This window comes from Varanus komodoensis, unplaced genomic scaffold (genome assembly GCF_004798865.1).
Source record: "Varanus komodoensis strain SLA01 unplaced genomic scaffold, ASM479886v1 scaffold1, whole genome shotgun sequence".
NCBI lineage: Eukaryota > Metazoa > Chordata > Lepidosauria > Squamata > Varanidae > Varanus > Varanus komodoensis.
The window spans coordinates 20,421,929-20,533,738 of record NW_025335268.1 but is presented as its reverse complement, the minus strand read 5'-3'; the positions used below and the strand labels follow the sequence as shown (position 1 = coordinate 20,533,738).

General features: G+C 40.5%; 4 protein-coding genes across 18 annotated transcripts; 2 read left to right on the top strand and 2 right to left on the bottom strand.

Moving 5' to 3' along the window:
- Positions 1-12,129: 12,129 nt before the first annotated feature.
- On the bottom strand, positions 12,130-18,390 carry DPY30 (dpy-30 histone methyltransferase complex regulatory subunit). 7 transcript variants are annotated; one of them, XM_044419165.1, is made up of 6 exons: positions 17,262-17,642; positions 15,373-15,558; positions 14,633-14,736; positions 14,492-14,539; positions 14,083-14,225; positions 12,130-12,357 (listed from the first exon to the last, which is right to left on the bottom strand). In XM_044419165.1, exons 3-6 carry the CDS (start codon positions 14,666-14,668, stop codon positions 12,285-12,287), a joined length of 300 nt encoding a protein of 99 aa, XP_044275100.1. In that variant the 5' UTR covers positions 14,669-14,736; positions 15,373-15,558; positions 17,262-17,642; the 3' UTR covers positions 12,130-12,284. The 7 variants fall into 7 exon arrangements, with proteins under 7 accessions (XP_044275100.1, XP_044275130.1, XP_044275122.1 ...); XM_044419195.1 differs by lacking the exons at positions 15,373-15,558; positions 17,262-17,642 and adding an exon at positions 18,372-18,390 and having other exon boundaries at positions 14,633-14,689; XM_044419187.1 differs by lacking the exons at positions 15,373-15,558; positions 17,262-17,642 and adding an exon at positions 17,662-17,889 and having other exon boundaries at positions 14,633-14,689.
- SPAST (spastin) lies at positions 17,924-63,697 on the top strand. 7 transcript variants are annotated; one of them, XM_044419055.1, is made up of 17 exons: positions 17,926-18,597; positions 21,540-21,623; positions 24,465-24,548; positions 32,955-33,050; positions 38,684-38,871; positions 41,354-41,487; positions 41,760-41,853; positions 43,576-43,650; positions 45,429-45,500; positions 46,632-46,707; positions 47,098-47,189; positions 47,626-47,705; positions 49,841-49,883; positions 53,026-53,105; positions 53,526-53,596; positions 55,040-55,080; positions 59,111-63,697. In XM_044419055.1, exons 1-17 carry the CDS (start codon positions 18,192-18,194, stop codon positions 59,231-59,233), a joined length of 1,839 nt encoding a protein of 612 aa, XP_044274990.1. In that variant the 5' UTR covers positions 17,926-18,191; the 3' UTR covers positions 59,234-63,697. The 7 variants fall into 7 exon arrangements, 6 of the variants coding, with proteins under 6 accessions (XP_044274990.1, XP_044274907.1, XP_044275064.1 ...); XM_044418972.1 differs by having other exon boundaries at positions 21,537-21,623; XR_006413642.1 differs by lacking the exons at positions 55,040-55,080; positions 59,111-63,697 and adding an exon at positions 48,118-48,157 and having other exon boundaries at positions 17,924-18,597; positions 21,537-21,623; positions 53,526-53,578.
- Positions 63,698-66,511: 2,814 nt separating this feature from the next.
- Positions 66,512-85,305, top strand: SLC30A6 (solute carrier family 30 member 6). Of its 3 annotated transcripts, none has more exons than XM_044418650.1 (14): positions 66,512-66,629; positions 67,719-67,805; positions 73,209-73,293; positions 74,493-74,535; positions 75,596-75,661; positions 76,456-76,536; positions 76,794-76,829; positions 77,793-77,887; positions 79,628-79,676; positions 81,978-82,097; positions 82,188-82,290; positions 83,841-83,888; positions 84,500-84,568; positions 84,792-85,305. In XM_044418650.1, exons 1-14 carry the CDS (start codon positions 66,627-66,629, stop codon positions 85,287-85,289), a joined length of 1,383 nt encoding a protein of 460 aa, XP_044274585.1. In that variant the 5' UTR covers positions 66,512-66,626; the 3' UTR covers positions 85,290-85,305. The 3 variants fall into 3 exon arrangements, with proteins under 3 accessions (XP_044274585.1, XP_044274513.1, XP_044274674.1); XM_044418578.1 differs by lacking the exon at positions 66,512-66,629 and adding an exon at positions 66,686-66,776; XM_044418739.1 differs by lacking the exon at positions 66,512-66,629 and adding an exon at positions 67,028-67,046.
- A 3,766-nt stretch (positions 85,306-89,071) lies between these two features.
- On the bottom strand, positions 89,072-105,871 carry QPCT (glutaminyl-peptide cyclotransferase). Its single transcript, XM_044418854.1, has 7 exons — positions 105,439-105,871; positions 96,938-97,084; positions 93,591-93,872; positions 93,324-93,503; positions 92,158-92,257; positions 91,500-91,616; positions 89,072-89,758 (listed from the first exon to the last, which is right to left on the bottom strand). Exons 1-7 carry the CDS (start codon positions 105,865-105,867, stop codon positions 89,613-89,615), a joined length of 1,401 nt encoding a protein of 466 aa, XP_044274789.1. The 5' UTR covers positions 105,868-105,871; the 3' UTR covers positions 89,072-89,612.
- Between the last annotated feature and the right edge of the window lie 5,939 nt (positions 105,872-111,810).

Genomic DNA, 111,810 nt, shown 5'->3' with positions numbered 1-111,810 from the left:
CACCCTGCATTTTTGTTAGATGGACTTTTTGCCTATCTAGGAAGGGCATTTCAGAGAGGGAGGGAAGAAGGCTGAAGAAGACTCAGGATAACTCGTATCCTGGCCTCTCGTATCTACCCTCCCTGCCTACTGAAATGCCCACTTCCATTCTCTGAGATCAAGTTTCCACACCAGCTGTAAAAGAGAGGGGAAAAGAGTTTGGATTTCTATTTCCCTCCTCCAAGGTAATATTTCAGATTGGGGAATCCAAACTATCCTATAGCCCCTTAGATGCTATTTCAGTAGCAACAACCTACCCAAACAATCTTTATGATTGCTTTGAGACATAATTATCTGCCTCTGATGTTGGCATTCAAGGACCCAAATCCCTAAACAAGCTACAGCATAATACCTTTCCACAAAACTAGATAATTAATGCATTTGAGATTCAATTTTACTCAATGGCTGAAAATATGTTTACAAGTCAACAGGTTCAATAGCTGGTATACACTATTGTAAAATACTCAGTTCCAAAGCCAGTGAGGGAACAAAACTTCTGGACATTCAACTAGATCCACTAAAGAAGACAAAGGGGAAATATTCTGAAATGCTCCATAAGAAATGTTGCCAGGGATAGATACTGGTCAAGCCCAAGACCCTTTGCTGCCTGAGGCAGACCAACAAATGACACCCCACCCCAACACACACACGTACGCATGCACACATAGCACACTCCAGGTAAGATCATTTTTCAACCAAAAACAAATTGTTACACTGCTGCAAAATTGTTGAGCCCGTGATTCAAGGATGGCCATGTTAATCACTGTTCCTGCAAGAAAGAAAGGTGCCAGAGGTTTCCTCCCAATTATCTTATTTTCAACTCGCTCACCTTTTTTGTTTTGTTATTTAAGGAGCAGTCTTAAACATGTTTAGACAGGAAGATGTCCTGCAGCTCCTTCAGAGTCTGACACCCTTCTGCTTCCTGGGAAGGGTGGGTTCATTTGTTTCGTGAGCAAGTTTGGCATATCAGAACCCAACCCAACTCTAGTGCCTTTCTTTCTTTTTCTCAGTATGGCTGAATGGGACAGGTGGCACTGGAAAGGAGCAGCCAAAGTGTTCCAGTGGCAGGCAAAATGGCAGCAAGATGGCATAAAGGCAAACAGGGAACTCTTGATTATGGGTGGCTGGAGTAGGGGTGCTTGGTGGGGGGCAATGATCAATTGCATCCCCAAATTTGCCATCTGAATCACACACCTCATTCTGGGCATGCTTACATGCCATGCCAATCCAACTGGAAATAAGCCATGGTGGGTTGGTTGTTCTGAAAATAACATATAGTGGGCCCAACAGACCACTGAGTTTGCTGTGGGTTGTTCATTCCTTTCATCCCGCTTGGCCCCCCACTGGTATCCCAGAAGTCCTCATGGCAGGACCAAGTTGTCTTCCCTTTTGCTGCAATCACTGCAGCTTTTTTGCCCCCTCCCCCCCTTTTTTTTCTTGGAGATCGCAAAAGCTGGCCTGACAGCCAGCCTTTGCAATTCCTGTCTTGACAGCCATTGACAGACCCTTCGAAGTGCCCAAGTGGCACCTTGGATAGACTTTCAGTGGCTGGCAAACCATTCTTTTAAAATAATTTCATATACAGTGTGTGCAAATATGTTCATTATTTTCTGTTACCTATCTGCAAAGATAGGTAACAGAACTGCACAACTGCAAAAGATGTACATTTTTGCAGCTGAAGTCACAGGTGGGTTAAAGCACTGGGGGGTATCTACTACCAAATAGCAGCAGGTACTAACTTTGGATGTTACTCCAAATAAGGTTTTTTTTTCCTTTATCTTGGCAGCTTTGGAAAGGTGGGTTGTAAAAGCAAAAACAAAAGTGTTCTTTGCTTGTGAAAAAGCGGTGGTAAGATTTACATCCCCTGTGGAAAGATCAGGATCTTTTGTTTTGCCCTCAGGGTGACACACAATGAAGTATAAACAGTACATCTGTACCCTGTTCTGGTGAAAACAGGATTTTGACAGGACAACAATGGTTTTTTGACAGGGACATATGGCTGTATATACAAACTACCTGTATAATTGATAACTCCTTTTCAACACCTCTGTCATGGCAGGTTAGTTGTTAAGTGAACAACTTACAGTGTGTCCAACAAAAAATCACTCAGTCTGGGTTGTTGACCACCTCCCTCTCCCCCCCCCCCCCGCCCTTTCATAGTATCCCAGGGAACATCACAGGAGATCCCATTGCCTGCCATGATCATGACTAGTTTTAGGCTTGCCAAAGCTTTTTCCCCCCATTTTGACCATTTTTCCTCTTCAGATTTTGCAATCCCCTAACAGCAATGGACAGTCCTTTTAAATTGCCCCAGCAGCTCCTTGGAGGAGCTGCCCATGGTTGTCAAGACAAAGAGCCGTAAGAGAGAAGTTGCCCATCAAAAATTGGCACTTGGACAGTGGGCTGAGCAGCCATACATGATGCCCAGCAGCAATCCTCCCTGTCGTAGGGAGATGTATTGAAATTTCCTATTGAAATTACAGCCATTATTTCCAGGTTTGCAACTTTCCACAGATGTGTTAATTGGTGCTATCTTTTGTCCTCATCTGTGGCAATGCATCAGTCACCAACATACTGAGCTGCCTAAAGTGTGTATTAATTTTTTGAAGATGTACTGGGTTGAGTGCAGCTTGTGTGTTCTTCAATGTAATCTCAGGTTCCTTCTATTTTTGATGTTTGGAAAATGTGGTCCAATGCTAGTTATTTAAAGGTACTTTTTTCACAATACATATTTGGTCTTCCATCACTGTTAAAACATTTAGCTGCTAAATATAATATAATCAAAGATAGTAAAGGAAGATTGATTGCTTGAGCCTCAGAATAGACTTAGACTTGGGATGTTTTATCAAAAGTCCAATGCTTTTGGATTGGAAACCAGGAGAACATTTTTTTAAAGATCCCTTGCTCCAACCTGTGATTTATTTGTATTTATTACTTGCTCTAACTTATAGTTCTTTTTGATTTACTTTGTGATTCTATTGGAACATGGTGTTATTGGTATGGCTTCGCATCTTTCACACACATTTTGCAAGTCATTATGTATCATGAAAATATAGAATGCATACATGCACACCCACACAAATCAAAATGTTTAGAATGCTATTGCAAAATAAACAGTGCTTCTTCACATGCTCTGTGCAAAATAGGCATGTAATTAAAAATGCCAGCAGAACCTGTGGGCTAGAAATAGGGCAAGGCATAAAGACAGAGTGTTATGAACAGCAATTTTCACCCGTACAACCTAAGGGTTGTTAAAGCATTTTGAGAAGCTTTGAGAAGCTGAAAGATTCAAGGATATCTCCAGCACTGATTTATTGAACATAAATGTTGCAACACACACTCTGCATGTTAAATCCTGTTATGCCCCTTCGTTCAAATAGGCTACCAAATTATCTATAGTCAATGTTCACTAAACAGTTTATCATATTTGTATGATGTACAAATCTAAAAGAAGCAAAAGAAGAAATAGGACATGCTTATTTGTTTGTGGCACTGCTTGACCAATTTTGTATGTACCTTGATTGGGTCAAACAATGAACTGTTAAGCCACTTCAAGTCTTTCCTCTGAAACAGAGGCAACAAATAATTTTGCCACACCAATGTTTTGTTTTAATGCATAAATGTGTAAATGAAATGGATAACTTCCTACTTTTGAAAGATCTATAGCTTCCCTGGAACCTCCATGAAAGTAATTCTCCATTGATTTGTCTTTGGTGGATTTGCTGAGTGATTTTCCTTGATGTAGAGATTTGCTATGACAAAGTTTGAAAATTCTTGTTATAGAATTACAATGTGTGTGGGTGGATTAGTTACCTCCAATGTAGTGCCTGCCCTGTGGTTGCTCCCCCTTTCAGTTTTTCCCCTTTTCAGTTTTTATCTATGTATATGTACATGGATTTGTATGAAATGCATGAAAATTTCTAGCACACCTTGACCTCAACAAGAGCAGACTAAATATCCAAATAAGTATCAGTTTGATACTTATCTATATGTCACTCATTTGTATATCTAAAGGGTTGTGAGGTCCTCAATCCATTGCGTTAATAGCTGTTTATCAATCAATCGATCAATCAATCTTCATTGTGTGGTCACAGACCCAACAAAACTCATAGAAACACTTAAAAACAATTAAGAACAGCTAAATAATCATATGAACATGATATTAAACACAATTAAGAATTATAAAACAGAGGCAAGGATCATCTTGCATGTTCTTTGTGCTGATAAACAAACTTAGCCACTAATTCTGTATTGGACTTATTTGTATCAGCTAGGAAATATTTTAAATACCTATCAGAAGTGCCACCAGGGAAATCACTTATTACATAGTTAAGAAACCTCATATGCTTATCCCTGTAAAAATTGCATATGAAAAGGATGTGCTCCAGAGTTTCAATTTCTCTATTATTAGAAGGGCATAGTCAATTTTCATATGGAACACCATAATAATGCCCATCTAAGATTGCAGATGGAATGCAGTTAAATCTGGCTCTTTAAAAGTCTTTTCTTTAAAAGTCTTGCAGATACTTTGGAATGGTCAAATTTTCCAAATCCCTAGCACTCTAGAGCAATTAGAAATTTAGACCAAAATGCAGAGGTGAACAGGTCTTACAAGCATTGATATGGAATACTGAAAATCAATATCCCTAATCCGTTTTTCTAGAATAGACTGAACTGCCTTAAACTCATGGGCATGAAGAAAATCCATATAAATAATAAATACATGCGATTAAGTAAGAAAGGTTTTAAACCAGGAACTAATGTATACATCTTTCTGTAAAAGGTATAGATATCCTACAGAGGTGTCAGCATATAACATTTAATCCAGTACCTGCAAGAACACATTTTAATGATGAAACACCTGTTTTATGTCATATGCTTGCTGCAGGAACACATCTTGGCATTCCAAGGATATCTTAAGAGTTTGTGAGAACACTCTCAATATTTGGGTGAAATCCTAATATTCTATACAGGAGTTGAGGCAAGACCTCAAATACCTGGATGGCAGCAGGTATAAATTGACTCCCCCAACCTTGGTAAAGAAAAAAACAGAAATGGGCTTGATGGTATTCTGAGCTGTCTGTATTACAGACTGTCTATGGGCAGCCCAGCAAAGATTGTGATGGAACCTAATGACAAGATATTTAAAGTGTTTGACTTGATCAATAACGTAACCATTCAGTATCCACTTTTTAAATGCTACATGTTGATGAAAGACCATGATTTTTGTTTTACAAATATTTATAGTCAGCCGATTATTCTTGCAATAGGTCATAAATACAAGCATTAGGTTTTAAAGTCCTATTTTTGATATTGACAGCAGAACATCATCTGCGTATAACAGGAGACATTTGGTCTCCACCAAACTAAGTGGATGGACATCTGTTGCAAGACAACTCCCAACCAGATCACTTAAATAGAGATTGAATAACATGGGGGTTAATATACAACCTTAGCAAATGCCCTTAGCAGCAGAAATAGATTTGGGCAGATTCCCTTCTTTCCTGTACCAGAACGTGGTACCCAGGTAGATGCATTTGATAAGATAGAGGAATCTTTTATCTATAGAAGTATGGAACAACTTTGACCACAGTTTATCTCTAGGAGTAGAGGCAGAGGCAGATTTTACGTCTACAAATGCAGTAAAAAGTCCATTGTCATAAGAGGTTATGTGTTTCTCAGCAAGATGGTTTAAGACAATGCAATGATCTATCATTGATCTGCCCTTTCTAAACCCTGCCTGTTCATTTCCCAAGATGTTTTACCCTCTATCCAAGAGACTAGTCTTTGATTTAAATAAATAGCATACAACTCACCCACAACTGCAGGTAAGCTGATTGAACTGTAATTAATGGATCCTCTCTATCTCCTTTCTTAAAAATAGGTATTTCTATGGCCTCAGACCAGGCAAGAGGAAATAGATCTAATTATTAATGTGTGTGAACAGATTTGTCAACAAGGGAGGGCTACTAGCTTATGTTATCCTTTAACATTTCTGGGAGAATGGTATCTATTCTTGAGGATTTGCCTGATTTAATACAGTTGATCAGAGACTTATTTCAGTCTGCATAACTGGATCCCATTGGGAAGTGTCGTTAAAGTCTATGGTGAAGGAATAGCTGTTTATTCTTCTACATTTTAATACCAGTCTTTTAGCTATCAAAAGGGGACAGGAAATCCATTCCCCTTTTATTTTTTAATGTCTGTGATGCACCTGATCAGCAAACTTTCATGTATTTTTCACATGTTACTTACTATAGCTAGCCTAAAATATGTTTAACTGAAGTAATTGCATATTCTTCCCTTGTTTAACCTTGTCTCCGTTCCCCTCTTCTTCCACTGCAGTTTCCCTTGTGTCTATTTTTAGATTGCAAGACTTTCAGACAAGCCTTCTCTGGAAATATGGTGCCAAAAATGTATGTTTGCATATTCTGGAGTAGTCATCTGGCATTTAAAACAAATGCCAAGGCTTTTTTGGTTTCAAAGCCAAGCCACTGAATCTCAGACACATACACACTTTAGACAGAATGGTAGGGAAAAATACTTTGTGCATGGGTAGAAAATATACCACTGGGGAAAGATATTTACATGTTTTTCTAGTGATTTTAGCAATCCTAGATGGATCCTAGATGATGGGCTGCATCCTTGCCCTCTTCTTTAGCAATTAGCTTTGACTACAACAGTTTCCCCTTAATCTCTCAAGGAAATAACTCATCTACTTTGGCAAATCTTGGGATGGGGACAGGATGAAAAGGGGGCAGGGACCCTTCCTTTTAGGGTCCCTGATCTGCCCAATGACATCCATGCTTAATTGATCTCAAGACCAAATGACTGCAATGCACAGTACATGGGAATTCCTTTGAAGAGAATTAAACTTCAGCTACTTTAGTCTTTTCTATGATCTGGGCCTTTTCTAAAGCAGCTCTGATATTGTGGAACTCAGTTTCTAGGTAGTTCATTCACCTTCCTCTCTGGTGGCCTTTTGAAAGCAAATAAATCAGGCCTGTTTTTCACTTAATCTTTTTCAGTGGACTGATCTGACCCCACCTATATTGATTTTTGCTGTTTTGTTTTTCTCTTATTTTAAAAGTTATTTTTAAATGTGTAATTTTAGTAGTTTATATTGTTGCTCTTGATCCTGGAAACAGAAATATTTTGTATAAACCCAACTATAAAACTTCCAAAAAAATATGTAATGCCCAGGTCCTGAACTCTGGCAAAAAGATATGAAATGGATTTTGAACAATAAGACCTAACATAAGGATTGGTGTTCTCCTACATTCCAGTTCATCCTCACTGAATGACCTACGAATATCTGGAATAGAAGACTGCTCTTCTTTAAGGTGGCCACTTAGGCAACACTGAGAACAAAAAGCATAAATATGTATTAAAATTATACATGCTAATTGTATGCATTGGTGCACATTTAGAAATAAACTAGCATTTAAATAGAAATATATCTCATTGTAGTGAATAAAACAGTGCACTATATGTTTGCTGAGACTGATTTTTGGGTATTATTGACTGGAAAGTTCAGAGCCCTTGTGTTTTTCTTTCTTTCTTTCCCTTAGCTTTATCTTTAAAACAGCCTTGGACCAGAGAAAAATTCAGATAGAGGACACTTCCAATACAGGGCTTTCCTCTGTACACAAAAACATGTGGCCACCCTGCTCTCCTTTAGTATAAGGTACTAACACCGATCCATTAATATGTTCTAGAGGTAGAACGCAATAGAAGGATTGTAGTCATATTACCTCCCCTCCTTGAATAGTCAGATTGAGAAAGTGTTTTCGAAAGAATGCATTTAAACCTGACAACTGTATCTTGTAAATGTTAATACGGCAGAAAACCATGAGTGAAATTCTTTTGAACTCTCAAATCCATATTAGGGCAAACCTATTATTAGGCCAACCAAAATGTCACAAAGGAACTCTTGATCATTAGCCCAAGGGAGAAGCTCTTGGAGGTTGCATTCCAGTGATGGAATGGGTCCGAGACTGCCAGTAACTAAGAAAAGGCTTTTCAAAGCCAGGAAAACACCAAACAATTGGTGGTTGGAGGATAGGGGTGGAGCCAGGAAAGGAGCATAGCCTTCTGGGGAAACCTGGATGGCCAAATTCTGCCTGAAGCTGAGGTTCTTCACCCCTGAACTAGATAGTGTTGGAACTCACAATGCTTTATTTCTCTGCTCTCCATCTGTTACCTGGATCTGTTCACATCACTAGGCAAAACATTCAGATCTCTCAGTAGGTGGAAAACAGGAGAGAGAAACTGGAATGTTTATATTAACAAAGCAGGAGATTAATTTTAAGTGTTAAACATATTTTAGGAGTCAATACAAGCCAATTCTATTGATTTTTTAAGAGATGAGGGAACTTCATGCCCAACACCTTTAACTTTATTCTTAATGTTAAGCTTAATCCAGATAAGACAGAGATACTGTTGGTGGGGGTATCCTCAGTCCAGATGGGTGACATTACACCTGTCCTCAGTGGGGTTGCATTTCCCCTAAAGGACAGGGATCACAGCTTGGAGGTGCTCCTGGATCTCCAATTATTACTGGAATTCCAGGTGGATTCAGTGGCCAGGAGCACCTTTTATCAGTTGAGAATGATCTACCAGCTGTGTGTCTGGACAGGCAGAACCTTGCTACAGTTATTCACACTCTGGTAACCTCTCATCTGGATTATTGCAATGCTCTCTATGTTTGGGTACCTTTGAAGATGGTCCAGAAACTTCAATTGGTCCAGAATAGAGTGCTGAGGTTGCTGACAAGGACTGGCAGGTACGAGCATTTAATGCCAGTCCTCCACTATCTCCACTGGTTACCAATTGAAATCCAGGCCCAATTCAAAGTGTTGACATTAATATTTAAAGCCCTGAATGGCTTGGAGTCAGGATATCTTAAGGAACTCTTTCTCGCATATGTTCCTACTCAGGCCCTTAGGTCATCTTCAGAGGTCCTTCCTAAGGATCCCTCTTTCAAGGAGATAAGGATGGGGATAACAAGGAGGGCCTTCTTGGCAGTGGCACCCCAACTTTGGAATCAATTCCCCAAAGAGATTCCCCTGGTGCCATTTCTCTCCTCTTTTCATGGCCAAGCAAAAACCTTTTTACTTGGTATTTTAATTGTTAAAGAAAATGTTAAAGATTTTATGGTATTTTACAGTGATTGTTTATATTTTAGTGCTATTGTACTTTTTATTGTTTTTATTGCTTAAGAACTGAGGTTATAGGGAGGTTATTGTGAGGTTTTATTGTAGGGGGGTTTGTTGATGATAGTTGTGATGTTATTACTGTTAAATTAATATTATTTAATTATGTATTTGCTGTTTTATAATATACTTTGTAACCTATCCTGAGAGCTATTCTGGTGATGGGGACAGGATAAAAACCAATAAATAATGTTCTGCATCATACAATTAAAGTTTCTTCCCCCTCAAGGGTTCCCTCTCCTGGTTGTTCTTTTGCCTGCAGTATCCAGCAGCATAACTGAAAAGGGGGCAGAACACAGTGGCAGCATCTCAAAACACTAAAGCATAAACAGTTTTCATTAGAAAATCAGGGACATGCTGGGCTTTAAGTCAAAATGTTAACCTGGTACAGTTCAGTACATGTTGTCACATAATGCTGAACAGTATGATAGAAGCATAAAAACCAAATAATAAACTATGCTTTTGAAGGTAATATGGGTAGTAATATTCTTCTTTAAAGACTACATTATTCTATATCGTTACGAGTTTGTCAGCTAATGTTTTAATTAATGAATAAGTAGTGTGTAACGTGAAGGGCACACCTGTCAAGACTATTTTGGTTCTGGTTTCTCCCTTTTGTAAGAAATGAAAAAGATGTCCCTTCCTTCAGAAAATGGTTTGTTTTCCCATATTGCTTTTTAGATCTACAAATGCATGTACAAGAGGCAAATTTATTTAAATAAGATTATCAACTAAACATTCTTGTTTCAACATTCTTTTGAGTTTTCTTTTAGCACTTCAAACATTTCTATTTGGTGAAATAGTGTAACCCTGTCTTCTAGTAACCCTTTAGAGTAACCCTGGGTCTCCTAGACACTGTCTAGGGACCATAGGATTTTTTTGGAGTCCCAGCTCTGATACTGGAAAAGAACTCCAATCCGAGAACTTCAGTTCCATGTTTGAAGCACCCTTCCTCCACAACTGGTGTGGAAACAACCATATTACCTACATCATGTAAGTGACCTTGGAGGAATTTCAGGGATTGACAAGCAGAGAACAGCCACTAGGCATGTATCGGTCCCCTTCCCTCCCACTCCAAATTGCTTCAGTTAGATGGCTGAAATCAGCAGTCTAGTTTTTTGCAGAATGGCAAGTTCTTCTCCCACCCTGCAAAGGCTGTCCACAATCCTGAGTTCAGAGAGTTACAGGCACCTGCACTGGGCTGAGCCCTTAATGAATCAACATCATTTGTACACAGAACTCATTTTCTTGTTATTGAATGCTATTACATGGCTTCTGATATCTCCAGTGCAGTCTAGGGAGCTAGTTCTCATGGCCTGTGTTGCTCCAAAATGGTCTGTAAACACAAGGCCAATTTACTTTCAGCAACACTTGTGCCTACTGAGTTTCATACATCACCTGACCAAAAGGTATCATTTTGTTTTGCTATCTTTATTCCTCACATTAACCCTGTGAAAGTTACTATTTCAGTGAAGTGAGATTTAAACCAACTTTGCTAGATCCATTCTCTAGACTAGAACACTAACTCCAGTTATTCTTTCAATCTGCTTAAGTCATACGTTAAAAATAACTTTAATGAGGTTTGCTCTAGCGGAGTGCTCTGAAAACAGGTATTCAGTCTTTACTTTTCATGCCTTTAAGCATATGTAAAATGTTGACTGAAAATTTCAAAAACTTATGGATATAGCCTCTAACATGTATGCATATTTCTGTATGTTCTTAAAATTTAACTATGCTTCCCAAAGCTGCCTTACAAGGAGCAAGGTGAGCTTTAGCAGTTAGGCTCAATCCTGTGCTTATTTTTGCTGAAATAAATTGCACTAAGCCCAATAATATTTACAGCCAAGTAGATGTTTATATGAATTTAGCCTAATTGACAAATATGCATTATGAAGCAGCCTTATATGTCTTGAAGGCCTCAAGCCGAGGTCTGTCTTAATCTGGCTACACAGTCCTTTTAAGCAGAGATGTCAGAAACAGAACTGAGGAGGCATCTACCTGAGAAATATTTGATTTCATGTCTGAGCTATGGTCCTCTTCTGCATGAGTCATCACAGCTTGAGAAGGCTGCAGTGTGATAAACCACATTTGCTAGCAATGCTTGTACCCATTAACTAAAGTGTTTTAACTGAAAACATCTTTAACCTCAATGAAATCAACAAACCAAAACATATCAGTTTAACAGGGTCTGCAACTAATCACAATGGCCATGCAGGAGCATTTGTAAAAGGCCAGTATATTATTACTATTATTATCAGTACACATTATCTGGATTATATACTATGACATCTCAATGATAACTGCAGAAAACTACCTGCAACAGTCTTGATTTTGATATATCCTGGTATACAAGACTATATGGTGAGCACTTTTACTAAAATAGGTTGTAATCCATAAGGCAATTCTTTAACATTGGATACCATAAATGAATATTCAGGAATAAGGTTCAAGTTAGATGCCAGGAAGTACTTCCTGACAGTTAGGACCCATAGGATATGGAATGGGCTTCCATGGGAGGTGGTTGAAGCCCCATCGGTGAGGATGTTCAAGGATAGGCTGGACATGCACATGGTAGGCATGTCATGAGTGGAGCCGGCTGGAGCTGGGGGTCAGACTAGATGCCAGGAAGACCCCTTCTGACTCACTATGTTTCTATGACTCTTAAACAGTTTAAGATATTGACTGATTCTCTGCAACACAAGATTAACATGCTCTGCTAAACATCTCCTTAAAAAGCAAACTTAAACATGGTTTAGTCAGAAGCAAGTTTCCCTTTGCTCAGTAGAATCTTCTCACAAGTAACTATGTAAAGGTTTGTGCCTGGCAAATGTGGCGGCCTGTTTGCTTAAATGCTTGTTTACAACAAGGTAACAAATGAAAAGTAAGGTATTTTATTAAATAATTCAATAAAAGACTCAAGAAATAGTACATAAACAAGATTTTTGGTTCTGTAGGATTTGTACATCAGACAATGATTTGTGTTTATTTAGCATATATACTGAGCAATCAAATGGTCCTCTTCAGATGCAATTAATTTCGGTCCTCAAACTGTGCCTTATTTTTTAACAGATACGCTGCTAGAAATTCAATAGGATTTGGTGGTCTGAAAAGAAAAATAATAGGAAGGTAAATTCTTATATAGCCATCAGCTAAAATGTTATTTTAATGGCTGTGTTCCTAATTCTGATAATTTAATTGAATTAATTTCAGGTCTAGAATTCAGCACACACAGTAATTTTGAAAGATTAAGTACTTCTGAGTATTATTTGAGATAATCTGATGTTTTATTTCAATGTATTATGTAATCAGCACTTGACTTATGTAGGATAGAGGCTAAGTGAAACTGTTGGCTTATAAACCTGTACCAGAATTTCAGCTTCATATACTACTATTGCTTTCTCTCTACTTCCATTGATTATAGAACAGGGGAGCCTTTTCTGTCCATGGACATATTTTCATGTAGGACCACATGCCAACAGATCTTGAATGGCAGTGGGCACAGCTACCTCTTTGTCTCATTCTGAGATTCTGACATGTGTTATCATGGTACACTGCCCAGGAATGCTCTCCACATTCGTATCCCTGCTTAGTGTGCCCCCACTCCTGCCAACTGTTTCTTTGTCAGACTTTGCAAGGCCCCCTGCAGCTCATTTGGGTTATAATTTGTGGAGGGAGGGGTTTCCCTGCCTCACCAGCCATTACTCATGGAAGCGCAATGAGCTGCTGAAGAGGCGAATAATCACTCTGCTCCTCCTCTGAGAGCTCACTATGTTTCCATGCTAGTTGCAGAGAAAAAGCAGCTCCTTCCCAGGACTCCTCCTTCTTTCACCAGCACAGAAACACTGTTGCTCCTCCGTCATTCTACTGTGCTTCTGTGCTGGATGTGCAGAGGCAGAGGATGAGACCATGAGGTTGCTGGTTGGATGAAAAAGAGCTGTGGGTCAGATTCCACCCATGGGCCAGAGCTTCCCCACTGCTGTTATTACAGGCTACATTTTAAAAATGCAAAGAACGACATGTTTGTACATCTGTTCAATTGTCCTGCACTCTTATTTTAACTCAGGGAAATACTAGAAGATTGATTCCTTTATTCAAAATTGTCTAGTCAACTAATGAACATTTATTTGTACATCTACAGTAGTTTCTGAGCAAGGAAGATGGAAGCATGCAAAAGAAACGTAAGGGCCTGCTCCTATTCAATCCTTTCTTCCCCTTATCTCTTACAGACTACCTGACATCAACTTTTCTGTGGGAAAGGAGGAGCAAAGGAGGCAGCAACAGGCTCAAAGAATCCCAGGACATGTTCCATTGGGCTGCTGCACTCTCATGAGATAAGAGAGCAACCAGAGCTGTTCTGCCATTCCTGCTGAATCCACTCTTCTCATACTTTTTTCCTTGTATGTGTTTGTCTATTATTGATTGTAAGCCTGTAGCCAAGGACTATCTTTGTGTAATTGATTGTAAGATGCTACACAAGTCTTTTGTGCTGAGGAAAGGGAAATATTGTAAGAGTGTAATCAAATGCATATTTAAACAAAAAAGTACTACAATCCCTAGCATGCCTTCAGCTAGCCAAGCTAGGATTGTACCCTAAATCTATTAATCAATCAATACCTGAATCTTGCTGGACATGAAAAATGAGAGGAAAGTGCTACATTTTTTTTTTTTACACAAGCATAGTTTGTCTACATCAACCACCTCCTGCTTTGGGAGAGAATATTACAAAAGAGAAGAAACTACTCTACTTCTGTAGACACATGAATGAAGAGAGAAAAAGTTAGCACTGAAATGAAAAAGCTGGACTACAGGAGTGCCTATATTATCTCACCTCTCCTTTGCAAGCACTGCAAGTCCTTGTAGCAAAATAGGCACAACTGTCTGATCCAAATAGGCACGCGTAGGTAATGACTGAAGATCCACCTTCTGCTTTGATGTTTTCTCTGCATTTGCTTTCTCATTTTCTACTATCCGCTTAAAAATACAAATATACACTATATCAAGATAACAATCCAGTGTTTACTTGAAAATATGAAGACTTGCATTTCTGAATTACATTAATAAAATAATGACTAAAGATCCATGCAGACTACCCTAACTTGTGATTTGCTCAACACCCTTCTCACTAACTTTATTTAGCTAGTTTCACAACTGAATGATCTAGGCAAATTATACTCTGTGGAAGTGTGCTAAGATAAAATTAGTTACAACTAAAAATATTTAAGCATAATTTTAGTTACCTCTACGTTTTCTGTAAGACCATATTCTGTATGAGGATTTTCTGGAACCTGCAGAACACCACACAATTGGAAATTGAAAATCTTTTTTTTTTAAATCCAGATGCATTAAAGAAGGTGATGGTGAAATTTTTCTGGCATTACCTGTGGCTGGCCCTCCATAATTTGTTCTGTGTCCATGATGTGTAGAAGCTATCAAGTCTTGTGGACAAGGTAAAAAATACACACACACAAGATTGCTGATTAAACTGCAATAAAAATTAGAAGTCAACATTACAATATAGCTGGTGGAATTGCTATAAATGGTTTTCAAGTATCTTTTGTGTGCATCCAGATTTTCTTCATAGAGATTTTTTGTCACCTATACGTTCCTGATGTAGTAGATCATGTGGGTTAACTGCTAAAAATGACCTTTTCTGCTATCAGATTTACTTGGGAGGAAAATCAGAAAAACTGGTGCTTCTGGAGCTGATGGAGAAATCAGGCTCAATTACACCCATTACAGCAAGCTGACCTATGTACCTCTGCACAAAAACAAGCCTCACTGATCTCAACCGGCCTTAATCTCAAGTAAGCGTACACAGGGCTGCAGCCTTCTGTATGTGCCCTTCCTACACTGCGACGGACAAGCAACCCAACTCTCCCGCGCGAAAGCAGCCAGCTTGCCTGCTGCGGCTTAAGAAGCCTGGCTATCAACAGACCCTACCAGCCTAACGGAGCCGGCACAGCTTGCTACTGAGACGGGAAAGCGGGATGGGACGAGAGCTCGGCAGGCAAACCGAGGCGCCAAGGGAACCGAAGGCCCGGGACACCGACCGGCTTCGGCTGCAAAGCAAGGGCCGAGCGTTCCGCCGCCGCGCTCGACTCACGCCTCGCCCACTCACCTCCGCTTCGCTAAGAGCCTCAGTTCGGAAGCCACACGAGCAAGAACCGACCAGTCGCGGGGCAACCAACAAAACAACCGTCGGGGCGAGTCGTAAACGGGAGCTACGGTCACCGATGTGCCGTAAATGAGAGCGGGAGAGAAGTGTCGTGCTCCGCGGGCCAGAGGCATTCAGCCGCTACTGCGCCTGCGTGCGCAAGAATGCCAGCCTTTCGATTAGCCCACTGGGGGGGGGGGGGAGAAAAGTGGTTGCCAGGAGACACTTTTCCACGTGCTACCTGGGCTTTTCTCCCTTGCGGATAGTTTTGGCATGCTGGGCCACTTAGGCATACTTAGCAGGGGGATGCTAAAGGTGTTGTTCCGGAGAAGGGCAGTTCCGCTTTACAGTAGCCGGCATGTAGGCTTGGGCGGTAAAACCGCTTCAATGGGAAATGTGTCCCGATGCTTCGATTCACTTTTTTTTAATGTTTATGTCGATCATTTCAGTGATCCGATAATCAAACTGGGTGGGAAAAACTAGGTGAGCACAGATCCTCATGTCTCGTCAGGGTTAGGGTTTTGGCTTTTGGATGTGTCTTGTTCTAATTTAGGCATCGTTGTATCTGTATAGGGAGCTATTTTATGCAACCTTAACAATGCTGGGAGTTGTAGGACTTTGTCCTGTCAACATGTATGGGATTGTGCCCTAAATTATTTTGTAGATTTATGCCAGAGGTGGGTTGTTAAAGTTCAATTCCCAATATACCAGCCAGCAAGCCCAATAGTCAGGGATTAAGGTCCAACATCTGAGGTTCACGGTTTATCCAGTCTCAATTTCACTGTGCCTTTCAATCTGATTATTCTAATATGTTGTAATGGGTTGTAATAATACAGACTCCAACACAAAAGCAGTGGCCCTTAGTCCTCTGGTGGATGGATGGGGCCAGATGATGCTTCCCCTCCAAGGACTACTGGGAGTTGGAGGGGAATTCTTTCCAGCAGGGAGGCGGAAGCATAACTCTATGCACTGCTCTGCTAACCTATGGCTTAGGCCAAGCTGCTCTTTCTCTTGTTGAGATGTTCTTCCTGGAAGGCAGAGGGCACAAATGTATAACCTTATAGCCATGCATCACCTCAGAGGGGCTGTAATGCAGGATAGCCTTGCTGGACCTGGTGCCTTCCAGAGATTAGTTGGGGTACAACTCCCAGTATCCTGCAGGCAGCATGGGTGGGGCTAATGCAGAAGATGTGTATTTTCATTATGAGAGCTGATGCAGGACAGGAGAACTGCCAATGTGAGAATAATTCTTCTAAAGCAGTGATACCTGAGAATAAGTGCCACTGAACAAAGCTGGGCTTATTTCTGAGCGCATACATATATGATTTTACTGGGCGTGTCCTTTAGGTTACTTTGTATCACATATTCTCTGAAATTGTTTTGGGAAGTGTCAGTGCATTGTTTGCTGCAACAGTCATAAAAATAACATTGACATAAGGAAAAGGGCTCCTAGATAGTTGAAGAATTGATCCTTTCTTCCAAAACACAAGTGTCATACGGCAGACAAGATGTCTCTTAATGTCATTCTATTTCCTTAAACATAACTGATGCCCATTATTTCAAACATCTTTGTGTTTTGAAATGTTAATATGTAACCAAAATTTCTGCTAGTACATATCAATTTTCAGGGATATGCTAATATATTGCATCTAAATGTTGTTCTAGTAGTAATTCATAGTGAATGTCCTTCTAAAATATAGTTTACAGCAAAATGTGGTGTGGTGTATTTATATGTTCTATGATATTTATTTCCTGGAATCAGCAGGCATATAGTTGTCTCATGCACATTTAACGAACAGTTATTAAAGGCTAGATTCTGGTTTACAAAAACACACTTAGTGTATTAGTCTTACCTCAATTCCAGAGGGCCAGCCATTGGAGTCTATAGCAGCAAAAAAGTTTTGCAGAAGCCTGACTACTAACAGCAATAAGCTTTCACGGATTAGCCATCAAGGATATGGCATGTATACTTAATTGGCAGCTATATTAAAGGCAGGATTTAAATATAAAAAAAACCCCTAGGTGTTCATTCAACTTTTACAGCAAGAGAAAAATCTCACCCATTTGATCTTAGAATATGGGTCTCTCGTTAAGCGAAGGAAACGAAAACAACAAGCCTGATGGTCAGGCTTTAAGCCACTAAAATCCTAAACTTGTTTACTTTAAAACATGCCTATATATATTAAGTTAAACGACGTTCGATACGGTTAATAATTTTGATAAACAATTCGTGACATGCATCAGGCAGCTCACCCAATTGCAGGAGGCAGCAAAATGCTACCAAACAGCCTTTTTTTCCAGGTCTGACGTTCCGACACGTGACAAAAAGGAGAGGAAAGAAACGCTAACTCCCATTACACGATACGTTCCCTGTTGACTAAATTGCCCAGAATACATTGCTTCCATACAAATTGGGCAGCATTTGGCAAGTGAATAGCTTTCCCAACACTGGCCAATCAGCTCCTCCGTTAATGGTTCTAAGAGAAGCTTTGCACGATGGGATTGGCAGTTTTCGGGTCGCCTCTCGCTTCCTACTGCCTGTTCTTTCGACCTCGCCCCCTATTGTCGCTTGTGTCGTTCGCGCAGGCGCAACTTAACAATAGCGCTCCAACCCCCGAAAGACCATTACGGTGCTCTTTATTCAGGAAGGGTCGCTGCGTAGATTTTCTTGCGCGCGCGCGATTGCGGAGCTGGGGGAAAGGGGCGTAGCCTCTGCTATGGCAGGCCGGCGCTGCTGGTGGTTGTCAGTCCCTGGCAGCGGGTTATGGCGAGGGCGGTGGTGAATGAATTCTCCGGGCGGGAGAGGGAAGAAAAAGGGCTTAGCCGCCTCCAGCTCCCCGACCCGGGCCGCCGGGGCCTCCCCTTCGCCCTCCTCCGCGGCCGGCCCGGCTCCCTCCGTCCAGCACCAGCAGCAGGCGGCGGTGGCCTCCCCTCACAAGCGCAACCTCTACTACTTCTCGTACCCGCTCTTCGCCGTCTTCGCGCTGCTTCGGTTCCTCGCCTTCCAGCTCGGGCTGCTCTTCGCTTGGCTGTGCGAGCGCCTCTCTCGTGGCAGAGCGCTCATGGCAGCCGCCAAAGGCACCAGCAGGGCCGGGGCTGCCGGGGATGCTCCCGAGCAAGTGCGAGCCTGTCACAAGCGCGCCTTCGAGTGCATCTCCACGGCGCTGCGCATCGATGAAGACGAGGCGGGTAAGTATCGGCGAAGCGGACGCCGAGCAGCTGGGAAGGCGGAAGAGCTAGGTAGAGACAAGCAGGGAAGGGGAAATGGCCGCGTGGGTAGCAAGCAAGACTCCGCCGTTTAGGTGAAGAAACCTCCCGGTGCTCTTCGGCGTTGGACCTACTTCAGTTGAACTGAATAGGACGTAAGTTAGGCTAGCATTGCTTGCCAGCCTCACGCTGGCCAGCTCGCCACGTAGGCTTGGTGTGCCTTCATTCGTGTTAAGCGCTTTTTAAACTCGGTTTTGCATTGACGGGTCACGACCGAGGCGGCTGGAGCCGTCCCCGTTGTTAGCCCCTCGCGCCTGGCTCGTCGCTGCTTCTCTGCTTCAGCCACTTACTTGCACTCGCAGTGCAGGTGGCCGGATAGCAAAAAGCGGCTGCTCTTTCGGCTGCTCCTTTCAGCTCTGTGCCCATCCAGCTTGGGCTGGGCTTGTGCCTGTAGACAGCCTTTGAAAGCGTATGTTAGCTCGATTTCGGTAAATAACGGTTGCTATTATGCATGCTAAAATGGGGAGGGGTGAATTTAGGAGTGTTTATGGCTCCAAATAGGCAAGACTGGTGGTGGTGTTTTCTCATTGTTAAGCGGAACCCAAATGTTTGTATGTGTGAAGTGTGTTGACACAACGGACTTGTGGGTGGAGCCCGTGGGTGAGGGAGGCTTTGCTGTGGATCTGAAAGAGACTTTGTGTTACCCGGTTGGTCTCTTTGTTCTCCTGGTTCAGCTTCTACTTCTGGGGTTACATCATACAACCCCCTTGGTTTCTTTTGTTATTTTTTAATGCTGGCTGTTGGACTCGGATTTCTTAGGTATTAGACTTTTTTCTCCTGTGGCTAGCAAATGAAGGAAGAAAAATAATACCTGTAGAATATATAAGCAAGCTATCTGGAATGGACCCATTTTGTTACTGTTGGGCTAATACAGTCAAGTAAGGAGTTAATAGACTTACTAGACACCATCTGAACTAAGTTCAAAATTACAAAATTGTACACATGTGCTGACAGCCTACAAACGTAGTTTCGTGTTTGTTGACTGTGGTACCCTGGGTCAAAGATCAATCTTGGTATCTAAAATCTTGGTTGTAAAAATGGTGTATACATTCAAAACTCTTTTAAATGTCTCCAGCCAAAACTGCACAGTATGAATGTGTTGCAGGGAGGACAAATGTCAGTGATTAAAAAAACCACCCTGATTTAAATCTTTAAATCAGATTTACATGAAATTACATTTGTTGTAAGGGTCTCGAGACATCAAAGTGGTGGATGGGGTACACGTAATTTAAATAAATAAATAAAATACATTAAGTGAATCTGATTTAAGCCTTAAGTTATCTTATATAGTACTGTGGTATGTCTCAGCCTTGCTACCAATGCTTCTTTTAATTGGACATGCCAAATATTGAACATGGGTCCTTTTAATACAAACCTTGTCCTCTGTCGCCACACAGTGTTGTTTATTTCTGAATACATATTTTAGCATTAGACTACCAACAAAACAAGAATAGTTATTGCTATTTTTAAGAGTCACTGGGGAATAAGAATCTTGCAAACAGAAATGGATAAACAAATGAAATACATGTTGTTTCTGCTATAGCCACACAGTTGTGTGCCGCCACAAATGAACTTAAATATTTGTCCCAGTTAATTATAAATACATTTTCTATCTTGCCTTTTCTCCAAGAAATTGAAGACAGTCTTATAGTTCCTCCCCCTGCCCATTTGATATTTACAGCCCCCCTATGAGGTTGGTTAGGTTGAGAGATTGTGTCTGTGCAAGGTAGTCCTGTCCCAGCTTCATGGCTGACTGGGATTTGAATCTGCAACTGTCCAACCCAAGGATGACACCCTAACATTGTGGTCCTCATTCCACTGCCTTCCAGATATTTTGTACTACATCTTCTGGGATTCCTGACTATTGGCCATGCTGGTTGGAGCTGGTAGCTGTTGAAATCCAAAATATTTGGAGGGCACTAAATTGGGGAAGGCCACTCTAACATGTTGACATAAAGTTAGTTTTCTTATGAAGCATCTTTTAATGTGGTTTGCTTAGTTCTATATCTGATTGCTTGGACATTCACAGGATAACCAACCATACCCTGCATGGTTATGTTTTTCTCCCTTTATCTTGTGGCTTGATGTGCTTGAGCCATTTGGAGTTATTTGTGTTGCATGTGCTTTTCTGTGGTACATCTGAAATAAATTCATGGTTCTTGGTGGCCTTCTATTCTTGTATGGGACTAGAATGGGCAGCCTTTTGTCCCTTCCAACTTGGTTACTGTTATTTCTGGGTGCTTCTCTATAAGTGCTTTATCTGACCTTACTAAAAAGAAGCCATTACATTCATTGGCTCCTCATCTCCTGCTAAGTTTCAGATTTTCTCTTTCTAGCTAATACTTTTATAGTAATTGAAGGCAGACAGAGTAGTGTTACACCAGAGTGTGATTTCTGAATATGAATGCCATCTCTTGTAATGTCACATTAGTACTGAATTTGTTATGTAGTTTTAGTCCATTTACTATATGTCTCAACTCTACATCTTCATATTTATGGTTTTGTGGGCTGTTATGCAGAATGCTGAAATAACGTATATGAAGCACATGCAACTCAAAAGCACTATATGTATTTCTTGAAGTATAGCAGACTTTCATGCAAATATTTTGGCTTTATGCTGTTTGTTGAACTGCCTTTAATACTGAGAAATTTTAATGGTATTTTAGTAAAATACCACTGAGTGATAACAAAATACCTGAGTGTTATAACACCTTTTTATTGTAAAGGTATCTGGGAGTGTTGCTTGATTAGATCTTGTAAATTTTGTGTATTGCTGCACAATTATGTAAACTCTGTATGCTTTTGTAGTTCTAATTACCTGTTTTTTACAATAAAAAGAACACAACCATTTTTTTTCTCAGCAGGACAAAAGGAACAAGCTGTGGAATGGTACCGAAAAGGGATTGAAGAACTAGAGAAAGGCATAGCTATTCTAGTAACTGGTCAAGGTAAGCTGTGGTGTGGGGTGTGAACGAAACTGAGAATAATATGCAATTTTTGAGTGAAAAAAACAGTTTGGAAGAGGGGGAAATGAAACAATTCAGCAAAAATATTTATCTAGTATCTCTCTCTCTCTCTCTCTCTCTCCCTCTCCCTCTCTCTCCCTCTCTCTCTCTCTTTCTGTGCGCGCGCATGCATGCATGTTTAAATCTTGCCATATACCTAGGTTCTTGCACAAAATAAAGTTTCCATAAGGAAACATGCTGACACTTTTATGCATTTGACAACAGGATTGCCAACTGACAGAAAGGAGGGAATGCTAACTTGCTCTTATATCTATACCTTTTGTGTGATATGCAGAAGTTCAGACTTTCAACAGCATGGGAATTATCTTCATTCCTTTTCAGTGTCTATACAGTAAGCTATTGTTAAAGGCACAGCTACAGTGACTGCTTGAAAAGTTGATAGGCCTAATAGTAATTTCTAGGTTAGGTTTCTGTTTAGGATCTGGTGGTAACTTAAATTATACTGGTTAATGCTGATTCAGGTCTGTAAAAGAAGGAATATCTGAGTGGTATACTGGGTCCTAAACTGATTCTGATTTTATTCCTTAATTGAATGATGCTGGTTTGTAAAGTGCAGTGAATCAACTTTATTTATTTATTTATATATCCCACCTTTTTTCCCAAAGAACTCAAAGTATCTTACATCATTCTCCTCTCCCTGCTCTCAATCTTATCCCCACAGCAACAGCCCTGTGAGGTTGGTGGGACTGGGAGTCTGTGACTGACCCAGCATCACCTAGTTGGCTTCATAGGTTTATGGTCCTGGTTATCTAGGCCTGAACTGTAAACAGCATTAAATCCAGTTTGGGCCATCATAAACTATGATTTAGAATGTAAATACTCTATCTAAATTTTAGATTATCACAATTGCCCATGTTTTAAGAACTGCTTTGAACATTGAGAGGCTGCTGCACTTTCTACTGTCTATTAAATTGCAATCCTAACCACTGCAAATGTGGACTAGCTGTGTGATAATAAAAAAGTCTGCATATGTTAGCATTCATGCTGAAGCTCAAAAGGAAGTAAAGCATGGGAGAAGTACTCTACAGTGTCCAGGTGTCCTTTTCTACTTTCTCCAGCTGGTTGACTTCATGTCTTTTCTGTCTTAGTCCTTCATAAGAGCAAAGTGCATGAGTCTAGGAAAAGCAGAATGAGCACAATTCTACTGGACAATGTATTTATGTATTTGCGCTACACTCATGGTTGGTGAGAGTGAGTGTACTCTCCTGCCGTTGTTTTTAGTTAAGTACTTCATCTGTATGGATACTGTGTATCCAGTGCTAGTTCCAGATTTTTATTAATTTATTTCTATATTGTTTCCATAGTCAAAGCTCTCTGGGCTGTTTATACAGTCCATAAAAACAGGTGATAAAAACACAAACATAAAATCAGAAAAAATTAAAAAGTTAGAAACAGCTAAAAACAGATAAGAAAAACTGTAAATAGCACAAAATAACAAAATAAGAGTGAATTGTGAAACAAATTCCCCTGGTGATTCCCCTCAAGCCCCTGGATGGCTGATTAAGTCTTTAAAAGCCTTAGAAAAGAGGGCATTCTCAACCTGGAGCTAAAAAGATGACAAATTCAGTGCTGGCCAGGCCACAGTGGGGAGGTTTTACGATAGATTGGAGGCTACCACTGAGAAAGCCTTTTGAGGGCCTTTGAGCAAGAATCCTTAGTAGATCTTCTTCAGTAAGTCTGTCTTTTCAGCACCATTGTCATCCATTCCTGTTCCTTTTCACTGTCTTCCTCATCATAACTATTTCATTTGCTTGTTTGACAGGCAGAGAGTCAGTTAGCAAATAAGCAATGAAATGTACTGCTTCTCCTTCTCACCAGCACCATTGTGTCGACCAGATAGGCATACAAACAAGTTGCAGTGGTGAAAAGGAGGCGCAACACTAGAGCTTTCTTCTCAGGGCTCTGCTGGAGTGTGGCAAGTGCCAAGCTATGCCCACCCTTAACACCAGCCCTGCACTGACTGTATGTTTTGGTTTAGTTATGATTGTGATTCCACTGAGTTTTTCTCATGATGATTCATGTCCCTGTTTTCTGAGGATGGGGCAGAAATAAAAGTTTAGACCTTTTTTTGCCTCATATTTTTTGCTGCTGGGTTTTTTTTTCTTTTTTCCTAAAAGCAACATTGAATCTTCAAATTCATGTTTAACTTGGTGCTGGGGGCATGAGATTTCTATTAAAGCAGCAAAACCAATATATTTGAATTGTATGTAAGTGTGAGGTGGCAAATGTCTAACATTCATCAAGACTATTGTGGTCAAATATAAGCACTTAGAAGTATCACTGATTTCTACCAGTGCTAAAGAAGCAGATTCTTTACTTTCTTATTGAAAATCAGTATGACTTAAAATACTTATCTCGGGTTGGATCTTTCAGTTGTTTTATACATAAGTTTTCAGAAAGAATGCTAATACTATTAATAGTTGCTTGTGAACATTTTGAAATGTTCAGAGGGAGTAGAAATACAGGTAGAAGACAAATTAATATGCGTATAGCAAAGAAACATAACTGGTTTGTACATGCTGTCTTATTACTGTGTTCATTTGCATCCTCCCCCATATGTGCAACTGTCCCAAAAGAGAGAAGAGCATGCACAGACTTGTAACGATAGGTAACCATGCATTATGGAAGTGTTAGGTTTATCACTTCTAAATGCATTATGTGTTAAGTTGGTTTTAAGTTCAATATTTAATTCAAATTCTTTTGGTAGCATATGGAACATAAATTGTTGTTAAGTGTGCCTGAATATTTAACTTTCTCTTTAAGGAGATCATTATGAACGAGCTCGGCGTCTCCAGAATAAAATGATGACAAATTTGGCAATGGCCAAGGACCGTTTGCAACTGTTAGGTACTACTTAATATTTTCATTATAGAAAAATGTAGAAATTATAGTTATATGCTGCATACTATAATTGTGTTAATGATGGAGGACATAATTTGAGACTCTTCTATATCTTTGTTGTTTTGGAAAGAACAACTCAGCATTAGATTTTTTTTAACTGCACAGAGCATTGTATACACACTGGCATATGGAAGAATATTAACAGAATTTTTTTGGGATAGTTTAAAATGATGTGGGAAAAAATAGACTCAGTAGTGCAAAGATCAGGAAATAGAAAAGTAGGAAGGAGCTACTGGAGCCCAACATGCTCTGTGCCGTGGCTTCTCAAACTACGGCCCGCGTGACGGATCTGGCCCGCCATGGCCATCATTCCGGCCCGCGTTGCCACTCGCGTGCACACCTGCTGCGTGGGCAGGGAGGCGGTGGCTTGCTCACTCAGAGATGGAGCCTTTCAACTGGCCCCCTATTGAAAAAGTTTGAGGACCGCTGCTCTATGCAAAGGTTAAGGGAGTTTTACTTAAGAACCATTAAGGTGTAACCTTATGCATGCTTAGACTGAAAAAATTCCTGCAAACCTCAGCATTCCCTATGTTGGTTGAGGGATCCTGGGAGCTGTAAAACTTTTCTAAACCTTAATGGAGGGTAACCTAAAGGGAAATTTTAGCAGTGGAAGCCATAAAAGAGTTCTATGGCAATTAGAGAGCCAGTGTGGTGTCATGCTTAAGACTGCAGGACTGGGACCGGTTCTTGTCCACACTCCACCATGGAGCCTACTGGATAACTTTGGGCTAGTCACAGACTCTCAGCCCAACCTACCTCACAGGGTTGTTGTTGTGGGAATAAAATTGACAGCAGGAGGAGATGAATAATGTAAGCTGCCTTGAGTTCTTCAAAAAAATAAAATGTGGAATGTAAATCTAATAAATAAAATCTCAAAGCATTCAAAATATAAATCAGGCATATCAATGAAGCATCATAAATTGCTTGGAGTTTTAATTAAAAACTAGGGCTTTATACCGTGGTGCCTCGGTTCACGAATGCTTCGGTTCACAATCATATCGGGTTGTGAACAAAAACGTTATAAAAGGTTGCGAACTCCGCACTGAGTGGCGACCATGATCGTGGCCATCTCCCTTTCCCCCCTGAGTGGGGAGATGGCCACGATCGTGCTGGGGGTGGGGGGAGATGGCCGAGATCGCACCCATCTTTCCTGCAGGAGTGTGCCGGTGATTGTGCCTGTCTTTCCTGCAGGAGCGCAACCGCAGTCACGGACATCTTCCCCCCAGCACAATCGCACCCTTCTCTCCCCCCCAGTGTGCCCGTGTTCATGCCCGTCTCTCCCCACAGCACGCCCTGTTTGTACCCATCTCTCCCTCCCCCAGCGCACCCGTGATCATGCCGCATCAACCCCCCCCAGCGCACTGGGATGAGGGGTGCATGCAGGGATGACGGGCACGATTGTGGTTGTGCGGGGGGGGGGGGCGGGGAGATGGCCGCACTCGTGCTTGGGGTGGGGGTGGGGAGATGGCTGCGCTCATGCTTGAGTGGGGGGAGATGGCTGTGATCTTTGTTCTTTGTCACTTTGCTTCACATTTTTCTGGTTTAAGAAATAGTTACAGAACGGATTAACCTTATTTACATTGAACCTTATGGGGAAATTTAACTTGGCTCACAACCATTTTGGGTCACGACCAGAGTCCTGGAATGGATTAAGTTCGTGAGCTAAGGTGCCACTGTATAGGGAAGGACTGTTTGCTTGTGATTGACAGTAGCTGTAGAATCATCAAAAGCAAAGATGCACATAAATGGGTGTCTTTTAAAGCTGGAGTGGGGAACTTACTGTGTCTCCAGATTGCCCCTGGGGAAGTCCTTTGTAGGCTGTATGGTTGCTGTGGGTGTGGTCATAGCCCAGAGTAGGTGGGGATGATGCTAACATGGAAGGGATAGAGCAGGTACTTTGGAGAGGTATTGTACTCATGCTGTGTCTGTTTTCCCTACTATGCCCCCTTCACAATTGGATAGGATGTGGATCAAGCAAAGTTTTAACTGGGCCTACTCTTGGGAGACCTGCTGCTCTATTTTAAAGCTCAGTTACAGCCAAATTCACCCACCCTGTGCCTTCCCATGCTGCATATTGGACAGGTGAAGCACTGAGCTGCACAGCCTTCCCAGAATCTTGTGGATTAGAGTTTCCCCAGTGATCTTTTAAACCGCCTTATACTTCATGCAAAGGAAAATAATAGTAGGTAGCAGTTGCTAAACTAATTTACACTGTGTTGGAATGAATGTACTAGCATCATTCTGTGATGCCACTAAAAAGTCCAGCTTTTCTTTACTTTGGTTTATGATTCAGATTACACAATGTAGGTACCACACTTAGAAGGATACTATTATATAGTTTAAGTTCAGAAATTCCTCTTCATTTGCTAGGCAGGGGAATGGGCACAACGGAATACCTGCATGGGAGGGAGGAATTGCTCACATGGTTATTTCACTTTGTGAAGTACTGGTGAAGGAACAGCACATTTTTAGGAAACTGACAATACATTTGCAATACAGCTTTAATTTATAATGGTTTCCAGCAAGTAACATTTATATCACTTTTCAGTTTAGTTTCTCTTGAGTTTGAAGGAGCTAAGATGTTATAGAATTGCAATTCATGAATGTTTCCCAGGTTCACATGTTCTCCCCCTCTGCCCCCTCAAGTCCTTCAGTTGGTATTTCAGTGTCCTTAGCAGTAGAAATAATCTTACCTGCTCCCTGTCCCTTTTGGTTGGTCTCTGTTTGTTTGTTTGTTTGTTTGTTTGTTTGTTGGTCCTTAACAAGCTCTCATATGGTTGTCCAATATGTGTAGACTTACCTGGTCAATAGTCTTATATGTTTCAGCAGTCAAAGAGAGCTGAGAATAGTTAACATACCTGAATAGTGACAAAAAAGACTAATCTTAGGCTAATTTGCACACATTTGGCAGGGACCAATTACCTAGCTGTTAATTGAAAAACACTGTTAAAGAGGGTAAAGTGGCAAAAGAAGGTGCACCAAAAGGTGGGGAGCACACTGTCTGCCCCTTTCTAGATGAATTTTATTTTCCAGATAGAGAAATCCACAATATAGCTAATAATTATCTAAAATTACATAGACAATTTCATATTACACAGTTTGGGTCAGTAAAACCTTACACATTTTTAAAAAAATCTTGTTCCAACAAAAGAAATACTAGTATTTTTTCAGTGCTTCCCCAAATTTCTTTTTTTTCCCCTGCTGAAAAACTTGAAGAGTCCTGGGTGTATATATGTTTGCGGAAGTGTAGTTAATTTCCCCTTCCTTGAGCTGCCAAATCTCTAATTCTTCATCCTGTGGCTCTTGTTTGAAGTATTTGGTTTGTCACAATTGAAACAAACCCAAGAGTAACTTACTGTCTGCCTAACTCTCTTCTCACTTTCTTGCCCTCCCCTCCTTTTCTCAGTGTCTGCACTGGGATTGTATGGTCTACAAGACCAGGACCTGTCGTTACTCGTGTTACTCTTAAAGTTCCCTGTAGATTTATACAATATATTAATAAACTATAAGTAGAGGCTGTACTTTTCTGTAGCAGGCTTCTTACATAACTTTTGCAATTTTATGTGGCATTTAAATTTTAGGAAATCAAATCATATATTGTATTTTGGAAAATCCACCCAAATCCGACTATTAAAGCTAGGGAGCAGGGAAGAGAATAGGAGGCCTGATATTGCTGATCAAAAAACTTCAAAACCTGTAATCAGTTGCTTTAAATGAAGATATTGCAAATAATGATTTCCACTCCTAATATGGTATATCTGGAATTGAGACTTGTGTCTACAACTAGAAGTGAAACACAAGGGGCAAATTGCTCTTCGGTGTTACTAGTGTGTCAATTTTTACACTAGTGAAAAGGCTACAATTCTAGCCAGACTTATCTACTGTGGAGTATATTACAATGAGCACAGTGGTGCTTACTTACAAGCAAACATGCATAGCATCTGGCAGTAAGACTCAAGACTTGTGCATTTTGTATGAAATTTGTTTCCCACTTACATTTGGGCTTTATTTTGAAATAAATAAATGTGACTTAAGTGTCCTTTCTAGTAAATTAGAGTTACCCATAAAATATAATTATTTAAAACTGTTTGTACATTCCCCAAATTTCCTAGCCATGTTCCCTATTGCAGCCATTTTGTTGTGTCCATGACAGTATCTCCTATTTCCAAATGTGCCCATGGGCCATAAAGGTTGAGGACTCTGCTATAACCAAATGCAGCCTCCTGTGGCTACAGATTTGAGTGGAGATAGAGCATTTGGAGGGACTGTTTAAAGCTTCCCCTTTTTTGCTTAGAATTACAACACTTTCCTCTAGCTGTACTGATCTGGAGCAGAAAAATGCCCAGAGGGAGGAAGCAGTAAGCAGCCTTTCCCTCACCCCACCAAACCATGCTTCCATTCATCTGTGATCTCCTGATACCGCTTTTTGTTTGAGATATATGCACACAACTTCTCTGTGGTGGCGCCCCACCTATGGAATACGCTTCCCAGAGAGGTCCGCCTGGTACCGTCATTATTTGCTTTTCGGCGCCAGGTGAAGACTTTTATTTAAAAGTTAGTTTAACTGTTAATTTATTATTATTGTATTTATAGATTTTAATATATATAGCCGAGATGGTACCAGTTTTTAAATTATTAATTGTATTTTTTTTTAATGAATGTTGTGAGCCGCCCCGAGGCTTTGTTGCGATGGGGGCAGCATAGAAATGTTTTAAATAATAATAATAGTAATAGTAATAACTACAGGTTATACCTGTTTTAGACCAAAGTTTACTAAACGTTGCAAAAATAAGTATTTCTGATGCATTTAAGCCTAAGTAAAAGGTTGGCATTTTATGGTTGGTATAGAACTTATTTTACCTAAACATGTTTGATGGACATGACAATATGTTACCACTTCTTTCAAAGAGGATTTTGCAAGAATGAAAAGTTGCATAGCTGTAGTATGTGTTATATTAACATAAGCTGTCTCTGTATATATGAGTGGTCCAATTCAAGTGGCAAAATCTTCAAGCTGCAACTGCTAAATGGTTCACTATGAGTGCAGGGAATAGTGGAGGGAAGCGTTTCCCAACTGCCTCCAAATGCTGTTTGGCTCTTTGGGGTGCCTGGGAAAGGAGTTCAACTGCTTGACCCTTGGCTAGAGTGGCAAACCTTTCTGTCACTTTTGCAGGAGGCTCTTTTGCTTTTTGACTTTACTGTGGGTGATTTTGTTGTTTGGATTTATACAAAACAATAAGCATTGATGGGTCTATTAAAACTCTGCAATAAGCCATGGCTATTTGGGGTAGTTTATGAAACACATTGTGGAAAGGGCACTGGGTTCAGACAGCATGCTTAACTAATGTGGTTTATAGACCACCATGGCTTAATATGTTGCATGAATGCAGTCACTGAATTAAATAGGATTTACTCAAGTTAAGCATGCTTTTGTAGTCTGAAGATCATAGTTGTATGCAAACCTGAAAGACAGTAATTACAATTATGTGCTGTATTTAGAGGAAATGCCTTGTGTTTTTTAGAATGTATATTGCAGCTTTACTTATAAGACTTTAGGAAAGTTACTATTATATATCATATAACAGTATGATGTATAGATGAACAAAAAACATAATATGAAAACATCCCTTGTTTAATTCAGCAGACCCCATCTGCCTGAAATTTGTTGTGATAGGGGAAAAAATCTCTAATTTTGCCTTGAGGAATTTACTGATACGGCTTCAAACTGATTTTTATTTCACAATTAACTGCGGAAATGCTGAGGCTGATAACGAATATTCTTCTTCTGATAGGTCCTCAAACTGTGAAATGTGGTTTTGTTTTTATCAACTTTTTCTTATTCATTATAAGACTCTAATATTAAAGAGATGGCTGAGATCACCTGTATCACCCCTTGGGGGAATCAGATGCAATCATTGCATATTGAAGATTAGCAAGAGGATTCCTCCCCTCACCTCAACAGAACACTTGAAATTTCTGGTCTATTTAGGAAAAGGATACTTTATTTGGAATCACTCATGAATGAAAATTGAGAATCAAGAGGATCCAAAACTCTTGTGAATAAAGACATGCATTATTTAAAAAAAAATTGTTGGCCCTTCCATTCAAAATGTCAGTGGATGTTTACAAAAGCTAATAAAAGCACAATAAAAACAGAAAAGGCAATGCTAAAAAGTAGGGAGAGATTAATAGCCTAAACCACATGAGAGAGTAATAGCCTAAGTCACAAAAAGATATTTGCCTGTTACCTAAAATATAGTAGGCACCATGCAGTTTTCTCTGGTGATAGTTTCATAAGCATGACACCAGACCCCCCCCCCCACAAAAAAGTCTTGTTCTCTGTAGTCACCACTAATGGCCTCTAATAAATATTTATTTATTAAATTTACAAAATCATTCTTGCTTGTATATGGTTAGCTTGTGGGAAAAGAAGATATTCCCTCAAGAATCAAGGTAGCAAGCTGCTTAAATTGAACTGTGATCTGGCCAGAACCCTCCAGCTGTAGGGTGCTGTGGAGGAGATGATGAGGATGATTTCAAGTTTTAAAGGCAAGCACCAGGGCTTTGAATTGTAGGTTGACTGGAAGCTTGGTGGGATGCTCTTAAGCACTGGTGAGATATTCCTTATCAGATTGATATTCCTTATCAATTGTCAACAGTGGATCTAGCTAGCTTATAGCCTCCATAGATGTAGGAAGGGCTGTATCTGCTTGATGGAGGATGAGATTAGTAAGAAAATGAATAGCAAATGAGTCTTGAGAAATTTAAATTGCGCTCATTGTTTGGAAATAACTGGCTCCATGTTTCAGTGTAAATCTCTCATACTTGGAATAATACAGCAGCATATGTGGTTTTTTCATACACATGTGACTTTTTGAGGTTCAATGGATAATCCAGTACTACTACAGAAGGCCATCTTTTTAAAATAAAGACAATTGGGTAACAGTGCAAGTGTGAGAAAGGTAGCTATGTATAGGGGATGGCATGATAGCAACCCACTTCTTTAAACTATGACCATCATTGTTCAAAATGTTAGGAAAAGTTTGAGTAAGAATCTGTATTGTTAGCCCTTCTATTACAAACTGAATTTGTTTTTCATATAATATAGCCCTTGTAGAGTTAAAATATGTTGCACCAATCCTTTATGTGGAAGCATATAAGCAGGCTTAATAAAAGCAGAAAGACCTAATGTGTAAGTGCTGAGCAGTAACAAACTGATAATTTTGGAATAAATATTGTGATCCAAATTTGTATTGAAAAAGTAGTTGTGTTTAAATCCAAAGTGCCTCAAAATATATGTTTGGCTCTCTTTCTAAAAGAAATGGTCATGATAATTCCAAGTAAGTGTGCATGCAGAGGATTGTTGTGTAAAGTGCAAGAGTATAGTAAGAGATTTTAAGTTACTTCCAAACAGTAATGACTTCTGTAAGCAATGGAGGGAAAAATGCTGCAGAATTTCTCAGGATCATGATGATCATACCTGTGAAATGGCTTCATTATTCAGACTCATAATCTGCTTAATCATATTGTAATGCTCTATCCTTTTGATACTAAACAACCATTGCTGTAGCCAGTGGTTTCATTCCACTAATGGAACTGCTTCTGTCAGTGAAGCAGGGTCAGTTCCCTTTTCTTTTCTTAGCCACCTGCACATCTGTCAAATCTGCTGTGGAGGGCTGGTTAACCCTCTGAAGGAGATTTTCCAGTGGTGCAGAGGGCTGTTGTTGGGAGGCGAGAGGAAGAAGGTTCTGCATTAAGAGATATCTGCTACTGTAATGTTAGATTTAACTTTCAATATTTAATTATGTATTTACATTTATTTCACAGTTATTAATAATCTGAAGGTATCAAGCTATCCAGAAATAATTGTTCGTAATTGACAAAATTGTCAAGCAGCTTTTAATTAGCTGAAACTTTTTTTGTCATGGCATTTGTGCTTTATATATGAGTAATTATACATAAATATTTTCTAATAAAGGTTAATCTAAAATCTGTTTAAAACCTGTACAGATTTATTAAAGGCTGTCTCCAATGTATGCCTCTTTTTTTCTTGAAATAAACATACTAAATAATCACAAATGGTGCTGAAAAGTTCCACACTAGTCTTTCATTGTTCCTTCTTATTAGTTCAGCTCTTGATTGCAGTTCACAATTTTTTCATTAAAATAGTACTTCATTTATTAAACATTTCTAATTCGTAACATTGTGAATGCTAGACATATGTTTTGTAACTTTATTCCATATCAAGTCGAGTTATGGCAAAGTCATTTTAGTGTGATTAGTATACGTAACTTTCATTGGTTCATTTTTTGTTTTTTATTTGTCCCTTCCCCCCTTCTGTTTGTTGCATAGAGAAGATGCAGGCAGTTAAGCAAATCCCCAAGCCGCAAATGGAAGTCTATAGTGACAGTACTAACCTGGTATGCCGCAATGGACATCTCCAGTCAGGTGGGTTTGGTTTTACCAGCACCTCATTAATTAGAGGGATGTCTATCAGTATCTAGCATATAACAAACAGAATATGCAGTGCTTAAATTCCCTGCTCCTAATTTATTTTTCAAATGTTTCTTTTTAAAGACTTTGTATAAATGCATTCCATCCTCTAAATTGTCTTAACAGTGTTCCTGCTAAACTGCTTTCCATATACTTTAATACTTGCTGCATGTTAAAATGAAAAAGCTGCAAAGGCAATACAGTTGGGCTGAAATTTCTGTTTTTAAAGGCGTTAGGCAGTTTAGCTGTTTGGGAAAACATGCAACATCAGGAAAAATAATTAAATTTCATAGGCTGTTGTAAAGCAGAGGATGTAAGGATTATTTAAATTCCTTGCTCTTTTAAAAGCAGCCCAGTAATACTTTGTTGATACCTGCTAGAGAAAACTGCTTACTGGCCTTGTTTTTCACAAAGTGTGCTTAAAATGATAGCAAGTGCCACCTAATTTAGGGAACTATTGATCTAACTAGGAGCACTTGTTTGAGATTATCTCAAAAGACAATTTATGTAGAGAAATTGTCACCTAACATTCTTAAAGCATGCTCTGAATATTAAAGGAAAGCTTAAGTCCCTGTATGATATGAATTATCTGTTTAGTAATCTGATTTAGGTAAAAGTTAGGGATCTTCTCAATCACAAATTCCTGTTAACTTTGTAATTTGTCACTTTAGTCATTTTTACACTGATGCTTTCAGATAAACTATACAATTACTGTCAGCGTGCAAACTATGATAAAAGCAGAAACATGGAATTTTATTGATATGTTTGCTTAAGAAATCTGGTATATTTGATTTTTTTAACTCTCCTAAGTTAGGGTCTAAATTTTAAAAAAAACTCCTGGGCTTGTTAGTTTTGGGGCAGAAATATCCTCTTTTGCTTCATTTGAGAATGGTATACTACCTTTGGCTGGTTTAATAAGATGCACTGTACTCATTGTTTGAAAACAGTTGAAATAGTACCTGGCCCTATTTCTGCATCAGGCATTTTTTCTGTTATGATACCTGGTATTCCTTAAAGTATTGGCATATGGTAAAGGCTATAATTTCTGTAAGGCAGGGATAGGCAGGCTCCAGGTTACTTGGTAAAAAGCAAAATATCAAAATATCAAAAATCTAGTGAAAAAGACTTTGAACACTTAGAATTAAATAATTCCAAATCAAGGAACTTGTTCAGAGTATTAAAACTAGATGGAATTGCAGTATTTCCACAGAAAAATCTGCTCTTGATTGTCTTAACCTTTCTTCATTTCAGTTGTATAACACAGGCAAAAGTGTGTGTGTTGGGGCAGATAATTTTTGTTGCTGAAGTTGTCAAATTGTCAACTGAGAGTCAGAAATCCTTGCCAATAGAGATTTACTATTAGGTTATATCCACCTTATACTCACTCCTGCTGCAGGGCAGCAGTGTGTGACTTTTCACAGTGGTACAGTAGCACTAACTTAGATCTTTGGGAGTTGGGAGACATATGATCCTCCTGAGGGTGTTGGACTCTCTCTACCATAATCTCTGACGATTGGCCATGCTGGCTGGTACTAGTGAAAGTTTGAGTCCAACAGCATCTGCAGGACAAGAAGTTCTCCAGGCTTGCTGTAATAGGAGCTTGCTGACTGTGCAAGTATAATGGGAAGTAGGAACAGGGCAATTTCACTGCAAATGAAAAACGTTCGCTTCTGGTCTCTTAAGTCCAGCTGTTTTCACTAGTCCTTGCAACTCAAATATTTATTGTGGTTTTATACTGCTTCATCTATTAAAATCCCTAAATGGGAGTAAGGGCACTGACTAGACTGCATGAAAATCAGCTCTGGTTTGGGAAATTTCTTATCTGAGAGAAATTTTGAAAGAAAATGTTCTTGAATGGCAAAGCATTGGGAGGGAAGGACAGTCTTGCACAGAGGTTTCTTTTTAGAGAAAGTAGGCACATGATTGCTTTCTACCTCTTTTAAAACCAAACCCTACTTCTCAAGCAATGTGTGGAGACATTAAGTTATTTTAAAAATGTTGTCTTTTCACAAAAGATAGTATACATACACACATATATGTGCATGCATCACTCATGATGCTATAGGCACTCTGTCATGATCAATTGTCCTGTAGACATTCTACCATTGTGGGTATATAGCAGCAGCAGCAGAGTATATTCAGCACCCACCCATGTGCACATACACCTTGTTTCAAAAATAGATGTTTTTACAGCAAACATCAGTAACTTCAGTTTGCTTGTACACTATAAACTTGAATGTTTTGGTGAGCACAGTTTCTTAAATGTTATTTCATGAAGGAAAGGAGAACAAGACAAGTTAGGTTAACTTAGGGTGGTCCAACTTTTTGTACATTGAGGGCTATATGAAGACTTTGACTCAAAACCTGGGGGTTGCACAATGAATTACATTTCCATATTGTATCCTCTGCGGTGCCCATTCCTTTCTTGTTTCTCCCACCCAGAGACCCTCCTTTATGGACTCCCCCGGCCCCTCCTTCCTTCTCAGAATTGGCATGCTGAGCCTCTTGTACATGAGCCAACAAATTCGCCCTGCATGCCCCACCCATTCCTGCTGAATAGCACAAACCTCCTGAGGGCCTTTCTGCTCATCAGCTGGAGTGGCAGGGGGGGCATGGTGGAGTGAGCTCACTCAAGGCCAGCAGCCTGACCCACTCTCTTCCTGAGCCTCAAGAAGCGAATGAGATGGGACAGTGGCCTTGCGAGAGCTTGCCACAGTCATGCCCATTTCATCGCTGGAATCCAGACTCAGTGGGGAGGGGGGAGATGAGGGCTCTGAGCTGCAAGAGGGCTTCAGAGCAAGGCTTCACGGGCCATATGGAGCCTGCGGGCTGCGTGTTGCACCACCCTGACCTAACTGTTGGAGAAGACAGTGGAGAGAACTGTAACCTAGTTTCTAGACAACATCCAGAATATCTTCCCCTGATACCACTGTTACCCTTGCTACTCTGGTTTCTCTCTTTGCTCTTCAACCAAACAATAAAATTTTGCCTTAAACCTTTAATGAACCTAAAAATCCTCCCTTCAGAGTTGATGTCTCTTTGTCACACATTCCAACATATTTTGGTTTGTAATGAACAGAGCTGAAATTTCTGTGCTCCAGCATTGGCAGAGATTCAGTAGAATTTCATTGTACTTTTGGGGAAGGCAATATCTTAATCAGATTGTATTTAAAACAAACTTCTGGGAAATAGTCTGAATAAATAGTGTTGCTGTTGGGGAATCTGCAGTATCCTCTTGATGATCCTTCCTCAAACTGGCATCCTGCAGATGCAATGGACTCTCCTTATTCCCAGCCCACATGTTTGGCCAGGGAATGATAGGGGTTTACTCAAATGCATTTGGAAGGTCCAGGCTGGGGAAGGCTGCTGTTGATCATATCAAGCTTGAAGTAGCTGTTAAATTGTGGGGAGACAGGTAGGCTTGGCTAATCAGATTTGTGCATTACAAGTATAGTAATTGCTCTTAAGCCTTTACACAAACTCAGTCTGCTCTCTGGTTTACCACTGAAGTAAAACCAGTGAGGTCTAGTCAAAATTCAGCTGAAATGCATGTGGTATCAGTTTCAGTGTGAATCCAGCCAAACACAGATTAACAGATCAACCTCAAGCTTCCTTGTTGCAACAGTAGTAGCCTGCACATTTAGTTTTGCTGTTTATTGTGTGGCTGTATCATGAGTGCTATTTATTGTACCATTATGAGATGAGTTTTTAAGTTTTTGCATTGTTTAGGATGTGCAAAGGATATTTGCAGCGGGAGGGGTGATGCTACATTCCTGCTTGCCAGTTGTCTTCTTGGCTTATTTCGTATTACATAAAGCTGGATCTATGGAATAAAATAAAGGAAGGAGACAGCTGGGAGGTGGCTTCTGAATTTCTAAAGGCCAAGGATTGCAATGATTGGCTGAACCCAGATACCTCTTTCTAGAACATAATATGCCAGTGGCTGCATGCCATGCAACTCCAGTCAGTTTTGGTTGAAACCACTTATTTGGATCAATTTCGATTTCTGGCCTAGTTTTGGCTTAAACTGTCTTGATAGCCATGTTAGAATATCTCTATTCATAGAAGTGGATAAGGGGAATACAGTCTTAAATTCTTCAGGATCACTCAGCAACCTTCGCTTCTCTCAGCCATACTTTCTTCTTGTTTACAATTGGAGACATATTAGTTCCTCTTCTGTCTGGAGGCGAATTGCAAAACATGGGTGCAAGGCACTAAAGTTTGATCCTATGGCATTATGCTGTATGTTCCTCTGCAGTATTACTTCCTGCCACCCATTCTTTTTAACCTTTACATGAAATTGTTGAATTAGGCTATCCAAGGTTTTAGAGCTGGATGTTACCAAAATGCAGGTAACATTAAGCAAACTCTCCTTTACACTGGATTTACGTGAGACACTTGAAGTACTAAACCAGTGATGGCGAACCATTTAGAGACCGAGTGCCCAAACTGCAACTCAGAATCCACTTATTTATTGCAAAGTGCCAACACTGCAATAAAACCTGAATTTGCTGACCACCAGCACAAGGGGGCAAAATTTCACTGACTACCAGCTTTTGGCCAGACCTGAAAAAGGCATCTGAGTGTATTTCCTACCTTCTGCTAACATCACAACGGGTTGTGCAGACTTGAACTGACAACTTTTCAATCAACCAGCCCAGCAGCACAGCGGTTTAAACCACTGTGCCACCTGCATCCCGCTAAAATCACAGTCCATGCAAATCCCAGGCAGTTCACTGACCGACCCACCATGTGAAAGCTTGAGTCATGGCTAATGAGTGACAGTCGTTGCCTGGCGCCCTTAATCCTTCCGAATATGCGCATGGCTGCTGGGTCAATCGTGTGGACAGAGAGGGCTCTGGGTGCCCCTTTGGGCACGTGTGCCATAGGTTCGCCATCACTGTACTAAACTGTTACTTGAAATCAATAATGAATTGTGTGATGGACAACATTCTTCGCTCACTCCTGACAAAGAAGCTCTGTTGTAATGTGGTTTATTCAGGAAGGGTATATCAACCTGTTCTGGAAGGGGCTGCAATTCTGTTAAAAGATCTGGTCTACAGTTCAGGGGTACTCACTGATTCATTTTTGTGCTATGGGGTACCTTTCACCACCTAAGATTGCTAACAGCAAACCCCAACTCAAACTCTTCTGAATAAAGAAAACCTAGTCATAATTGGTTCAGGATAAAAAAAAAGCTTATTTTCAGTATGCTAAATACCAGAAAAGTTATTAACAGTGTTACTTACAAGGCACAGGCTGTATCACCAAATGTGTTTAACTTTTAGTTGGTAATAAAACATCTAACACAACTAATCTGAGTTGGTAGTGGTCAAGAAATGGCGTTAATTTTTATCTAGTTGTAGGAATATTCTATCAACAGCGCAGGTAGAAAAAATCTACATGGTTACTAAGAAAAATGTCTGCATCTATCAGTTGTATTTGTGAATGTGGATTGATAGGAAGAAACTATGTAAAGCAGCATATTTGATTAAAATTCAACCAGTTGTTTTTAAGGAGATATATGTAGTTGGGCAACTATTTGAGTACGACTTATATTGGCACATCTTTTTTTTTCCATTTTGTAGAAAGTGGAGCTGTTCCAAAAAAGAAGGATCCATTAACTCATACTAGTAATTCACTTCCTCGTTCAAAATCTCTGGCAAAAACTGGATCTGTAGCCCTCTCAGGGCACCAAAGGACACCTAGTTATAGTGGTATATCCACTTTTTCTGTACCTAGACAAGGAACTGTTCCTGCAGTTTCAACTCAGAAGGTAAGGTGGCAGTCTGCATGCACAGTGTACCACATATGTGTCGGTTTATCATCAATAGAAAAGTTGTAATTCAAAATGCAGGAGTTGTATTTCATAAAAGATAAAATTAAGATCTTTTTATTAAGGCTCAGAAGGCCTTAAGCTCATTTCTATAGCTCAGTGACAGAACACACACTTGTCACGCAGAATATTCTGGGTTTGATCACAAGTATCCCTAGGTAGGGCTAGAAAAGACCCCGTATGAACTATTTTCAAGCCATTTTCAGTTTAGTGTAGATAGTACTGACCTAGACAGGGGTTTGACTATGAAGGTATGAAGAAGCTTTGCATTGTTTATAATATTCCAAACTGTCTTCTACAGAAAAGTGCTACTTCTGCTGTTCTAGCTCTTATTTTGATTGAGATCATGCCATTGTATCCAATGGTGGTCATTCTGATGCAAGATGGTCATCTGCAGAATGGAGAGGGACAGAATTTTCAGCAATACCCTTCTCCCATTTCATCATCATCATCATCAGCACCAGCATCTATATACCACCCCAATAGCCAAAGCTGTCTGGTGGCTTACAATAATGTAGTCCTCCACTTTGCACCAACCATTACAGAGCAGATTCGCATGGTAAGAAAAAAGCTGAAAATCACACCTCTCCCATACTGCTGATGGAAAGCTTTTGTTAGTGGTGGAGATTCAGCTGTATTCATCCCCATGCATTTGACATTGGCACTTGATGATGCTAGGTTGCTCTCAGTTAGAAAATTGCTCCAAAGATACGGTGTGATAAGTTGCTAAGTGCTTGCTTATAGGTGCTTGGAACAATGGTATGTAGGGTTTTCATATGGTCATCATCATATTTTTGGGTGAAAAAATCAGAAAAAAACAATCTTAGAAGTGTGGTGGATAATAAAAAAAGCACATCAGCAGTGGCCTGTTGCATTATTGATGCATTAATTTTGGGGGATGAGCACAAGCCATTTCCAGTTTCAAGAAACAGTGAATGTTCTGTTTGTAGGTGGTTTGTGTGACATATGAACTTGGATTTAACTTAAGTTGTTCAGTGGTTAAACAACCCAAAGTAAATCCATGATTTGTTTATGGGTTAACTCTGAATTATTTAATCTATAATGGTTTGGCCATTGTGCCAGCAGTTTATGAGCAGGACACTTGTCATTTAACTGAAAATGGAAATGGCTTCTGTGTGGCTCACATGCTCTGTGAGTCTCCACAAATAATTGGTTCATTAACCCATTATTTTCCACTATGACATGTGAACAACCCATTATGTGTTGACAATGGAAATATAAATTCCATACAAAGGATTATTATTAGGAAGGAGATTAAAAATAAATAAATAGTTATGCCTCCATGGTGTGCATGTATTTGGAATTCTATGAACTGTCCCGCTGATCTCATTTCAAAGAATATCGGAGTTTAAAAGGATGCACAAGAGAGGACCCATAATGATCATATGGTTGCAGCACTTTCCATACAAGGAAAGGCTAACATTTATGTGGATTTTTAGTTAATATTTCTGTGTGTGCTGGAGGAACAATGCATGTTGTGGAAGAAATAGATATATATTTTATTCCTCTTGTCATAGTATCAGAATTCTAAGGATTAATTTATAATGTATGTGGAATTCACTGCCAAAAGATGTGATGTGTGCCAAAAGTCATTAGTTTAACTGGCTTTAAGAAGGGATTAGACAAATTTCTACAAGAGAAGTCTGTCTACAGCTGCTATAGCTATAGAATCTCCAGATTCAGTGACAATATGATGCTGAATACCAGATGCAGAGAAGAAATATTGAAAATTAGTTATGCTTTGTAAGCGTCTTGTCTCATTCTATGAGGAATAGGATGCTGGACTTGATGGCTTTGGCTGTTTAATTCAGAAGAGCTGCCCTTATGACTCTTTTTGGTCAAAGTAAGCTTATATCAATATTTTCTTGTTCCATGGACCCATCCCATTAACTATACCTTTGTGAATATACATACAGAGTACAGAACACAGACCTTAAGCCTTCATTGTGCTGTGAGGACACTTGGTGGGAGAGAGACAAGTTTCCCTTCAGCCTTGTACCTAATGGGTTCAAATTCCCCAAATGCAATCCTCTCTACCCTTCTAGAATCCTTTAAACTGTTAGGACTCCCATCCTTCAAGCTTAAATTTTGCTTAGGGAGTAGTTACATGGAGCTGGGATGGAGATTCCTCCAGTAAAAATATACTCTCACTAAAGGAGGCTTAGGCACTGAAATGGGCAAAGGCCCAAAACAATATAAAGAAGCCTGAAAAAGGAAAGGAGATTGGGTTTGGGGGAATGCATGCTGTGGGGCTTACATCCCCAGGATCAATTTATTCTTTCTCATTCATGCTGTGCTGAAAGGAAAGTAGTTTCCCTTTAGCATTCTAGTTACCTTATGCACTGAGAGCTAGTCTAATGTTCAGCTGATACTAAAATGCTTGAAATTATTGTTTCTACAGGCTACTCCCAAAAATAATAGAGCCAACAAACCTTCTACTCCTACAACTGCTGTGAGAAAAAAGAAAGACATGAAGAGTTTCAGAAATGTGGATAGTAATTTTGCTAATCTTATTCTCAATGAAATTGTAGACAGGTGAGTAACAGCAGTTGTTGGCTTCAGTGAAGATTTGGTAATACTTTACGAACCATATTAATTTTCTATGTCAGTTCAAAGTACAATTTAGCTTGGGGTGGCTAGATAAAAACGCAGACATATTGCTAGAAAATTGAGCAGTTTAATATAAATGTGGATAATGTCATAATTGTAATGGGTTCCTTAAAGATGAAGGATGTGAACAGAACCAGCTGCATTTGAAAAGACAGACATGTCTATTGTTGCACTAATTGCTATTCTGTATCTGTTAGTGGGCCATCTGTCAAATTTCATGATATTGCTGGGCAAGAGCTGGCTAAGCAGGCATTGCAAGAAATTGTTATTCTTCCTTCACTTAGACCTGAAGTAAGTAACCTGTTTTCTGTCAGTTTTTATGCTGCATCTTACAGGCTTTTGTTACATGATGAATTGGGGTTATTCATGCATAGCAGAGGGAGATCTTTAGTTACTTAACTCACAGTTTGCCACAGCAGCTGTCAGGCATTTTTCATGTTCATCCTTTCTGAGCATTCAGGCTCTGTGTTGGCTTGATTGGGGGTTGAGAATGGAATCCAGACACTGTAGGATAATTGTGGATTAAACAACCCAAAGATAACCTTGATACTAATTGTAGGATAACTGTGAGTTCTTTAACTCACAAATAGCCCATACTGTCTGAGTTTGGATGTCATGCTGCAGTCACAAGTTGGCTGTTAAACATTGAATTAATTTGAATATTCAGATTGAATGTTATGATTAAACTGGGTTTCTGTGCTGGACTAGGACTAGAGAGATCCAGGTTCTGGTCCCCATTCAGCCATGAGAGTCACTGGGTGATTTTAGGCCAGTCACAGACTCTCAGCATTCCTTGTCGCCCAAGCTTGGTGTTGTGAGGATAATATGGAGAGGAAGAGAACCTTGTAAGCCACCCTGGGTTCCTTGCTAAAGGAAAGTTTAAAGGTGGTGGTGGTGATGAGGATTGTAATGGATTCATTCACATATAGATGAGAGAAACCTTGTTATATTCACATTTATTCCTTACAACTGGAATTAAATCACAAGTTGTATAGAGACTATCACGCGTATAGACTATAATCATGAGTATAGACTAGCAGGATTGTTAGTAGTTATGATTTTCTGTAGAGAAAGTGGCAGAGATATAGTCAGGGTTTTTTTTGTCACCGTAGCATTCCGGCACCTTTTTTTCCAATGGATTTTACGAAGTGATTAGCAGATCAGCAGCAAACATCATTAACATAGTGCCTGCTGGCTGCTTTTGTGTCTGCTATCTGTTAGTGAGATAGTGAGGGCGGGCTGCTGCTCGGCTTGGGATTGGTGTGTGTTGTCGCGCAGCGTGCTGAATGCTTACTGCCGGCGGCGACATGAGTTACGGCACTTTTTTTTTTTTTTACAAAAAAAGCACTGGATATAGTGCATAGATATAGCTCTCTTGTCCCTAAAATATTTAAAATGTTTGTAAAGTTTCATAGGCTGAAAGTTTCATACAGTATTGGCTGTGTTTATATTGTGTGCAGGTTTATACTAAGTATTAGTTACCCACATGCTGCAAACCAGAGCTAGAATGTTTACTCCCATCCAAGTCTTTTGTATGTTTCTAAATAGTGAATGTTATCTGAAAAAAGGTATTATGGCACCATCGTATACCAGCCATGCAGGAATTAAAGCAGGTGGGGGGGGGGTACATTAACTTGCAAACAAACAAACCAGGTCACATTGAACTTCATATCTGAAGGATAAATAAAGATCAGTAAAATACTACAAAGCTAAATCTCTTTATTTGTGCTGATGTAATAAATCATATCAAGACTTAGTCATAGAGTGGAGCTATTGAAATAAATGGGACTTACTTACATTGCACCATGTGCCAGGCACAGTTTTCATTTTCACACCTCAGGCACAGCCTGTACATACTGTAGATTTGCACTGTAGGTGAGGGCAGTTGCTGGGAGGAGAATACTGTTCCATTCCAGTTTTCCTTTTGAAACAACAACATATTTGATCCAACCCATCTTTCTTCTATACTTTCTTGGTATCATTAAATACTGTATAATTCATCTATTCTTTTAGTTGTTTACAGGACTTAGAGCCCCTGCACGTGGATTGTTGTTGTTTGGCCCACCAGGAAATGGAAAGACAATGCTGGTGAGAATCTGCTTTGCTCTGGTGTACATGTGGGCAACTTGGCTCCTCGCTGTGGAGTCTCCATAGGAACACTGCCCACTGTTTTGCACAGTCCAACTAGTTAGGCTGCAGGGAAGCCACAATCTTCATTAGGATCACTGTGGGGAAAGAGATTGAAGCCTTTTGCCCCTGTCAGAAAATTCTGATCAGAAGAGACTTAAACCTCACACAACCTGCAGAGGTACTGCTCTTAAATGTGGATGTATGGTTGCTGCACAAGTGGGCCAGGATGCATACAAAGGGTTCCATAGGTGCCAGTTTTCCTCCCCCATCCCCAAAAGATTACCTAATCCTGCTTTAAGCATGTTTGTTGTTAGTCCTATCGCAACCCCATGGACAACATTCCTCCAGGCCTTCCTGTCCTCCACCATCCCCTGGAGTCCACTTAAGCTCACACCAACTGCTTCAGTGACTCCATCTAGCCACCTCATCCTCTGCTTTCCCCTTCTTCTTTTGCCTTATTAAAGCATGTTAGTAACAGCCAAATTTTGTTAGACACTTGCACCTGCGAGACTGAGGGAAAATTGCAATCTTAGGTATGCACACTGCTCTTCCCCCAGCAACAAAAAAGAAACAATTAGCCAGTGATTGTCACTCCAAAGTGATACTTGGGCATCAGTTGATTGGTGCTCAGTGGCAGCAGCACAGGACTCCAGGAAAAAAATGGCAAATGAAATCGGGTTGCCATTGGAACAAGGACAAAAGACAAGACAGTCTCTCATGCAGGACTGCCACTCGAGGTCTAGGGGAGAAGGAGGGGTAGACCAACCTATGGTAAATTTGATTGTGTGTCAGACACAGGGTGCATTATGTTGTACAAACTCACGCAGTGTTTGGAGTGAGAAGAATGGCTTTTTGGGGTGCTTGTTCTTACAGACTGCTGGCTGGGTTTCAGAAGAATCAGAATTGAAATGCAAAGCAGATCAAAGGGGAATTGGGGAGGATGGACCATGCCAAAACCCTGAGATGGGGGAGGTGGACATGCTTATCTCGTTCTCAGGAATAATCAAGATGTACAGCTGGGAGCACAGGACTCTCAGAATAAGTTTCTCAGATGCAGACCAGGTAGCACCAGCTCTTGACCCCATGATTTTTCAGTAAAGGTGGGCATCCTAATTAGAAAATTGGCACATGGAGAGGAGGAGTGCTTGCTTTCAGAAAGCCCCTCCCAAAGTGGTGGGGCCTAGGAATGTTCTTAGGAGAGTTTTTGAAAGTGAATACTAGATTGAGTTCAACACACCACTCTGTGCATGCTCAGAGATTCATTCTGGGTGATTTGTAGTTTTGGTCAATAATACCGTGCAAGGAAAACAGTCAGTGGTCTTTGAATGTTCCAAGGCAGAACCTTGGCTCACGGCACGCAATATCTTGAGAGGAAAATTCCATTTGAGTACATCAGGAAATTTGTGAGACTTTAATCATTTTGATATTATTAAATTATTGATAGAATATATATATTGTCCTTAATTTTATTTAGTTATTTAACATATTTCCAACATGTCCAATAACTCACATTTTCTGGGTAGATTACAAACACTTAAAAATTAAAACACCATGGAACAGTTAAAAACTAAAATACAATAGAATAAAATACAAAATGATGCAAAACAGTAGCACAGGAACAGACATAAAGTAAAACAACCATAATTATACTGTACCATTTCTTACACATTTTAGGAGGCATAATAAAAATCTTACACTGTGCTGTAGTTCTAATTTGGCATTTTCTCTTATTTAAGGCCAAAGCTGTGGCGGCAGAATCAAATTCAACTTTCTTTAACATAAGTGCTGCAAGTCTAACATCAAAATATGTAAGTAAAAATATGTAAGTGACAATTGTATATTATGGTTGCATTTTAAACATCCTAGGAGCTTTTAATTTCAGTAGGTTGTGGTCATTAAGCAACTAGAAATATTTGCACTTGGTTTTACTACACTGGAAAATAGTGCCCACCTTTGTTTCCACAGTTGCTGTTACTGCTAGCTTTGCTCTAGTTTTTATTTTCCCTTCAGAGCAGCAGCCAGCAAGGGCCTTTCTGAGCAGTGACAGAACAATATTGTGGGCCCTGAAACAGATTATTTGAGTCATTGTGAAGGATTTTTGATATATGTTCTTGAACCAGTCTGACTTTCAAGTCACTATGAGAATAACTCCCATACGGAGAGAATGCTTTACAAAACACAAATTCTGTGCACACATTTTAAAGAGATAAGGATAAAAAGAGTCAGCAATTAATTTTACTGGAACTTGATAAAATTAATTGGGCCAGTTCGTAACAATAGTATTCCACCCTTGGAAGTTAAACAACCCTTACATAACTCATGCTCTGTTGTAGGACAGAGTTTGTTTGTTCCTCATAAACCACAGTAGCTGGGTTTGGACAAGGGCAATCCAAAGTTGGGAGCTGAATATGCAAAATACCGACTGACACAAATGGCTAATCATGGATTAAACAACCCTGGATTGGCTGTTTTGATAGTGTAAGCCAGGTCATTAAGTCATCAGTTTGGATCCTAACATAGATTATTTTCACAGAAGGAAAACTTTCTGTTTCCCTTCCCACCTCCATAGTCTCCAGTGCTCCTCAAAAAGCCTCTCTAGAAGGTTTACAGACCTTCCTGAATAATTTGGAATGCACAGGGAGTGCTGAGGGCAGTGTTTCAGCAGCTCCCCATGCCCAGTTCTGCCTTGTTCAGGAGAGCTTGTTGGGGTGACTGTAGGGATAGATAGAGAAAGGAAGCTTATGTTCCATCTTTTAAGTTATGTTACAATTCCAGTTATTACATATAGGTGTGTGTGTATATATAGAGGAAGGAGAGAGTCTTGTGAAACATAAACATAACTAGATTTTAGTCTGATCGTGTTTCAACCCATACTTCTGATATCTAAATGAAAAGAAGGTAAATCAGCCCAGTAATTACTTCAAAATTCTTTTTTTCAGGTTGGTGAAGGGGAGAAACTAGTGCGTGCTCTGTTTGCAGTAGCCAGAGAGCTTCAACCTTCTATCATTTTTATAGGTAAAACTTTAGTATTTGTTTAATGAAAAGGCAAGTGGAATAGCCGAAATTAGGAAACAATTGTGTTGCTGCGATTGTGTAAATCAGCATCATAAGTTATTGTGCACTTTATCTGGTTAATTCTATAGTTTAAAAAATAGGATATAACATTTACTGTACTAAACTGGTATTCAATAGCAAATCAAACAAATGTACAGATAGCTTGGAGCGTGAAATTAGTTGCAGAAGGAAATTGTCTTCAGATATTAAAGTGTATATCAACTGTTAGTAACTTATTTGATACTTCTAACACTTGATCATTCATAAGTAATAGATATTGGCTAACTAAAATTATTTTACTTGTCTTTTTACTTATAGCAAATGTTACAATTCTAGCATCTTTGTTTTTAGATGAAGTGGATAGCCTATTGTGTGAAAGAAGAGAAGGTGAACATGATGCTAGTAGACGTTTAAAGACAGAATTTTTAATAGAGTTTGATGGTGTAAGTATTAGTCTTGGTACAATATTAGTTATGGATGCCAAAGGCAGCTGTTTCTTGTGCTTTAGACTCTAAGATCATGCCTTCCTTTTATTGAGTTCCCATCTGAATAAAAAATAACATTGAAAGAAAGACGAGTGATCACCTGCTAAGAAAAGCCAAACTGAACTGTTGCTTTTGTGTTCCTATTTTGTTGAACTGCAGGTGTTCTCTGGTTGCTACTGACACACTGTAAAGTCACAAAAACCCAATGACCTTTTCATATTTGTATAATATGGAACTGTACATAGTATTTGTTTTATATAACTTTTACAATGGCTAAATCAGCACTGAGTAAGAGATTGTACCAGTGTATAATAAGCTTTTTTCAGGATATAGACCTTGTTATAGCCCAATTTCTGTCTCAACATCTACACTTTACTTTATGGGGGAAACATAGGTACAGTCTTTAGGAGAAGACCGAATACTTGTAATGGGAGCAACTAACAGACCGCAGGAACTTGATGATGCTGTTCTCAGGTATTTTAAACCACTCATTAATTAGCCATGCTTAGCAAAGATTTGCCTTCAGTTTAGTTGATCCTAAACACAGTAACTTGACAATACTTATGTGAAGCATGCCAATGTTTTGCATTAGGGATAGGCAACCTGGTATCCTCCAGATGGTTTGGGCTGTGATGTCTGACCCTAGGTCATGCTGACTGGGGCAGAAAGGGTTTTGAGAAGACCACCAACTGAAGAGAACCAGGTTCTAGAGATTAACTTGGGTAGGAGCATTAACTATTAAACAAATTCTGGATGAATCTGCATTGTAAATGTGTTATGAAATAGGAATATTTTTAATAGGAAAAAAGTTTTGTATCTCCATTTTGCAAATGAAGGCAAGTTCGTTATATTCAAAAAATAAGACATGGGGCCCTTCCATTCACAGAAATCCATTTTCTCCAGTGGACACTTATGCTATTAGAAAGGTAAGGGGCGATTCTTGCCCAGTTCCCTTTCTGCTATGCCATGTTCCACTGTTACACAGTGTCCCTTATTAAAACAGATTTGTGAGCATATGGAGGGTAATTGGCAAAATTTCCCCCATCTTCCATTCATTCATTCATTCATTCATTCATTCATTTGCCACCAAGTAGTTCAGATAGACTCTCTAGGCAGCATATAACAGCAAAATTACAACTAGACAATTAAAACCATCATTAAAATATAAATAACAAATTGATAATGATGATATAACTAAGATCATTAAAAATATGGCCAGACAACCACATTTACTAAAAATACAGTAAAATTATAATAAAAAATCTAAAATCCATGATTAAAACCAATTATTAAAAGAGAAGAGATATATTTTTGCCTGGCACGGGAGCTGGCCCCAGGCAAACTTTTCTGGGGAGCCCGTTCCACAGATGGGGGACAGCCTTTCTTCTAGTTACTGCTCCTTCACCTCCTTGATGAATTGCACATTCAGAAGGACCTCTTGCTCTGATCTTAATTGTTGGGTAGGTGTGTATGGGAGAAAGTGGTCCTTTAAGTTAGAATTTAGGGCTTTTTATGTTAAAACCAGAGCCAGTGTGGCGTAGTGGTTAAGAGCGTGGGATGGGAACTCAGATGATCTGGGTTCTAGTCCCCACTCAGCCATGGAGCCAACTGGGTGACTTTGGGCCAGTCACAGGCTCTCAGCCTAACCTACCTCACAGGGTTGTTGTTGTGGGGATAAGATGGAGGAGGAGAATGATGTAAGCTGCCTTGAGCCCTTTGTAGGAAAAAGGCAGGATATAAATTGGGAAAAAAAAAAGAAAAAAGCACTTTAAATTAGGCCTGGGCTTCAACTGGTCACCAATATAATTCATGCAAGATTGGTATTATATGGACCTGTAAACTAGCACCAGATACTAACAGTATGGCCCTATTCTGAACCAGTTAAAGTCTCTGCTCTGTCTTCAAAGAAACCTCATGTAGAGTGCATTACAATAATCTACCCTGGATGTTATCAGTGAATGAGTAACTGTGGCCAGGCTTTGCCTATCCAGGAAGGGGTGCAATTGGCATTTATGCCACACCTGAAAGAAGGTTCTCCTGGCCACCAAGTCCACTTGGGCCTAATGATAGTACTGGATTCCATTAAATGCAGGATTTTTTTTTTCATGAGCAGAACTCTATTCATAGGATCTGAAGAGCTAGCCTATGGTGAAAAGCAAAAGCTAGGTTTGTATACATTTTGACCATCAAACTTCCGTAGTACCAATATTTGCTCACTCAGTTAAATGTTGGTGGTTGAGAGTCAGGCTACTTCATTAGCAACCTGTGATTTACTGGGTTAGCCAACAAAGACTTAGTAAAACATAATAATTTTTAAAAGCATAACTCACATTGACTTTATTGAATAGAATTTTGAATGTTCTTTCTTCAGTTTTGAACTGAAGCTTTTATACTGTTCTGATTTTGTTGCACATATGTTTAACTGCATTTAATAAATGGAATACTTCATTATTCTTAAATTTGCATGTCTAACTTATAGGAAGGAAATCTTTAGGCTGTAGCTCTGACTGTAGCAATACCTTTATTTACTCATAAAATATGACAGTCTATATGAGGTAGCTTTTACTGTTGTTCCCCTAATACAACTTTTATATCAATGTGTTTTTCAGACGATTCACCAAGCGGGTATATGTATCTTTACCAAATGAAGAGGTATGTAATTTGAGACTGTATATTCATAAGGGAGAATGCCTTTCTGCTACTACTTTGAAGGAGCATATTTATATATATATTTATTAGGTTTCTATACTGCCCAACAGATGAAGCTCTCTGGGTTCTTCACAAAGCACATTAAGAAACCAGTAAAGATACTTTGTATAAAAAAAATGTTAAACATCATTAACAGTTCACAATACAAAATTTAAAACCACACATTAAACAGGTTTGTTTTTATATATAAGAAAGAAGAAAAATATTCAGCAGGTAGCAGCTAGCAGACCACAGAAGCTACTTGAATGTCCTGCAATAACAGATGGTCTTTATCTGGTGCCAAAAAGATAGTTAAGACTGGTGCCAGGTGGAGCTCAGTGAGGAGCTTGTTCCATGGGGGGGGGGCACTGAAAAGGCCTCTTTGTTGCCACCAACCTAGTCTCCCTCAGAGATGGCAGTTGGAGATAGGTCCCAGAAGTTTATTGTAATGGCCAGGTAGAAGAAGGTTGGGGGAGGTGTTCTGTGAGGTGTCATGTCTCCAAGCCATGTCTGTCAGGTCAAAACTAGCACCTTGAATTGGGCTTGGAAAGATACATGCAGGCAGTGCAAGCAGGCCAGAATTGGTGTTACATCATCAGATTGTCTGATTCCTATTACTAGTCTGCCTGCCATTTTTTGCACAAGCTGCAATTCCTAGTCTTCAGAGGCAACCCCACATAAAGTGCATTGCATTAATCTATTTTAAAGATCACCAGAGCATTGATCACTGATAGCAGGTCATCTGTGTCCAGATAGAGGCATAACTGAGCCACCAGTTAAAGGTGGTAGAAGGCACTTAAAGCAACTGAAGCTACCTGAGGCTCAAGTGACTAAGAAGGCTCGAGGAGCACCCCCAAGCTATGAACCTGCTCTTTCAAGGGGAATGCAACCCCATTTGAAACAGGTTGAATTACCCCTGCGTCTGGTCAGAAGACCCACCCACTAATAGCATCTCAGTCTCATCTGTACTGAGCTTTGGCTTGTTAGCCCTTATCTAGTTGATTGCACAGCCTCACCTGGTGAAGATGAAAAGGAGAGATTGAGTTGTGTGTCCTCAGCGTATTGATGACAACACAGTCTGAAACTGCAGGTGGCCCCTCACAGCAGTTTCATGAAGATGTTAAACAACATGGGTGCAGGCCTGATGATTGGGGAATCCCATACTGGAGAACCCAAGGTGCAGAGCTATATCCCTCAAGTACCACCTTCTGGAACCACTGCAATGCAGGGTCCTCACTCCCAGCTCAGACAATCACTGCAGAAGGATATCATGGTCGATGGCATCAAAAGCTGCTGAGAGGTACAGGTGAACCAACAGGGTCACACTCCCCATCTCTCTCTTGGCATAGGTCATCATACAGGATAACCAACACTCTTTCTATGCCAAAAACCAGGCATAAATCCCAACTGAAATTGATCAGTCTCATCGAAGTGTGCCTGAAGCTGGTTGGCCACAACCCACTCAAGATCCTTGCCCAGGAAGGGGATATCTGCCACCGGCCTAAAATTGTTGGAGTTCTTCTGGGTCCAGGGAGGGTTTTTTCATGAGTGGTCTCACCATCACTTGTTTCAGGTGGCCCAGGACCACTCCTCCTCATACAGAAACATTAATTACTTCCCAGGCCTAGCTAGCAGTTCTGTCCCTACTGGCTTTTATTACCCAGGAGGGGTAAGGATCCAGTACCGATGTGGTTGTATGAACCTGTCCAAGCATCTTGTCAATATCCTCAAGCTGTACTAACTGGAACTCATCAGACATCACTAGACCAGACTGTGCTGATTATCTCACCTGATTCCTTTGCTATACCATTGGCATCCAAGGCTTGGTAAATACAGGAGATTGTGTCCTGCAAGTGCCTAGTGAATATATTACAGCGGGCCTCAGATGGCTGCAAGATGTCCTTGAGGGGAGCATGTAATAGATCCCAGAGCATCCTGGAGAGTTCCGCTGGGCAACAAATAGAAGACTGAACAGAGGCAGTCAGATATTGCTTCTTTCCCACTCTCACAAATGAGTGTTAGCAAACTCTAGATTGAAATCGTTCACATGGATGCTTCAACTATGATTTCTCAATGTGCACCCTTTATAAAAAGAGCCACATAGACCAGATATATTATAATGTACACCATTTATTTCATAATCATTTTACACTTCTGAAAAATCTAAGTTTTCAATTAAAAAACCAACGTTCATATCTGGAGGTAAATTCTTGATCTTAAGCTGACAACATCTGATTACAGTTTAAGTAGCGCTCTCTGATTAGATGTCTTTACTAAAGCCACAAAATTCATTCTCCTGATTTTCACTACTCCTCAACACAATTTAATTTTCCTTGTTCGTTATCTATTACTACAGTTTTTGTCCAGTTTGTCAACTGAACACTATAGTCAAGATAAGCAAATCAGAGACTCCAGCTTATTTTACTCAATATATTGTAATAGCAGCACACACACACACACACACGTACGTTTTAAAGGGGGTAAGAATTGGAGAGTGAAGCAGCTCTGGGTTTTTGGCTGGTTGAAGAATTCTGGGAATTGTAAGACCTGTATAGGATTCAGTCTTTCTGTTAGAGCAGGAGGAGGATATTCCTGATTCTGTTATAATCGGGCAGTTTCTTCCAAGAGAATTTGGAGGCAGGACTTGCTTTAACATCTTGTCTCCACTGGTCTAGGGAACCTCACCTAATTCTCCTCCTGCCTCAGAAATAACAATGTCCTATATTACCTTTTGTGTGAAAATAAGATTTAATATTTTCAATCCAAAGAACTGTGAAAACTATGAAGTTCTATAGTAGTATCCATGTGCCCGCTCATCAAGATCTTGTGCAACCTCTTGCAGGAACAGGACGCAAATGTTGGGACAGTTCATAACTTTAACTCAAAAAGTGCTTTATATGTGTTGCACAGCGCTTAACATATGGTGTAAAAGAGTGAAAAAATCTGAGTAGAAAGGCACTTTTTCAATTTAGTCCAATGTGGTGACTTTGCAAGATGAAGATACATCATTTTCAAACAAGCTGTGCCTTGGTTTTAAGTTTTCCATAACTTAAAAAGGATGTGAGATTTGTTCTTTGTACTTACAAATGGGTAATATACTTTACAGACACGACTGCTTTTACTAAAAAATCTCTTGAGCAAGCAAGGAAATCCATTAACCCAAAAAGAACTAGCACAGCTAGCCAGGTGAGTAGTGCTCTACCTACTTTCTAACTAGCTTGATTGTGACTGTTGGTTTTTGGAGTTCTCATCCAATACTGTTATCAGTAGGAATACTGAAAATCATTTTTCTTCAATATATATCACAGAAGCTTCACCATGTGGCTTTTTATACAGATTTGATGTACACATCACAAACATACCATTGATATTTTGAAAGGCTAAATTTTAATTAGGAAGTTGATTATTGCAATGCTTAATAAAGCACTTCATGTAATTAATATTTTACCAAAACACTTATAGGCCAGCTTTTCCTCCATGTTTAATGGCTTACAATAAAAAATCCCTGAAAACAGAATAAAACAATATAAGTTTGCTTAGCTTTCTGTAAGACAATTGTCAATGTGAAGTTCTGAACTTAAGTGTTTGCTTTTCCTGTTTACAAAGAATGACAGAGGGATACTCAGGGAGTGACTTAACAGCATTAGCGAAAGATGCAGCATTGGGCCCTATACGAGGTAAGTTTGATTACCTATTGAGAAAAATGCAGTTGTGAAATAGCTAGAAAACCTTTTCCAGCTGTGTCCCTTCTCTTTTACATAGGCCAGGATCCTAAGAGCTACTTTAGTTTGTGAAAGGGCTCAGACATGACTAGTGAGATTTTTTTTACTGTCAAATGACAAACTCTCCCTGAAAGTTCTGTTCTAGACACAAGAGCACAAAGGTGCTTGAGACACATAACTAGTTGAATACAGTTTTGGATCCTGATCACTATTTGGTATCTCTTTAAGTTGAATGTTCTAAAAGATTAGTGAGAACCTGAGAGGAGTTCTGTGTTTGATTAGATAAAGGTCTCATTTTCAAAGTTCCTTTAAAAAAATAAACACAGATTGATACTGTTAGACAAGCTTTCTTATTATGCTCTTTATATGGGAAAATATCTGGTTTCAGGCAGTGTTCATTGTTACAGTGTACAATGTCAGCCCTCATGGACTGTTTTCAATAGGACCATAATCCTAGCTAGTTGTTCAGCAAAAATAGGCAAGCTGCATGCAGTTCTCAGACTATCCATGTGGCCTGCTGGTGTTCAGTGCCACCACCCTTTTCTGAATTCTTCCCCCCATGTCACAACTAATAGGGATGAGAACACACATAAAAGATTATATAAGAAGATCCTCTGGAATAACATGTATTATCATTAAACAACATTTAAGATTACATGGGATGTTGCAGGCAGAATTGGCTAACCAATCATATACTGACAGGCTTTTTAAAAACTTTGATGCCTCTTTAGATCTTGGCCTGTAGTATACATTCTCTGGGTGGTATCCAATTAGCATCCCTTGCCAGCAGAACAACTTGGAACAAGAAGAGAGGGTAATCCTTCCTTTTTATCTGCAGCTCTTTGCACACCCTCCTCTGCCCTGGAGGATTAAGGGTCCCTCTGGAGCAGATTTGTAGGGGCATGAGGGAATTGTATAGGAAGGAAGGTCCTGTTTCCTGAGAGCATATCTGCTTGTGTAGTGTTGGATTCTACCCTGTGTTTACACATGCCAGCACAAATAATTTCTTCCAAAACATTTGGCATTTCTTTCCATAAAGTTATATGTAGCATTCAGTTCTGAAAAATTTGATGAAATATTGCTTTTAAATAACCATATCTGTTTCTCCTTATCTCATTTAATATTTGCTTAAGTATACTGATTTTAATATCTGTTTATATAGAATTATTGCTTCTTTAAGGTTGGAAACTGGTCAAGGCAGTGTTCTCTTAGCAATTCTAACATTACCCTTAGTAAGGTATCCTTAGTGATTCTTCAGCTCAAGACTGAAAATATAATGGGTTGGACAAAACATGAGTGTACCTGTCAAATGGTAGATAGTAGTGCTTCAAATATTGATATATCTTGCTGAGTTTCAAAAGAACTAGATATCTCATTGATGATTTCCTTAATTTACAGAACTAAAACCAGAGCAAGTGAAGAACATTTCTGCTAGTGAGGTATGCTGTTTAAGATTTGCTTTGTAAAATAAGACAAATCACACACTTCGTTTTTTGTTCTTTTTACAACTTTTAAAAAGTAGAATACCATTTCTTGTTCTCAAATCTCACGGTAGGGAGAGAGAACCATATTTTTTGTAGCTGTTGTACAGGTTATGTAAACATGCCCACTATAGTTTCTTAAATATCTTTAAGAGCACAATGAACATGTCTAGCTTTTAATACTTTCTGTTGTAACAGTTCCTCTAATAAAGCCTGTCATCTGGTTCATCTCCGTGGCTTCTGTGCATCCACGCAGGCACAGAGCATCACTTTCTGAAACTTCTGTAGCCTGAAACTTTTATAGCTGAGATTCTTTTAGCAGGAGCCTGTCTCAGCCATTACACCATGCCCATTTCTGATGTGTTTCTACCATTTCCCTCAGTTGCTCTTTGACCACCATTATGGCAGCTTCATAAGAATATTTTTCATCTGCCAGGTGTACTTTTTTCTAGAGTTGAGCCTTTTTCTGGATTTTCCTCACTTTTCTCAATCTTCTTTGTTATTTTTGTTTGTCTTTGCTGCTGATCGGGAGATTGTTCAGGTCCTTTGTTAGGCATTTGGCTCTTAAGGGCCCTTTTCTGTAAATATGTGAAGTGTTGCAGTAAACTCCCACCAATGGCTACGCCTGTGCTTTGCCTTCTTTGTTTGGGTGAAGGTCAGGTTATTGATGCCTGCCTGCATTGTCAGGCAGCAGGCCCAAAGGAATACCACATGTGGATCTGTGGAAAAGAACCCTTCAGGCCATGGATACACTGAGGCCAATGACCTGCATACCACCAGATGGATACCAGTAATCTCTATGGCAAAACATCTCACAAAGAAAGCCAAGACATCAAAGTCTTCTGATTTCTCTAAATCAGAGACACATGAGGCATTTTAAGGACAAATCTTTGACAATGTTAGTTACTATCCATACCAGCTGATGGAGGTGTCAGTATTGAGATCTGGTATCTGTAGTGACTATGTCAGAGGGCAGGATCTGTGATGTTTCACTGTCAGGGGACTTGCAAGCAAATCCTAGTCCTGTCATCTCATCTTATCCACTTTATCCATTGACAGAGAGGCCCAGTGAGCGAGCGAGCTTACTTGCTTATTTATTTATTTATTTGGAACACTTATATGCCGCCCCATTCGCAAAACCCTTCCAATACAAATAAATAACTATGCAAATATATAAAATACATAAAAATCTGGAGACATTCCGGCAAAAATATAAAATCAATAAATAAATCCAACAATTAAAATGATGTTTAAATAAAAAGGCGCCGAAAAGCAAATAACAACGGTGCCAGGCAGACCTCTCTGGGGAGCGCATTCCATAATAGCTTAATCAGCTATTGTCCAGTTTGCCATAACACTGATATGCCAGACAGACTGGCCCTGTGGAGGAGCTGTTTTTGATCCCTGGCATTGGAGTGGAACAAACAGGTTGACTGGTCATTTCCATCTAGCCCTCACTATTACTGTGACAACTGAAGACTGCCGCAGGAGTGGGACTACTATTTCATCCCTCAATACCATGGAAAACCTTCCTGTTGGTTCTAGTACAAGGACCACCTAGCAGTTCTGACATGTCCTTTTGCAGCCATCTTCCACCACCTCTGCCTAGGACAACCTCAACAACTGACCGCAAACAGTTGTATTAACAGCATGTTTAATGCAAGAAATGCTCATCACACCCAGCCTACATACTCCACTTCCCATCAATTGGACCCTCATTGACGGATTTTGACTTCTGGCCTTTGGCAGTGAATTCCCTTGGCTATGCATCACCCAACCCAAATTCTACCTACCCACACTTGTCTCAGTGGGTGTGGAGCACACTGCAGATACCTCACCCTCCAAGGGGTATGGAACTGCCCCAAGTTGCTAGCAGTAAAAAATAAAAAAGCACTGTGGGCTTTTGGGACTACAAAAGCCCAACTACTACAGCATGACCAGCAACACCATGGCAGTGATTTACTTGAATTAACAGAGTGGAATGAAGTCGGTGCCATTGACCCAGTTTGCGATGAGGATATGGACATGATATTTACACAGGAGCATTTCTATGACCGCTCTATAGATCACATTGACATACGATAATCTGGCAGATGGTCTGAGTTGTTCAACACAAACTTCCATGGATGGCAGAGCACCCTAATAAAATAATTTAAATTATTAATACTTTATAATACCATTTATATTCTTACTACCACCACAAATAATTTTTGAGGCAGAATTTGTGTTAATACAGATGACACAATCTGCTCCAAGTCTTGCACCTGAGCCAAATTAATACAAAATTCTCAAGGGAATACTTTCTTCCTAAGGTGGTCAGAGACTCTGTTTTACCTCTTCCCTCCTTTCCTATTCTGAAATTCCTGGTAAAAATCCAGCTCAGTGGCATAAGTGATACTCTCATCACTCCATGGTGGCTCAAGTAGACCTGGTTTGTCCAGCTGCTTTTTCATCTCCAGCCAAACTTTCCCCAATAAAACCAGACATCATCTCTCAGGAATAAGGGAGGATTCAGTATCCTGATGTACAGAGCCTGAAAGATCTTCCACTAACGTCTTTTCTGAGTACCTCTGCACTGTGCTAAACACAGCATGAAAGTCAGCTGTATAACTTTCATATGAAAGGAAATGGAAATCTTTCCCATCTTTTCAGACTCAGTGAGGATTCAGTCCTCTCTGAAGTCCAGTCAAGCACATGTGGTCCCAAGGAAAGGGATGGACAGAACAGGAACCTGTTCGGAATAGACATACTATGGTACTTGTGAGGAGGGTTCCTGCCAAAAGATCTTCAGCTATAGAAGTTTCCCAAAGTGAGGCTCCATGCAGACACAAATAGATAACCACTTGAAGAACTATTGTTAGAAGTAAGCCACCTGCCTTTTTGTAATGAAACACTTTATAATGAGAATGGCTTTGGGTGTTTAGCCACCTGTAAATCAGTAGTGGGAAGATTTAGGAGCCCAAATGTATTTGTGTAAGAAATCAATTTCTTGCCTAGGAGTGGGTATGTTATGGTAGGTTATCTTGGAGAGCCCTGCACCTCAAAATAAGGTGCTTTCTGCCAGATTTTCTCAAAAGGTTTGATAACTTTTGCTAGGGTTTAATGTGTACATGCCCTAACTTTGCATTCTCTCTCTCTCACCCCAGCTAGAAAGCAAAGAAAAAATATACATCAGGCACAAGTTTTAACCCAATGTTGTCTAGGCAGCAAATATCCCTATTGTATCCCAATCTTCCTCTATATTTCTAAAGAGCCTCCTGCCTAAAGGCTTTATATGTAGAGAGAAACTAACAGAAAAAGAGTATGTGTGTCCGTCTGTCCCCCCCAGTCTGCTACCAGTGGTTGTCCTGTGCAGCAACAGCAGGCCTTTGCATGGGCAGGAAGGGGTGGAATCATGGTTTTATCAGACAACTCCCTGGTCATACAAAATTTCTGCACCAAATTCTGGGCAATTCTTCCTTCCCACAGCAGACCCATAAGACACAGTCCCCAGGGTTTATTAGCTCCCCATTCAACTGCAAGAGGCTGTTTTAGATTACAGGAAGTTGCAGGCGAAAGGGAAATACTAATTGCAGAAACTGTCTTCCATTTGTAATGTTGGATACACTCCCCAATGTTTAAACCAGTTAAATGTCAGTAGAGAGCCAAAATAATTCCCAACAGCCCAAGATTCTTGCAAGATTTTTGTTCGTATGTATTAGTACCATCTAGTGGAATAAAGGTAGTAATACAAAAATACAATATGGTTTTGCCTTGTGCTGTTTTTCCTTTGACTGTGAGTTTTGAAAGTTTAGGTTGCAAGTCAGTGTTGGTTCTACGAGTAAACCTATTGAAATAAATGCAACTTAAATGAATTTAAGATTAGATTCAACCCTTTCATAGCTAAATGAGGACATTTTAAAGTCAGTTTAAATTTTTGGTCCAAAATTCATTTTGGATCAGGCATAGTCTATAGATAGTTAATATAGAAAGCTTTGTTTGCTTCCAGATGAGGAACATCAGATTGTCTGACTTCACTGAGTCCTTGAAGAAAATAAAGCGCAGTCTCAGCCCTCAGATCCTGGAAGCTTATATTCGCTGGAACAAAGACTTTGGAGACACTACGGTTTGATACACAGCCTTGTCAAAGGGAGGGGGAATATTGCCAGCAAAGGACAGTTGATGCAAACTGCTGCTGGAATGCAGCCAGAGTTTACAAGACTTTTCAGAACTCTAAACACCTGCACTAAAAGATGGACTCATCTTACTGAAGATCACATTTTTTAACATCTGATTTATGCCCAGGGCACTATAAGACAGAGCACAATAAGATATGTGGAAGAACTCTAGCAATTAAATTAAAGAAATGTAATCTGTATATTTTGTTGCTGTTTGAAATATTCCAGTAGCATTGTCCTTTGGGAAAACTTTTTTTAATTTGCTGATTACATTTAATTTTGCTTTGCTCCTCTTCTCGTTGAGAGTGATTCTCATTTTCTTTTTTTATGTATCAATAAAGTGCCAAATAAAGACATTCCTTATGCATCAGGAAGGCTAGTATTGGGAATGCCATTAAGCTTGAAAGTCCACAGTGCAAAGTAGTTGGCCTGCTGCCCTGTTCCAGTGAAACTTTACAGTCAGTAGAACAGTTCAGAAAGAAATCTTTCACAAAACAACAGTGACCAGTACAACCAACCGAAACACCAAGGCTTCAGCTTACCAATCTTTGTCATTTATTTCCTGCAGTATTTCTCTAATGCATTTATAAAGTTTCTATGGTAGGATAATTGTTCTTATATTGTAGACCAAGAAATAAGAGTAAGTGGTATTAGCTGTCAGATGAACTACAGTGTTTCTTTTTGGTGTTAGTTTTGTATTTACACTGACTAAATGCCAGGGAAGTTTCCACTCTGGTGATTTTCTAATCTATGCAGGTGATCATGACTCTGGTTACTTGTTTAGTTGCATTTGACTTTTATATCTTTCATGAGCTTCAGTTTGTAGAGACACAGCTGACTTTTAAAAAGTATAGTAAACACACTTTCTGTAAGTTTTTATTATATGAATACCATGTAAATGTTAACATTAAAGGGGCAGGCATACTTGTCCTTGAATGGTATGTGGTTGAAGTTTCATATACAAAATGGATAACTTCTTATCAATTACTGTGATGAAAATGCCATCAAATGAATAAAAGATTTTCTTTTTTATACGTTAGCAGTTGTGGAGAAGATAGAAAAAGAAAAATGTGGAAAAATCTGTTAAGAGATGAATTGCATGCACTCTTCAATGTCATTTTTAAATTTTTACTTTCTAATTTCAAGTATCTAAACGACCTTATTATCTGGAAATAGGGCAGCCACAATTCTTTTGAGAATATGTTGATCTTTGCAGTGAAGTATGACACTGCCTAGGTTGCAATCCTGTGGCTGGTAGATGCCCAACTCTGTCCTTGGAAATGTGCTCAGATATTGGAACTGGGACTTGGAATTTGGAGCATCCTTCCCTCTACCCCTTACTGCTGGTTCTTTCTATGAAAGCTGCAGCGGCAAGGTAGCAAGAGTGACTGGGCAGAGTTCTAGTGAGTTATGTAGGGATAAGTCATGCAGTGTATCCCGGTGGTGCCTCAAGCTGTCCTCCTCACAAGTAGGAGCCCAAGATGTAGATGGGTGAAACTGTTTAAATCTTTTGAGGACGGAAGTAAAGAGGTGCTTGCTCATTGCCTCCACAGTTTTCCTATCCTTGATAGGATACTCATAGTCCTGAGTTTGGAAGGTTACAAGCATCTCCATTGGGTTGTGCCCTTAGTGATTTTGAACTGAGATGTGTTTAGGATTTCTACAGAGCCTTTTTATCATTTGCTGGATATCTTTGAAGAGATCATGCCACAAGTGCAAAGCATGCTAGAGGCACAAATGAAAATCTAAATACTTAGATTCCAAAACTTAGAGCGATTGCTAAAACTAACAAGATTTGTTCAGGAACTGCAACTGAATTTAAAATTAATACTGGCTCTTAATTAGGAGACAGAGATACCTTAATGCAGGAGTGCAATAGATTGGGATCATAATATCCAGATGTTTTGGCCTATAACTCTCTCAAGTTCTGAGAAATGACTGTGCTGGCTAGAGATGATAGGTTTTGTCAAACAAAATTTCTGGAAGGCCACCAGTCACCCATCTGTTTTAGACATGAAATTTCAAGGTAAATTAACTGTGATTCACCTGTTTTGGAAACTTGAAAAAAGTTCCTACTGACACTGGATTTCATTAATAATCCACCTCTAAAGTTTTATAAACTTTTCCATTTCTGTTTGCACTGAAATTCTAACGCATATGGCATTGTTTCCACCTTGGGCTAAAATGTGCAGTGTAAATTAACTATGGACTTTTGACCTTCTCTGATACATAACTAGCTACAGTTTTAAATCACCTTTCCATTTTCCTTCTGTGAAATAAAGTTAACATTTTCCTGTGTTTGAAGGAAGATATATTGTGTAGTATCTCCCCCATTCCATTACTTGTAAAGTAGACCCTTTATGATGGCACAAGTTAACTACTTACATAAAGTGAAAAATCCTATGTATAAGAGCTATTCATTAAATTAAGAATACTTGTCTGTTCATCATACTTCAAGTTTCACTGTGGACCAGCACTGGTGTGGTAAGAACAAATTATTTTGTGCAAAGTGGCTCTTATATTGATATTGTATCTTAAATGTAGGTGTTTAAGTGAATAAGGTTTTAACCTTTGGAAAAATTTTGCTTGTGTAAACCTGCCAGATCATCCTAGCCTAAATTCCCAAATTAGGTTTGGCTAGTTCTAGAGCACTTCCCTTTTAAAATTTGCTTTACTTTTCTGTTATAACTTAATCTTGTGGTGGTGTTCTTCAATAAGGGAAAATTAGCAGAAATGCTATTTAAAAGTTCAGACAGTTCAGGTTTTTGAATGTATGGCAATCATGGTTACTGATATAAAGCAGGGGCAGAATTCAGTGTTGTGCAAAGTGGCTTTTTCTTCACCCCAACCCATATTCACCAAAAATCTGCTCCGAGATTTATCGATTGGAAGGAGAGCTCCCATTCCCATTCTGCACACAGAAACCATCAGTGGAATGAGTTAACTGATTTCTACCCAAAGGCTGAAATTTGTCTGAATCTTGCCTTCATGAGACTGAATACTCTTCATGTTCAGGTTTGTAGCCAAGGCCTGACTAGTTTGAGATTGTGTAGTTATGTAAGAAAGACTTGTTGCTGCCTGAGAGTGCCCTCTGAAGGCAATATCCAGGAAATATGTGGAATAAAGTTCATGGTGCTTGAAGGTTGAACTACCAATTAGATTGAGGTATATTAAATACTAAACTGGGAACCACTAATCTATTGCATAAGATGTTTTTGCAGCTTACGTTGGGAAGATTTCAGTCACTTAATTGAACAAAAGACAGCTCCATATATCTATGTTCAGTCTGTCCTTCTATGCTCTGTAATGGCTTTGGGTATTCACTATATTTTGGTTGCATCACAGGAATTTAAAAGGATTTAGTTGGGATTTCATGTATATTATGATTTGAGAAAGGAAAAATTTTCTTTGCAGATCATCCAAAAGCTCACTTACAGAAAATATTTCCACATTTAAATGCATGGTGAGGACAAGTAGTGGCTAATATTACTTAGTTTGAAAGAAGATAGGAACATTATTAATGCATTTTTTTCAAACTGCAGTTAAGCAATATGATTTGGTCCTTTCTTTGATTTCAGTAATGTTAGTAAAAGTAGTTGTAGGATAATAGATATATGGGCCTTTCAGCCTTATACTATTTTAATAATTCTTTTGGCCATGGTCTTCTGACATTTTCCTGGAAGAAAGTATATTTGGTTCCTATTGGGTTGAAAGACATGCAGGTATTAGTGTGAAACTGGTAATAATACTTTCTGTGGTCCAAGCTCAAGATGGAATTTATTCATTCAGTAATGTACATATTGCCATCTGTGTGTGACCGTATGAAAGATCATTCATTAGAATACTGGACCCCTAGGCACTTAAAGGGAAACTGCAAAAAACTGAGATCCCTAAGAAATGTATTTGGGTATTTTTAGCAGAGGGAGGCATTCATATTATAGATTACACTGATTTACTCCCTGAAAATACTATTCCACAGCCGTCAGATTTAAAATCAAAGGGGCTGCTAAAACTAGAAGTTGCTTCACCTTGTCCAACTGTTCAGCCAACAAGAGATCACTTTGTATTGGTGAAAATATGTTTTTCTGAATGTTAGGCATTGCTATTCAGTATCAAAATATGAAATTTTATTGGGAAAACAAAACATGTAAAAGCATGGAAAATGTTCTCATAGGAATGGATTGACAAATTTGATTTTCCTCAGTAACATGTTGTACTTTGTCTTCATATTTAGTTTTCTATTACTACATTCAGACTCATGCCTTTCAGATCTGTTGTCTGTTACCTTTTGTTGGTACTATTATGTGATAAGATCATGGAAAGATTTTTTTGACAAATACTTTCATATGGTTTCTCTGAAAAGAGACTAAACTCTTAACTCGAATGTAAGTTCTAATTAAATAAAAATGCTGAAACAAGCTTTTTAATTTTTATTACCTCAATTTTGTTAGATTCTAAATAAATAATAGAAAAATTCAGTTGCCTGCTGTATACATTATCTAAATATTGTAAGCAAGTTATGCTCTTGTCAGATGAGTCATGTTCCTAAATTTAAGATCACATTTTTGGTACTTTCCACTTGATGCGAAATGCAACACCCATCTAAATCTTTTTTTTATCTAAGTACCTTGGTTTGATTTGTTGTCAAGATTAAAAGACTAGCTTTTAAGACTCTGCCTCCGTCTGTCCGCTCAGCGAGGCAGCCACAGTTTACTCAGAGAAGGCCTGCAGCCTAGGGACGTGACTCACATAATTAAAAATAGATTTAAAAAGTTGTATTTTTCTTACCTTCAATCCTTTTTAGTGTCTTCGTTTCTCTCTCTCTCTCTTCCACAGCCCTCTCTTTTGTTTCCCGCTCTGTATATGCATGCAATTTGGGGGGGGGGGGGGGGGCCAGCACACGTGCAGTTGAGCCATTACAATTTGGTGCATGCGGCGGCTCTCTGCTCAGTTTCAAAGAACGCCTGCGCCAGCTCAGAGCTTTTGGACTCGCTCAGAGATTGTTTTCTCCAAGCGAGTCCAAAATCTGAGGCGGGCTGGATTTTGCCCACAGGCCATAGTTTGAGGAACCATGTGTTAGTCCCAAAAATCTGAAGTTAAGGCTATTTTTCCCATGGGTTCTCTATTTAGAGAAGTAGTCTTTAAAACGTGTATGAAGAGGCCTATTGATTAGGCATTAAGTGAGAAGCATAGCGCTACATTTTTAAAAAACTGATTTTAAAGCTTTATAGAAATTGGATTTTTACTCCTAATACATTTTTCATACATTTTATCTGCTGACATTGCCATCCATCTTGTTATCAGGAAGAAACGTTTGATTCCTCCCTGTACTTCGTTCTCCATATTTACCAGTGCTGAGTAACAACACTACTTGAACAAACTGGCTTTCAACTTATACCAAGGAGTCTGTGGAAATCCTGTTGTATGGGTAAAGACTGGATGTGGGCTAACAAGAGAAGGCTCAGCTCCAGTAATTACTGCTGGTCTGATCCAGAATTATCCTATGGTCTATTCTGGATGGAAATGCATTTCATCTGAAGGAGCTGGTGCAGAGCCTGGAACAGTGGGGATCTAGCATTTCACCTGTACATGAAGGTGATTGTTCTGGTTGAGAACACCTGTACTTCACTTTGGTTGGGGTATCACATTTTGTTAGAGGAGGTGGATCCAGACTGAGCAACACATGGCTTCAAACTTCCGTATTAGATTACTACAATGTAATGGGAATGCCTTTGGAAAGTGTTTGGAAATTTCAGCAGCTTCAAAATGCATCTTATCTGCTGTCTACAGACCAAATTTTCCCAGTCTACAGTAGTTTTGAAGCTAAAATAAATTTATTTAGTTCCCAGATATCTGAAAAACTGCCTATTTCTGTATAGGAACACAGAAACAAAGCAAATCAGAAGGATCCATCCAGCTCTGCTCATGACATGCCTACCATTTTTATGTCTAGCCTATCCTTGAACACCCTCATCAATGGGGCCTCAACGACCTCCCGTGGAAGCCCATTCCACACCCTCAGGGTCCTAACTGTCAGGAAGTACTTCCTGGCATCCAAATTGAACCTTGGTTCCCTGAACTTTGCAAGTGCAAGACCTTGCACTTACCCGCATTGAATGCTGAATGAGCTTGCCCATAGTTTGTAATCATTTTCTCAGGCCTTGCTTTAGGTCCCACCTCAAATAAAGGCTAAGCTGATGGAAAGGGTCTTTCTTGATTTGAGGCAGCACCCTGATAATGAAAATGTGCTAATGTGAGCCTGAACTTTTTCTTCTTTACACTGGGCAATAAAAATGGGGATAGCTTAGTGGTTAGTGAGCAACACAGCTGGTGTTAAACTTACTTTGTTGTTCTGTTTTTAAGTGTATTGATTTGTGTCTAAAGGAAGCCTTATTTGGAGTAATCCCTTGGAAAAAAGTTACCTCAACTTAAAATGCCATTCTTTTCAGTGAATGTGCTGGATGGGACTAACACTTGCATTAAAGTTTAATTTTAGAAGGGAGAGATATTGTACATTGCCCTAATGGCCAATGGGCAGCATAAAAACATTGTAATAAGCAGTGAAACTACTTAGCTCTTCAGTGAAAGGTCTGATTCACCCTTTAGTCATCTACCTCAACACTTTCTGGCCTTTTGGTGTCATAACTCAACACTCATCTCTAGCCAAGTGTTCATGCCCAAATCTATTCATTTCCAGAGGCTCTATAAGTCTAGTCTTCTCAATGAGGTTACACAATGTTCTACAGATTCCTAAATTGGCTTCATGGTTGCCCCAACACAAATTCCTCGTGCTTGTTTTCAGTTTTCTTTATGGCCTTGCTCCTATCTTTGGTAGCACAATGTGTCCTGAGCTACCGCCGGATAGCCGGGAGCTGTAGAGCTTTTCTGCCGCCAAAACGTGAATGGATTAATAGCACCAGCAGCTGCCATTAACCGTGTTAGGGCATCCCGTGCTGAAAAAGCGCGCTGCGATGACGAAAGCACGTAATTCTTCCGACGTCTCCGTCTTCTGCGGTTTTGTGGCATAATCCTTTCGAAGTTTAGGAAGCGACCCCTGCAGGCTCTGCCGTGTCACGACAGGAACATCACCCTCCTTTTCAGGAGGCCCAACCGTTTGCCGTAGACCGTTCAGGGCTAACGCATGCGCATCTCCCCCTGCGCGCCTGCCACAGAGCTGACAAGAGCGCAGCGATTAAGTAGGCTAAGCTAGGAGGAGTCTAGGGTTAGTTCCGGCTCTGTTCCGGGATCAACCAATTACACGTCAGCAAATTGGACTCCCGCCTCGTTTTCATGGTGACGTGAAGTCTACCCTTTCCGCCCCCTTTGGGGAGCATCTCGTTCTTTAACATGGTGAGTTGCCTTCTTTTTCCCCTCAAAAGTAGGGACGGTTAAGGGCCCGGGCTCGGTTATTTTCCCGTGTGCCCACAGATGAGCTGCAGGGTGAAAGAGACGTTGGCCTTGGTATCCTCGATTGGCTTCAGAACCCCCAGTGCGGAGGTGGGTTGCTGCTCATTCGGGGGAGGGAAATCAGAGTGGTTATTAAGATTAACATCACTTTTTAAAGGTACCCTTCTGTACCTTGTAATCCTTGTAAGATGAGTATATCCACGACCATTGAATTCTCTTCCAGTGTGGATCTTTTCCAAACAGACAGAATGGTGTAGTGGTTATGGGGCTGACCTTGGAGTGAGGAGTACATTCGTCAACTTCTGGGCCAGTCCTTATAGTTGTTCCTTGAGCAGCACTTAAATCTGCAGCAATTAGCAGGTGGGATTGTTTAGTTCGTGCAGGAAAAAGCTATATTTGCTGACTTTTGATGTTTTGTAATAAAAGCCCCCAATTGTTTGAGTGAAGGACAGCATATAAAATCATAATAGTCAATGGGTATACAATCTTAGTAGTAATCAATTTCTGCATAATAAATCCGTTAAAGGAATAAGCAACTGGTAGTAGTTGGCAATGTTAGTGAACACACCTGGATTCAAACCTTTTCTCAGGCATGAAGTTCATGGGTATCCCTGAACAAGTTACAATCTTTTATTTTAACAAGCTTCATGAATAAGCCACCTGAGGTCATTAGATGCTGAGTGGGATAAATGTGGGAATACAATGACAGAACTTATGCAGCTGGTAAAAGCATGGACATTTGTACTTAAAAATGTAGCAGCAGCCTTTGTAACTGTCTTGCGTTAATGTGTATATTAACTAATCCTGAAGAATCCTAATGCTCTGTGCCCTTCCTTTTTAGACTTGATCTGCTTAACTGGGTGAATATTATCCTCTAAGTGTCACACAGCTTCACTTTGCTACAGTGATCATTGCAAGTGGAATAGTATAAAGGGTAGCATTCTCAAATCAAGTTCATGTTGTAGGCAGTTGAGAAAATGAAAAGTGTAGTAAAATTCTGTAAGTTTAATGTCATGATTTTTCTTGTTGCAGGGGACAATACACTTGTTTCGAAAATCACAGAAAACTCTCTTTGGCAAGCTAACACAGGAATTTAGATTAGTAGCAGCCGATCGAAGGGTGAGAGTTTTCTTTTACAATGAAGAAAAATATTCATTCTGTTTCATGACATTTCAGAGTAAATTTTCACTTGTGTATATAAGAATAAATTTGTATAAATATTTATTGAATTTTTAAAGTATATGAGATATATAAATAGTCGTCTGCACTGTTCACTGAAGAGTGCATGACATTTATGAATGATGTGTCATTACTTTCTTCCAAACCAACTCATTGCTTTTGATATGCCATTTATCTTGTGTTGTAATTCTATGCGTGTTTAATAAGAAATAAGTCTCATTTAGTCCAGTGGAGTTGCTTCTAGGTATGCATGTCCAAGCCTGCAGCCTTGAATGTTATGTATTTCCTTGCCTCTATATCTTGGACATTTGGATTATATACTTAATTTCTCCTATGTGTGGCTAACTGTTACCTTTCTTTGGCCACATACATGCATGCCTGCACAGTCTGTGTGAACTAGATAGTGTCATGTATTTCTGTATGGCTATACTCTATGCTATTAATGGTTGCGGTCCCTGACAAACATGGTGTTAGGATGATGGAAATAACTGCTACTTGTTTCTGTATATTATGTTACTGTCTCCAAATGCAATGTCAGCATGACACCAGCACATGCATACAAGAATTGGACTATTCAGATTTTTCCTCATGGACCATTCCTTCTTCTCTTCCAATGAGCCTCATGAGCTCTCAGCTGTTTCACCATAGTGTGCTCTTCCCTTATGTCACCTTCGAATCCTTTCTGAACATACATTTCAGCAAACCCTTGTTTGAATTCCCATGATAGGCTCTTCATCTCCCTTTTTCCTCACACTGTTAATTTTTCTTAAATTGTAAGTGAACTGGATAATGAGTTCCACATGTTGAACATCAGCTAGCACTACATTAGTACTAGCAGCCAAGGGAGAAACGTCATTGCAAAGGTGCTTACTTTGCTATGAACAAGCCAGAGAGCTTTTAGGATTCAACTTCTTCCATTCTATTATCACCAGTATTTAATTTTAATCCCTGTACTTTCTTGAACTTATGATGAGAGCCAAGCTTGTTCTGAGTTTAGTAAGCATGCATATGCTTATTTAGATATAAAGCAGCATGAGGGAGTTATAACTTCTTTTATATGAAATAGAACACACAGTGGAAGGAAACAAAACCTACTCCTCCCTAACCTTACCTCATTGTGTTCTGTGACTTTGCCCCCAAGTCCAGCCCAGCTCAGTTCCTGGGAAAAATTACTTAAGGAACGATCCTGTGTCCCCTAGACATGTCTGAGCTTCCCAGCTCTGAAATAGCATTTCAACCTTGGAGCTGGAAATCAGAACCCCACCCCGCGCGTACACACCCCCCCCCACCCCCCCACCCACCCCCGGCTCTGCTCCCTGAGGTTGGGAGAGCGATCTCTGAGAAGGAGACAGTGGGACAGTCTGGGGGCAGGGAGGAGACTACTGGAGCAACCAGGATGGGATGTATCTTAAAGCTGTTCCAGTCTCCTTCCCTCCCACTCTGAAACATTGTTGGTAGATGCTGAAAGGGGCTGTGTAGCAAAAATGCAGAGTGGGAGAAGCAAGGAGGGGAAGACAGCCTCTGCTGTTCCCCTTGTTCTGTATTGGATGAATGTGAGCCTCCACATTTGGTAGCTTACGCTCATCTCCATAGGGTTGCTCCTTTAAAGTTGAGAAATGTACCCAGGCGATAAGATACAGGAGAGGGCAAGTTTAGTATAAAAAGGTAACTCTCACCTCCTCTTTCTTTGTAGTCAAATAGACAATTGTGCATTTTATTTGATGCTTTATCCACACTTTCTTTGAAAGGAAGCCCAGAGCAACTAATACCATCTAAAAGTAAAAATAATATTAAAGAATGCAATATGAGAAATTGTTATAAGTACATGCATCTGCTTTGGCCCTCATGCTTTAACCAGATGAAGTTCTTCTAGTGCAGGGGTGGGGAATGTTAGGCCTAGGAGTCACATTTGGACTCCCTGGGGTTGCATTCCGGCCCTTCAGTGTTTCCCAGATGGCCATGCCCCTTTCCCCAACCACAGTTTTTATGGTTTCCCAGCTTTTGCAGTTTTCTCCTATTGTGAAGTGCGGACATTTTTTCTCCTAAGGCTTAGCTACTGGCAGTAAGAACACTGTAATGGTTTTTTGTACTGCCTCACCCACCCTGTTTGCCTTCAGCCTTGCCTGCTTCTGGAATCTATTTGCAACATGGACCAAGGCATGCTTTATTGTGGCACCTGGTTGTGGAATGCACTTGTTAAAAGCTTTAAGGAAGACTGGAGAAGTCTTTCTGTTTCAGAAAGATTTTTATCTGTTAGCTGACAGTTTTAAAATGTTTATGATGCTTGTCTTTATACATTGAAATCTTTTTTTTTTTTGCAGTACTTTTTTATTAAATTTTAAAACAGTACTAAAAACATCAATCATCACAAACATTGGAACTACTGAGTCAGCCCCTTACTACATATCCTTTAACATTCTGTAATCATATTCAGATCCATTTATGGAATCTTAAAAAACATTTTTAGATCTAAATCAAGTCCTGTTTCTCCAGCCAATAAAAAAAAAGTTCCAAATTTGATAGAAGTCACTATCTTCTTTCTCCTTCTGCAGTAAGATCAGTCCATCCATTTCTTACAGAGTCCCGTTTTCCTTGACCAATATTAAAAGAAAGACTCTCCAAATTTGATAAAAGTCAATATCTTCTTTCTTCTTCGATAGTAGCTTCAATCTAACCAACTCTACACAATTCCAGATCTTTTCATTTTTCTAATATTAAGCAGATAAACTCCTCATTATAATAGTTACAAATACGATCAAATGCATTTTTTGCTTACTAGTATTCCAGTCTAATATTCACTAAAAAGGAAAGTGAAAGAGAAGAAATGTTCCAAGCTTAAAAAAGAACTAAAGACTTTTAACCCAATTTATGTTCACATGTCTAACATCCATTTAAGCATCTTTAAGGACATCTTATCTAATCTATTTAACCACAACAATTATCTATGATACCTTTTAAACAAATTTTCTTTAAGCTAATTTATTAAAGTTTCATCTAGCTTACACTTCATTTAATCACATACAATTAACTGCTTATAAGAGTCCAGCTCCTTACAATCTTTAATATATCTCGCTTGTAAAAAGAAATATATTTAGTACAGCTCCTTCTACTCCCATAATAGTCATTTTCTAGTATGACAATTCAAAGACAAAAGAGTCATGCAACTTAGCTTTTGGTCATTCATTTTTAAGAAAAAAAAAAAGAATCTCTCATTTTCCCTTATATCACCCACAAAGGAGAGAAAAAAAGGGGGGGAGGGACTCCATTCATATTCTTCTCCTTCTTGGTTCAGTTTAAATCTTATTTTATAATCTCTTCATAATTCAACACATTTAAATGTAGAAAAGCTTCCACAGTTAAAATCATATACCTTAGCCTTTCCATACCACAATAAACATGCCAACCCATTTATACCATTCCTTTTTAAGATTTCATTTTTACACCTCTTCCAAACCACTTTTGTTTTAATAGGGTTTGTTGAAAATCAATATTTTTAAACTTTACATCTCCAGTCCATCTTTCTCCCCTTGGTGTTGTTTGTTGAAAATCAACCCACTTCAAAGTTTGTATTTCAATCTTCACTATTTCTTGCTTTATCTTCAGTGATTGTAGAATTTGTTGTAGGTCAGTATTTATTCCCAATGGCTGTGTTTTTTGCTGCAAATCAACCTTCACTGTTTCTTCTTCCTCAGAATCAATTTTAGTTAATTCAGGATCCATCCATCCTTCAAAAAAATATTCCTTCCTTTAGTGGCCAAATTTGTTTCAATTTTTCAGATTTTTCATATACTTGTTGCATTTCTTGTCTATTCTGTTCAGTTTTGGATTCTACATCAATCACCATCTCCTTAAAAGAAGCGTCAAGCTTATCAAAGCGCTTTTTTTGTACAATTGAGAAGATTTCCTGTTGTCTCAACATCACCTCTTGGGATATTTGTAAAGTTGTTAAAGATTCTTGTATTTCCAAAAAAAATCTCTCAGCTCTACCATTGTTGCAATAATTCCAATAGCCACAAAGTGGCAGCCAAGATCAGTTCCACTTTTCTCTAGATCACTAGTGGTCAGGAGGATGGCGAATTGCCAAATACTTTGGCAGAGGTCCCAGAAATGCTGGAGAGGAAATGGAGATTCTTATATCCTTCCTCTTTTCTCCCTTTTCTCTTTTTTTATGCCAATTAACAGATATAGTTTTTCCACAAGTAATATTGCAAAAGGAAAATAGGAATGCTAACCCAAACAGTCGTCACATTAAAGAAGGAAGCATCTGACAATGTGAGAAATATCCTGGCGAGTGTCCAGTTGATCTTGGCAGAAGTCCAAACAGATATCCAAAATGATCGGTCAAAGCTTTGAACTCCTATCACGTAATTGCACCTTAAAAATTTGAACTTATTTTATACCCTTAGAGAGGTTAGAGGAAAAAGTCTTTTTCTTCGGCTTCAACTTGGACAAAAGCCTCAGCACTCTGTCATCTCAGTCGCCACCTAAACATTCGGAGGGTTTTTCTTTTCTTAATGCCAAATTATAAACAAATGCAGCTTTTCCACGGGTAATATTGTGAAAGAAGTAAAAAATATTTACTCAGCAGTTCCAATGTTTAGCTAATAAAAATCCTAAGCTAATCTTCTAAGATGTTGAGAACTTGAAGGGTCTGAAACCACCCCCTGTGTTACTCGGTTGAGAAGTACCTGAATTGCTCTCAGCAGATATGAGATTGCCATCTCACATCAAGCCAAAAGTGTGCCCAGGCAATCTGTCTTCACCCCGACAGGACTTAGATGAGTCTCCCACGACTCGCTGCTGAGTAATACTGGCGTGATAAACAAACTCCGTTAATCACATCCGTCTCGTTCCGATGCCATCTTGGAATCTATACATTGAAATCTTGATTGATTTTAGTCTGATGTGTGATTTTAGACTTTCTTTTGAACTGGTGTGAGTCTCCACGATTGCCCATTTTGTGGTTAAAGGGTAGCCTAAATACATATTGGCCAGCTGTGCACTCCTCCCATTTCTCCCTGGCTTACTTTCATTGCTTGTCAGAGTTCCCCAGTTTAGATAAAACGGGGAAGTCTGTCTTAATACAAGCCAGATCTTTGGGCTGAAGCTGGCATATGATGGAAAGATGTGAGAAGGGAGCTCTTGACCGTAGCTTCATAAATTGCTTGCCAAATGCAGCAAGCATCGATATATTTGTCCCAGACATGTTAAAGCCAGAGATGGCTTGAATAGCTCACTCAGAAATGTGTGCATTGATGTTGCAGGATTGTTGGTGTTTTAATAAAATCAAGCTCTATTTTAATTCTTTTTCTAAGTGATTACTTTAACTGTTGTCATTTTCAGTCCTGGAAGATCTTGCTGTTTGGTGCAATAAACATAGTATGTACTGGTTTCCTGCTTATGTGGTGCAGTTCTACAAACAGTATAGGTATGTTTCTATTTCTGCATTTAAATAGTTCTGCATAGTAAATTCATATAGCCCCAATATGAAAAATATAAAATGATAATCTGTTGGTGTTTAACAGATTATCCAGCCTCTAGTTCTCCCCACCCCACTTTATTCCCTAGTTGCCGTATTTATTCTTGATTAAGTCTTGGGTGAACCTGCTGTTCTTGCAACATACACATCTACAAAGCATGATGCAAGTATTTAGGAATGTAATGTAATGTAAAAGTTTCATTTGTGGCTCTGGATGGCTGAATGATAAAGATTAATTTATCGTGTGTCCCATTCAGTACTGTCACACAAAAGCACCCCTCTTTCCAAGTAATGGGACCCACCAAGGATGGCATGGCAGCTTAATCCCTTCCAGCATATTGCAATCCTGACAATAAGCATGCGTGCAGCAGACATTGCAGTAAAGCATTTTGCTTTAGAAAGCTCCCATTGGTGTTCATTGCCTAATGGAGGGCAAAGGGTAGATGTGGCCAAAACGGAGGAGGCAACTGAGGTTGAAAGTGGGGAGAGAAGGGGATGCATAGAGAGTAAAGGAGAAAGGGAATGGGGGTTGAGAGAGAATGTGTTCCATGTCGATGGACAGAAGTAGGACCAAGCTGATTCTGTCAGTCAAGGTAAGCTCTTTGGTTCAAGGTGTGGAACAGTCATGCATTGGCCTGCCACTGCTATTACTTTTTCTGTCCTGGCCATCCACTAGCCAAGAGCACTGTGGTGTTGCTGTTACTTTGCTGTGCCAAGTGATGGTGGCAGCATTCTCAGATGGTAGCGGATCATGCGCCAATGTCTTGCTCTCTATGAAAGGGTGCTTATTTGTTTCCTTGGATAACTAGTCTTTGAGGTGAGATCTAAGAAGTCATTGGACTCAGCTGTAGGAACACTGTCCCCAGCACTTGGTCAGAGCAGGCAAAAATGTTTTTAATCAATTTTTCCAGCATAACAAAGCAGTGACATTCCTACAGCTAAATTTTGTCCCAGTGTCTTGCAACCCACAGTCTGACAATATCACTGCTGATTTTGATTGGATATCTTTAAAACAAATATGCTTACTATCTATGAAGTGTTATTAAGCCTGATTAGAATTTTACCATTTTACCCTTGGAAGGAAGCCCTTTTGTGGCAGAGAAATTTGAGGTTGCTAAGAGTAAAGCTTAAACCTTTTCTTTCTACAGCTTTAACTGCATATACCTACCTATCAATATTTGATCTTTTCAGGTATGTTTTCTTTTAAATTCCTGATTGTAAGATGTTTATATGGCATCTTCTTTGCCTTGTTAGCCATAAACATAGGTTATGGTAGACATCTATTTCATATTCAGTAATAAACTCTGTTTATGTTAAAATATGAGATTTGATAGTGCAATCCTGTACATTTCTACTCAGAAGTAAATTGCTGGGTTTTTCTCCCAGTTAAGTGGGTAATAGATTGCAATGTATATGAAACTGCTCCTGTTGTTTTTCCAGGTCTTATGTACATGAAAACACCTCAGATGTTTTCAATAAGATTAAATATACATTACTGCCATATTATATGCAGATACGATATAAACTGCTCAGACAGCCATTTTGACTAATTGGTCATGTAGAAATTAATTAAATAAAATGAGATACTTAATCCTCCTCTTTGCAAAGAAATAGAAATGTTCTAGCATTGCTTTCTAGAAGTAGGTTTACATTTGTAACTGAGGTCTCTTTAGCCCTTAGTATAGTAGTTCTGTCCGCATTACTGGTGCCAAGAGGAGGAGTCAGCCTTCAGCAAAGCCCTGCCTGTATTGGCAGAGTCTCCTGCAAGTTGGGTTCCTGAATCATATTTACGAGTATATTATGTCTTCAACTCCTCTGAAGTCGTCATAACTGATGCCTCCTCTTCCTGGTCATAATTATGGCTTCTTTGTGTTTATTTGTAGTGGTAAGCTCCTTTGTGTAATCTTTGGAAAGTAAGTGATTGTATCCAGTGCTCATCCTACTTAGAGTAGATCTATTGAAATGAATGGGAGCAAATGGTAAGCCTCGTTCATTTTATTGAGTATACTCTGAGAAGGACTAACATTGTGTACAACCCAAGTAATTAAGCTTGATAAACAAATGTTAGCCATTTTACAATCCTGAATAGAAACTGCAATCCTAAATACAGTTATAGAAAAGTAAGCCCAGTAGCATGTATAGAATCGCACTGCGGAAATAAATGTTAATAGTGTTATGTTAACAGTGTTGTTGGGCTGAAAGTGTGTTTGGCACCATGACAAAATAAGTTTGCTTTTTGTTTTTTCTTTAGCCTAATAACATGCTTAATAAGTTATTGGGTAATGATGAAGAAGCCCAGCCCAACCTATTCATTTGGGTAAGTATAGGTAACATGTGATATGCCATGTTTTTCTTGTTTCCTTAAAGACTGAGATGTAAAAATAATGGATTTTAAAATAAAGATTAGATTCATGTCTGTTTATGAACATGTGCAAAATTTGTACAGATCCCCTCATCCAGACACAAAGTATGGAACTTGTACATAATTAGGGTTTAGTTCCCATCTCATTTCTAAATGAGAGATGATACGTGAGATGCAACCATCAGAAATATCCACTGTATCATATGTGAGACCCACAGTGCCAAGATGCCCAAATCAGGGAGCATGCAATTTAATTTGGTCCCTGGAGCTTTAATATCAGGACAAGCAAACTTTTTGGGAACATTTTACAATTTGAGAAACTCCCATGAACGACATCACAAGTGGATCTAGCGAGAGCAATTCAAAGGACAACAGATTAGACAGCTTCTTTGAACTCACACTTCTCAACACTAACAAAAACCTATTTCACAGCAGTCCCAGCTGCCAGTTTTTTTTTTTTAAAGTGTAATTTTTCAAATGGGAGGGTGTGGAACCTTGGTGAGGTCCAGGAAAGATGCCCAGAGTACCTTGCTGCCTGCTGGTTTCCAGACTGCCTAGCCTATTTTTACACCGTTCTAATCTGTTACTATTTTAAATCCATTGTAATAAATTTACCCACAGTTTGTTTCATGGGTAAAATATGTTTTTAAGGGTGCCATTATATGCATGTTTTGACAGTCCATCTGAATTTTGCTAGATGTGCTTTTCCATTTATTTGATTTTAAAATGTTTAATATCTCTAATTCTAGGTTTGAGAGATTTGAAGTCTTAGCAGTATTTGCCTCCACGGTTCTAGCACAGCTGGGAGCGCTTTTTATACTAAAAGAAAGGTAGGAATCCATTTGCTTGCACTTGACATTTGATATATAACAAGTGCATTTTAATTGTCCTGCTTCAGAACTATTTTTGTGTCCTGTGAAAGAATTTAAAGCAGTAGTTAAAGATGGTGACATGGTGTGCTATTTACAGCAAACATGTTATAGTTGCTGACTTATATTGCAACATATAAATATGAGGTGTGACTAACAGTTTTCTTAACAACTGTTTCTTAACTGTTGATTGTAAAACCCACTTTTGTGTTTTGTAGTGCTGAACGATTTCTGGAACAACCAGAGATTCACACGTAAGAACTTTTAATATGTAAAAATATTAAATATTATGGAATAAGTAGCTTAAGTATTACGGTGTTGGTTTTACACAATATATGTGTAGCACAGAACTAAAATGTTAATGCTAACATGCAACTGAGGTGAATATTGAAAATTATTTAAATATAATGACTCTGGATTGTATCCTTAGTTATAAACTGCCTCACATAATATTAGCTGATACAATGACTTCAAGAATGTAGTCCAAACTCAGAGCTTTTACAGTGCAGAGTGAGAGGAGTGGTAGAAGTTATTTTCACCTCATTTCTGTGTTGCAGGGTTTCTTAGACAGCCATTTTGGGCTGTCTATATCATCCCCAAAGAGAGAAGGAAGGACTGGAGTGCTTTGTTGACTTTCTTGACCCTGGAGCACAGTCAGTTGGGGTGGTGTGGAATGGGATTGGATTTCCTATTCCTAGCTCTGAGATTGGAGTGCTGTCTTAGCCTTGGAGCTTGTAGATATTTAATATATGTAGATATTAAAGCTTGTAGATATTTAATATATGCAGAACCTTAATGTATAAATTTTATCTGCTTTTAGCTGTTAGAAACTAGTAATTGCACCTGGCAGCGTGTTATCACTGAGGTTACTGGAGGACCTGCTTCTGGTGGTTCCAGCCTGACTGGACTCCACCAGGAGAAGACCCTTCAGTGTTGTGGCTCCATTTTTTTGTGGAATTCCCTGGCTCAAAAGATCATGCAGGCACCAACATTTGCTGTTTCAACACCTGCTAAAGTTTATCTGATTCCAAGAAGGCTTTTCTTACTGACTAGCCATGGTCTTTTTTTTTGTTTGTTTCTAAATCTTTTTAATATATTATTTTTATTCATTTGTTTGTTTTAACCTTGTACTGTTGGATGTGGAGTAGTGTAGAAATAAATATATAAATAAAGAAATTGTGCAAAAAATTGAAGATACATTTCTTTACTCATTTCAGGGGTCGACTGTTGGTTGGGACCTTTGTGGCCCTGTCTTTCAACCTGTTTACAATGCTTTCTGTTAGGAATAAACCTTTTTCATATGTGTCTGAAGGTACGTAATTGATGTGAAAGACCTAGCTAAAACTAAGTGAATATTCACAGGTCCACGGATCTTACTTACTAATTGTTGATTATGTGTGGTTGCCACCAAATCTCCCCCCTCCTTCCCCCTCCCTCAAATCCTCTGGTATGCATAGGGGGCTTCAGAAAAAACAAACTCTGTATGCAAAAGTGCATTTCTTTTTTATATGTGGCTGTCCTCAATAGGTAAAATTTGTGTGGCTTTTTGAGCTGAGAACTGTATCACAAAATTCTGATTTCTGTGTTAGTCCCAGAAGTGCAAATTCAGGCAGCTCACTTAAACCTTTCTGTCCCGTTCCTACTTGTGGATGCTGTTGAAGAAGTATTTTACATCTAGACAATGATTTCTGTTAAGGGACACAGTTAGGAGAACTTGGTCAATCTTGACTTTTAAAATGAGACATAATAATGCATATGCCTTTTTGCAAGTGTGCAGTCATAACATAACTTGAACAGGACTACACCTTTAAGCTTAGAAAGAAATACCTCCTTGCCTTACCTAGCCAGCCCAGTGACCAAAGTACAAAGTTGAAACATAGAAACAGCGTGAGTCAGAAGGGGTCTCCCGGGCTATCTAGTCTGACCCCTGGCTCTAGCCAGCTCCGCTCATGACATGCCCACCATGTGCATGTCTAGCCTGTCCTTGAACACCCTCATCAATGGGTCCTCAACCACCTCCTGTGGAAGCCCATTCCACACCTTTGGGTTCCTAACTGTCAGGAAGTACTTCCTGGCATCCAAATTGAACCTTGGTTTCCTGAGCTTTGCTCCATTGGAGGGTGTTCTGCCCTCCTCTGCAGGGAGAACAGGTGTCTACCAACCTCTGTGTGACACCCCTTCACAAACTTATATTGAGGTGTGTTATGGGCTCCAAACTACAGAGCTTTTCTTCTGAATCCACAGTTGTCTGCTTGGATTCCCATTTTTGAGAATTTTTGCTGTTAGGCAAGTACCTCGGTCAAGAAACTGAGTATAAGACAGAGGTTGGGTCTGAGCTGCAGATGCCAAATCACGTATTTGCCCCTCAAAACATAGCATAATATTTCACAGAATGCAAATTTATGATGCTTGGGGAAAATATGCATGCAGGTGAAATGCTCAGCCTCTACAAAACCTAAGCAGAATATGTTCAGAAGTTCAAAGTCCAGGTGTGTCCAAGCATAGCACACCAAAACACAAGCAAAAGATACAGTGTGAGCAAAAAGCCCCCCTCATCCCTCACTGCCGTCTTGTCTCCCCCACAGCATGCTGCCCTCACTCCTAATCCTGCAGGACGCTGCTCTCCACACCCCAGCTCGCCCCTTCCATTCTGGGCTGAATTGCAGCCGTATGCCACTTTCTTCTGTAATGTGTCTGGGTCCCACACAGGGCCGAAAGCCATGCTTGGAAATACAGACAGTGCTTGAGACCTGAGTGTCTCTGCAATATACCAGGCTCCTGGTAAAAAAGGGTTTGGAAAATTGTACAGTACTGAAAAAATGATCATGAGGGGCAGGGAACCAGTCGGGTGTCAAGAGAGGTTTCTGGGAGCATGGTGGTCCCTGACACCCACACTCTACCCATGTGTATATCTATTCCATCCTGTTCATCTGTCTGAAGTCATACCACAAGACTTGACATAGAGTTGCAGCAGCAGCTGCCATGTTGAGTTTATAGCTATGATGTAATGAGTGTTCTCTTCCTGATAACTGGTGCTACCTTTTTTGTGCAGCTGCGAGTACAAGCTGGCTTCAGGAACATGTTGCAGATCTCAGTAGGAGGTAAGACAATGATGGTGCTATCGCATATGCATTTGTCGAGATCAAAATGCACATGGCTCTCCTGTTGCAAACCCACTTAAAGTCATGTAGAGGGAACTGTGGCTGTGATGCTGGATGCCACTGGTAATGCCTTTTGGCGAGATCTGGGACACCTCTGACTGTCACCTGTAAAAAGAGTGGCTGTACAGCAGAGATACTGTGGGCACTTTTCAGTGCTGCTGTCTACCTGTGGGACCTCCCAGTTGCACAGCATGAAGCTAGCAGTCCCTGGAGCTATGGGAAATAAGTGGAAATGTTCACTTCATGAACAGGGCAGGTCAGTGGAGCTTACAGAAGGGAACTCTGCTGACTTGTCTCATTCTGGAAATGATGCTTTCTGCTCATTTCCAGAGTTGTCTTAGAAAGTGCTCATTCCTGCTGCACAAATGGCTGGCCGAGCAGAGATTTAGCAACATTACTGGATATTGCCAGTGTTATTAAGACTGGAATAGGGAAACTTGCAGCCCAGAGGGGGCTCCATCCAGCCTGTAAGCTTCTGCAGGCCCTGACCCTTTTCCATCCAGGCCTTGCAGGAAGTCCTCAGTCTTTTCTCATTGCTCAGGAAGAAGAGCTGGGATTCTTTCCTGAATGTTGAAGAAAGATAGGCACTTCCAGGCAATCCCTTTGTATTGCCTGTTAGTGCTCGAATCTAGTGCTACAAAACCAGAAGGTGGCTCTTGACACAAAAACATTCCCCACTCCTATTTTAGAAATCAGAGGAGACTTTGTGCCTTGCGTAAATGGTTGTAATTGCTTTAACTTTGAGTAATGTTCTAGCAACCTGCGAGGGTGCCATCTGGTTTCTGAAGGGACAGGGTTGTTGCTGAAAAACGTTTCATATGGTGAATAAGTTAAAAGTACACAGGGAAAGAGGCATGTGCAAATGCAGGTAGAGCTTGTGTCTTCCTATGCTAAATCTTCCTAGATCAGCTTCCCTCAGCCTGGTGCTCTCCAGATGTGATGCATTGCATGAGCTCCGGCTGTGGTGAGGAGTCCACATCTGGAGAGCACCAGGATAGGGAATGCTGTCCTAGCTTACTTCAAAACATACTTCTCTGAAGTTAGTTGTACAGCTTCTGTTTCTTACGCTGTGTGTGTGATAAAGGGAAAGAACTTGAACACTGCAATTTCTCTGCACAGTCCTTCTTCATTCCTTTGTTTTGCTGCCATATCTGAATCATATATGTGTTGTTTAGGAACAGCTGTGGAAGTCTGGTCCAGTACAGTGTCTTTTTTCTGCCTGACTTTTTCATAGCTCTGTTCTCCAGCTCATGTTGGGTTACATCCTGGAAGTGCTAAATCAGCATTGCACAATGGAATTGGTGGGATGCAAAATAATTGGCAAGGATGTAAGCGTCCCATTGGATATTGCCCCTCAACTGCAGTGAAATTCCCTTTGTTGTTGTTAGTCGCGAAGTTGTGTCCGACCCATTGTGACCCCTGGATAACATTCCTCCAGGCCTTCCTGTCCTCCACCATCCCCCGGAGTCCATTCAAACTCACACCAACTGCTTCAGTGACTCCATCTAGCCGCCTCATCCTCTGCCGGCCCCTTCTTCTTTTGCCATCTATTGTTCCCAGCATTAGGCTCTTCTCCAGGGAGTCCTTCCTTCTCATTTGGTGGCCAAAGTATTTGAGTTTCATCTTCAGTGTCTGGCCTTCTAAAGAGCAGTAGTCCTTAATCCTATTGGTCATCTCAAAATCTAATATAAGCATATTGAGTCTGATGGTAGCCTTTATGCTATTTTCTTGAACTGCATATGATTCTATGAAGGCATTTTGAAGTTACCCTCACTTGTAGTGCGCTTACTGGGCACATAGGAAAGAGCATTGTCTCTCTGGCATTTTGACTGGTCCCTACTCGCTGCACTCAGGAAGATCAAGAGAAGTACTTTTTAATTTTTATGGTTTTTAAGGTTTCTTTGTAAAGTTTTAAATTTTTTGCTGTTTGTATTTGTTTATAAACTGCCTTGGTTGGTTATAGAAAGATTGTATATAAATGCAATAAGCTAAATAATATTGATATGTTAATTCATGTCAGGTCTTTATAGGCCTTGCTTCTTAGAGCATTGTCCTAACAAGGCAGCATACTGAAAAGGACACAGTAGTCTGTATTCGAGACATCAGATTGTAACTGGCCCAGCCTTGTCTCACTTGCTGTACATGTAAATAAGATTTACCACTGAACCTGTAAACGGGTTGTGTTGCTGTTTATCTTGTTACTTGCACTACTAATCCCTATTATTTATCGCTTTCTTTTAGTTTGTGTGGTATTATTCCTGGATTAAGCAGCATCTTTCTTCCACGTATGAACCCTTTCATCTTGATTGACCTTGCAGGGGCTTTAGCTCTTTGCATTACTTACATGCTAATTGAAATGAAGTAAGTACACTTGGATTTAAGGTTCACTTTGATTGATACTGAATGCTGAAAAGCAGGTGTTATGTCTAATATTACACTTGTTTCTTTCAGTAATTATTTTGCTGTTGATACGGCTTCAGCAGTAGCCATTGCTTTGATGACATTTGGTACTATGTATCCCATGAGTGTCTACAGTGGAAAGGTATTGCTTCAGGTGAGACAATGAGAGAAGCTACTTTCTAATAACCAGATTGTATTCAGAAAAGAAAAACACAGACAAAATGTAAATTTTAAGCTTTATGTGATTCAATGAAATACGCATGTAATAATTTCAGTTACAATTAGCATTGAATTTTGGTTGTAAATCTAACTTTTTAAAATCTCTCTCTCTCCCTCTCCCTCTCCCTCTCCCTCTCCCTCTCTCTCATAAAGCATAGGCAAAGCTGATGTGGAAATATTGCAAAATATTTCCTGACAACTGACAACATATTACTTAGCAGTAGAGCTCCAGGAGCTGCTTTGCACACTATAAGAAGCTATACAAAAAAGACAGCTCAGAGGATATGAGGTTAACCTTCAGAAAGCTGAAGTCTTGGCAATTGCAAATTATCTAAAGCATGACCCTTGTCATCTGATGGTGCAGTCTTTGCCGTCCCCTACTTGTATTGAAATTCACAGTAGCAAAAACTGTTGTTTGCTGATACGGAAGACCAAAATAACCGAATCTTGTTTGAAAGTGAACAATTTGGAAACTTTGGGCTTGCTTACTGCTTTTTTCTTGGGTCCCTTCTAGTGAGTCTGGAGGGCCCAGAAGGGTCCCTGATCCACCCACACCCCAGTTGCATATTCCTGTCTAAAGAGCAGCTGCCTACTAAGTATTCTAAAAAAATTAAATACTTAGACTTGTACATTTCAAGAAGAAAACATGATTTCTTTTCTTTTTTTGTATAGGAGAAAGGTGAAGTGAATTTGGTGTGCTTTAAATTAAAATTCCCGCAAGATCTTTTTAAAGTTCAGAGAGTTTTGATTTTCTAATAGGCTAAAAAATTAAAATTGTAATACACAAATAATTAAAATTGGAAGATGATGGTTTATTTGGTCTTCAGTTATATCATTAAGTTACTAATATTAAAACTCATTTGTATTTATATATTTTGTATTTACTATATTTCCTTACTGTTCAATAGCTAAAGTCAATGTTGCTCAATAGAACTGGATTGCGGGTGGATCGGACTGAAGCAATCCTAGTATTTCCTGGATTGTACTTAGTGGACCCACCATAAGTGTAGTCTTGACCTATCATTGCTCAAATAACAAACTTAGATGGCAAATGCTTATATGACTGGAGCCAAAACAGAACCACAGAGAAATGAGGGGCTGGAACCTAATAGAAGGTTCTTCTGTTAGAAGGTGAAGATTCACTGAAACATTTTGCTGCAAACCATAAAAGACCAAGACTCATTTATTGCACTTTGGTACATTTTTATTCAGCATATCAATAAGGATGCTGTTCATAAACTGCCACCCACTCAGTGCTTCTTTTGGAAAAATTTACTTGGATAATACATCTGTCTTTTCACTCCCACTTACAGAATGTAAAACAGCCAGATTGGTTTCCTGTTATCTCAAATGCTCATATTTCAGGTCTACTGTAAAACGGAGTAATACAATTTTTAAATTTATCTGGGAGAATGAAACAGAAAAAAGAAAAGCTGTATAATGAACAAAACTTTACAAAAAGTTAATGGTATTTTGTTTTTCCAGACAACACCACCTCATGTGATTGGACAGCTAGATAAGCTTGTCAGAGAGGTAATGTATTACAAAATGCTGCATTTGTACACAGTGCACAGAACTGCACCTGCATTGTCATATGCACTGGAATAATTCAGTGAATTCAAGAGGAGGAGATAATATTTCCTTTGGGCAGAAGCCCTTTTCAGCTCTTGGGATGCTGCTCCAAATACTTCCTGGTATTGGAATTTTTGGATAAGCACTGCGGACTGCCAGGCAGCCAAAAAGCACCTGTACATGAGTGGACTCAAACCTACATGCAGTTTGGTTGCCACACTTCCAAATGAAAAAGAAAGAAAGAAACACAAAAGCTAACAAGATAAACAAAACCTTACATCCTGATGACATTGTGCCAAACTTGTGCAAGTTTTAGTGTGGTAACAAAAGACATTCTAAACTTTTATCAAAATATATAGTATAACATTTAAATAGAACTTACAGCCTTTTAAGAGTGCAGTTGACTGAAGACAGCTCAAGTCTTAGATGAGGCATGGTTGCTTTGGAAAACCAGTTGATTTCAAGGAGGTTTAACTTAAAGTAAATTTGTTTTTTTCATAACTCACTTAGGACTGTGTTACAAAGTCATCAGAAACATAAAACTGATAATATGTATCATTGTTTTGAATTAGGTTTCTACTTTGGATGGTGTTTTAGAAGTTCGAAATGAGCATTTCTGGACACTGGGATTTGGCTCTCTGGTGTGTATTTTTCCCCAGTAATGACTATTTTTCTTTAAATACTAAGTAACAACCACTGCTTTAATAACATAGCTTGACAAATAAAATCCAATGGTTTTTCATGTTTATAGATGTTACTTTATGCAGTAAATTCATTTTCTCTTCCCCCCCCCACCCGAGCTAACAGCCTGTATGAGCTTTACCTGAGGGAAACTGATGAGTTTATTTTTCATGTTCTTTCTAGGCTGGATCAGTTCATGTGAGAATTCGAAGAGATGCCAATGAACAAATGGTGCTTGCCCATGTGACCAACCGGTTGTATACATTAGTGTCTACTTTGACTGTTCAAATTTTCAAAGATGACTGGATCAGGCCTACCTTGGCCACTGGACCTATTCAAAACAATATGCTAAACCTTTCAGATCATCACATCATTCCAATGCCACCTCTAAAGGCTGCAGAATACTCTAACCCTGCTACATCCACTCCAGCCAAACCAAGCAGCCCACCTCCTGAATTCTCTTTTAATACACCTGGCAAAAATATGAACCCAGTAATTCTCATGAATCCTCAGACAAGGCCCTATGGACTAGGTTTGAGCCGTGGAACTGTACCTTACAGCGGTGTCTTCACTCAAGGGGTTGGAGTGCCGGGAATGGGAGCAACCCAGGGATTCAGGACTGGCTTAATAAATGCCCCCTACAGATATGGAACTGGCACACGAGGTCAGTTCAGACCCTAATAAAATATTTCTACTATTTATTGTTTGAATTTATTTTTTCATCTGTTTTATTGTTCATGTTCTGCAAAACTTCAATTTTTATAGATAACTGGGATCAAATATTTCCAACAATCATGAAAACTCATGGTTTCTTTTAATCCTTGATGTGATTATTGACCTCTAATTGTAAAGCTATAGCTTTACAAGCATTGACCTTACCTGTATTTTTATTGCATTTTTCCTAAATCAGCACAGCATAATATATGAATGGAGCTCCAGAAAATATGATTCCTTGAAGGGGTGCAATTCTGTACCATTTTAAAACCTGATTATTAAAAGAATGTTATCTATTAACAAACTCTTCATTTTTCCCTGGTACTTCAGTAATTGCAATCACTTTCCTTAGTTAAAGAAATGAGTGATATAAAAATGACCTACTGGAGGGTCAGCAGATACACCTGAAAGTCACTCATTTTAAGGGAGGTACTGAAGCAGTTGGTGTGAGCTTGAGTGGGCTCCGGGGGATGGTGGAAGACAGGAAGGCCTGGAGGAATGTTGTCCATGGGGTCGCGATGGGTCGGACACGACTTTGCGACTAACAACAACCAACAGTGCGTGAGGAGGGGAAGGGGGTATTGTTAATTGTTCTCCAGTTGCCGCTATTTCAGATTACAGATTACTTTTTATTTGGTCTTCTGCATTGACACAGATATGATTGTTAACATCATTGGAAAAGTTCAGAGGAACATTTTGAATGAAGAATGGATGCTTTGAGGTATTAGTATCCTGATGTTTGTGAAAGCACTGATTGTGACATCAGTCCTCAGTGGTTTTTAGTATTACTTCTAATTGGCATTTGAGAGGCTTAAATAGGAAGGCTAGCTCATACTTGGTCAGAACAATAGATCAGCTCCTCTCGTTTTCATTGACAAAGGCAAGTAGGTGAATAAAGTGCATTTTAAAATGTCCACTAATAAGTATTTGTGATGCTTCTCTTCGGTACTGTGGCCCATTCAAAGATGTCTGCCACATCCTTGCAGTGTATGTGATGGCTACTTTCTCCTCACTGACACCTTACCTGCTAGGTAAGATAACTCTAGGCTAGTGATGGTCACCAGCAGAAACTTTACTCTTCAATGAGAAATGAGAGTCTTGCTGACTCTGGCTGTAAGCACACTGACTGAGAGCAATGGTCACTGCTGTGGTAAGGAACGTGGAATCTCTTTCCCACCTCTCGAGTCGTCTTAAAACTAAGGTCAGCAATTTATATTCCACCTCTGTGTCAAAGGCCCCTCGTTTAAAGGAGATGGCAGTACATGAAAGTTTGTTTCCTAGTGTTTCATTGGCCATATGTAGTTTTCCTTTTGTGGCTAGTAGGCAGTTGCCAGGTCTATTTCCATTGTGAGACCTGTACATTCATTTGTAACTTGATCCACTGTTCTGGTACCAGAGCTGTGCACATTCTCCTTGGTCCTGCAGTGATTTGGCCCCTTGACCAGAAAGAGATCCATGCCATGCCAAAGCCCCAGTAGTCTATGGGCAGCTACCCATAGGGATGACCTGCGTAATTGGGCAGATAAAAGTGAAAATGCATTCCTTAAGGCCTTATTCTGCTTGATGAAGAGTTCTTTAACTTTAAAACTTGTATTCTTCCAAGCCAATTACCCCTCCTCTAGTCTGTTCTAGCTGGCAGAATTGTTTTTGTATTTATAGTGACTTTGTTTTTAAGAGAGGAACCAGATGTGATCATTGTTAATGATTTTACCTGAAAGAAGTTTTTTTCCTTATTTTGTTGTGTATTTTTTATTTTATTTATTTATTAAAACATTTTTATGCCGCCCCATTCGCTGAAGCCTCATATGTGTGGAATCCCATTAACTCTAGTGTCTTTGTAGCCACAGGAGTAGGAAAGTAATTCTATTGGAACAGTGTGGGGACTGGAACAGCATGGGATAAGGGATGCCTCTTGTTAGTGGCAATGCTGTAGCTCATGGAACAGGTCCAGGCTCGATCCTTGATGTGTCCGTAGCGTTCTTATTTGTAAGCTCAAAATGGAATGTCAGTTATTATCAGCACTAGTTTGTTCTCTGGTATGTTAGTTCTTTGTTTAAATGTTAATGCTAAGTACTATTCAAATATTTGGACTGCTGGATTGTACATGGGTTTGTATATTGTTTTGCCATGAATTGTAAGATTTTAATCTTTGTGAACCTCCCAGTGAGCTTTGGCTATTGGGCAGCATAGGAATTTCTTTTTAATACATGCAGATCTAAAGGTGGTACTGAGAAAGACCTCTATATGAACAGCTGGAGAGCTTCTGAGAGTTGGTGTAGGCAGTGCTCAGCTGGATGGTCCATTGATCTGACCTCCTGCATGCCATGCGTGTGCTCTGCCTCTGAGTCACAGGCCATTTGGAACACATGTGCCTGGCAGTTTAAAGATTCTTCTTAAATGAATATACTCCTGATTTCAAAGTATAGTGAAGGGATTAAATCAGGTTAAGGATACCTAATTAAGTCGTACCTCTCGTATACTAAGGCCTGCATTTACAAGCATCTAATACCAGAGACAATGCTTGTGGAATTTAGGTCTTGGACTCAAATGTATGAACTGCCACCGTGGCACAGCAGTTTATAGGGTCAGGCACTAGGTTACCAAACAAGTCCCAGCACTGACCAATGGCTGCTATCTGCATGAGAGGGAAGGGAATGGATGAAGTATTATCAGGCACTTAATGGTGGGAGGGCTGGTGGGGTCAGAGGGTGAACTGGACCAGTCAGAGGATGTTGCTAAACTATGGCAGCCAAACCATTCTTCCTGTCTGCTAAGAATGCAGTTCAGCTTACAAGTAAAGTATATGCAGCAGAACCTTAGTTCTTTGGAAAATCATCACATATTTTGCTATTACTGGGCAAATTCAATAGCAGTGGGCTTCAAAAACTGCCATAGAGGCTGCTTTTGGCCCCTGGGCCCTGTGTCACCCACCTGTGTCAGCTGTATAGCAGGTTTATAAAACTGCAGTGAGCTAGTATCCCGTGGATGTATTGCAGGGTATAAAAATACAGCTTGAGAAAGTATTCATCCAAAAATAATAAATTCAGTAGCATTCAGTTTAAGCTATTGCCTCTCTCTGATTCACTTTCAAGCCTGAATTCCATTGTTGAATAATTGCCTAAAGTAGGAGTGCAGAAGCTCTTTCAGCTCAAAGGCCAAATAGCATCGGAGAAAAGATCTAGCAATGGTGGGGCTGAAGAAAAACATTAGTGGGACCAAACTAACAAGTAGCAAAATACCTACGCATACCAGCATACATAGCCTACTAAGCCTTAGAATTTCAAGCTTCTACAGTGGATGGTGAGTCTGCACAAAAGCTGGAACTGACCAAAGGATTGGTGATTTAGGGGAAAGGGGCAGGGAAACGGTTCATGGCTTCTGATCTGACCCGACTGGGCTTTGCAGTTCTGCACCCCTGGCCTAAAGAGAAAACAGGGATGAGCCTCACCAGGTGATCGTAGGGTCATGATCAGCAATGTCCTTTAATGCCAGGGCAATTTAAATGATGCCATTGCTTAACTTCAGGGCAATTTAAATAATGACATTATCATAAGTCATGGTGGTGCCTATAATTTCTCATCTTGTTTATACTTGTAACCTAGGCATAGGAAAGCCTGTTCTTGTTTTCTTAATACTCACAACTATGCTACTAGCTAGGACCAAGGCAACAAAAAGGTATACTGAAACCTCAGTCCTACTCATGATAGTCATCCCAGCAACAGACGGTCAGAAGAAATGATCCACAGCTGTGAGTTTCTCAGCATCTTTTAGTGCCTCATTGAAGTTGCATCGCAAGTCCTCCCAAAATGCTCAACCCTGGATTAAGGAAATTGTACTCTTAGTATTTTGGAAGAGAGGGTGGCAAGGCCAAACTAAGACTTCCCATGTACTTCTTCCTAAATGGAAAATGGTGGCATCTTTTTCTTTTACAAGAATTGCAATGAGTGGGCTTTCTTTCACCCTGTGTCACAAAGGCACAATTAGCTTTAAATCAGGAGTGGGTAACTTGTAGCCTTCCAGATGTTCTCAGACTGCAATTGCCATCAGCCTTAGCATAGCCAGTGATGAGGGTTGATAGGAATTGCAGTCCAGAAATACCGTTAAATTCTGTCATGTGTGCATTTTGAAGAGATAAATTTCAAACTTTTTGTAGTAACTCTATTTCAGTTTTAATTTATGGCAGTAGGGTTTTATTCCTTATAGCATCCAAAAGCCTTGGAGGCATCCAAAAAGAGACAGTGGCAACATTTAAAGCGAAAAAGCAGTTAGGTGGGTACCAAAAGTGCATTATTATAGGTTCAGATATTCCAGCACAAACACTTGCAGAATTTTGTTTAGGTTATCTACAGTGGCCTTGTCAAGATTTTCTTCATTGTCCTCCATAGTGTGCCACACTTGAGGGAAAGGAGATGGTATCAAGTGTAGGACTGGAACCCCTGGTGAAAAAGAACAAAGAATGCAGATATCAAACTTCTGGAGAGGGCTTGCCATAAGAGATGTTAGTTAATTTAAACAAATGTTGAATAATAGTTCAATAATCACTGGCTTATTTTGGAACATTTGTTGGCAAGGACTAAGACTTCCCATGTATTTCTTCCTAAATGGAAAAAGGTGGCATTTTTCCTTTTACAAGGGCAGAGAACAGCATAAATGACTACTTGCTTTAAAGTTAAATAACTATGTTAAAGTTCGATCATTTAAATTAATTGTATCCTTGAGACAGAAACATAAGTTAACAATTCCTTGTTAACAAGTAGATACAAGAAAGCTACCATATCACCAAAGAATCTTGTAGCATCTTGAAGGCAAAGATCTGTCATGGCACAAAAACAAATCTGATGCATTTAATGGTTGCCTAAGAGTGTAGGCATGTTTATCCTGAGCACATAGAAAATAATTTCATCCTCTCAAAAACTGCAGGGGATACTAGTTTACTAGTTGGCATCATACTGTGGAGAGCACAAATGTGCTAATAGCTGCTAATAATGCATTGGCATAGTGCTTTCAGTATAGCAGACAAACTTCTGAAGGACCAAACACTTTAAGTGCACTAGCATTCCTGAGGCCCGCATAATTGGCCCTGTTTAGATTATCTTTATCACCATTAGCAGTGTGTCCCATGAGAGTGGGCCATATCCACTTTGATAAGATCTTACTCAGCTGATTATGTATTCATGCTCTGCGTCACAACATGACATTCCTATTAGTACCTTCTACGTTGTTTGACCTTTTCGCCTCCCTTGTTTCAAACAACGAAAGAACCCCCCTTTCGCTTAATTTGGGGTATATATCTACTGACTTAGCTATTAAATTGGTGAGTCTTTCAAGTACCTCAAGGCTTTTTGATTTTTTGCATATTACTATGGCTGCTCTTCTGGAATTTGCCCCAAAGACACCACTAGTTAGAAAGAAAAGGGCAACTTTAAATATATTGGATAAAGGAAAACTATTCAACTGCTAGATGCTGACAACAGAAGGGAACCCAGACGTTCATATCCTGATCATTGCTGTGGTTTGGCAGCCATTCTTGTTATTGAAAATGGTGCATTCTCACAGCTGAGACAGTATACATTTCTGAGAGGCAGTTTGTTACCTTTCCCATTCTCACTAATTTCTGATTCTTCCACTTTCTCCTGAACCAGCAAAGCAAGGTCCAGACTCAGTTACATGAAAGAGGAAAATGTGTTTTTAACATGTCCGAACTGGGAGTCTGATGTTAGACAGCTGAGACTTAATTGACATTGTCAATGGGCCCATGCCAACTATTTGGTCATGCAACTCCAGCTTATAGCTTCCCGCTTGTATGACTTGTTTGCCACCATTCCTGGTCTATTACCAACTCACACTGAAGTAGTTGGTGATCACATACAAAATTGGAAGCATCTGCCTGAACTGTATGATGTACCTGATCTGTTTCCCACAAGCTGGGGCTACTATTGTTCAAAGGAAAAGGTTGTCCTAAGGTTGACAGTCCTGTGAACTGGTCCTAGAAAGGTTTATTAAATCATGACTCTTGTGATGCCCCAACAGATTAGCACTTTTCCTTCATTGTTTACAAAGTAGATTAATTTGTTGGTTGACAAATACAATTTCTAAGCCTGCATGTTGCTTACTTGCTATAGACAGCATATGCTCTTGTGTGCTACCTTGAAGACAACTAAACAATAGTTTTCATACCTCTTCTTAAAAATGGAACATGGTCGTCCTCAACTGGATGTCCTTGTAAGTCTCTCCGGAAATACTGCCTTTCAGAATGATGATTTTTTAGGAAACCCAAATCATGGAGATTTTTTTCTGTAGTTGTTTTAAGCAAACAAGAAAGGATAAGCAGAGAATGGTAATGTAATCACTTAAAAAAGCAACTAAGCCTGATAAAAGCAATTTAAAGCAGAAAATGTAGTTTTACACAATGAACTGGTATTACAAAAACAGTCTTATTTGCTATGATTGTGATTAAATGCATCCCTGTAAAGGACCTCAAATTTGTCGTCTTGGATAAAATATTTCTACATATTGAACGTGGTTAGCTGCTATTTTAGCAATTTACTACTTGGGTCTCTTGCATAGTTCTTTATTTTACAGTGCACTGTATGCTTTGATTGAACAAGAAAGAGGAAAATTTATGTAACTAGTTGCAATATCATTCTATATGACATATTCAGTAAAGATTTCTCCCAGGAGGAATAAAATGGGCATATCCAGATCTATAATGTAAAGTAAGGGGATTTTATGTCAAGGTTAACTCCAGTACATAGCACGAAAAGAATGCTTGAATTTCTGCTATGTGGGACTGCCATTGTTTTTTCAAAGTACGTTTTGCATAATTTATTCTTACCAATGGCTTCAAGTCTTCCAAACCATCGAGCTGTGTTCAGAAAATAATTGGGAAAGGTTGGATTCCGAGCACCAATTAAGTCCAGCAACACAAAAAGATCCTATGAGAAATTGATAAAAAGCCCTGTAAATGTCACTTTCAGGACCCTGTTAGGGACACTTATTTTAAGGAGCTGCTACAACAGATGCCAGCAATTCTAGACAAATTTTGTGAATATCCCACTTCAACTTGCATGGATGGACAGTGACAAGCTCATTGAGCTCATTCTGTCAGTGAACAGGCACAATCGAATTTCACCCCTTGGTCTTAACAGACCATTATCTTTACTCTTTAGTATTTTATCAAGCTTTCTCAAAAGACTCTTCCAAAATTGGCTTTATTAGTATAGTGCATTCCAGTTTCATCTGACTTGCTTTTATTATATAGGAAGGTCTCTGAGATTCTACTCTAAAAGCAGGACTATCACAGCCCTCTGACTTCAAGTAGCCCTAAGCATTTATTGATGAGCATAGAGACGATCTTCACAACGATGAGATCTAAAAGTAGGCATCAGCAGCAGCTGTTTTTAGATTCCTGTTGTAGCTGCCAAGATCCATTTCAGAAACCATATGGTACATCCTATGGTCTGATCAGAGCCCTCTGATTTTTCAGTTAATTCCCTGTTCATTCACTGACAGTTGCTCATAGAAGACCAAATAGCTGCTTACTACTAGACAAAATAGGTGTGATGCCTTGTGTTAACTTAGTAGGAGAGCTGAGGACATACTTGTCATTCATTAAAATCAAGAAGGCTTCAAAGTGTTTTTTCTGAGTTGGATGGTACCAAAGTTTGGATGATAGGTCCTAAGCAAAGACAGTAACAAGTCTATATTCCAGCTATTATTATTACATTACATTTCTATGCCACCCATAGCCAAAGCTCTCTGGTTGTTCACAACATTTAAGTCACCCATCCAGATTTCAACCAGGCCTGACCCTGCTTAGCTTAGATCCTGATTAGGCAGGATCATTTAACGACTAACACATTTTTATGTCTTTGCATCTTGTTCCATGAGCACTAATTTTTCCCGGTATTACTTTGGCAGCAATGAGAAATCAAGCCAATTGCTCCACGAGTTATTTTAAGCCACTCCCTTTCCCCTCATCTCCTTAAAGTTTTTGCTTACAATGCCCTGGATCTGGGTTGTATATGTGGCACCAGGTGGATGTGGTGTGGATGCCATTTTCTGGGCCAAGGACCGAGAACCATACAGAGAATCAGAGGGGGTCCATCGTACAAAGGCTTCTTCACCATCAAAGAAGATGAGCTTCAGGGAGAGATCTGGCCTGGCGCCTGAGCTGATTGTCTGTGAAATAAAAGAGGAAACAGATAGAATGTCAGTCCACATGCTATGGGCCAAAAATAATGTGGAAACAACTGGAGAGGCAAATACCTTCAGAGGGTGAAGCTGTCTGTCTAGGGAACGTGCCAGTTCCAGCATCATGGCACAAGGTACAGCTGAATCAGTGGCACCAACAAAGACTTTGCCATCCAGCCGTGGTGGAAAGTATTTTGAATCGTAATGACAAGCGAGCACCAAATGACGCTTGGCGAGGGGATTGAGGGTGCCAATGATATTGGAAAAAGTGCGGTATCCATAAGGTGTGTGGCTCTGAAACGTGTCGTCTTCAACAACCCAGCCAGCCTGTAGTCCTTGTAAACGATGCTTGATATGCTGAAATACATATAGCCACAGGTTAAAGGAGAGGAAAATTACTCAAAACATGAACTAGAGAATGGCCTGAGCCATTCCTCACACATATTTTAATACTGGAATGCAAGCCCTTAATGATTTTCCTATCAACAATTCATTTTTCTTTTGAGACTTATTTCGGGCAAGTACACACCCTGTCTTGTATGGAGTAGAGGGAAGATGCTTTTTCCTGATTAGGGTTCTCTTTAAGAGGAACCACATTTTGGAGCGAGAAGCTGCAGGCCACTGGTAGTTAGATTCTGGAATTAAAGGCCTGACATCCATTCCCTCTGCAAGGTAATATGTATTACTTCACTTAGGGATCAATCCTGTGCATGTTTAGACAGGAAAAAATGGCCTACAGCGTCCCACATGTCCCTAGCTAGCCATGCTGCTTGGAGCATGCTGGGAGTTGTATGCCTTAAAAAATATATATACCTTTACTTGCTTCAAAATAGAAAAATCCAGCCCTGTTAATGCTTGTGGATCCTCCTACATGGTCTGCTTAATGTGGCACAGGACTTTTAGCCCAAAGACCTGCCTAGGCAGCACTAATGCTTCTACTCCTTCACGTCTTCCTCTTATTAAGTTACTGGCTGGTCGGGTTTTTTTTTTTTTTTTTAATGCGTGCTCTCTCTTGTATGCATGCACCCTAAACACAGCAATGTTTGCACCACATTCAAATCAAGAGTAAATCAGGACATCATCTCCAATCAATATACCAATTCCATTCCAGATCATGCTCCAACATTTAAGCAATTCTGCCTCACTGGGTTCATCAATAAGCTGTATCCACAGAAATTCCACAGAAAGTAAAAAGTCACAATGTATAATTCTGCTAAGCATTCTGCTAAAAATGCTGGATGGGTCCTGTGAAGAGCAAGGGCTGGAGAGCAAGATAGAAGAAGTATTGAAAAGGAAAGAAGCAGGGTTGGGAATAGAGATCGAGGGGGAGAACCTGAAATGTGAACAAGAGAAGACAAAACTGGCAGGGTTGGAAGGGGTGGAAGAGTGGTTTTCCATTTTTGTGCTCTGCAGTTTCTGAGGCTTTTTCTCCAAGAGGAAATCTGTAACTTCTCTTCCAAACCTCCAACAAAAGCAGACACCACTAGGAAGCTCCCCATATGTCCCAGCTCTCAATGCAACCAAGAGGTTCTGGACAGCTCTGAACAAGAGTACAGGTAGAGGGATGCATCTACTGGCTGTTTTCTCACACATTCTTCATGTTCCTAATCAACAAAGGCATAGAAGCAGTTAAAAGTGTGAGGGGGCAGAACTTCCCTCAGGCTGCAGTTCCAGCTGGAAATTAAAGGCAACCAAGTTCTGGACCCCAGCTGCAGGCACTTAATGATGTTTAATTGTCCCTCATTGAGGGCACACCTTTGGATGTTTCCTTAGCAATGTCTCATCTGTTTTAGAAGTGATCCCTGTGGCACATTAAATGTCATTGGGCTCTGAGTCTAAAGGGCTCTACAGAATTTTATGTAACATGTTGATACTTGTCAATAAGAAACATGCTGTCCAAATTAAAACTGATGTGACTGATTAAAGGCTAGTTATTTATTAGAAGGACACCGAGTACATCTTTGATGAAGTCAAATAAATGACCAAACAATCCAGCATTCAATGATTATGACATCATACGAGGCACAATTAAACCTCTGGCAATGAAGAAATGTAAAGGCCTCCCTGGTGTGTGTTTACTAGGCCAGAAGGCCCTGGTCATTCACCTCAAGTCCAACGTCCAGAGATGGTGTCTATACTCTGAAGTCAAGCAGGTTAAGACTTAGTTAGGTTTGGACTGAGGGCTCAGGTTGTACATCTCTCAGACTAATGAAGAACAGTGTGTAACTGTGACAAACATATAGTAAACCAGCATTAAAGTAAGGCAGGGAAACCAAGTCCACAATGCAGTGGAGGCTGGTACATGCCCATGGCTATCAGTGTCCTTGTGGTCAGTGCCACAAGAGATCTTTCCAAGCAGGAGACTATTTGGTAAGCCCTTGCAAATGTCTTGAGATGGACAAGGACTCTTTCTAGGAATGTTAACTTTCAGATATTTAGTTCTTCTCCCATAGCAGTAAAGATTCTAGCCTGAACATGCCCAGTGATTGCTGTGCCAGAGCTGTCACTGTTATGCTCTTTGCTTAGGCTCTCAGCCAGTAAATCTCCTAGGAAACGAGAAGTAGGAGCAATCAAAAAAGTGTGTATGCAGAGATAATCACACTTGCTTGTCACATTCCAGCTGCACTAAGAGCATCACCTCTGGCTCAGAGCCCTTCCAGGCCATCCATGAATGAATGCTCAACTGATGCTTGTGTTTCTATTTGATTACCGTGGACTGCAATTCTTCTCCTGGCTGAACATATGATTGCAATTGGCTATGATCTGTGAAGTCCTGAGTGAGGATGATGCAACTGTAACCTCCCCTCCATTAACTTTTGACTGTGTCATTAAAAAAAAGTATATTTTTCTCTGCAGCACATGCTTGTTAGAGTATATTAATTAGGCGTTCCTTCTCCCATCTGAACTGTCCTGTCATTTTAAGAAGACTTGCTAGCTGTGGACAGGCAGCCAGGCCAGTTCAGAGGATGAGCATTAACTCAGTGCTGGCTTTTTGAGGGAAGGCATCATTTTTAGGGCTTCATCACTCCTACAGCAAGACTATTCCTGTCCAGTCCAGTACAAGCCAGTGAGATCATTGCATTTCTGGTGTTGGATCAGTAGGGCTATGTGAGCCCCCTGTGAGCCCCCCATCTGATCTGGTAGCGTCAGGGACCCTCTGGAGCATATTTCTGGTGTGTGTGTGGGGGGGTGCAAGGTGGAAGACACTAAAGTCCACTTGAATGGCACTGGATTCAACACTTCTCAAAAGTAGATTCAGAAAGCCCCTACACAGCTGTGAATGCAGAGGGAGCATGTGGCTGGGTATTTAAACGTGCCATCCTGTGGAGTGGTTTACCGAGAACCAGTATGGGCCAGTATGGCTCAAACTGGGAGGTTGCTTGCAAATATACAGATTGTATTTGGAGCCTGCTCAGCCTTACCTGACGTACAGCGTAACTTCCAGGCGATCCTGGGTATCTCTCAATCAGTATTGGGTGCAAGTCATTTTGCCACATCCGATTGACATCAGTGTGCATAACCACTTGCCGAATTCTAGTTGCATTTAAAATGGTTGGGTGGTGAGTGTACTGTGGAAGGAATCAAAGGCAAACAGATGATAATGGGCTACCATAAGAAGTTTAGATTTATATGTATATTTTACATGTGACATCATGAAAGATATATTTATTCATTTTAAAATAACTATTTTCTATTGTTCTGTTAAAACAAGCATCCCAACTGACCAAAAATAGAAAGAAAATTATACTGCAAGATGTCTTTAGGAAGTCAGACACTCAGACCACGGAAATGCGTAAATATAAGCAAAGTCAGACTGCAACACTGCAGACAGTTGCCCCAGCTGCGATCCACCGTGACGCTCACATGTTTCCTCATACTGTGACCCACACAGCAGCAATGTGTGGACATCAAAGCTGTGTGTGGGATCAACTATGTGGGACCTGCCCTCCAGTCACCACCCTGCTGGGAGGAAAGGTATGCGTTGGAAGAGAAAGACCCACTCAACATGTGGGCCACCACAGCCCTGTGTGCAACGCCTACCAGTGTGTGTGGGGTGGATTCAGCATTGCCATGTATGCGGGCTCCTATTCAAGGATCGAAAGTCCAGCCGGTGCCCCAGGAAATGCATGCAGAACCGGAGACTCAGGGGTGAAATCGAGCCTTTTGGGGTTCCGCCAACGGCCACTCCCACTTCCTCTGACCCCACCCCTTCTCCCATTGATTGTTTGGTGGTTTCCCAACTTTTGTGCAGTATGTTCCTTATTCTGAAAGGTAGGAATCCCTCATGTACGGTGTAATTACTGGCCATAAGAACAATATGCATTTATGACACTCATATGCTGCGCCATAGCCTAAGGGCTGTCTGGATGGCTCAGAAAGAGTTAAAATATGCTATGCTAAAATATGCCTGCATTTTGGCCCTGCTCCCTTTTGCCTCTAGCCTTGTTCACCACAGGAATGTGGCTGCTGCCCCGCATCTCCTAGCCTCCAAGATGGACAGAGGGATGACTCTACACACTTGCTGCTGGAGTCCCATGTTATCTTGATGTTCTCATTTCTCTAATGTTGGTTTGCTCAGTTTAGTATTGGGCCTAAGTTATAATTTTCTTGAATTATGCTGAACTTTTAAGTGTTTGTTTCTAACAATAATCGAAAAATGCTTATTAAACATCAGGGCTTTCTGAAACAAACTAATATTAGTGTGCTTAAAAGCAATAGTTCTAAGAAGTAGACAACAACAACAACAACAACAACAACTCAGAATGAAAATAAATGTCCCCAAATATAGTAATGATCCAGAACATACACTTACTGAGTCCAGTCACTGTCATTATAAAATTACTATAATCATGATTTTGCTGAAGTTAACATCTTTGCAAGCACAACACAGTCCATATAATTTAGAATGGAACTGATCACTGACCAGAGCAGTCAAATTGATCCATAAGAGTCAAATACAGTAGCCTGACTCTATCTCCTTACTGTGTGTATTTGTGGACTTTGCAAAACAAAGGTGTTTTAATGGAGGGCAGAGGGTCAGAAAGTGCCTAATTTTTCTCCTGTTGGCCATCTGGCTCTTTAAAACTGCCTCATCCCACAAGCTGCTTTCTGTCCTGCAGGCAAAAATTGGCAGGCAGGGCAGCAAATTCTGTCCCCTTCCCACCCAAGTCAGGGTGCATAGCTCTCACAGCAAGTCAAGCTGTTTTCACCCATATGACAGAAAATGCCACAAGTATTCTCTTCTCATCCCGGCAGCAAACATACCAAAACAAAGCAAGCAAATAGCAGTTGGCTGTCCTGACAAGCCTGCCAGTGACTGCTGCCTGGGGCAGCCCCCTCCCTTTGTCTAATAGTAAGTCTGGTCCTGGTTCTGCACTGATGGGAAAAGAGGCTGAGGCGGGAAATAGTCATGGGAAAAACATTCAGTGCCTTCTCATGGGCAGCCCCTGTGCTTTCCACTAAAGTGGGATGATTGTGAAAACAGGCAGGTTTCCTTTTAATGGGCATTCTAAAAGGATGGCCTTATGTCTGAATCTAGAGGATAGTCCTCTGTTTAAAGGCACCTTGTCTTTGAAGGGGTGCCCAGCCCAAGAGCAGTCTGAAGCTAAAGAGCCGTAAGGATGATTTGCAGAGGGCTGTGAAGTTGCCTGTTCTTTTATTACATTTATATCCAATGATGTTCCCTCTTGCAAGGAATCCAAAGTGTCTTACATAGTCCTGTGCCTCTCCATTTCCTTCTCACAACAGACCTGTGGGGTAAGTTAGGCTGAGAGTCAGTGACCAGCCCAAAGTTTCCCTAATTAGTTTCCCTACTGAATGGGAACTAGAACCCAGTTCTCCCAAGTCCCATTCCAGTGCTCTAACACTATGCCACACTGGCTCTCACAAGGCATCTTGGTCACAGTCTTCTCCAATTTATGCTGAGATGTATTTCTTTTTAAGTTATTGGGCTGGATCTGATTCCAGACCAAGTTAGTTCAGCTTAGGTCCCACTTAGGTTCAACTTGCATCCAGATGAGACCCCCAGGTTGGAAGGCACTCAAGCAGCTACTGGGAAGAGCAAAGGACAAGTATGAATAGCTCTGTTGTCAATGTCCCAACTTGATCGAAAGAAAGTTTAGTGGCTGACACACATGGAGGCAAAAGGAAAGTCCAGACCTCCCCTGCAGAGGAAGGCAGGATGCGCTCCAACGGAGCAAAGCTCAGGGAGCCAAGGTTCCATTTGGATGCCAGGAAGCACTTCCTGACAGTCAGGACCCCGAAGGTGTGGAATGGGCTTCCCCGGGAGGTGGTTGAGGCCCCATCGGTGCAGGTGTTCAAGGATAGGCTGGATGTCCATATGGTGGGCATGTCGTGAGCAGAGCCGGCTGGTGCCGGAGGTCAAACTAGATGGCCCGGGAGGCCCCTTCTGACTCGCTCTGTTTCTATGTTTCTAAGATATACACTACAATGTTCCTGCTTGTTCTATCCAACACATACCATTGAAAAATGAATCAAGTCAAACTGTCTGTCTGGATCATATCAGTAAGAACTTGTGGAAAGCTATCAGCATAACAATAATTCAAGTCTATGTTTCAACAACAGATGCTGATGAAGAAGAAAGTGATTTTTTTATGTAGGTGTTCAAAAGGAAATTTGTAACACACCAAAGCAATAGATGCTGATAATCCTAGGTGACTAGAATGCAAAAGTAGGAAACAAAGCTGATCAAATATTGTGGGATGATTTGACCTGGGGTAAGAAACTAAATAGGAGGACAAGTCATAGAATTCTGTGAAGCAAACAATCTGTTGATTGCAAATTCTTCAAGCAACCGATCAGACTACATGGACATCACCAGACGGCCAATTTAGAAATCACATAGGCTATATAATTGGAAACTGCAAAAACAAGACCAGCAGTTGATTGTGGTAGTGGCCATGCACACTAAATATCAAGAATCAGAGTAAAGCTGAAAAAGATCACCAACAGAAACATGGTGCCAAAATATAACTTCAATTACATCCCAAATGAATTTAAAGTTCACATAAAGAACAGATTTGCATTACTGAACTCAATTGATTGTGAGCCAGAAGAACTGTGGACTGAAACCAAATATGTTATTAGGAAAGAATGCCAGAAGACAATTCCCATAGCAAAAAGAAAAGAAAGCCCACATAAATGCCAGAAGAAACACAATAGTTAAGGATTGGCAAAAAGGAAAAGGAAAAGTTGATAGAAATAGAGTCACAATCTTGAATGCAACTTTTTAGCAACTATCACATAGTGACAACAAGGACTATTGCAAAAAAATAATGCAAAGAAATAGAAGAGAGTAGCAAAAGAGGAAAAACAAGAGTCCTCTTCCAGAAGATTCAAGAAACCAAAGGGAAATTCAAAACTTGATTTGGATTGCTGAAAGACAAATGCAGGGACTTATTATCTGACCAGGAGAAAACAAAGAGAAAATGGAAACTATATGCAGAACTATACAGAAGATATGAAAGGATGACAGACTCTTTCAAAAAGGAATCCTATGAGGAAGATCCTGTAATATTAGAAAGCAGAATGAAAGCTGCTCTGAAAGCACACAGAAAGAATAAGGCAGCCAGAGTAAATAAGGTTCCAGCTGAACTATTGCAAGCTGCAGAGACTGGTTCAGTCCACATCATAAGGAGAAGATGCTAACAAATCTGGAAAACAAAACAATGGCCCACTGACTAGAAATGTTCAATATACTTTCCAAATTGCAAGAAAGGAGATGCGAAGGAGTGCAGCAACCATAGGACCATTGCAGGAATTTCCTGCACAAGCAGATCTATGCCCAAAGTGTTGCAACAAATAATTTTACCATATATGGAATGAGAAATTCCTGATGTTCAAGTTGGATTCTGAAAAGGAAGAAGCACTCAAGATCATGTCAAAATATACGTTGGCCATTGGAATGCACCAAAGAATTTCAGTCTATGCTTTCTGGATTGCAGCAAAACCTTTGACTGTGTGGGTGATGAGAAGCTATGGAGGGTCCTGAAAGAAATGGGGGTGCCTCAACACTTGATAGTCCTGATGTGTATTGTGCCCAAGAAGCTACTAATTGGACAAAGCAGGCAGAAACAGGTGATTCCCTGTAGGCAAAGGCATCAGACAACGGTGTATTTTATCTCCCTATCTGTATGCAGAATTTATAAGGAAAGATGGATTGGGATTAGAGGAAGGAGTGAAAATAGGCAGAAGACACATCAGTATTTTAAGATATGTAGATGATCCATTTTACTTGCAGGAAGTAGCAATGATTTAAAATGGCTCCTGATGAAACAGAAAGAAGAAAATAGTGTAACATGCATTTGAAATAAAGAAGAACACATATGTCCTAGATCCAATCAAGTCAGACATTTTCCTAGAAGCAAAAATGACAAAACTGAGGCTGCCATACTTTGGGCAATTCATGAGACACTAATGCTAAGGAAACTCAAAAGTGGCAGAAGAAAAGGAAGACCAAAAAAATAGATGGATTAACTCCATAAGGGAAGTCACAGCCTTGAGTTTACAAGAGCTAAGCCAGGCTATGAAGGACAGGACATTTTGGAGGGTACTGTAGGGTCACCAGAACTCAAAGATTACTTGATGGCTCATAACAACAACACAACATCCAGTGTGATCTTGTGCATGACTGTTCAGAAATAAGCTGGGGTGTGATCCCAGATAAGTGTGGATTGAATTGTGGCCTTAATTTGGATCCATAATAATTCCTTTTAAATATGCCATTCTATATATCAATGTAATTATTCAAATCTGTGTCCTCTCCTTTGGTGCTGCATTTGCTCTTGGCAAGGTGCAAGTTTCCAGCACCACCCTACATAATACCTTCCTTCTGCATCCTGTTAAGAGTCTCCTTCTCTGATTGACGTGGCTCTCTTATTAGAGCGCTTTTGAACTTAGCTGAGTGGTTACACACAAATGGTTGTAACTGAGCCTCAGTCTCTGTTATTTTTATCAAGAGCAAGCAGTACTTTGAGAAGAGGGAATTTAGGGCGAAAAAGTGGGGTAGAAGGTAGGGAAGCATGTTAATTAACCCTTCCTACCTGTAGTTTTGACACTAAAAACATTCCTTTTTGCCCTATCCCCATGTCCTCCCATAGGGCTTAAATGTGTGGAAAAGACAAACACACATTTGAAAGTTGGTGAATGTGCGAGTGGGAGATTTGGAGCAGAGAAACAGCAGGCAATGCCCTCGGCCCCCAGGTGGTTCTTCCATTTAAAAATGGCATTGGCGTGCTACCTGCTGTTAGTCTGTCAGCTTTCGAAACAATGAAATAAATGCATTTGCTTAAAAGGAATTGTTCATGCTGCGTGGAAGAAACATTGTGCCTTCAAAATTGTGCCGTGTTGTTCCTGTGGGTGTACAGAGGTTCCCATTGGCATCAGTCTGGGAATGTGCCTGAAGCTTCCCATGAGTGCTTCACAGTCAGTCAGTGCCCCACAGTTGGTGCTTCACAGTCAAACACAATGCAGTGCATCCTTTGGTAAACATAAATTACACTTTGGTATTGAGAAATCAAGAACTTTCTGAAACTGGAGGACCTCTCTAGAGCAGAACAAGCAACTTGTCCTTTATTTCAAAATGAAGCTGTTGCAGAAGCACAGCACTAGGAAGCCCCTTGTGAAATGAGGGAAATCCATGTTTCAGCTTGGGCTCTGGTTCTCTAATAAGCAGCTTGCAAGTGCTCCTTTGCTTGCAGCAGCCACCAACAAAGTTAATGACATCTGGGACAAATGAAAATGAGAAGAGAGAAAAAAATAAACTCAAGGCCTTGAGCCACATCTGGCACACTAGAGCTGCTGCTCCTGTCAGCTTTTAGACACTTTGCCTTCACCTGGGTTTGGAGTGCACCCAGGGCAGAGAGCTCAGGCCCTATGGGCCAGCTTGCAGGAAGAATAACCCTCAGGCAATTATGTGCTGGGTGGCAACAGCTGGGTGCTGTAATGCAGAAGTGCACTGCGTTCAAGCTTCAGGATCCTTTTCCTCAACCTTCCAGATCCATCAACTTGATTCTGATTCCACAGGTTCGAATGGGGGGGATTGTCCACTCAGTAATAAAAACACATTGCAGTTTTGTTTTCATTAGCAGAATTAAGGCCACAGTGTTTTTGCTCAAAACACTTTCTTCATTTAGGATCGGGAGGCAGCTCTTGCTGTTATTGTTGAACAGCTGGGAGTCAGAAACTCTTGTTAATCTACTGCAAGTCACCCAGAGATCTATTGGTAGATTCCAATCTACCTTTTACCTACATTTGTGGAAATCTACTGTATTAATACAACTTACAAACATAACAACAAAATCATACAGCGTGTAATGAGAAAAGTAGTATTTTTTAGCTAAGCTTGCATGAGGTTTCAAAACACACCCTTTACTCTTCTACTCCATGCTACACAGTTTCACAAAAGTACAAAATGGTACATGTTAACAAAGGGCTGCAAAGGGAGGGGGAATCTAGTCTGCCCATAATGATGGTGCTAGATTCCACCCCTTCCGATTGTTGAAATCCTGGGGGAAAGGGCTGCTCTTAGCCTGACCACCATCTGAAGCATGGAGTACACAACAGTGCCTTTTTAGTAGTAGTTCCTAGGTTTTGCACATCACTACTCTGAGAGTTTCAACAGGCTGCTACCTTCTTTTTGTAGATCTCCAACCAAGATGCTCCTGATTTGGGATATGATCTGAGTGATGGCTAAAAGCACTTGGCCCTTTGAGGTGTTTTCTGCCGAGGTTCCATCAAATGTTCTACTGATTTGCACAGCATGCTAGTGGTGAGCCACTTTGAAATGTCCCTTGTGGATTAAAAGGCAAGCTTGAAATACTGAGTGTGTATGCATTTTGTAATAGGGTTATATCCTGCCTGTTTCTTACATTTAACTCAGTGTTAAGGTTTACATCATCCTCTCTCTCTTGAGAGGTAGGTTGGGCTGCAAGTCTGTGACTGACCCCAAATCACCCAGCTGACTCCATGGCTGAGCAGGGACTAGACCCCATCCCTGTGCTCTTAAGCACTACACCACACTGTGACAAATGTGTTGTGCATCTGTCTGTGAACTCGTTGCATTGCCACACTTTAAGAGGAAGTGTCCTCATGTCCTTTGCTGAAACCACCCCTTAATTGTTCCCCTTGCCTTGCCAAGAACAGTGCAAGTCTTATATACACCCTTTTGCCAGGAAGCCCACCTGAACTAATCGGGGCTTACTTCTGAGTAGAATGCATGCGCAATTCTAACATATACGAGATTCAGCTACTACACCTGTACAGCACAATCCAGCCCTGCCTTTCTCTCCCCGCTCAGAACTCAAAGGTCCCCGGAAGGTCTGAAGGGCCCCCAGGCAGCCTTTGCTCCGGGCACTAGCGTGGCCTGGCCCTGCTCAGCTTCACCAAGGCGGTGGCAACCCGTGTCTTCAGAGCACGCCTCGTCTCGATTCACTACCGTGGGCTTGCCTTCTGCGGCATCTCAGTCCCCTGCTTGGTGCCAAGGTAATTGGACTGCGTGGGAAGCCCGTATCTCGGCATCCATCACGCTACGCGATCAGTGCTGGTAAAATACGCAGCCCGCCTACGAGCTGACCTATGTGGCAGCCACGCAACCCCCTTCTGGGCCACCCCTACACAGACATGCACGTAAGAAAAGCAGAGCGGCGTGAAACCGTAGGGGAAGCGGGGCGCGCAGACGCCGATCCGCCCGTGCTCTGCATCGCGCCCATTGCGTGCAGGCCAACGCTTGCTCGGAAGGAAGGAAGGGGCAGGGGTCCCCGGGCTCGCCGGCACCCCCCGTCCCCAAACCGCAGGGCTGGCGGCGCACGACTTGCCCCCATGCCTCCCCCTCCCCTTCCGCGAAGCCCCACCCTCCGCCCCCGTGAGGGAAGCCCAGAGCAGCGGGCGGGGGTCCCCGGCCCACCTTTTCCTGGGTCCACTCCGCTCTGCCTTCTCTGCCGTCCACTCGCCGAGGGAAGGGGGCGACGGCCAGCGCCAGCGCCCAGGCCAGGCACGCGGAGGCTGCCGCTCCCCGCCCGCGGCCCCTGCCTCCCGCGGCCATGCTCCACGGCTGCGCTCGCCTGCGAGGGGCCACGGCCGGCGGTGGATCCTCAGCGGGGTCTGAGGCGGCTTCGGGGCGCCCGGCCGAGCGCTTCTGCCTTGCGAGCGAGAGGGGCCGGAGGGAAGCAGCCGCTACCTTTGCATTCGCTTCACTGGCTGGCTGCGCTTCTTCGCGCGCCTCCCGCCCGCCTGCGGGGAATGGAGAGGGAGGGTTGCTCGCACATCCATCCCATGCAGCCTCGCCGCTTATCACTTCCTCAGGGATGTGGCTTTGTCCCTGGCACCATCTCATCAACATCAGGAGGACGGCATATGACTTGCCATCATCCTTGGGCAGCAGCCGCAGCGGGAGGGGCTGCCTACCCTACTCCTCCAATTCAATCTCCCCCCCCCCCCCGCGACACCGCATACAATAGGGTAGGGTTGCCATGCAGAAGTGATGCTTTTACTAGCAAAAAAGTAGAGATGTGCACTTCTTGTTGCCTACGGAGGAGAAAATCAAAGTATAGAATAGTATAGAATAAGGCCATTGGGTTGCTGACAGATGGCTGTCCAGTTGCATCCTGAATGTCTCCAGTGTGGAACAGCCACGACCTCCGGAGGTACTTGGCTTCATTGTCAAATTGCTCTAACAGTCAGGAAGCTCTTCCTGATGTTCAGCAAGAATCTGGCTTCCTGTAACTTGAGCCCATATTCCATGTCCTGCAGTCTGGGAAGACTGACAAGAGCGCCTGACCTTCCTCCTTGTAAAAACCTTGCAAGTACTTGAAGTTCCATCATCTCTCTTTTCAGTCAACACACCCAGTTCTTTCAATCTCCCCTCACAGGGCTTTGTTGCCAGTCCCCAGATCATCCTTGTTACCCTCCTCTGAAACTTTTTCAGTTTGTCTGCATCTTAAACTGGGGTGCATCTTAAACTGCATCTTTCTTAAACCGGGGTCTTCAGAACTAGACGCAGTGCCCAAGATGAGGCCTTGTAACTATGCATTTGGGTTCTCTTCCCTAGGTGCAGAACTTTGCATCTCTCCCTACTAAATTTCATTCTGTTGTTTTCAAGCTAGCACTCCAATTTATCAAGATCACTTTGAATGTTCTGTCTGTCTTCCTGAAGTATTAGCCATCCCACCCAATTTTATGTCATCTGCAAATCTGCACTTCTTCATGCAATTCATTGATAAAAATGTTGAAGAGCACTGGGCCCGGACTGAACCTTATGGCACCTCACTCAATACCTTTCCCAGTTAGAGGAGTTGCCATTGATAACCACTTTTTGGGCCTGATGCCGTAGTCAACCGTGACCCAGTGGACAGTTGTTCCACTCGCAGCTAGTTTGCTAATCAGGGTATCATTTACTTCTTAGATTTATAGCCTGCGTATTTTCTTAGAAAGAACTCAAAGCAGCTTACACAATCCTGTTCCTGCTCTCAAGCTTATCTCCACAACAACAACCTTGTGAGGTAGGTTGGACTGAGAGTCTGTGACTGGCCCAAAGTCATCCAGTTGGCCCCATGACATTATGGGTATTTTGTCAAAAGCCTTGCTGAAGTCAAGATATATTACATCCACAGCATTCCCACAGTCCACAAGGTTGTTAGATGTTGTAAGCCGCCCCGAGGCTTCGGCAAGGGGCGGCATAGAAATGTTTTAATAAAAAAATAAAAAAATAAATGTTAAACCTGATCAAAACATGAAATCAGATTGATCTGGAGGATTGTTCTTGACAAATGTATGTTGGTTCCTACTCGTAGGAGTCCTGGTATAAACATATTAGGTCAAACTTCCAAACAAATATGAATAGAATCCTATTGGCGGGTGTGTCAGACAGTTTGCCTAAATACTCTTGCAACACGCAGCTTGCTGCATCATCCGAACCTGATGAAATGCACAGCAGCGGTGGTGTTGAAACCACATAAAAACTCATTGGTTGGCCATTAGATTGTAAGGAGAGCTGAACCCTTTGCCAGACACACACCCTTGCCAGGTTCAGATGAGATGGCAAGCCATGTGCCATGAGGGGAATTAGGCAAATTGCTAGGTGTGCACCCAGCACTCAAAGGGAAGTATTTTCCCCATCATTATCCAAACCAGCCAGTATGTTAAGCAGTGTGTTATGTGCTGCCTTCCATGTGCCAGCAGCTATAAGCAGGTGCTCTTTTGACATGAATGATGGAGGTGAGTTAACAACCTTGGGTCATGTACACAAGGCTAGATCTGATGTTGCAAGCCACTGAAGCTTCATAAAGGCAAACATCTTTAAGGTAGGGGAAATTAAATGCAATTGAATTAATTAAAGTTAATTGCAATTGTGTAAAACACAGTGAGTCAGAAGGGGCCTCCCAGGCCATTTAGTCTGGCTGCCAGCCCCAGCTGGCTCTGCTCATGAAATACCTACCATGTGCATGTCCAGTCTGTCTTTGAACACCCTCACCAATGGGACTTCAATGTGGAAGCCCATTCCATACCCTAGAGATCCTAACTGCAGGAAGTACTTCCTTGCATCCAAATTGCACCTTGGTTCCCTGAGCTTTGCTCTATTGGAGCACATCCTGCCCTCCTCCACAGAGGAAAACAGGTCTCAACCCACCTCCATGTGGCACCCCCTCACATCAGCCAACAGAATCCCCATGGAGTCTCCTCCAAGCTGAAAAGACCCAGTTCCCTCAGTCTCGCCTCATATGGCTTGTCCCTCAATGTGACCACCATCTTTGTGGCCCTACACTGCACCGATTCTAACCTGGCTTTATCTTTCCTGTAACGTGGAGCCCAGAATTGAACATGATACTCCAGTTGCAGGCGCATCAGAATCTTATAGAGTGGCAGTAACACCTCTCTTGATCTCGAAGCCATGCTTCTGGCTATGCATCCAAGGGCGGCATTCACCCTCTTGACTGCCATGTCACACTGCTGACTCATGCTTAGCCTGCAGTTGACCAGTACCCAGGATCCCTTTCACAAGTGCTGCTCTCCAGCCACTTGTCCCCTATCCCATACTTATGACACGCATTCCTATATCCCAATGCGTTTGTCTGCATTGAACACCATCCTGTTGTCCCTCACCCATTCCATAGTCTGCCCCGATCCTTCTGGATCCACAGTACCTGTTCCTCAGTTGTGGCTACTGCCCCCATTTTAGTATCATCTGTGAATTTGATCAGCAAACAGCAGACTGATCACCCCTTCTTCCAGGTCATTGATGAAAAGATTGAACAGAATTGGTCCCAGAACAGAGACTTGGGGGACCCCGCTCACCACCAGCCACCATCCTGATGGTTCCTCATTAATAGTTATCCTCTGCTTTTGCTCCATCAGCCATGCCCTAATCCATTGGACAGTCCATCCGCCTCTCCCAGAACTCAGTTTCTCAACCAGGATATCATGCGACACTTTGTCAGCGGCCTTGCTGAAATCCAGGTAAACCACAACCACTGCGTCTCCTCCATCTAGCTACCTTGAAACCTTGTCATCGAATTTCACAAGGTTTGTCTGGCAGGACCTGTTTTTGCAGAAGCTGTGCTGCGTGGCCGCCAACCTCCCTTCTCTATTTCTAGATCTCTCCTTATTATGAGCCCCTTCATTGTCCAGGCCTTAAGTGATCTTCCCCCTCCCACAAACACACAAACTCCAGGATGAGTCCCCCATTTTCAAGAATCACCCTCTGTTGTGCTTACTGATGGCTTCCATAGAGGTTGAGAAATCCCCTTGTTTTCATCCAAGAACAATCCTTTTCAGGACTTGAGAATGTTTTGGCGATGTTTGTCTTTTTTGTTATGAGAGCCACAGTATTAAAAGTCTAAATCCCCTGTCTTGCATTCCGTGTGCAAGCTGGTGATTGGTTCCAGCCATAGTCTGATGGACCAGTAACATCTAGGCCATTGTTCCTGAATGCTTTGGACTCCCATCTGACCCATCTTTTTGGCAGGAGTTTCAACTGATCTCTCAGAAGGAGAAAACCCTGGAGGCCCACTGCCTTTGGAGAAGCACAGAAAGAATGATGGAAATGCTGCAGGGAACTGTGATTCTGCCCTTCTTCTGTGTTTCTGATGGAGGCAGCTTTTTGCCTCACCACAGATGAAGCTCTGTACTACATGCTTTTTAAAAGGGCACATTTCCTTTGATGTGGAAGGACTTTGTGCTCTAAACTTTAGACCAGCCCAGGGAGAGGCATCTTTTAAACCCTATTCTATTTTCAAGAGGCCCTTTCACACAGTGTAACCTCCTGCCCTGCTTCTCCTTTTCTACGGTGAGCCTCTGTACTTGCCAATTTGGACCATACTTAGAACTGGTTTTCATGGAACCCTCCCACTTTGTACACTGACCAAACTAATGAAGGTTCTGCAGCAGGACTCCTGGATTCCTACTTGTCTTCCCTCTCTACTCATACCTCAAGGTTAGCCAAGTATTCTGAAAGAAATGGGTAAGCTGATGGTGGTAATTATTTCTTATTTATTTATTAAAAGCTTTTCTAACCCATCCACTACAAGTGTCTTGGGGCGGCCGACAAAAGTGGGCCTAAGAGGAACCCTATTTCCCCTTTTTTGGAATAGCACACATGAGATACTCGAAATTGGTGCGAATGTGTTTTAAACTCTGCATAAGCTCCTTCCCTAGGCTCCTTTTGTTTTGTCACTGAGCAGTAAGACCAGTCTGAGCACAGTGCCTCTGGTAAGGACAGACCTCCCCTGAACCTTTTCCTTCCTCTGCCTTCGAATACTGTCCCCAAACATTTTCGTTTCCATTCCCAAGAATGTTTGGGACTCCAATTTACTTAATCCCCATTTCTTTGAACTCTCCCACTGGAAAGTCCATCTGAGATCAGTATGGGATGCTGGTGTATGTCTATGGCCAGGTTTAAGCACTGGAACCAAGCAAACTAAGCCAATTTCCCCATAATCCAGGTCTCTTCACAAGCTTTGAGGGTTCTGAGTTGTATACTTCTGTATGACTCACACATGCAGTAATTTATTCTAAATTAATATACATTTTAAATTATTCCTCAGTTTAATAGCTTCCCCATTGTTTTAGCTTCTACTTGACAAAAACAACCAAGGTGGCTTGGGATTTGGATTTTATATGCTTCTGGATTCTGAGGTAGAAATTAGCATGGCAAGGTTTATATTCTATCAGCTTCATCTGATAGACCCATAGATTGGATCTGCACAATGCTTGAAGTTTGCAGTGGCTTATAAGACACCCTGGGCTTAAAGTTAGCCTGGGGCCTCTGCTTTGCTGGGAAAATAATTAACATAACCAAGGTCCTGAGGTACCTCCTTCTCCTCAGTCCTCCTGACTCAATCCCACAAGGGACACTGCAGAGGCACTGAGGGGAGGGAAGAGCAGAGATGACAGCTGCTCAAAAGTGCCCAAGAAGTACTTGGGTCAGCTGTCAAAAGGCTTCCCACTGCTGATCATGGCAGAGGGGGGATAAGCTTTGTTCTGTTTAGCCTGGATGCAGTTTGTTCCCCGCTCTATTCCCAGAAATCAGCAGTGGAGAAACATTTTAACTAGACTAAATAGAGACCCAACTTTTAAAAAAATCTTTATATTGCCTTTGATTTTATTAGAAAAATGTCTTACTGCACATTCATTTTAAAAATGCTGCACTCAGTTATTGATCAAGGTAATGTTACAGTGCCACCTGATGGCCATTGGGTGGGGAAATTTTTGTGCATCTTTGGTATAATTAAAATCCCAATATTTATATTGGGGTATTGGGAATGCTAAGGGTCTTTATTAAGACAATTTTGAGAGGATGCAACTGACAAAATGGACAATTTCCACAAAAGTTTATGTTAGTATGAACTTGTTAGTTTTTAAGGTGTCATATAAGAATTCAAACATCATAAAATATCTGCGAGCTTGTGAAAACTCCAGATCTGCTTATCAGGCAAGATGTTACAAATGGCAGGCTGTGGAGAGGAATATGAGGGGGGCAAAATATTGACAATGCTGAATTTATGAAGTCTGCACAGTCGGAGTCTTGAGGTGAGATGGGAGAGAAGGCGGCAGCAGGTATTCAGATTATGTATTATGATGCAATGTTTCCTGGTTGCACTTGGGACTGCTAGGAGCAAGCAAATAAGGGTTGATCCCCCATTCTAAAGATATTAAATTTAGCTCTTGCTCAAACTGTCCCCATCTTTACATACAGATTCTTTGGCAGATGGAAAGCAGAAGTAGTGAGAAGTAGATAGTCTTTATATTAACAAGGCTGGAATTAATTTTAGATCAGGGTGGG

What these genes read in the sequence shown, in the direction of transcription:
- SLC30A6 (XM_044418578.1), top strand. Translation starts at nt 66,708, where the DNA reads ATGAGCTGCAGGGTGAAAGAGACGTTGGCCTTGGTATCCTCGATTGGC. An exon ending in AGCCCAACCTATTCATTTGG is followed by an intron (nt 75,662 to 76,455) that starts GTAAGTATAGGT and finishes CTCTAATTCTAG; the next exon opens with GTTTGAGAGATTTGAAGTCT. An exon ending in GAACAACCAGAGATTCACAC is followed by an intron (nt 76,830 to 77,792) that starts GTAAGAACTTTT and finishes TACTCATTTCAG; the next exon opens with GGGTCGACTGTTGGTTGGGA.
- SPAST (XM_044418972.1), top strand. Translation starts at nt 18,192, where the DNA reads ATGAATTCTCCGGGCGGGAGAGGGAAGAAAAAGGGCTTAGCCGCCTCC. An exon ending in ACCTTCTATCATTTTTATAG is followed by an intron (nt 46,708 to 47,097) that starts GTAAAACTTTAG and finishes CTTTGTTTTTAG; the next exon opens with ATGAAGTGGATAGCCTATTG. An exon ending in TATCTTTACCAAATGAAGAG is followed by an intron (nt 49,884 to 53,025) that starts GTATGTAATTTG and finishes TATACTTTACAG; the next exon opens with ACACGACTGCTTTTACTAAA.
- QPCT (XM_044418854.1), bottom strand. Translation starts at nt 105,867, where the DNA reads ATGAGATGGTGCCAGGGACAAAGCCACATCCCTGAGGAAGTGATAAGC. An exon ending in CGGAGTGGACCCAGGAAAAG is followed by an intron (nt 97,085 to 105,438) that starts GTGGGCCGGGGA and finishes TTCCTTCCACAG; the next exon opens with TACACTCACCACCCAACCAT. An exon ending in GACAGCTTCACCCTCTGAAG is followed by an intron (nt 93,504 to 93,590) that starts GTATTTGCCTCT and finishes TTTATTTCACAG; the next exon opens with ACAATCAGCTCAGGCGCCAG.
- DPY30 (XM_044419195.1), bottom strand. Translation starts at nt 14,668, where the DNA reads ATGGACACAGAACAAATTATGGAGGGCCAGCCACAG. An exon ending in GTCTTACAGAAAACGTAGAG is followed by an intron (nt 14,226 to 14,491) that starts GTAACTAAAATT and finishes TGTATTTTTAAG; the next exon opens with CGGATAGTAGAAAATGAGAA. An exon ending in GCAGTGCTTGCAAAGGAGAG is followed by an intron (nt 12,358 to 14,082) that starts GTGAGATAATAT and finishes TTTTCTTTTCAG; the next exon opens with ACCACCAAATCCTATTGAAT.